A 113,240-nucleotide genomic window follows, 5' to 3' on the forward strand; every position below is an offset into this window, starting at 1 on the left:
ATGTGGAGTTTATTTTAAAGAAGTATGTACTTTATGAGTAAAGTTAAAGGTCGTGGAGGTTTATTATTAATGTTATGTAAAAAAATTGACCTGGATATGACAATAATACAAAATTCAAACTCAATGTGTGTCCGAATTAGCATTATCATAATTAATTTTAGTAAAATTAATTATTATAAAAAAGATTTAAAGTGAGTTAAAAAAGCAATTAACGTTGGATATATTTATCAAAACAATGATTTGTGTATATATGATAATATTGTGAAATACAGTCTTAAAATTTCATTATTAATAATGATCAACAAATAAGCTATAATTCTAAAAACCAAAATTAATCGAGACTGAAATTAATTCGTAAATTAAGATGGCTCTCTATAGTTCTATGCATAATTGATTATGAGATTCACATTGAAGAAGCAAACATGTGCACTTACAAGTTGTGGGGGGAATAACAACATGTGCTCATTCTGTTAATGCAGACATATACATACACTCAAATCAAATTGTTTTAAAATTCCACACAGGTGAAACAGCTTTCAGGTAGAAGTGTAAGTTGTTCTACTTAGTAACCCCGAATCCTATTAGGATCTAGTGCAGTTTAAAAAAAAAAAAAAAACTGCACCAATCTCCACCATCAACTTATATTATATAAAACGATATTTATATTTTAAAATTAAATATGATTAATTTTGATGGTTAAAATATGAACTGAACATCTGAGGTTTATTTTTAAAGTGACTCTTGTCGTTTTCTAAATTGAATATTCCAGATCGGAGCCGTCATTCGATCTCTTGGATTTCTGCTTTGGATGGCTGTGGATTCGGTGATACCATACCATCCACTTAATTAATTAATGTGCTTAATTTCCACAAACTATTCAAAACATGGTTTATTTATTATTAAAGAAAAATAATCAGCATACTAAGACCACGTGCTAGAGCATGTGAGATATAAAGCCATTAGCCACTAGAATCTGGAATTTGAGGACCAAACTACTTGCTATTGCTAACTTCCAAATCCACCATAGTCATGTAATTCTGGAATAATTAGTCTCCTTCCACTTTTGAAAAAAAGATGCTATGACTTGTATTCGATCTGTTATATATGAATAACACATCTCGAGCCAAAAACAAATTAAACTGAAATTATATATGAGCATTTTTGAAAAAAGGATAAAAGGTATGAGAACAAACCCTCTATATGGGTACAATTACATAGGCTCACAATAACACCAGATGAGTCCATGTTGTCACACTCGATCTCCTTAGTTAGGAATGACAATTTTCATCTCAACATAGAAATCTTTTATGGGGATTGTCTCGCTTTGATCTTGGGGAACTTTTTTTTCGGGGGTGGACGGAACATAAATATAACCTGACAAGAAGAATATGGGGACAAATGTAACACCCTCTAAACCCCGCATAATAATATATCATAAATCAGAGTAAAATGCATAACACAGAGGGTGTCACACTTATTCTCCAGAAACATAAATCAAAACACCTGTCATGCTCATAATAAATATATAAATTTTCCAACTTTAATGTCGCAACATCATATGCATAGCACAGCGGATTTATTTCAACTCCAAAATTTAACATAAAGAGAGTTCATAGGTAACTCTTAACATCAAGGTACAAAACTAAACGTTTCTCGGTGTTACATAACAGAGCATGACTCCCCTAACTAAACCGTAAATGAAAGACTAGCTCCTCCAACTAACCCTCGCGAGAAGCTCCACTATCTTCGGTACCTGAGCGATGTCGCATAGAACATCATTCCAACAGAAGGGTGAGAACTCATATCATATGGATAAGCATAATAATAAATAATGTAAAAGCTTATCTATGCTCCACATAAATTACTCACATTCACTAACAAATAATAAATTATGTAATTTTAACATAATTAATCAAGTTCACAGTTATGACAAATACTCCATAAATTATAGCTCAATTAGAACATATATAATAGACTCTAATTACCACCACATCAAATCTCTCCAAAAATATCACCATAACACATATGACTCAAGTGAGACCCGTGCAAATGCCTTTGGTACCAAAGTTGTTATCCTTAGCGGTATCACCGCGTCCACTCCAGACAGATAACCACCAACAAAGCCCTCGCTCTAGGCTTCAAAACCACTCCAGTTTTGGGACAAGTCACTAGCCTCCACGAGAACTAGCAAACATTGCCTCTTGACAACTATGCAGTGTATTGTGCAAAACTCAACTAATATATGCATATTCAGACCATCTCCAAGTCCTAATTATTTTAGCATATTCATCACCAGTTGCACAAAACACATATTACATGTTATCAATTATACAACTTGCAATCACAACAACTTAGCATCTCAAACATAACATCAATTCAGAAACAACATCATATAATGATTATTAAAAATAGATGTAAATTAAATATAATTCATATATAACAGGTTCTGCAACTGTTTCCTAAAGACTGGATTCCTCTCTAAATTTTCCCAAAAACTCGCAACATGCTCATGCTCGCCATCTCGCGACATCTCACTGCACAACTCACCATGTCGCGACATCTCACGACATCTCCCTACGCAACTCGCCATGTCGCTGAATAACTCGCCATGTCGCGACATCTCACGACATCTCCCTACGCAACTCGCCATGTCGCGACATCTTGCGACATCTTCCTGTGCAACTCGCCATGTGCGCGCACCACACATCTAATGAACTATTAAACAGATGTAAATTATCAAATATACTCAGAAAAATCTAATATTTTTATCATGGTTCCGTATACACGTTTTGTAAACCTCTATAAATTTTCAAGTCACAATTCGAAGTACAAAAATCAGGAAAAATCATACACTAACCGCAGTTCGTAAGAAACTGGACAGCTTAACCTATACTCACTAAAATACACATAACTCGAGCTACAGACGTCGGAATGACGTGAAACCAGTGGCAAAAGTTTCGTAACAGAAAAACCTACAACTTTTATGAAGACTACTTCTTCAAATTCGGCCATTAACATAGCACGAAAAAGGGTACAAGAGAACGTAAATTTCTGCGCATCATGCAAGCCTATCATCTACCCCCAAAATCATCTAAAAACCAAACCCTAACTATTTCAATTTGGGAATTTTTGCAACCTAGGGTTCCTAAATCATGCTTTCTATCATTATCCACTATCATACCAATCCATAAAACATGATTTCAAACCCTTACCTCTTGTAGATCAGTTCTAAGTTTTCTCCTATTTTCTCCTCTCCTTCTCTGCTTTCACGTGTTTCTTGTTCTGCTTCTCTTCTAATCCTTATTTTTTTTCTTTTCTTTCTTTCTATTTCACTCCTAACCCTTAAATAGCCATACAATGGGCCCACTCTCAATTACTCACACTAAACCCTAAAACCTTATTTATCTATATCACATAATAACTTAATTATCTAACAAAATCACTTAATTACCATATACCATAATACTAATTAAAATAAAATAATAAATAACCTAATAACAGAAAATGGGGTGTTACAACTCTCCCCCACTTAAGAATTTTCGCCCTCAAAAATTGCCTTAAACGAACAACTCGGGATAGGAATTCCAAAACAGTATCGATTGTGTCATAAACACATATCGAATACAAAAAGAATTAGACATGCTAATAACCCTAGACTACTGACCAACCATGCTCTGATACCACTAATGTAACACCCTCTAAACCCCGCATAATAATATATCATAAATCAGAGTAAAATGCATAACACAGAGGGTGTCACACTTATTCTCCAGAAACATAAATCAAAACACCTGTCATGCTCATAATAAATATATAAATTTTCCAACTTTAATGTCGCAACATCATATGCATAGCACAGCGGATTTATTTCAACTCCAAAATTTAACATAAAGAGAGTTCATAGGTAACTCTTAACATCAAGGTACAAAACTAAACGTTTCCCGGTGTTACATAACAGAGCATGACTCCCCTAACTAAACCGTAAATGAAAGACTAGCTCCTCCAACTAACCCTCGCGAGAAGCTCCACTATCTTCGGTACCTGAGCGATGTCGCATAGAACATCATTCCAACAGAAGGGTGAGAACTCATATCATATGGATAAGCATAATAATAAATAATGTAAAAGCTTATCTATGCTCCACATAAATTACTCACATTCACTAACAAATAATAAATTATGTAATTTTAACATAATTAATCAAGTTCACAGTTATGGCAAATACTCCATAAATTATAGCTCAATTAGAACATATATAATAGTCTCTAATTACCACCACATCAAATCTCTCCAAAAATATCACCATAACACATATGACTCAAGTGAGACCCGTGCAAATGCCTTTGGTACCAAAGTTGTTATCCTTAGCGGTATCACCGCGTCCACCCCAGACAGATAACCACCAACAAAGCCCTCGCTCTAGGCTTCAAAACCACTTCAGTTTTGGGACAAGTCACTAGCCTCCACGAGAACTAGCAAACATTGCCTCTTGACAACTATGCAGTGTATTGTGCAAAACTCAACTAATATATGCATATTCAGACCATCTCCAAGTCCTAATTATTTTAGCATATTCATCACCAGTTGCACAAAACACATATTACATGTTATCAATTATACAACTTGCAATCACAACAACTTAGCATCTCAAACATAACATCAATTCAGAAACAACATCATATAATGATTATTAAAAATAGATGTAAATTAAATATAATTCATATATAACAGGTTCTGCAACTATTTCCTAAAGACTGGATTCCTCTCTAAATTTTCCCAAAAACTCGCAACATGCTCATGCTCGCCATCTCGCGACATCTCACTGCACAACTCACCATGTCGCGACATCTCACGACATCTCCCTACGCAACTCGCCATGTCGCTGAATAACTCGCCATGTCGCGACATCTCACGACATCTCCCTACGCAACTCGCCATGTCGCGACATCTTGCGACATCTTCCTGTGCAACTCGCCATGTGCGCGCACCACACATCTAATGAACTATTAAACAGATGTAAATTATCAAATATACTCAGAAAAATCTAATATTTTTATCATGGTTCCGTATACACGTTTTGTAAACCTCTATAAATTTTCAAGTCACAATTCGAAGTACAAAAATCAGGAAAAATCATACACTAACCGCAGTTCGTAAGAAACTGGACAGCTTAACCTATACTCACTAAAATACACATAACTCGAGCTACAGACGTCGGAATGACGTGAAACCAGTGGCAAAAGTTTCGTAACAGAAAAACCTACAACTTTTATGAAGACTACTTCTTCAAATTCGGCCATTAACATAGCACGAAAAAGGGTACAAGAGAACGTAAATTTCTGCGCATCATGCAAGCCTATCATCTACCCCCAAAATCATCTAAAAACCAAACCCTAACTATTTCAATTTGGGAATTTTTGCAACCTAGGGTTCCTAAATCATGCTTTCTATCATTATCCACTATCATACCAATCCATAAAACATGATTTCAAACCCTTACCTCTTGTAGATCAGTTCTAAGTTTTCTCCTCTTTTCTCCTCTCCTTCTCTGCTTTCACGTGTTTCTTGTTCTGCTTCTCTTCTAATCCTTATTTTTTTTCTTTTTTTTCTTTCTATTTCACTCCTAACCCTTAAATAGCCATACAATGGGCCCCACTCTCAATTACTCACACTAAACCCTAAAACCTTATTTATCTATATCACATAATCACTTAATTATCTAACAAAATCACTTAATTACCATATACCATAATACTAATTAAAATAAAATAATAAATAACCTAATAACAGAAAATGGGGTGTTACAACAAAGATATGGGGATCACTTCCTCTACCTTGCGAGGGTCCCCATCCCGAATATAAGTAAAAATACAATGACAAACTTCCAAATATTGAATTACTTGCGATGAAGAATTTACATTTTGGATAAATTAAATGTTCGAGAGAATAATTTGGGTGATAGACTTCACATTTAGAATGAGTTGAATGTTGTACTTTTTACATTTTAAATTGTTTATTTGGTAGAGTTCACATATTATGCAATAAATTTGATTTATGTTATTTAAACTTTATTATATATTTATATTGAATTTGATGAAGTTGCATTATCACTCATTTTTAAATTTATTAGTTAGGTTGAAATAAGTTATATATTTAATTTAAATTTACATGTTGGGATCGCATGAGGACCCGTGAGGAGATGAAGCGTGGTTGTAGTGAAGATTCACACCCCACCACATGTAATGGAGATGGAGGTTGGGACAAAGAAGAGATGAGGGAATGAAGAGGGGGAAGGAGACACTAAAATATGAAGGACAAAATAAAAATAATAATAAATGTGATAAGTGATGTGACACAATAAAAAAGAGACAAAGAAAGAATGAAAAAGTCAATATATGAATTAGGTAAATGTAAATTTTATGACAATGCTCTTTAATTTAAACCTGCTTTTCTGAATAGGCATCATCACCTCACCCTAAATTTTCGGTAAAAAAAAATTAAAAAATTATTACACAGAGTAACAGATTATTTTTCCAAGCAGTCAGTAATGGGAGCTATGCAGGTTTTAAGTTTGGAAAGTCTAATGCGTTGGAAGTTTCAATGCTGCAGTTTGCTGACGACACTGTGTTCTTGGGTGAAGCATCCATGAGGAATATTGCTACAGTAAAATGTGTGCTGAGGTGCTTCGAATTGGCATCAGGCCTGAAAGTAAATTTCCACAAAAGCAGATTAGCAGGGATAGCTGTAGATGGAAATAATTTAGCCCGGTTTGCTGCAGTGCTAAACTGTAAACTGATGACAATTCCTTTTGTTTACTTGGGTATCCCAGTTGGGGGGAAAACAAGAGGAGCACAGCTGTGGGAACCAGTAATTGCTAAAATCAGGAAAAAGTTGTCTAAATGGAAGCAAAGAACAGTGTCTTTTGGGGGAAGGATTTGCCTGATTCAGAGTGTGTTATCTGCCTTACCTCTGTTTTTCCTTTCGTTTTTCAAACTGCCGATAGGGGTTGGCAATAACTGTGTGCGTCTAATGCGCAATTTCTTATGGGGAGGCTCTGAGAATGAAAATAAAATTGCTTGGGTGAAATGGGCGGACGTATGTAAGCCCAAAGAGCTTGGAGGTTTAGGGATCAAGGATCTTTTTGCATTTAACAAAGCCTTGCTTGGGAAATGGAGATGGCGGTATTTGACAGAACCTGATAGCCTTTGGAGGAGGGTAATTGAGGCACAATCTGATCACTATTCATGTGCTTCATCTTGGTGGAATGACATTATGTCCTTATGTCCGGAAGATGTTGATGGTTGGTTTTCTGCGGGTCTGAAAAAGCAGGTTGGGGAAGGGGATCAGACAAAGTTCTGGTCTGAGGATTGGCTTGGCTCAGGTATATTATCAGCAAGGTTTCGTCGACTGTATATTTTGTCAAAAAATAAATACAGCAGCATAAAGGAGCTTGGGTTTTGGGAGAGTGGTGTTTGGAAGTGGAGGTTTGAGTGGCGTCGATGCTTGAGAGGACGAGAATTATCTTGGTTGCAGGATCTGGAGGTAGCCATAAATTGCGGGAGGGTGATAGAAGGGAGGGGTGACAAGTGGGTGTGGGAGCCGGGAGATGGAGGGACTTATTCTGTTAACACAGCTTACACTTTTTTGCAGGTACATCTTTGGCCGGATCTGGCGTGTGACTTTACAACACTCTGGTCAGCTCCTACTCCTTCTAACGTGAGGGCCTTCGTGTGGCGGTTGGTGCTGGACCGGATTCAAACACGGGACAATCTAAGACGACGGCGGGTGCTCTTCAATCCGGAGGATCTGAGTTGTCCATTCTGTAATACGGTGGAGGAATGTAGCGCTCATTTATTCTTCACTTGCACCTTCTCCACGGGCGTATGGCAATCACTACATCACTGGTTGGGGATCTCTGTGGCCTTACCGGCTTCATCTGTGGCCAATTTTGCACAGTTCTCAAATATAGCAAGGAATAAAAATCAGCGTCTCGGGGAATTAGCTATCTGGATGGCTACTGTTTGGTCGCTTTGGCTTCAGCGGAATTCTATTATTTTCAGGAACAGTGAATTGGATCATAGCTATCTCCTTGATCTGATCCAATCTCGTTCTTGGCACTGGCTTAAAGCGAAGTTTTGCAACTTTACATACTCTCTTTTTGAGTGGAAATCTTGTCCTTTGGAGTGCATTTTTTCTCTGTAGGTTCGCTTCCATTTCAACTCCATTCCAACGTGATGATACTGCAAGGGGTTCTTATTGCCGGTGTGGTACATATCTGCTAGTTGATTGGAAGGAAAGGTTTAGGATTTTTGCTGCTATATTGGCCTACTGTGCATATGAGGAGCTATGGCATGTGGATTATTGTCGAGTTTGCTGGCCATTATTGGTATTGTTTTGGTACTGTGTGGGTCTAATGGCTTTAGTAGCATTTACCAGGGAGGGATATAGCTTTGTTTAGTTTGTTGGGGGGTTTTGCTGGTTTCAAATTTTACCAGTTTGTATCTTAACCTTTTTCTCTTCTTTTCTCTTCTTGTATCTCTTTGTGTTCGGGTTTAGCACCCCTTGTGCTAGTTCAATACAATTCTTTGGCTTACCTAAAAAAAACTCACTAGTTTGAACTTTGAAGTTTGAACATATCTTCTACATAACCGTTTTCTTTTAGGTCTAATTAGTAACGCCACCATCTACGGGATTTTTAGAAATCTATTGATATTCTTCCTAGCTAAAGTTAGAAGGTTTTTTAGGCACAAAAATAGGACTTTGCATTTTCAATTTCGACAAGAAAAAATACGTGTCAGTTAGGTGTTTTGTTTTCCAACTCTGATTTTGGTATATATTTGCCTATTTTGCTCTCTCGTCTGCAAAATACTAAATTTTCTGGAAATCATTTGTTTCTTCATGTGCTCTTGTTAGGCTAATGTGGAGATCCCTGAAGTTTTATCATTTTACGGCCCAACATGTGCAATGTTAACGGAAGTGAATATGATATTGTGCAAGGTATTATTTGTTGTTTTATTTTCATATTTTCCTAGTCAATATTAATCAAGAATTTACGAGTTTGAATATTCTTGAAAGCCAATGGTTAATGCACAAAGAAAAAAATAATAATGCTTTTCCAGTAATTTTCCAATGTGTGATACATTTTGATATCTCCACGTACCTGCACCTCATATGGTTTCTCTAGCTCCTGTCTTTTCCTGTTTAGGAGCAAAGTATAATGCATTACGTCTCTGTGTGCAGATAACTCCACCGTAATAATAATGACAAAAATTAATATGATTATTTTGAAATTGAATATTACACTCCTATTACTTTCTCCTTCATGATTTCTTTTCCATGAGTTAAGACAAGAGGATAAAGTTCCTACTCTATTTTTTTCCAGATTATCTGCCCATCTTTAGTGAAAAACTAATTTCTCAACATAGGATACCGTTAGGCATCAAAGTGGAGACTCATCCTAGTCAATCGTATTTTTCATACACATGGAAGAAATTGAACCCAAAACTATATGCTTAAAATACCCAAACACTTCAATTGAGCCTAACCCATGGTTGGTAAAGTTCATCTACTTTAATTAAGTCACCTGGGGGAGGACTAATAACAACGATTCATCTCATACTTGTCACCAGACCTATATTAGATTATAAAATAATTTAATTAATAGATTAAATATGTTTTTGGCCTCCTAAAAATATAAAAAATGTTAATTTTTGTCCTTGTAAACATATTTTTTAGTTTTTAATCTTGAAAATATATACTGTTACTTGTTTGAATCATTTTCATTAAGTTTTACTTACTTGACTTAGATAATGATGACTCACTTTTTCTATTTTATAATTTTTATCTGATTTAACGATGTGAGACCCACTCATGTACACAATTCTGTCATTGCTATTAAGTTTTGCTCATGTAGCTCATATGTGTTTTTTAGGTGCAAAGTCTAGGTGACACTGAGTTGTGTAAATTGATAGGTTTCAAGATACCTGATAGAGACCAATAAAACAGTAGCTGTGAGAATGAAAGATGAATGGCAATAGATTGATTTTGATTAATGGAAACAAAAGGAAAATACAGTAGATGACTACTTCAGAGCTAGGCTCCTATGAAGAAAGCATAATTCTTCATTCTATTACAGATAACTAATTCTCCGGTACCCCTCAATGACTAACAGAATTTCCCTTTATCCACCTTTTCCCTGGATTCCCGTAACTAACTCTCCTGAGCATCTTTTTCTCTTCCTGCTAGCGCATACTCCTTCTAGGTGCTTCTTTTCTTCCCCTTTCTAACATACACGTTCCACACCTTGGGCCTAGGATTATTGATGTCAGCCCACACTTGACTTTGGGGCCTATCAATGCCACCCTCTTCAAACACAACCTTGTCCTCAAGGTTGAAAACGGGAAATTGGTTCAAAAGGGTCTGTTTATCCTCCCAAGTAGCCTCATCTGCAGACCTTCCCTGCCATTGAATCAGGTATTGATGTATGGTCTCTCCCTGCTGACTGATAGCACGAGTAGCTAATACCTTTTCAGGTTCCACAGGTTCCACAAACTCACCATCTAAACCACTAGGTAAATCCTGCTCAACATGGTAATTGCCTATAGCTTTCTTGAGCAATGAAATATGAAATACAGGATGAATGCGAGAGGTTGCGGGCAGATCAAGTTTATAAGCCACTGCCCCGATGCGTTCCTTGACTGCAAAAGGACCAAAATATCGAGCTGCCAATTTAGGATTGATCCGTCGTGCCACTAAAAGTTGCCGGTGAGGACGTAGTTTGACAAAAACCCATTCTCCCACCGCAATCTGTTTGTCTTGTCTCCTTTTGTCAGCCTGCGATTTCATCCTTCCTTGGGCGCGAAGCAAATGAGCCTTGAGTTGGCGGAGAGCTTCATCTCTGTCCAATAGTTCTTGTGCTACTGCCTCCACCTTAGTTTCCCCACTGGAGAAACGCAAAATAGTAGGAGGCTCACGCCGATAGACTGCTGCAAAAGGGGTAACTCCAGTAGACGCATGGAAAGTAGTATTGTACCAGTACTCAGCCCATGGAAGCCAAAGAATCCAAGTACGTGGTTGATCCGCTATGAAACACCGTAGATAAGTTTCCAGGCAACGGTTTATGACTTCCGTTTGGCCATCTGATTCGGGATGGTACGCCGTACTCATGGCCAATTGCGTACCCTGCAACTTGAATAACTCTTTCCAGAAGTTGCTGACAAAGACAGGGTCCCGATCACTGACAATTGAGCGAGGAATTCCATGGAGTCGCACCACTTCCTTTGCAAAGACTTCTGCCACCGTGCGTGCAGTGTAAGGGTGCTTGAGAGGAATAAAATGGGCATACTTCGAAAGCCTATCCACCACAACAAACACTGTATCGATGCCTTTGACTTTGGGCAGCCCATTGACAAAGTCCATGGACACGTCATCCCAAATCTTCTCAGGGATGGGCAACGGTTGCAGTAGCCCTCCTAGGGACGCAACTACATATTTTTGCCGCTGGCAAACATCACATCCTTGCACAAATTGTTGGACAGAATTCTTCATACCAATCCAATATAGATTTGCTGCTATCCGGCGATAAGTGCGATAGAAACCAGAGTGCCCTCCTTGCGGAGTGGCATGGAACTCAAGAAGCAACTTTGGAATTAGGGAAGAAGAAGCAGAAATGACCAAACGCCCATGGTAATAGAGAATACCTTGAGTGTAAGAAAATCCAGGTTTGCTGCTGGGGTCTTCCTGCAGTCGAGTAATTATACTGGCAAGTTCCGTGTCCTGATGAACCTCTTGCACTAACACTTGTCCTTCTTCCCAGTTGGGATATGATGTTATCACTTGCAATTCTCCTTCCTCAAACACACGGGACAAGGCATCTGCTCCCTTATTGGTGCTACCCGGCTTATAGACTATGTCAAAACGGTAACCCAAAAGCTTGGCTGCCCAGTTTTGTTGATCCACCGTAGTGATACGCTGGTGGAGCAATTGCCGGAGGCTCCGTTGGTCAGTACAAACAGTGAAATGTCGTCCCAGAAGGTATGGTCGCCAGTGCTGGATGGCTAGAACAATTGCCATCAACTCCTTCTCATAAGCGGATTTTGTGAGGTTGCGTTCGCTGAGAGCTTTGCTGAAAAAAGCAACAGGTCGCTTGTTCTGGAGAAGAATCGCTCCCACGCCACGGCCAGAAGCATCACACTCGATCATGAAAGGCTGAGAGAAATCTGGTAGGACGAGTACTGGCGCGGTTGTCATGTGCTCTTTTAAGACTTCAAAGGCTTCTTGGGCGCGAGCATTCCAAACAAAACCATCTTTCTTTGTAAGTTCAGTGAGGGGACGTGCTATTTTGCTGTAATCGCGAACAAACTTGCGATAATAACCTGTGATCCCCAGGAAACCACGAACCCCCTTGACATTTTTGGGTGTTGGCCAATTGGTAATGCTTTGAATTTTTGCAGGGTCCATAGCGACTCCCTCCTGAGAAACCACATGCCCAAGATATTCCACTGAAAGTTGAGCGAATGAACACTTTTTCCGATTTGCTACCAGTTGTTGCTTCCTTAGAACCTCCAACACCTTGGCTAAATGACTCAAATGTGACACCCAATCCATGCTGTAAACCAGTATATCATCGAAAAAAACTAAGACAAATTTGCGGAGCATGCTTCGGAAGACTTCGTTCATCAGTGCCTGGAAGGTTGAGGGTGCATTCATCAACCCAAAGGGCATTACCAAGTATTCATAATGACCCTCGTGAGTGCGGAAAGCCGTTTTGTGTATGTCATCTTCTTTCACCAAGACCTGATGATACCCGGATTTCAAATCCAGCTTCGAAAAATAGAGAGCCCCATGCAGTTCATCTAACAATTCCTCAATCACAGGGATTGGAAATTTATCTGGAACAGTGGCCTTGTTCAACTCCCGGTAATCGACGCACATCCTCCACGTCCCATCCTTCTTTTTGACAAGGATTACTGGACTGGAGAAAGCACTCTGACTGTGCCTAATGATCCCAGATTGAAGCATCTCTCTGACCTGCTTCTCGATCTCATCCTTGTGGTGATGTGAATAGCGATAAGGCCTTACATTCACTGGGCCTTGTCCTGCCTTCAAAGTGATCTGGTGTTCTTTTTGTCGTTTCGGAGGTAAACCAGCTGGGGCTGCAAAGACATCTCCATATTCGCTTAACAGTGCAGCCAATTGGTGTTCTTGTTGCTCGTTCAATTTGGTTGGCTTTTCCAAATTAGCCATGGTGGTCTTGGAACTAATCAGAGAAGCCAGAGAACACTCTGCTTGGCCCCAATGGTCTTGGCCAAACACACTTTGCAAAGCTCCTTGTTGATCCTGAGAGTAATCTCTACCCTGTAACAAAATCTCCTTCCCATTCACCTGGAACTTCATCGTTTGCTTTCCCCAGTGGACTTTCGTTTCGCCCAAAGTAGCCAACCACACTATTCCCAACACCAGGTCGAGTTCCCCCAGATCGAAAAGGTAAGTGTCTACTGAGGTGGTGTATTCATCAATTCGTACCTCCAAATCCTTGCACGTACCCGTCGCAATTGCTCGGTGGCCATCTCCCAGGCGAATTCGCAGATCTGGAGTTGATTGAACCTGCCATCCCATAGCCTCAACCACGCTTCTGGACACAAAATTGTGGGTTGCCCCACTGTCGACCAAAATCACGACGGGCACTCCGTAAATTGATCCTCGGAGTTTCATGGTGTGGGTTGGTATAGGCTCAGTACCCATCACCATGATGCTGCAAGCTCCGTCGTCTCCTGGTTCTTCTACTTCCGCCTCGGCTTCCGATTCCTCTCCACCCTCTTCTGATTCGTCGATCACCATAATCCTGAGCTGCTGGTCAGGGCATTGGTGTAGAGGGTGATACTTCCCTCCACACTTAAAACACAACCCCTTTTGCCTTCGATCTAGTAGCTCCTGGTACGGAAGATGGCGAATGCCTCTGTCGCGCGGTGGCGTTCGCAGATTCACCTTGTCCTCGCGCCGCTCCCCCTTTTCTTCACGATTCTTAATCATTACCCAACCTTGATTTGTTTGACCCGTTGACCCGAGACCCGCAGCTGATTGATGGGCCGGGCGGTTGTACGAACCCGACCCGGAACCCAAACGAGCGATTCCTCCTTTCGACCCGGCCCACGAACGTCCTGGCCCATGGAGCTCCGTTTCCACCGCCCTGGCCAAAGGAATCAGTCGAGAACGGGGTAACGCTACCAGGGTCCGCAAGCTTCGTACTCTGGCTCGTATGTCTTCTCGCAAGCCATGGATGAAGTATCCAAAGAATTGTTCATCTGGAAGATTGGGGGTTTGGGACAGCAAGCGCTCGAATTCCAACACGTATTCATCGACGGTGCCTTTCTGCTGGAGATCGGAGAGTTGTTCGAACACATCTCCTTTGCTTGCAGATCCGTACCTTTCGAGCAACTCATTCGTGAGTTTTTCCCAAGTGAGGCCTGGATCCAGATGCAAGAGTGAGTTGAAGTAATGGATGGTTGAACCCTCCATGCACAGATGTGCGAGGTTAACCTTGACCTCAGGGCTTGTTCCCATGACGTGAAAATAGACTTCAGCTCGGGCAATCCAACCGCTGGGTCCTCGCCATTGAAGAGTGGAAGCTCTACTTTCTTTGCAGATTTCCTGAATTCATCCAGCAATCCTCCGTCCAACTTAGTCCAACCGGAGACTCCGGAAGGACTTCCCTCCTCAGATCCTATTTTGATCGGAGTTTTGATGTTATGACCATTTCTCGATTTGTCTTGCTCCTGCTGCTGCTTGGACATGTTCAGAGTCAGCAGATCAAGCAATTGAGCCTGATGATTCTCTGCTCGTTCCTGCATAGTAGCCAGGGTGATTCGCAGGTTCGCTACTTCCTGTTCCAGGGCTGCAACTTTCGTCTCCATTTTCCTTGGTGGCATACGGTGGTGCTTTGTATCACTCTCCTCTCACTGGTACCCGCTTCGATTGATCCGGTAGGTCGGACCAATTTGATAGAGACCAATAAAACAGTAGCTGTGAGAATGAAAGATGAATGGCAATAGATTGATTTTGATTAATGGAAACAAAAGGAAAATACAGTAGATGACTACTCCAGAGCTAGGCTCCTATGAAGAAAGCATAATTCTTCATTCTATTACAGATAACTAATTCTCCGGTACCCCTCAATGACTAACAGAATTTCCCTTTATCCACCTTTTCCCTGGATTCCCGTAACTAACTCTCCTGAGCATCTTTTTCTCTTCCTGCCAGCGCATACTCCTTCTAGGTGCTTCTTTTCTTCCCCTTTCTAACATACACGTTCCACACCTTGGGCCTAGGATTATTGATGTCAGCCCACACTTGACTTTGGGGCCTATCAATACCAACTAAGATAAATACCGAGTTAGAAATATGAGTCATCATTTTACAAGTCAACAATACTTAATGATAACTTAATGCTAATGATTAAAATGGACAATACTGTATATTTTCAGGAATTAAAAACATAAAAATCTTTTTTCATTAATAAAACCAATCATTTAAATCCAATTTTTTAACATTCTCATCACCATCTCATTTTAATCCAATTTTTCTTTATAGTTCAATTCTTTTCCTATCACATTATGCACTTATCATATTTTTCGTTCTTTATAGCAACAGTAAGAAAATGTAATTTAGTATGCGGAATAAACAAAAACTATTACATAATAACTTATCCATATTATAAAATATGGAACACTTATTTAGTGTTTTGAAAAGTTGTATTACATAAAACGAACCATTTATGATGATCGATACGAATCATTCTAATGCAACTTTAGACAAAACTTTTTACCCGTTTCATAGACGAGTTTACTAAAAATCCAGAAGTAAAAAATGTTGTAGTGGTCGTGTTAAATTTTCACATCCATTACCAATTATTCTGGTTCCCATCCCGGTAGAAAACCAATTTTTCTGCTTACTTTAAATGCCACACAACACAACTGTATCCTATAACAACTAACAAGTGTGTGAATATCATTGCTTCATGCCAGACAAAAACACACACCTCTTGGATGTTATACTATTCAGTCCCATTCTCCTCAATATCATCATTGCCTTAACATCCTGCAGTTATATTAGTAGGAATCCACCAAGTTTTATTATTACCATGATCAGGGTCACATGGTTGAAAATTTAAAATAGAAAGAAATAAAGAAAGCTATAACTCCCTTACCTCATTTGCTTTTTATTTCAATATATAGGAAAGTCTGTTACCAGCTCCACAGACCAACCAAGAGCTCAAAAAATGGAGGGGGATCGAAAGGAGAAGCTGCTGAAAACAGTAGAGGAAGAAGAAGGAGAAGAAGAAAAGTTGTCACTATGGAAGAGGGTGTGGAAAGAGAGCAAGAAGATGTGGATTGTGGCAGGTCCAGCCATCTTCAATAGAATCTCCACTTTTGGGATCTATATTATCAGTCAGGCATTTGTAGGTCATATTGGATCAAAGGAATTGGCTGGTTTTGCTATTGTTTACACTGTTTTCATAAGGTTTGCTAATGGTATTCTGGTACGTTTCTTACAAACTTTTCATTTGCTTGTTACTTTTTCCTTTGATATTTGTGTGATGGGCCTACAAAAAATATGAAAGTTCTGAACTATGCATGATCAATTAACTTAAAATATTAGTTTTGATTGTGAAATCAGGATTAATATTAGGGAGAAACTTCTATGACTGACTTCTCAGTTTAAAATTGATTTTGATAAAAGCGAAACTTGTTCAAACATGTTTTAAATCTTGTGACAATGAATTAAAGTAAAAGAAGATGAGGTTATGTGATAGATATTTTGATACTCTTGAAGATGAAGAGGAAAAAACACTTGGAAGGAAAATGAATATTTTCTGTTATATTTTTTAATCTTTATGAAATTAGGCTTAGAAAGAAGAAAAGCAGGCAGATACAGTTTGAAAGAAAAATTATTTTTTTCAAATTCTTTTCATTTCAGAAGAAAAGGTGACATATATTCACATTTTCCCCCTGCTTGTTGTTTTTTAGTTTTTCTTAAACGAGTAGTTCTCTCATATATTTTTCCTCATTTTCCCTAGTATTTTCTTTCTAGGAAGACAAACAGAACAGCAATACATAGAATATGATTGTTATTCTTCATTTTATTATGTAGCTATATGATATGTTCTGGTCAGAATAAAGATAATTTTATAACTCATACTTTTATACTCCTTTTACATTCTTTATAAAGTGTGATGGAAAAGGGAGAGATGGTTTATGTTTTTAATTAGAATCTACCAGTTTATGGGGCCTGCTGGAGTATTTTAATAACTTTTGAAACAGAGATTCTAAAGAAAGGAATCTACTTCAAATAGTTTAATGGATTAAAGTAGGCAGAAGGTTGTGAAACATCTACAATCAGGACTTTTATAATAGAAAAACATTGGTAGACATCTAACGGGTGTAGACGTTTAGATTAAGAATTAAAGAAAAGTGACGAAAGTAATGAATGTTATATATGATGTGATGTGATGAAGAGATGTTAGAGGAAAAAAAAATGAGATGTGTTTGGGGTGTTTGTGCTATTTAGGTGTCTAATTATCATAACCTTTCAAAATATACATGTGCTACTATTGTGTGCATCATGGTCAACAATGCAATTTATTCAATAATATGTGTCCAGCTGCAATTATAAAATGCAATCACCGTAACCAAAGTTATTTGTACTTTAGTTAGGAATGGCCAGTGCATTGGCAACACTTTGTGGACAAGCATATGGTGCCAAAGAACTCAGCATGATGGGGGTGTATCTTCAAAGATCATGGATAGTTTCATTCTTAACTGCACTCTTTATTCTTCCACTGTTCATCTTCACAACCCCAATTCTGAGGATCTTAGGCCAAGACGAAAGCATAGCCCAAGAGGCAGGAATCATTTCTCTTTGGTCAATTCCTGTCATGTTTTCTTTATTTGTCTCATTCACTTGCCAGCAATTCCTGCAATCTCAAAGCAAGAACATCATCATTGCATTCCTTGCAGCTTTCTCATTAACTATTCATGTGATCCTCTCTTGGCTTTTGACAATTCAATACAAGTTTGGGATTGTTGGTGCTTTGACCTCAACAAGTTTGGCATTCTGGATTCCCAACATTGGTAACCTTATTTTTATCACTTGTGGTTGGTGTCCTGATACATGGAAAGGTTTCTCATGTTTAGCATTCAAAGATCTTTGGCCTGTCTTCAAGCTCTCTATTTCAGCCGGCGCTATGTTAGCGTGAGTTTTCTTCTCTATTAACTAATGGATTAGTTAAAACATGGTGTTTTGATTATCTAGATGTCTATTTTGCTATTCATTGCAGACACTAATGTTCATGAACAAATTTATGTCTTCCTAACTGGTAGCTATGAAATATTTTTACAGTCTTGAGCTTTGGTACAACACAATATTGGTTCTATTAACAGGCAACATGGAAAATGCAGAAGTTCAAATTGATGCTCTTTCCATATGGTAATCTTTCTGCATTGCCACCACATTTATTAGAATTGTATAATTTATAAGTCTCAACTTTATGTTTTTGGTTCTATATTGGTCTAATGTGTAGTAAACTTCTCCCTTGTGTCACCTAAGTTCAAATTTGTTTATTTGCAGCTTGAACATCAATGGATGGGAACTGATGATATCATTTGGTTTCCTGGCTGCAGCAAGGTAATGCCATTCATTCCCTTTCTTTACTTGTAGTAATTGTTTTTGTCGTGTGTTGTCTAACTTATCTTAGGTGGACTAGTAGTGTTATTTATAAAAAAAAATTAAGTAAACTAAGGGGGTTTATTTCTCAATTCACTTATCTAAAACATTATTGGTTCACCTAGTATTGGGTTATTTATCTCCGAGGTACGTTAGAGAACATATTTTGTTACCATGGAATGTTAACTCTATCGTTCATTAATTTGCAGTGTTAGAGTGGCAAATGAGCTTGGAAAAGGAAGCTCCAAATCTGCAAAGTTCTCTGTGGCTGTATCAGTGCTAACATCCTTAACCATTGGCTTCATTCTCTTCTTATTCTTCTTGTTCTTTAGAGAAAGACTTGCTTATATATTCACCAAAAATAAAGATGTGGTCAATGCTGTTGGGGATTTGTCACCTTTGTTGGCAGTCTCTATACTTCTTAACAGTGTCCAACCAGTGCTCTCAGGTATTCTTTACAACAAATAGTTGCAACTTCTATAATTATTTTTAGAGTCAAAATGAATTCTGGCGAGAAGTTTATGTGCCAGGTGCCAAAATTGATTTTGAGGAAATAGAAGCCGATTCCAACATGTTATTTATATGAATTGAACAGGAGTTGCTGTGGGAGCAGGGTGGCAAAGCACTGTAGCACTTGTGAATTTAGGGTGTTATTACATCATAGGTCTTCCTGTAGGAATTGTACTTGGTAATGTTTTCCATTGGCAAGTCAAGGTAGGCTTTAATTACTAGTACTCATAATTTCTCATTTTCAAATTCTACTTAGATTCTTGTTTCTTCCATTACACAATTAATCTTCTTACTTCTTCTTTAGGGTATCTGGGTTGGAATGTTGTTTGGAGTAGCTATTCAAACTATAGTGCTGCTTATAATCTGCTACAAAACTGATTGGGATGAGCAGGTATTTTTCTGAATCAATTATTACTACTATTTGTCCTTCTTAATTTCATTATCCCTTTTAAATAAAATTATATTATTTATGTTTTATATATGTGACTTGATGAAATCATTGTTAATGTGTGCAGGTACTTAAAGCTCGTAATCGTGTTAACAGGTGGTCTAAGGTGGAACCTGATCATAATAAATCAGATAACTAGTTTCAAGCTCCTTATTCCTAGTGAATATTTTGGAAAATTTGCATCTGAAATATATCAAAATGTATAAAAAATGTTTTATGAATTTGTGGGCTTGATTTGTTTTCTAGATGTTATGTAGATAAGAGACATTGATATATAGCTTGGTAAATTATTGCTCTTGAATGTAAAAATTGAATTATTTGAGTACATTTTTTCATTCTCTTCTCACAGCCATAGATGTCACCTAGCACACTTTGGATATACTTGCCCAGTCTTTGAAGCCCTCGACACAAGTCTATTTCATCTTGAATCAACTAATGGACAAGAAAAGGGTTAGGCCCACTGCAATAATATATGAAAGTGGCAATTTGACCTAAAAAACACTGCTAATTAATTTGAAGGAAAAATTCAACCAAAAAAAAAACTAAATTATTTTTTTAAGGAAAAAATTGAAAAAGAATTATAATAATGATGATGATGTATCTTTAAAAAAATAATTGAAAAATTATAATATTAAAATGTTTTTTTTTAACTAATAATCCAAACAGAGCTTGTTGACTCGGGGTGTATCATTATCAGATGTGGTGGAATTTGTAGCATATGTGGATGAAGACGAGGGCCGTTTAAGGCAATTGCCTTAGGCAGAAAAAAAAATAGTATATGAATACTGAGACAATAAAAAATCATGCCAAATAAATATTATATTTGTATGATAACTGAGAATCCTTTCTCTTCTCTAAAAATCTGCCCACCAAAAAGAAAAGTTATACCAATATCATCATCTATCTATATATATTAGAAAAGAACAACTTCTAGCATGACGTGTCGCTCTCACAGGCCAAGTTAGTGACGTGTCGCTCCGAGATTAATTCCCACTTAATTATTTACACGTCAGCTTTTCCACCTATTTAATTATTTACACGTCAGCTTTTCCACCTATTAATTTTTGGATTTTTAATTAATTCAGGATTTTATGAGTTTTTATTGTGATTTGCTAGATTTTGATAGTTTTTATCTATATTTATTTAGTACCTTTTTAAAATTTAGATTTGATTAGGATTTAGGTTGTTTATTTCTTGATTTTATCTTAATTTATCTTATTATTTATTTTTAGAGTATTAATTAATTTTTATGGTATTTTTGTTGAATTTTTGGATTTTTTATTAACTCAGGATTTTATTACATATTTAATTTAAAAAAAAACAAGTGATTATGTTAAATATTAAAATAAATAAAATCCAACATGATCATGTTCCATTTATAAGAGATTCATGTGAAGGAAAAAACAAAAAGATATTCAATGGGTAAATATTTTATATCTTCTTTTATATTAGAAAAGAACAACTTCTAGCATGACGTGTCGCTCTCACAGGCCAAGTTAGTGACGTGTCGCTCCGAGATTAATTCTCACTTAATTATTTACACGTCAGCTTTTCCACCTATTTAATTATTTACACGTCAGCTTTTCCACCTATTAATTTTCGAATTTTTAATTAATTCAGGATTTTATGAGTTTTTATTGTGATTTACTAGATTTTGATAGTTTTTATCTATATTTATTTAGTACCTTTTTAAAATTTAGATTTGATTAGGATTTAGGTTGTTTATTTCTTGATTTTATCTTAATTTATCTTATTATTTATTTTTAGAGTATTAATTAATTTTTATGGTATTTTTGTTGATTTTTTGGATTTTTAATTAACTCAGGATTTTATTACATATTTAATTTAAAAAAAACAAGTGATTATGTTAAATATTAAAATAAATAAAATCCAACATGATCATGTTCCATTTATAAGAGATTCATGTGAAGGAAAAAACAAAAAGATATTCAATGGGTAAATATTTTATATCTTCTTTTATTTTAACCTTAAAAATTCCTAAAAAACTATCATTTTAAACAAAAATAAAATCTTATAAGTGATTTAAATCAATAATACATCCCATTAGCAAAAACCCTCTTAAAACTCTGTCTACCTCCACCATCTCCTCCCTGGAATTCTCATCCCACAACCTCTCCTACCTCGCCCAGCTCCACCACTTCCGGTTCACAATCTTTCTTTAACACATTCCATTCCACACACACAATGTCTCTTGACTCCGTTCATTAGTATTTCTCTGCCACATCTTTGCTATCGACTTGCAATCCTCATCCATCCGATTCGCTGTCGCGTCGCCACTCAAGCCACCCATTGGATACATGAGTGCAATAACATCATAAGGAGGAGGTAATCGAAGACGATTAAGGGCGATTTTTTGTGCTTTTGTTTTTTGGTTGGCTTTTGTCTTGCTGCCTTGGACTGATTGTGAATGTTGCAGATGGAGGTAATTTCAAATTATTTTCTTCCATTGCTTGAATAGCTAATTGTACTCTGTTTTGGAGTTGTTTCTGTTTGGCTACGGTTCGCTGATGTGCTTCTAAGCATATTATGTTATGGTTTTTTCATTTTGTGGTGTTTCAGGGTCATACCAAGGATTCAGGAGCCAAGGGTGGAGATTCATCTGCCAAGAAAGATGTTAGCCGAGTCCTAATGCTCAGGTGAAACACGCTCATTCACACACCCCTATCATGTTTGATTGCATTAGTGGAAAAATATGAGTTTAATTTTGATGCACTCACGGGATTTTTAAATTAAATAAAATAACTGGGTTTCTCAAATGTGTATAGAATCAAATAACTTCGGTCTGACAAGTGACTTTACACTGCTTACTCTCTCCTCTGGAATAAGTTTAATTTCACTCATTTTATGGCATCTCACATGGCTGAACTTTCATACCTGAAGAGATCAGTTCTGTATCCAGATGCAATTTGGATTATTCTTTTGGCCTAGAGTATTTAGCTTTTATCTCTTTAATGTGATGATTAATGAACATTTGCAAGAAGTTGTATTTTCTTTTTCCAAAAAAATGTTTTGAAACGTCTGGATTCCCCAATTTTCTGCAATCATAATGTTTATGACTGCATTTTTTTTAATCATGATGCTCAGAAGAACTCTCTTCTTTAGAGCAAAGGAAAATGAAGAGCATTTGCACCTTGAACGAATCAAGGATAAGTCAAAACTTTTTCTTTTGGAGGATGGTGCTAGCAAAGATAGAAAACACAATGTAATGTTAAAAGCTATTGAAGCTATTGCTGGAGTCAGAGAAGAGGTGGCAAACTGTTTGAGATGGTGAAACATTCTTCCCATTTTATTGTTGGTAAAAAGATTGGAGAACATGTAAGGTTTTCTGCCCCTTTCATACTTTCTGATATACTTTGCACCTAAATTTTTGGTTTCAAGTGTGAAAATGAAGAGCATTCTAATGTTTCTCTCTTTTCAGAATCCTAAGTTTTGTTGTTAATCCTATTTAGAAATCCATTTACTCCATCTTGGTCTAATGCCCATGGCTGCCGTAGCCAAGCCTCAGTATTAAGATACCTTTGGTGGATGTATGAGTATTTAATTGTTGCAAATTTGAACATTGACCTACTTATCTTACCTCTTTCATACAACTCTTTACATATCTATTTGCTACTTTGATTGTTAGGAGAGATTTTTAACATCCGAACAATTTTGACAATTGGTATCTAAAGAAAGCTCTATTTGTATAACCTTTTTATCTTCTTTTTGTCTTCTTCACAAGTTAACCAGATAGAGAGGATGATGCAGAAACAATATTACACAAACGAAAATCAGTGACTTAGATAGATAAGTGGCTTAGTTAGTTTAACTTTAGTCCCTCTGTAATTAAGTGATTAGGTTAGTTATCATTTATGCTCACTATCTATCTGATTCATTTATGAGGTAGTTAGTATTATAAAAACCTGTAGCATTTCAGCAATTGAGAACTTGTGTTTTGGTTTTCTTTCATTTTTTAATCTTATTGTTTTGAAGAGTGAAACACCGAAATGGTATGGCAGTGATACTGTTAATGTGCTTAGGGAACGGCATTGAGAAAAAGTTTTATGATTCTGACTTCCATAAGCTTAGGGGATGGCAGTGGTCACTGTAGATTAAATTAGCTATTGGTTATTAGCCATCATTGATTTTATTCCCTGATTATGTCTCTGATAGTAATTGAAAAGTCAAATTACTATAAATGTTTTATGACCTACATTACTCCATACTTACACCACCCCCTGATTTCTCCTTTTGGTCCTTCTCATGATCTATCCCCCTGATTTCTCCTTCTCATAATTGCACATAACCTAAGTTAACTTCTTAATACAATTTAAAAATGGCAAGGTAGATGTCCAGATAGGTTTCTCTTGGTGAACTTCTATGCCACAAGATGATGGTTTCAAGGAACTGTGATAATCTTGCTTCTGTTTTTTATAAATACTTATCTACATGTATTTGGTCAAGTCATTGAACAATGCAGAGTGTGTAAAATTGCAGCATGGTTTGTTTTTTTTTATTAGGGCAAGTGCATAATGGTTGGTGAAAGTCATGTAGAGATTACCATTTCTGTTCCGAAAACCCAAAGCTGTCGGAGCAACTTTTTATGGTTGGAGGAGCTTACTAAGGTGACTTATACTGAACAAACATGAGAGGAGAAGGATGTTTATGGTATTCCTTGAGAGAGCTTGAACATAAAAGAGGTATGAGAAGCAAGCCATTGAGAACATGGTCCCTGCAAATTCCCACTTTTTTTTGTATTTATTTGTCTGCAGACTGCTGTTAATGCAAGGCAGGCTTTCCTCTTTTTACTAACCTGAATGATCTCAGTCATAGATGCTTGCAGATACTCCACCATTCCTTCTGTTTCATTCTCATTTATTTTGATCTCTAATTTGTTGTGTTTGGTCATTGAAAAGAAGTAAGAATTTTTAATTTCTTTAGTTTGTCTTTCATGAAACTACTATACATCATATCAATGACTATATTAGTTAAATTTTCTCTTTTAGAATGTTAACTCCATATGCCTTATTGCTTGATTAGTTTATATAGTTAAAGGAGCTATATAATAAAATAGGTTAAAGAAATTATAAGGTTATTTAATTTCTTAAACTTATGCTCCTCTGTTATTGATACTATGCCTTTTTACTTAATTTATTGATTGATAATTATAAGGTTAAAGGTAACATCTACATGTTGTGGTATGATTTTTTCTTCTAAATAATGCTAATTATGTACACTGGAGTTTAGTTTCTCTTTGTTTTGCCATTTAGACTGCATTTTTGTTTATTTTTTGCTGTTGTTTTTTGTTTATTTTTTAATTTGCTTTTCTCTTTCTCTAACAATGTGGTTTAAGGCAGCAGAACTTCATTTTTTACTTCTTTTATGTCCTTTGTTTATGTAGCTATGTGTCAAGATTTTCACTTTGAGGCCAACCTTTTAACTGCAACAGTGAAGCATTTCACTTTGAGGCTAACCTTTTAGCTGCTGTTTATGTCCTGTAATAACTTTTAGAAGAATAAAATCAAATCATTGAAGCATATATTTTATGCCAATAAAATACACAGATGATTTAAACTGATTGATTATTTCTATTCCCTTTGGACTTGGGAGCAAAGCTCCAACTATATAAGTAGGGTTCAAGAATTTGACTATTGAAGTTGCGGCAAAGCTTTGCCAACCCTACCAAGTTCTTCATTGAACATTGTAGAATCAGTCCTTGGTGCATGTGGGATTAGTACTTTAAAGAGAACAAATCTCATAATTGTGAATAATGTCTCTGACATTGTTAAAGCAGGATGGTACTACAAACAGGTTATCCATAGACTGGATGGAATGGAACAACATTTAGCAATAGTTTTTTATAGGTATTTGACTATTCTATGCAGCTTTTCATTTTATAGCCCTTTTGGTTTTGGGCAGGATGACCCTTTAGGGTGGTACATAAACTTCAACTAGATATCGTGTAAATTAATGTCAATGGATGCTACAGGGGTGCTGCTCATGTTGGATGGAATGGAACAACATTTAGCAATAGTTTTTTATAGGTTATTTGAGTATTCTATGCAGCTTTTCATTTTATAGCCCTTTTGGTTTTGTGCAGGATGGCCCTTTAGGGTGGTACATATTTTTATATAGGACAAATAACATAAAGTTCAGCTAGATATCGTGTAAATTAATGTCAATGGATGCTACAGGGGTGTTGCTCATGTGTTTCATGTTCACAACAATTACTGCTTTGGAGCTTGCTTAAAATATGATTGGCCTAAAATAATCATTTTATGTTTCCCTTCCTCTTCATTTTTGCTAAGAAAAGTCCCTCTCAAGTCACAATAAAAGTGAGTGAAATTCATCAATTTTAGACTGCCTTTCATTTGCTCTTTTTGTTTCAGGGGATTTGACAGCTTATGGTAATTGATTGGAATAATTGCTCTCTCGGACTATTACTAAAAGAGAAAGGTACCATGCTCTAGCTCTTTCTGTCTGGCATCTTTTACTATATATTAATCACTCATTATCTTACCTGATATATAATGTTAACAGCGCGTCCTCTTTCAATTCTTAATTTGTTTAATAACTTTTTTTGTTCAATCCATGGAGTATGTAGACGTGTTCCCTTGCTATGTTGAATATGTATTTATATAGTGACATGCCAATCTATTGATTTATTTCAAAAACTGTCCACAGAGGTGGATGCTGAGTTAGTTTCTTTATTGCAAGAAATCAGGATTAGAATGTGCTAGCAGCAGGTTACCAATTTAATCAGGATTTAGAGATCCTATATTTTCTGTTTTCTTCAAAATATCTGAATTTTTTACATATGCCTAAGTTTTGGCTTCTTTACACTATTCGTTGATATTCTATGGTGATTTTTCAGCAAAAGTATATTCTGATTGGTTTTAAATAATCATTTTATGTTTCCCTTTCTCTTCATTTTAGATCAAATATGTAAGCGGCTCATATGATTCTGGGAATGTCTTCCTCTTATTGAATAAAGAGATTTCAGAGCATGAATATTTGAAAATAGTATAGAGCTCATCGCTGAGACTTTTCTATTGGTAACTTTGGTAACTCTTGCTTTTAAGTTTTGGTAAATTTGCCCACACTTCATATTTTCAAAATTGGATTTGTGAATATTGTTGGATTTGTCACTTATTACAGATTTCAAATTTATTTATAAATCCCGATAAATGCAGTATTTTATATGCTTTGTGTTGTACCCTTTTAAGTTTTTGTGTAAATGATGGGTTGCTTGATCCAAATCTGGTGCCAAAAGATGTCAAACTAGAAATTCTATCGAATTATATTTTTATGTCTTTAAAACCTTTTGTTTGTGCTACATCTTTTTATGCTATATGTTTTTTGTTTTTCTTGCACTGATAAAACTAAGGTTATAAAAATAGTAATTACTAATCTGGTGTGAATATTTGATTCAAGCTTTGATTGAGATTTAAGGCTTTGTTTTATAACAGCTTTTGAGAAATGATTTAATTGAGGTCATGCCCTGTGAAATGTGATATTTTACTTTTTTCAAATATCAAACTCTAGGTTTGCTTTTGGGTGATATTTAAGCTTAACTAACCACCTTATTTCAAACTCTAGGAGGTATGGCTCAATCTTTGTAGCATTGGGGAAAATTGGTCTGACAATAAGTGTTTGGTGGATTTTTCACCCAAGAGGAAGCTTTGCCAGTTTTCAAGATTGACCAAGGGAGCTTCTTTAAACGGTCTTGAAGGTCTCCTCCTTGAGCCACCAAGAGAGGCTCTTAACAATTCAAACAAGAACTTGAAGATCAAGTACCTGCAGGTACTACTGAGCGCGACATGCATATGTTGGCTTAAAAGGGCTCTTACCATAAGAGTAGTTGAGATAAACATGACTCATTTCTTTTAGATATGGCCAAGAACTTAGGATTGAGCAAGCATATATGAATATTACAATTTGAGATTTGTAGGATGAGATGTTTGAAGGTTCTATATTTTATTATATTGTTACCTGAAATCACATTAGAAGGTTTGACTTGCGTTGGGTTTCACTCGAAGTAAAGCATAGAAAAAAGAATGTCAGGTAAGCATACAGAGTAAAATGCTAGATACAAAGAGCATACTCTATGTTGTTGAATTTCGTAGTTCTTGGACATGGTGTTGGAAGGAGTAAACGTCTTCCACGAAGGGATATTTTATATGAAAATGATTGTGTTAAAATTAATAGAAAAAAAATTAATATAATTAATTTTAGTATTTTTAAAAAATTTTAAGAGGGTATATTTATATATGTATATAACTATAATAGTTTGATAGTTAAAATAGTATGAGGAATAAAAAATATGAATACATATGTACTATAGATTTATGACCTAAATTTATTAGTGTTAACATATTCGAGTTATGAGATCTCACGGGAAGGAACATTTTACATGATAAATGAAAAATGTGTACACATAGTTAAAAAAAACATTTTATATAACTTAAGTGTATTTTTAATAATGTAAACAATAATTATATATTTATGTATTGTTACATATCTAAAACACAAAAGCAATACCCTTTATGCAACACAAGTATACATCTTCGCAACCAAAATTCAATTTTTTATTTATTGTAAATCATGTCAAACAAAGCATCAAAGGTTGTTGGCATCACTTCCTTGCGGACAAAATGGGGATCATGGCTTACATGAGCACAGACCACACCAAAGTGGATTGGACACCACATTTGTCACTCAAAAGGCAAACAAAATTCAGTTATACCTCGTATATGCAAAACTTAAATATTTTGGCCTAATAACTTTTGTGTTTTTCAAAATCTTTATATTAGTCTATTCAGTGTATGCTTACAAAATACTAGAATTGACTGTCTAAATTTGTGCTATTTAAATATCTATATCTTTATTATGATTGTTCTTACATTTTTAGCATTTTAAATATTTTATAATTTAAAATATTAATCGATGTATCAAATACAATAGAAAAATTTCCCGTGCAACGCGCGGGTAAAAAACACTAGTTATTGATTAATATGCTTATAAAAAGAATTACTATTCATTCTTATTATTTAAAATATTTCTATTTATCTCGGAAGGCATTAAATTCTCATTAACATTCACTTGCAATTATCTCTCCATCGCCATTTGTCCTCGTGATATAAAACAGCAAGCTCTAGAATCTAGAAATAAATCTTCATAGAAACCCTTGGAGCCGCAACGAACATCTTCTCGTTGTTTACAACCACCCTATATATCCTCTCATCTCCTACTTTCATTGTTTCTACCTTGAAGACTTGAAGTGAATTATCAAAGAAACAAAATCTGCCTTTATCAATCATCATTTTTATTATTTTGCAGCATTATTTTTTATTTTTTTTATTCTTATTCTGCGCAAGATAAAATGTCAAATAGAAAGTATGAAACTGGTTTTGAAAAATTGAAGAAAAAAGTGCAAAAACTAATTGAATCTCAATGCGCAAAAACTATTCATAAAAAATATTATAAAACTTTGATAAATGATTTCGCAGCTCAAAAATCTAAAAGGTTAATATAAAAAATTTGATAATTTATATGATATATTAAGTCTCTTTAAGATTCTTGTCAAAACAAAATCACTTTTAACATTTTCGCCTTAAGCCCCAAAATGTCTATACCCGCCCTAGATAACATAGCAAGTTGGGGCAACTTTCACACAGCCGTACGTAGGCCTCCACCAAATTAACATCTCATGTCGGTGAAACTCGTCTTACACATATCATTATTGTTTTGCATTACAATAATGTTTCGTATACAACCCTTGAGTGTCTATGAAGAATGATTTGTTCTGAGAGACTTACCCACTTAATTTAATCTCAAAGTCTTTCGTATACAACCCTTGAGTGTTTACGAAGAATAATTTGTTCTGAGAGACTTATCCACTTAATATAATCTCAAAGCCTCAAAAAGATTAATCTCACGATTGTCGACTATGAAGATACCTTAGTGCAATCAAAAAAGACTATTAAAGAGAGATAAGAAGAAATGGCAGATAACAGATAAATGTCATGTAATCGAAAGAGAGTAGTGATAAGGAGGGAGAAAACGGTATCTCAAAGTGTATGTACTGTTTAGTGGTATATCATTACTGTTTACATTACTCACCAACTATTCACCCCCTTGATTATTGACATACAAGTGGGGTATAAATCGTGGTAAAAATCTATCATTTTCATCTCTCAAATGAGTCATTACTCACGCAATGTGTCGTACTTAAGTTCATTGTTATAGAAAGGAGCAAATAGCAAACTATACCTCCAATTTGGTTGGATTATATACAAGAGATAATGGACAATACAAAGATCTAATATTTAGGGTCCCATTTTCATTTGATTTTCATGTTTCTATTCATAGATCAAATGACAAATGCCTTAGATACATTTTATCTAACATTCTCCGCAAACAAAAAAAGAAGAGAGAAATGTTAAACTAGATGAACATCCTAATCATCTCTCAACATGTTGTAAGAAGGTAAATCTTTCACCCTGGAGATGTCTTCAAGAGCAAGCTCACGCTCTAACTGCGTTCTTGTGGACTTCAAAACATCCTAATGAAAAAAGAAAATATAAATGAATGAAAAAATATATCACAGAATAATAATAATAACAAAATTAACCAAGAACAAATACAATTAAACGATATATTACGTTAAATTCCATATATGTAGCACGCTTTGCTAGCCACTGAGCATCCATCATTTGATAGGCAACACAATAAAGGATGTCGAATGCCATTTCATCCTCCTCAAGCAGCTGCAGGAAACGGAATCCTGACAAAGAAGATGGATACCCTGCAAGGAAAATAGTTCATCAGATGATTTTCAAGAACCACCACCAACACTGAGTGCAGATAAGGAAACCCCGCAACAACATTGAGTAGGTGGCATGATGAAACAACACGCTCGGATCAGCTTCTTCCTCAGAAACCCATAAGCTACTTATGGAAGCTTCTCCCTAGAATTGATTTTTGCTTGGAATCAATGGTAGAAGGATTTCCAAACACACTAACAAACAACCTAAATTGATACCAGCCTAGCGCATCGAACAACCATCATTTTAACCACGGAATTTCTTCTTAAGAGTGATCTTTTTACCTGCTTGAAGATCCAGCATCTGCGCCAACATAAAAGAAATATTGATTCCAGCTACTGCAAATGGATATTCCCACTCTGCTCTGGCTCCATCTTGTTTATGCAATAACCGCTGGAATGAACCCTAAAATAGTGCAAAGTAGAAATGTGCTTTACTAACCAAAATCACACTACTTAAATAAAAGCATGTAACAGCATTATGTAGATGTTCACATAAACAAGTATATAATGCGAAAAAATATTTTGAACATGCACAATGAACCTAAAATCTATATTTACGACATTTAAAGTCATGTAAACAGAAATCCAAAGAAAAAAAAGGTGTTAAAATGGCTTTCAGTAACACTGTAAATTTGTAGACTGAGATGTATATGAGGGCTGCTTACAAGAATATCACCAGTACGAATCTATCTTCATCAAAACCATTTCTGATGAATTTTCAAAAGAAGTCTTCTTAAATCAAACATGACTCTATTATCAAATGTGTGATATGTTGCACTAGTTCAGCAACTTCAACATATTTACTTGTACATTATCCAGCTACCATATACAATTTGAAATTTGGAATAGCTTTTTGGATACTTCAAGTGAATTTCAGGCAAACATTCAAGCTAGGATTATAAGTTATTATTTTTGAAAAATCTTAGCAATTTCTTTTGAAAATTTTCAGGGGCTTTGATCATAGAATCGAGGGGAACATGTAGGACAGTGATGTTATGTCAGGGGACCCAATCTAACAATCATTTGCAGTTGCAAATCACTTGAGTCCCTTGATTTTTTCAAGTATGGATAATAGGATATGTATATTTTAGACCTCCAGTTTCTTTGAGTTAAGGTAATGAATCTAGCCATTTTTTCCCTTTTCTTGGGGGCTCTAGGACCACATAAGGTTGTCAATATCGCGCTATACGCAGCAAGTAGCAGCCCCGGACTGCTCCTGTTTGCTGTGTTGCATATTGCATTGCAGTTTAGAGCGGCGGTTGTTGTGAGCTTGCAGCCACTAAAGCGACAGAATAGTGATCATCGCAGTGCTATCTAGCATCCGGTGGTAGGGAAGTTACCGCTAGAACATTTTTTTAGGGCGTATTTTAGGGATTATCAATGTAATAATATTTTGATAAGAAATATTAAATCTGCTTAAGGGAAACTGTGAATGCAAATGCAAAAGCAATAGAAGAAACTTACCGGATACTTCTGTGCAAAAAAAATGAGGTTCTCTAATGATATATATCCTCCACCCCTGCAGTCCATGGATATATAGTTCATATTAGCTCATCCATGACTCCATGAGAAAAAAGATACAGTTGACCGCATAAAAATTACCGAAATTAAGGAAACTGGTGTTTGAAGATCAAGATTATGCTTAAGAAACATCTTGTCAGAGAAATTTATGTTGTTTCGGGAGATATTTTCTGAACAAAATATTTTCTTACAAAATGACTTATTTGTACTCTGTTCCTTTATCTTATTCTAGGAAAGAACTCATACATTACATAAAAGTTGTAGCACTAAGACAGAAAGACTAGGCAAATGTTCCTCAGAGTTCTTTTTGAGGTAGTCTTGTTTAATTAAGAACAAGCCAAAGGAGTGTAACCCACTAATTCCAAAAGCACACCAGAAACAGCCCCTTAAAATCCAAAATCAAACTATCAAAAATCTAGTGTTAGGATCCAATGGCAAGGTATGGGACTTGAGTCCCACATGGGAAATATGGAATTCTAGTGTGGGGTTTATCAGGCCTTGGGCTCACCAACTACATCGTGGTATGATTCCTTGAAGGTTCTTATGAATTGGTATCAAAGCCTTCCATCGTGTCTCTCAGCTAACTAGTGCCGTGGATGGTGACACTGATATTGCCGAGTTCGCCAGAGACTAGCCAAGGGCTAGTGCACAGCCAGCCCGCATGAGCATCGGGGTTGCGGAGTGTGGTGGGGAATTAGGATCCAATTGCAATTGCAAGGCATGAGACATAGTCCCACATTGGAAGTATGGGATTCTAGAGTGGGGTTTATAAAAGCCTTGGGCTCTCCAAATACAACGGCTAGGTTTGTGGAATGGTTGGTTCTTATCATCTAGAAGTAAGTCTAACCTACGAGGACAAAGTGTTTGTCCATGATTTTGGAAATCAACATATGAAAGATAAGAGGGTCAGAATATTTTCAGTCACATCCCATCAGTAAGCCAACAAGGCCTTAATGGAATTATAATGTTTTGAATCTTTGACCTGTTGCTCTATAAAACCCTTTGCATACTCATATCAACAATATAATGCTTTTAATCACAAACCTAAAATCTGTTGATGGGTCTGAACCTTGCCATCCCATTTCCTTCCAAAGGTCTGATTTAAGTGGGGGAATCTCCCTGTCAGGAAAAGCTAATTTCCACAATTGTTTGAGTGCATCCTGCAAGTAACCCATAAACGGGAGATTTCAAAATGTAATAGAAGAAACTGTCCATAACACATTTTATTTTTTACAATTTATACTAAATATTCTGAAAAGCATCCTCTGGCTAGATTAAATAGCTATGCAATCTATAGACATGCAACAAAGGAATGGATAATCATCATCCTTGGCCAACTTTTAATTCATTCATGAAAGGAACTCAATTTAAAACTTGCAATCTATCATAAACAAGCATTTGCATGTAGTTTCCATGCCCACATTCCAGACCAAAAACATTCAGATTGTTTATCAAGCACGCAGGCAGATTGCAGAGCAAAATAGAAAATCAGAATGCACGATAAAAAGGGCAAATATCAGTAATGTGATTGAGAAGGAAACATTAAATACGTACTTGGTGCTCTGTTTTAGAACCATCAAAGGGGACTTCAAGCCGCTGCCGTAAGTTTCTTAGTCTTTCTTCCTAAGAATGAAATAAATGTGAAATAGCCACAGGTAGCAGATAATCCAGAGTAAAAAAAGGAAAAGCATACAGCTAGAAGCTAAAGCTATTATTAATAAGAAGGCATTCGGTAACATATCATTTTTCAAATCTCAAGGATTTCTCTTTCAAAGTGAAAATTTTCCATTTCTAGTTTAACCAAATACATATCATCACATTCCAAACAACGATCCACTGCCCACCTATGCCTTACAAACAAAACACCAGCAGATATTCGAGACACTTTAAGGCTGTATCAAACAAAGTCCAGGGATAATATCATATAAGTGTTTTTCTATTATCAGAAGTTCCTTGGCACCATTTCATTTTCAAATGACGACGGGTAGTTGAGTTAAGGGGTTTGGTAGACATTGATTCAAAAGGTATACTCAGAAAGGTCTGCTAAATCCATTATCTAGATCAATTGTATTTTCAGAAAGGGTATAAATGTATGGCCTTTATATAGAATATGCAAAATCAAAATCATATGAATTACTTTCCAAAAGATTAAATTGGAAGTTGGTTACTTGATTTTGGCTACACCAAGCACGTGAGAATTAAAATAAGATATCACTACTTCACTAGACATACCTGCAGAGGGGTAAGAGGTTGGGGAAGCATCCTATTATTTTGCAAATATAGAGCAGTAGAAGAAACAGATAAAAGACGCCCAATAAGAGATCCAGACCCTAGTACAATGTTTGCTGCAAGGACAATATGAAATGATTGGTCACAGGTCAGATAATCACCACTAAAATCAAGACATACTGCATGTGTCATCTACTTATTTGTACGCCATTAAGCAATGAGGAAAAGATGCAGGTAAAACATACATAAAACCCTGACATTTACTATTTTATAGAACAGGTTCGTATTTTTTCCAAGCACCGTAAATGAGGCTCTTAGAAATGTATAAATGATCCCTCTGATAGTAAGTTCATCTATCTACAAAATACTACACATTCCAATGCATCTCTTCTGTCTTCTCAGTTCTCTCTATCTGTAATGTAAGATTTCAAACCTAGTACGTAATACTACACCAAACACCATGTGATTGTGCCACCAAATTCAATTCACGGCCATTATCAATCACCTTCTTACATCAGTTCAGTGAACAAATACACAAGCTCCAATAGAAATGCTTAATTATGCAAAGTACACAACCCTAAGACTGATGTGTTTAGCTGCTATATTAAATGTAAGACTTCAGACTTAAGAGGGGAAGAAAGATCATGGACTTCTTTCGTTTACAAGAGTGACAAAAGCATTGGAATTTACATAACTACCAGTGATGGTAAATATGTCCTACATGAACTGAGATCACAAGAATCATGTTTTAAAGCAAATACAGGGCTTCATCTGAGAAATTGAAAATGAAAGAAATTGTGTGAAAAATGTTCCAATCAGCATACGCTAGAGAGAAGGAGATATATCCTATTAGAAACTAGGTAGAGATATGTAAAACATCAAACTAGATATAATTAATAAAAAAAAAACCATGATGGAATAACAGTCTGGTAAAAGTATTGCTATGTATGTGCTAACAAAAGCGAAACATCCTACTACTTCACTACCAAGCTTAATTGCATTTGCTTGACCATCCAAAACAACCATACATATACCTAACCACTGTGCCCATTGCGCTATGAGGTTTGAAAATAAAAATGTCCAGTGAAACTGCGCCTTCTTCCTCTCGTCATCCCAAATATCTTCAAGTGTACATATCTATGACAGAGAAAAATTAACATCACAAAATGAAAAACAGTTAAAAAAAATGAAGATTACCAAAGTTTCTCACCTTCTTATTCTCGATATAATCATCACCCCCCAGCAAGGGCTCACTCAAAGCATCTAACCCCGAAGCCTCCAAATGCTCCTGCCTTTTGCCATCAACATCTCCATGATGGAGCCTTCTCCTCAATGTTCTTGAAGACATTTATATGATTCTCTAATATAGGTCGGCCTACAAATCAAAAAAGGGACCATTATTTCCATGCATCACTCCAGCTAACACTCCAATTTATTTCTCCCATAATGCATGTCACAAGCATCATTTTAATCCGTTCCGGATGTCGATAAACACGACAATGAGATTACCCAGTCCAATTTGCTAACAACAGATAAAAGGGGCATCAAATTACTCAACTCATAGAACAGTAAATTAACACATGAACTAATACAAGTGAATTTCAAAAAGGGCACAACCATAACAGCGAAAATAACCCACATAAATTGATCAACATAGAAATTACATAAACCCTAATTATGACCAATTTACCGAAAATACCAATAAAAATGGGGAAAAACTGCTCCTTTTCCCGATCAATTGATACCCAACAGAATGAATTGAAAGAATTTGAAATGCCAATCAACAGAATCGGTGGGTTAGGATCAATTGATACCCAACCATGAATGCTTTTTAGCATAGATATGCAAAAGGGTAAAAAATTGGGGGTTTTATAAAAAAATGAAACTTTCGGTATTGCATTTCGTGCTTGATAAGAAAAAGGAGATGAAATGTATTGAATACCAAATCAACAGTAGCGTGATCCAGCTCGCTCTGAAGAGACGTGCTGGGTGTGCAAACTCTTGACTTGACCTAACCCCCAAATAACGATTCGGTTGATTTGACTCTCAAGCGTTGAGAATGAATTTGAAATGAAGCTCCTTCTAAATCTAAATCTTGGTTGCTTCCATGTAAAGGAAATTATAGCATTGTCAAATTGGGCATTCTATACTCTAATTTAGTGGGTCATTTATTATCTTATGTGTCACTTTCTAAAATAACTAATTTACCAATTAGTGTCTAACTGTAAATTTATTTGGATCAAATTGTTTTATACATGATTTTCCTATTTTTTAAGAAGTAAACATGAATGAATCTTACCTTCAAAAACATGAATGAAAAGACCAACTGGTACTTGTTTTAGCTTGCAGAGGTTTTGAGTTTGAGTCTCTGTGAATGCAATTGCATTAAATACTTAGTAGAGAGAACTTTGCCGCACATAATGGTCCTAAAAAAAATTATTTTTTAAACTTTTATCAACATACATGTCATATTTATTTATATATTTATTGTAATTTAGGATAAAATATGTCTTTGTTTCACACGACTTTTATATTTTTTTAATCATTAGAAATGAACTTTTTTATAGAGATAAAAATGTAGGGAGGTTGAATTGATTCGTTTTTTGTGTAATGAACATTTAAAACTGAACGGGTATGGCGATAATCGAAAAGCATACATTCGTCGAAACTTAAAAACACATTTCACCTCACTTAAGGCTCAGTGCCTTGGGGTTTATGGATCTGTATGACCAAGTAAGGTCATGGGCATGAGTTTGGGTTAAGAGAATTTAAGTTCGCAAAATAATTGGATTCACTTGTACAACCTACCAATCTAATAAAATCGAGGATACATCAAATCTTGACATTAGGAATGCATTGGGGAAGGAGATCGTACATTTAGCCGACTTCTATCTTTGGGGAGCTAGTAGGATATAGGCTGACTAAGATTACAAAGTTAACATCCAATGTCCTTGGACGAGAGTTACTTAATTAGAATGATATTTCTTAAGATACCGAGAATTTGTTATATCTATAATAATGAGATTAGAGTGAACTTGAAAGATTGTGAATCTATCATTTACGAGCGGAGATAGACCTTTTATGTACAAAAGCGAATGAGCAAGTAGGTTAAGATATGCTCACTTTGTTATTCTAGGCTAAGTTTGAATCACATTGACTATTTCTTGGACTTATATGATCACACTTCATGAACAAGAAATGATCATATTTAATTAGTGGCAAATTTTGTGGTACCCATAATATTTTTTTGGTGTGATACCCACATTTAATTATTTAATAGATTATTACGATGTTGCTCAACCTAAATTTTACATTTTCAAATTTTATTTTACTTTTCAATTAACTCTATTCCATATAATTCATTTTTTTAGTGAAAAATGGATGAGTAGTGAAGACGAACGATGATGGTGGCGATGCGCGTCAAATTACCATATTTGACGGAAGAACAAAGGTTAAAAAACACAACAAACAAATTTCACATCTTTGGCAATGGAATACTACATTACTATGATATAACAAAATCAAACTTTTTAACTGATATATAAGTTTTTACAACTAATTTAAGTCATTTTGGATACCACACCTTGAATTGACTCAAGGTACCACAGCAAACACCTTAATTAGTTTGGTTTGGGATGTAGGGTTGAGAGAAAATAATTAAAACATAAAATTACTGTGGAATCTGATGTTACAATTGGTAGGCTTTGAGTAGAAAAATATTTAAAATCATTTAATCAATTCAAGTGAATTTTTTTTTTAATAGAAAACGATAATTTTTAAATAGTTGAAGAAATTAAGTTGTCATAATTGAAAAATTAAGGACCAAACCTAATAAAAAAATAACGAAAAGTCAAAGTCAAACATTACCAATAATACAGAGATTAACAAAAGTACAATTAAGATAGGAAAAAGCCTCCCATTAGGCAGTAGGCAAAAGACAAAAAATGGCAGGGGTATATTAAGCCTACAGATAAATTCTGACCACATCTAAATTTCTAATATCTTACAGAATTACACAGCCTCTGGGAAAATCCTTAACCTACAGCAATTCCCCAGAGGAACTTGCTACAAAAGATCATGTCTTATGACAATGCTCACTGTCTAGATACTGGGGGTGGTGTTGATGGGTGACTTTGCCCATAAAACCCCATGCCAGATGGCCTGTAAAATCCTGGCGGTGACTGCTGTTGCGGCTGTGCTGGCTGAGGACTCGGCATAGACATCCCCATTGCCACATGTGGAGGCAGAGGAGGCGGAGGTGGTAAGCTATTCGATCCGTATCCATAAGGAATTCCCCCAGCCATCATACCAGTTGATTGGCCATATGGTTGATTTGCGGAAGAATGAGGCATGGGAGGGGGTGCTGAAGTAAATGCAGCTTGCAAGTGATTGGCTTGAGACATGTTCTGCATGTTGGTTGATGGTTGTTGTAAGTTGGCATAGAAGGACGAGTTAGCCATGTCAGAACTGTTGTTAACATCAGAAACAGGCGCTGGCTTTTCAAGTTTTTGTCTTTTATCTTGGTTGAAAGCAGGTAACCCTGATGTGAATCCAGTAGAGTTTAAGCTACCCTTCATTGAGGCAGCTTCTTCAGCTACTAGAGAAGAAAGAACTGATGTAAGCATCTGGGCAGAGGATGCAGAGGCAGCAAGCTTAGCAGCCATAGCAGCTGCTGCTGCCTTCTTGTTATCATCATCAGAAGCCCTAGAAGGAGCAAATGACATAGAAGGTTGGGTAAAAGTAGGCTGAGAAGTGGTGCTGTTTTGTTGAACTGAAGGAAATGTGGCTTCAGCTGCTTGATTAAGCCGCTTCTTGATACCAGCTGCTTTCTCAATCTGGTCTCGTACAACCTTCACAATAATAAAAGCATCAATTTATATATATGATTTAATTTGGCACAGAAGCACAAGGAGAAAAGAGAGAAAGAAAACTGTTACTGATCTGTAGAACAAGATACAACTGAGTTACTGACATTTGAGAGGTCAGTGCTCTCCTAACAATAATTCTACTCAAGAATGAATCACCTAATTGCTATAAAATATCTTATAAAGAAATAACTAATGAACTAACTAATTACCAGTTAGCTGTGGATGTACCAACTAACTCCAAGGACCCACTTCTAACTGTAAACTAACAGGAAGAAACTAACTTCTTCAGCTCCTATTCCTTCTTTGATACACTTCAGTGATAGGAGGCTGGATCCTAGCTCTATTAATACCCGCCCTTAAAGATCCACCTTGTGACAAGGTGGAAAGAAGGAAAAACCTGGAAAATCTTCAAAGCTAATTCCCAACTATTCTCTTACTCGGGTAAACCCTTTCATTTGATCAGAACCTCCAGATCTGCCCCTGCTCCTCTAGAATCTACCAGAAACTCTGGTCCTGTAAGCAAAGTAAGATCCTCAGCCAAACCAGAAGGCAAGTGTTGAACTTTACCAAAGGTGCACTTTTTCTGGTTAACCTTCAAACTATGTTGTCTTAAAACCTCCAAAACCAACCTAAGGTGATGAAGATGCTCTTGTAACCCCAAACTAAACACCAGGATATCATGAAAGAAAGAAAAACCAATACAAACTTCCTAAAAAATGGCTTGAGGACCTCATTCATCAATGCTAGAGGGGGCATTTGTAAGTCCAAAAGGAAGAACCAAAAACTCATAATGGGCCTCATGAGTTCTAAAAGCAGTTTTTTCAATGTCACCCTCCTTCATACGAATTTGGGATACCTGGATCTTAAATCTAATTTTGAAAACATGGTAGCATGTCCTAATTCATCCAACAGTTCCTTAATTACAGGACAGGGAATTTATTTGGAATAGTAATCATATTAAGAACCCTATAATAATCAACACAAAATCTCCCACTACCATCTCTATTCTTAACTAAGATGATTGGACTTACATAGGGACTAACCCAAGGCTGAAAAATTCCAGCCTCTAGCATTTCTTTTAGGCTTAAAACCACTTTTGGTCCCCACAAATACACTTTGTGCAAGATTGGTCCCCAAACTTTAAAAATAGCACTTTGAGTCCCCCACGTTACCCTCCGTTAACAAAAGTAGTCCCTCCGTCAAATTTCTAACGTTTTTATCATATGTGGCACATTTTAATTGATGTGTATGCTTATTAGGAGATAGATTATCCTGTGTGGCAAATTGAAAAAAAAAAACAAATTTGCATCAGTTTCATCTTCTTCATATGCATCATCATCCTCCTTCTCCATCATCATCTTCATTGTTCTTCATCTTCATCATCATCTCCATCTTTCTTCTTCATCTTCATCAGATCTAGAAATCTCATTGTTCTGGTAAGCATCTAAATTCAAATCATCTTCTCTAACCCAAAAACCCCAAACCCATAAACACCATAGCCACCTCTGTCAATTGGCGTATGAAGAAGATTTAAGCCGTTTGCAAACTTGTCCTCTAGCTCCATTGATATGATTGGAATTGGTATCATTTGCATTAAAGAAACATGATAATTGTGTATGGAAATTAGGTTACGAACATTAATTGAATTAGCAACATCCCTAACCCCAAACCCATAAACACCATAGCAACCTAAATTCAAATCAGCGTTAGGGTTAGGGTTCGATGATTTAACCACATTTCTAGGCGATTTCTTCTCCAAGTTCGATCAAATTTCTCAGCAATTTATGGGTATTTGTTCGATTTGGGGGTTAGGGTTCATAATCATCTTCATATACCTTGCTGCTGGAGTGCTGGGTTTAATGTTTCCTTTCATTGCTTTGGGAAGAAGAAGCAGCAATTAGCTTAGAGAGAGAGAGAGAGAGAGAGAGAGAGAGAGATAGAGATTAGCTATGTGATTTGGGAGTTTTCTGGGTTTGGGTTTAAAATGATGAATATGGTGGAAGAAGATGAAGATGAAGAATTTTCTGGGTTTCTTCATTTTTTTATTTTTCAATTTTTTTTGTTAAATTACATATTTGTCCCCATAACAGTTTTTGGACGGAAGGAATAATTTTGTTGACGGAAGGTAACGTGGGGGACCCAGAGTGCTATTTTTAAAGTTTGGGGACCATTCTTGCACAAAGTCTATTCGTGGGGGACCAAATGTGCTTTTAAGCCTTTCTTTTATTAACTTTTCTCTCTCAGTTTTTTTGTTATGAGGATACCAATATGGACGAAGATTAGGATATCACTTCCCTCTTTGAGGACAATGGCACGATCATGCCTTCTTGGAGGAGGAAGATCAACAGGTTTCTGAAATAGATCATCAAAATCCAGCAACAACTGCTCAAGTTCCTTAGGCACCAACATGTCAGGATGAGCAGAAATCTCCATCTCTTTGAAAGAAACTACAAAGCCAATACCATCATCAAGTAAGACCTCTGTAGTCATTGAAGCACCAGATCTGGTGAATTCTGGCTCACCTTTCAACCACCATTTCTGCCCAGCCACCTCTATTTTCAAGGTTAGATCCTTTTGCACTTATTTCTCCTAAAGAGGCTAGCCAATCCAGCCACAAAACAATACCAGCCTCCAAAAAAGAATCCTGAACAACCTTCAACCCTTGAACCATCAATATCACCTCTTTACGCACCCCTTGACACCTAAATCTTGTGCCCATCTCCTAACTCCACAAAATAAGGAGTTTGATTTAAAGCCAACTGAAGTCGCTGAGCCAAAACCAAAGAAACAAAGTTGTGTGAAGCACCACAATCCACCAAAACTACAACCTTCCTATCATTGATGGTACCCCAAACCTTCAAATATCTTTTAGAAGTCAACGGAACTATACATGAAATGATACTTGAGCATCCAAAGATCCCTCCACAATTCTTCCCTCCAAATCCTCCCTCATTGTGTCATCCCCTATATCATCCTCTCCCAAAAGCATCACCGGAAACTGTTTGTTTTTGCAAACATGAGAACAATTGAATTTCTCTTCACAACTCACATTCTCCTTTCCTTGACTTCTACTGCACCTCTGCATCTGAGAACCTCTTGATTCCATCATTTCTTCCCCTACCAGCACTCACAAAACCCGTGGTTTTGCAGGGTATATGCCCTGCTCCACCCTCCTTATTACTAGCCCCATTACTAGGAGCAGAAAATTGGAATCTTGAAGTCGAAAAAGATTTGGAAAAATAGCTGGATTTACCAAAAGTATTACCCTCACCCTTTCTACTAACCTTGTTTTTCTCTTCAATCAACCTGGCCTTCTTCATCATGGCTGGTAAAGTCACAGGTTCATGAAGCCTCAGTTCTGTCTCCACTTCCTCTTTCAAGCCGTTGAGAAAAATGTTGTTCTAATACTCCTCATTCAAGTATTCAACCCCTTTACTGCAGAGGCATGTTTCTCAATTCTTCCATGAAATCCTGCACGGAATCCTGCTGTTTCAGCCCCGAGAGAGCCAGAAATGCACCTTGAATAATTCCCAAGAAGGTTCGGCAATACAAAGCCACCATCATCGCCTTCCTCTTCCATAGCCCCTCTGATTCGGAAAAATTGTTCCAGCTTCTGAATCCCCCCATACGCATCTCCTCCACCTTCAGAAACGGGAATCTCGACATTTGTCCATTTTTCAGTCGCAGAAAACACATCGCGCTTTGCCTCCGCTTTTGGCCCAGCTCCGCCCGCATCCACTGTTCTACGCGTCAGACCTCCACCACTCTTCGTCGCCATAACTATTTGAACATCTTGGGATAATCCCAAGACAATCTCTTCTAACTTGTTCATGCGGTTTTCCTGGTTCTCCTCCAGTCTTCACAAACGCTCCCCTTGAATTTCTCTTTCAGAGGCCCAATTTCTCCCCATAGCTTTGATTGTTGGCCATTGAATTCTTCTACAATTATAGCCACAGAACCAAGATCGGTGCTTTGTTACCAAGTTGATAGAACTTGGCACAGAAGCACAGGGAGAGAAGAGGGAAAGAAAACTGCTATTGATATGTAGAACAAGATACAACTGAGTTACTGACTTTCGAGAGGTCAGTGCTCTCCTAACAATGATTCTACTCAAGAATGAATCATCTAACTGATATACAATCTCTTATAAAGAGATAACTAACTAACTAATTGCTAGTTAGCTGTATCGACTAACTAACTCCAAGGACCCACTTCTAACCGTAAACTAACAAGCTGAAACTAAATTCTTCACCTCCTATTCCTTCTTTGATACTTCAGTGATATGAGGCTGGGTCCTAGCTCTATCAATATATAACACAAGAATAAATTGATTTCTGAGATAAACTTGAGAAACATTTAAGGCTAATGTTACTTGCTACAAAAAGCAATTAGTAATTTCTGCAGAAACTGAGAAAAGTTTAGTTACAAAAGAAATTTTTAATTTTGCAGACCATTTCGAGGTGAAGCTTGAACCATGAGCTTTTTCAGACCATTGGATAAAAAATCAACGGCCCATATCTCGAATAGAGAGAGATGGTGAGAGAAACAGATGGATCGGATACAAATTCTATCTTACGTTGAAAAGTGAACAAAAGTTCACCTGTTTATTTTGAGAAAATAAATAAGCTTTCTTTTTTACAGCTTTCTGAGGATGATTTCAGAAGAAAAAAACTCTTCTGAGATAATCAGAAACAAGTATGGTCTATTCTAGTCAATCAATATGGCACTTTTCAAGGATACTCGTAGTAGTAGACACAATGGTAAGAGGCAACAAACACTTCAATTATATTATAATTAGTAAAAAGGAAAGTTCTGCACCCACAGAAAGAGGCCACAGACAGACATTAAAGAGAGGTTCTTACCTGTAACTGGGCGTGAACATGCTCTTGCCTTGATTCCTGAAAAGCTTTAGATTAGTAAGCAGTCATCGAATTTGAATTATTAACAAGCATAGATGTAGAATCGACTGTACTTGTTCCTGCAGTGCGTCTTTAAGCTGAGAAAGCAAAGAGGCCCTTGCAGCCCCAGCATTTTCAAGTTGCTCCATATAATTCTTAAGCTCTTTTTCCTGCTCTTGCAAGTCATTGACCAAAGTGGATCCGAGCTGGTTTCCTGATGTCAATCCAAACATGTAAGAGGTAATGTCAATAAACAAATCAATTAATCACTTCTCTGATTGCAATAGAAACGGATAAATCTAAACTGCTCTGCTTGTGGCAGAGTCTAGTTCGCCATTCATGTATTCAAATGCCCTAAAGATATCAGGGAGGGCATCACACCAACAAAAACTGTAGTTTTCTAATGGGAATAATGACATGCGCAGGAGTAAATAAATAATCATAATCCGTCGGTTCCTTTCATTAATTGCTCAAGAACACCTGTTTCACACCACTGAATAATACTCTAAAGGGCCAGGTTATCAGGGGAAGACAACTACTTTAAATAAGAATAGTAAATACCGGACGCAGCCCATATGAGACTAATGCTTCTGCATCAACCCATTAGGGTTCAGAAGAGTAGTCTATCCATGAAAAGATGAAGACAAACCCTAATTCCTTGAAGAACGCCTAGGGTTCAGAAGTGTCCATGTGTTATTGGACTCTAAAGCAATCATTTCATCAATCCTAGCCTGTCTCGACCCAGGATGGGATGATGTTTCCTGAACAGTCTTAGGAAATAGGAATGGCAATAGATGATGAAGTAGCCAAAGGCACAGTGGGAAGGAGATAATCGGTGATAACATAGAAAATTATAAATGGGATGAGGATTAAGTGAGGAGCACAATAGGCTAGTCATCAGAAGAATCAGGTAGGACCACAGCAGAAGAAGAGGTCATAGTTGGAGCTGAATCACGAGTATTGACTGAAGGAGGAGGCTCAGTAGCTCATATGTAATACCAGATCCACATGAGAAGTCAAGATAAGGCGCAGGTAATACCTGAGAAGTTATGTCAGGTGCAGTAATACCTCAGAGGTCATGTCTGCTGCAGCTTATGATGCAAAGAATGATGTATCCTCAAAGAAGGTAACATATGTGATCATAGATGTGTAGCAGAAGAATAACATCTATTAGAATTTGGGAGGCCTAACTCAACCCAAAAGCTAGCTCAAGAGTTGAGGGTTGCTCTACCCTTTATAAAGGCTGTCTATACCATATCTCTAGCCAATCTGGGACTTCTAACACACCCAGGGCTGGACATCTAGAGCGTGGAATTTGCAGTATTGGTCAACTGCAGGGTGACCCAAATATGGGAGGTCTACACCAACAAACGGTTCTAGGATAGGCTCTTTTACCATACCAGAATTTAGGAGGCGTAACTCAACCCAAAAGCTAGCTCAAGAGTTGAGGGTTACTGTTAGAATATAATATAAAACCATTAATGTGACCCTTACCCAAGAGCTTAAGCTTTTGGGATAAAGTGGTTATTTGACATGGTATCAGAGCCTCTATGACTGAGAGGTCTAGAGTTCGATCCTTGCTCCCCTCACTTTCTAATTAAAAGTGGAATTTAATTAAGCACATGGTAGGTGGGCCTGTGCATTTATCCACGCTTCAAGCCCAAAGGGCTCTTGCGTGAGGGGGCGTGTTAGAATATAATATAAAACCATTAATGTGACCCTTACCCAAGAGCTTAAGCTTTTGGGATAAAGTGGTTATTTGACAGTTACTCTACCCTTTATGAAGGCTACCTATGGCATATCCTACCGAATGTGGAAATTCTAACATCCATTCCAACATTGTGTCTGCAATCCTGGACTCCATAGCCTCAATCATTGGGATCCAATAGGTCGGACCAAATTGTTAGGGTCCCAAAGATGAAAAACAATGGAAAGAAAAAAAAGAGCTGACAGAGAAGAAGAGATTTCAGAAGAATGGGAGAAACTCCCCTCAAAGGTTTCCCTTGCAGCCAATACTGGTTCAGTTATTCAACTTAAACGAATGAAACCACCATATTAAACAGTCAGCTCCCCTATTTAAGCATACAATGAATAATAAATATCTAAAACCCAAAGCCTAACTGATAGCAGCTGCTAACCTAACTAGTAGTAAAAGCCTACGTAACTTTGCTTCCTTTTCCTACAGGTGTACACCTTCCAAATCCTTGCCTCCACAGGCTGGTCCGTCTTATTTTACTCTGTTAATCCCACTTCTAAATTCTAATCACCACCAAGCATGACCTAAGTGGGTGTTTGTTTCAAGGTATACAATTACATTCCTCGAAATGATACATAGAGGAATACCTAACCAGGAATGTTATTCCCGAGTAAATTCTAAAAACATGTTTTGTATCACATTTAATATTTCCATAAACATGTTTCCAAACTCGTTTAGTTCAAATACAAAAATAGAAAAACACCTCAAAAGATGGAACAAAGAATATGGTAGAAGGAAGTGAGGATGGAAGTTATGGTCTAGTCGGTTCCAAAAACAACTTCTATTCCCACAGGAAAGGAAGACACCCACCCCTCATCATGGAAATTGGAAACAAGCAAAACATGGACATGTTCTTTTCCTAGTTTCCTGTAAATCAATAATGTCCAGGTTCCAAGTTTGTACAAAGCAAGAGAATGTCATTCTACATACTTTAAAGTTTAAAACTAACACACCCAGCATTTATAAAAAAAAATTGCATAATATTTATTATATTTCAAAAAGTAATGTTTCAGTTATGAATATGATAACCATCTCTCCAAAGTACCAGAACTACAAACATCTACAAATGGCCCTGCAGAAGTTAAACCTAAAAAACAAGAAAGATTCTTCATTGTATTATGACAGTAACTGATTTAATTAATTTCCATCCTCGAAACAAAAATATTTGCTTCTTTCAAAAGAAAGTAACAGGCAGAATGGATCAAGCCCTCGAGCTATCCTCTTACCTTGAGCCAATGTATTTTCAACATCTTCCACAAGTTTACCCACACCATGTACAGCATCATTACACTTGTTTAAGGCAGCTTCCTCATCGAGATGTCCATCAAAAACCGACTGAAATGCAGTTAGTATTTTTTCTGGCAAACACCCAACAGCCAGTTTCTGCAGTGAAGATGACCAAGAATTGACACACTCAAAATCAGACATACCAAAACAACACCTAATAGGCTAAAAAACTAACATAAGACAGTGCTGCTGCTGCAATTTGCTTACTATTCTCACTGAGTGGGCATCCCTCTTCACTATCTTTATAGAATTTGAACTCTTTCCATTGCTTGCAGAGGATGGAAGGAGGGGATTCTTACCCAATATTTCATCCTTAAGACCCTGAGCTCGGGAACCAAAAACCTTCCTCTCCTCCCATATGTCAACCTAAACATGTCAGAAGACCACATTACCAATTCCATCCAACACCCAAACACTGAAAAACTCTACCCAGAAGGAAAGAAAAATAATGAAAGGTCTGGTTAGAAAGTAAATAAGACCAATGGCTTAAGATGAAAAAGCTCAGAAAGCAAAATAGATAGTAACATATAGCTGATAAAAATGGACTCTCTAATGCATTATTTTTCTATGGCAGTAGCATAAAAAGATGCTATGTACTAGTCAACTGGATAAAGTGAGAATTCACATACAAAAAGTAGAAGCAACAGAAAAATAATGACTTAGACCCTGACATGACAGAACAAGACACTTCTTTTGTATTGAACTCCGGATTATTAAGTATGACTACAATGTTAGTTCTGTTTTTAAATAAAGCAGGGATTTTTTTACAGGAGACTGTTAAAAATTACAGAAAGGACAAAGGGTTCTGGATATATATGTCTAATTGGATTTTCCAAACCGGTTGAGATAAATGCTTGCTGGTCTAAACTGATTTTAAATATGGTTTTCATTCAAATAGTTGGGATGCCAAGTTAATCCTTGGAAATCTATTTTGCAGGGATAGTCTTATTTTACACCATTTGTTCTTTGAAACTGGTGGATGGCTCAAAAATAGATTTTGGGAAGATAATGAGACAGGAACATTGCTGTTTCTGAAGCTTTTCCTTGTCTATTCCAGCTTTCTAGCGTATAATTCTCCCATCCAAAATTTCTTTGTAGTTCATAATTCTAATCACTCTAATTTCCTTTTTTCTCAGAAATTTGTATGTTAGAGAAACTAGTGAAACTCAATTCCTCTTGAATTTTATTTAGTTCAGCTTCTGCTCTCCTTTCAATCAAAACATGAGACTCTATTTTCATGCAAATCTTATTTTCAACTCCTCATCATTTCCCACATAAGGGAAGAATTTTTTCTTCATTAGCCGATTTGGAAATCCAAAGCTCCTAAGGTCAGATCTTTTGTTTAGACAGTAATATGGAACAGGATTAAGTAATTAACACTAATGAGATGTTACAATTTGAAGGCTCCATAAAGATCTCTTCTAATGTGTGTTAGGTGCAGTTCTGATAAGAGGTTTTACCTAGGTAGTGTATCAATTGTTCAGTGATGACACACATTTGTGACAGCCTTTTTGGTATTTTTGTTGAGAATTGGGTTTGTCCTAGTACATTGGATCAGTGTCTTCGTATTCACTTTCAAGGGTTTGGTAATAAGGAACAAAACCTTGTGACAAGAAAAACAAGGGTTTGTGTGGTTGGAAAAGAATGCCCTTATCTTCAAGGGTGCATCTTCTCCTTTCAATATACAATGGGAGATAATAATTATTTATATAGCCTACCTTTGGTGTTCAGCACATGGTTTATATCAGGGGATCAGTATTTCAGATATGCAAAGATTGGACAGCTCTGAAACACTTGACTAAGTTTGAAGGACGAGCTATGGTTCATTCACACTCCTATTATTTTGCACTTCATTTCCACCTTCACTTCTATCTATCTCTCTCTTCTCTTTCAATCATATCACCCATCACATCTCTTACTTTCTCTCTCTTTGCTTCCTATCTCTCTCTTCTCTCCATTCCATTTCCACTTAAAAGGGAATGCGAACAAAACTTTTTCCTTTGACCAACTTCTGTTTCTATTTTTTCTTTTTCTGGTTTGACCTTATCCTCCATTTTTTCCTACTGTTTTTTCTAATACAACTTGAACAAGTAAGGTTCAGACTTCTGAACAGAATATTATGTTATATTCATTAGACTGCAGCTGCTTACACACACACAGCACATAAACACGCGCTGTACAGCAGACAATTGAGATGGCAGATTTCTTCTTAATTAATAGTTGTTGAGTATACAAGAAATAATATATAGGAAAAGTAATAATAAATACCTGCAGATAATATCTCTCTAAATCAGAAAAGACACAACTTTTATTCAAAATAAAAAATTGAAGTTTCATATAAATGCTGCATATGAACAGCCGAACATAGCCAGCCCATGAAGAATCAGAGAATGAGGGTGATGAAGAGCTATAGGGAGAGGGGAGCTATTCCAACGGGATAGCCATAGTGGTTACTGAGTATTCCCCATACACATTGTCATTAATTTATAGAATGTGTCAACAGTTTTTAGTTTTACCACAAAACCTTGAACCATCCAATTGCCAGATAAAGGGCTAGTCTGGTTTTCAAAACATCCCATGGACTAAATTCTTAAATGTTACATAGAATAAGACAGAGGGTTACACTACATGCCACCTTCACACAGACTAAGGGGTGACTCACGCCACATTCATAACAGTGCTTCCTCTCCTTAATATGAAAATTAAAAATGATGACGGCCAACTTCTAGAATGAAATTCTAGTAAAAGATTTCTGACCTAGAAGGATAAAACTTTCAACTGAAATAGGAAGCACAGGTCATCATCACTAATAAAAAATTCATTAAAAAAAACAAAATATAGAAAACTAGATACTTTAATCTGGAAATTTATAATTCCTTCTGTCATATTGATTCAACGCAGTGTACTCATTGAAATAAAAGGGGAGAAAGTCCACAAAAAGAGAAGAGGAAAATAAGACAGCACCCAAGCCAGGACCCATAATTCTCTGGCATTTCAATATAAGCATTACATTGACTATAATGTGATTTTAATACAATTGACTCACGAAACTTATAACAAATGAAAATAAGACTTACAAGTCTGGTCACAGCTTTCTTCCCCTGTTCATCACCACCTTCATAAACACACTTGAGAGCCACTGGAAGAACTTTCCAGAATTCATTGACGAACTCACTACCCTTTCGCCTACTATTTTGCAAGATGTCATTAGCCAAGTATAGAAAAGAGACACGCAGATCTTTCTGGGATGCGTTGAACAATTTATCCCATGTTTCGATTATTTCTTTTGCTCTCTTCCGGTGAGAAATACACCAACGAGACAGTGCTGAAGGAATGTTTAAGAAATGCAGATTGCAATACAACAACTTCATTAATAGAGAAATAAACAGAGGGGTGGCGCAATAATGAGAAGGAAATAAGATTTAAATAACAATGCATTAAACCAGGTGAACTTAGTAAACAATGTTTTAAAGCAGAAATCAATATTTAAAACAATATTACTTCCTGAAATTTATTCAGCTAGTGAAGGAAATCAAGCAACACTTATCATTCGCCAAAAGTATAAAATGCAACCATCTTATTGATAATTCTAGTACAGGCAGATAGCACCATAAAACACAGGCTTGCATCAATAGGCCAAAAAAGTAAATCACAAAGTGAACTTGACACCCCATCGTCACACAAAACACGCTTCGCAATAATGATAAATTCAAAACTGAACTTTTAGGTAAAATCTTTCACACTACTTCTATAGACAAGAAGTAACAACCAGGGTACTTGGGCATTTCTGATATACTAAATCCATGACAATGGATCGCAATTTTCACCTGAAGATGAGGATCCCCAGAGGGATTGTCCCATGTGGGGCCCTTACCTTCGGGATTTTCCCCTATGGGGATGGGGACAGGGGTAAAAATCTCCCCAACACAGGCTTGCATCAATAGGCCAAAAAAGTAAATCACAAAGTGAACTTGACACCCCATCGTCACACAAAACACGCTTCGCAATAATGATAAATTCAAAACTGAACTTTTAGGTTAAATCTCTCACACTACTTCTATAGACAAGAAGTAACAACCAGGGTACTTGGGCATTTCTGATATACTAAATCCATGACTATGGATCGCAATTTTCACCTGAAGATGAGGATCCCCAGAGGGATTGTCCCATGTGGGGCCCTTACCTTCGGGATTTTCCCCTATGGGGATGGGGACAGGGGTAAAAATCTCCCCAACACTTGGAACAGGGGACAAAAACTATACTTCCTACTCTATCAATGAAAATACAATAATACCCTTAGCACAAAAAACAAAAGTAATCAATAGATAGTAAAAGCTCTAAACCCTGTGTATGAAAACAAACAAAAAATCATTTCAGTAAAAAAAAATCTCAGAATAATTCAAAGATAAAAAGTAAACACCCTTAGTCCCTCTATTACAGCCTACTTTTGAATTTTGAATATTAGACATCACATTTTGGATTTCTTATTTTAAAGACTTCACATGTTGTTTGATGTTGAATTTCTTTTTATGTTATTTGAACTTTAATTGTATATTTTTTATGACAAGTTTGTGGTCCCCGTAAGGGTCTGAGCCTCTGAGGGGAGGCAGGAAATAGGGACAAGAGAAAAATATACCCCATAGAAATGATCGAAAATGAGGACGATCACAGGGGAGGGATGCCCACCCCCGCCCTCCACGAGTGCCATCCGTAGCCATAACAGTGTAAAAACTAACACAGATTAGGCAGCAGCATGAAAACTGCAAATTGTCTGCCTAGTTTTATAAGATATGTAAATTTGGTAAATGGGCATCATTTCACCATCATGCAATAAATCAAGAAAACATATATTACAACATGAAAATATAGGTCGTGGTTCCTTGGTTATGTTTTTCTATATCCAAAGAAGACGGTTCAGCAGTGCAGTAATTGGATAATGCCATAGAATTTTTTTTGTTATAAATGATCTATTGGAACTATTGGTAACCTGATAGAGTGATAGTGCAGAAATAACCAAAAGGAAAATTGTCACTAAAAGCCAAAACAATTGAAGAAAGAAAGAGGGATTAGTGCTGGATACATTCAATGCTTTGTTGTGAATTGTTGAGTTTCAACAACTTCTCTGCTAATACTTGTCCATCAAATATGTCGTTGCTCATACTGCTTTTTGACAGCTTTCACATACCTTGCAGATTTCCTACATTCAGAAGAAAGGGACGTCAATTGAATAAGGGTTTGATGCATAGATTGAAATAGAAAAACATAGTTAAAATCATGTAAATCAATCATGCAGAAAATCTCATCAAAATGAAGGAATTTTACTAGATAAAAGGACACAAGAAGTATAGCTACAAGGAAGATAAGAATTTTGGTCAGAAAGAAAATATGAAAATAAAAAATGGTGACGAGGATAACAATAATAGTTGAGAAATAGACTAAGAGTGAACTGAATTGCTTAAGAGATTAATTCCTGGACATTGAATTTAAATTTATTTCAATATAGAATTGAATCCCTCACTTTTATGATTAATATGGCAATTACAACAGATTGACTGATTCCTAATCTACATAAATACCTAATCAACAATAATCAAACATATATATGTCCAACAAAAGAGAGAACTGTCAACACCCCCCCCCCCTCAAGGTGGTACATATATGTTATATGCATCAAGCTTGTCACAAACATATGATGTTCTTGGATCTCAGGGGGACTAAGTAAATATATCTTCTAGTTGACCATCGAAATTCACAAAACATGTACTGATTTCTCTCCAAAAAAAAACTTTCTCATGGATAAAATAGCAGTCAACCGTGTTTATACTTTAATCCACTCAAGGAAAAAGAGAATGTGCAAGGCCGTCTGGTTATCTCCAATAAGACTCGAAGATTTTATTATTTTACAAAACTTTTAACCAGGAAAGAAGTTGTTTTAACCATATGAGAATAAAAAAGAGTTCCACTAGACATTGGGATGCTCATAAGGAAGTTGTAACAGAAAGTACCGAGACAAAACAACTCATTCAACAAACAGATGACCTCTTGGCTTTTCTTATGCCCCACTTTAAACCAAAATAATCCCTCATAACTTCTAAGCAACCACAACAAGGATCCAGAAAAGATACCAACAATCACAGGGAATTTGAAAACAAAGCACAATTAACCCAGATTAATATATATCCAACTATCCAAGTGCTTTAAAATCATTTGGAGTTGAGACCAGGATCACTAAAGTTAAGAACTCAAGGTTAAGGATTACAACCTCCAGGAACTTCAAAATACATAAGAGGCCACTACAAAATCTGGCAAACAGCCAAAGATGCAATGCAAGAGAAAACATAGGAGCGCCGTCCAAATCTGATTATCAAAATGTAAAAAGTCTCAAATACAAGGGGAAAAAATGCAAAAAATTATCATGACATTGCTAACTCCTCTACAAATAAGATTTCTTCCATCAACAACAAACTGCAAGTAAGATAACGCCACAAATTCCTCCAATCTTACTCTCGCGCAGTCACGCCCCTAGTAAAGCCCTATCACCTACACCTATAACATAGCAAATCATCCAACAAAGCATAACTAAAGGCACAGAAAGATTAAAAATTTGGTAAAATAACACCATCTCTGAATTCAATGAAGCAACTATGAACTAGTGGGTCGCTGCTACAACTTGCACACTACAAACATCAACTAGAACCCACGCTTCTCCGAATTGAAAAAGTGAAAGCAATGAAATTCGTTCAGGTCAAAATCTAAATTCCATGGAACCTAAATGGATTGGGAAAACGAAAAACACAAGAAAAACCTAATGCGAATTGAATTTGCATTTGGTGAAAACCTAACATTATAGAGAGGAGGAGAGGTTGTTGGATGCGAAAGAAAGACTTACGAGGTTAAGAGAGAGGCAAAGGTGAACCACCGCCGTGCAGGGCCGCCGTCGCCGTCGCAGAGAGAGAGAGAGAGGGGGAGGAGCTTCGGAAAGTTGATTTTTTTTTTTTGTGTTTGTTTTTGGAAGCAAATTGAGGGCGGAAGAGGATGTGAATATCGTGTTTGGTTTCAGGTTGTTCCTTTCTTCCACTTTTTTTTCAATTATTATTGTTATTATGAATACTTTATTTATTTATTTTTCAAAAGTTTTTGATAAGGAAAATGATATTTGATATACTACCATTACATAATAATTAAACTCTTGTTAAGTTATGAGTTCAAAACAAAACTCTTATTATTATTAATATTATTATTAGTAAGTAGAGGAGGTAGGAGGTGGGGCGTAGAATTTTTATTCTTATAAAATTATTAGTATTGAACTCGTGTCATGCACAGGTCAGAATATGAAAAGTATGAATTTTATACTATAATTTATTTTTAAAATCAATATGCGACAAGTCCTCTAGTTTATATCCTCCATAAGGTTAGGTTTTTCAGAAAATAAAAAAAAATATAATAAAAAAAATAATCACATACACGAAAAATTGTTAGATGTATAACTAGTTACATGGGTATTTATATTATCAAACTATAGACTTTAAATCTTTGAAATATTCTAATTATAAGGAATCAAAATAGTCCAATCATATCCTATCTTATCTTATACTATATATTATTTTCGAAACTAAAAAGTGACAACTCCGACAAGTGTCACTCCCTCATTTTATGTGTTTCTTCGTAAGTTTTATTTCTCATACTATAATTAGTAGGTGAATGATATCATATTTATATTTTCTAATTTTTTAGTAATTTAAATATTAAATAAATTCATATTTCTTAAAATAATTAATATATTAATATTGCATTTAATAATAATTTATGAAATTAGAATAATTAATAAAGGTCAATTGAGACTTTTTTTGAAAATAACTACTGTATTCATTTGATATTTAATAATTTTAAATGGCAATCAATTGTGACTTTTCTACCATTAAGATGTATGGTGACAAAGTGTTTCTTAAAAACATTATGGTTATCTTTTATATATAAAAAATATTGAATGTAATATTTTACATTCAAAATGATATAAATATGTTATAAAAAAAACTAATATCAAATAGTTTTAAAGGATTGATTTGGAAATTAACTAAAAAGATTTGTATTTTATGTTTTCATATATACATCTGGAGATTAAAATGGTTTTGTAATATTGATTAAAATCATAACAAAATATAAAAAAGAGAATTAGAATGTAACTAGGATTAGAAAAAAAAAAACTTAAATATGTGATATACGTATTTAAAAAACAACAACGAGAGATAAAATATTGAAATTTCTAATGTATGTTGACAAAGTACTTTTATTACATTCATGCATGGCGCGGGATCAATACTAGTTAATTATAAGAAATAATGAATTACATAAGTGTTAAAAACATTACATTAGTGTTGAAGAAAAAATTGAATTGAATTTTCACTATTATTTTGCATCATTATTAGACTCATAAATATACAATAATTGTTCACAAATTTAAATTTGACTTTGTTTTTATTCATACATGAGATTGAATGTAACTATAATTACCAAAGTTTGGTACAAAATTTATTACATTTTTATATTAAAAATATTGAGATTAATGATTTTGTACCTATATCAATTTGTTGGGAATTCATTATTTTTGAAATTTAAAATATTTATGAGATACATTAATTTTGCAATTCAAAATATTTATAAGACACATTTTAATTTTAAAATTCATGAACACATGCATAATATAATATATGATATCATCAGGTTACTAAAATAGTATGAAAAATGAGTAAAGTGAAATTAATCAAAGGCTTGGAGGCTGCCACCTAAAAGAGTTGTTACTTTTTTGTTTCGAAAATATTTTATAGTATAAGATAAGATTACAATTTTGAACATCGACAAATATATCAAGATTGATCTTCTCATGAGAGGCTTGCTCGTATTGCAATAAAATATCCTTAATGAATTGAGACTCTTGAGTTGTGTATTTGACAAAATAAAAAGAAAAACAAATTAGAAATAATAGGTGCATAGTGAGCCACTTGGAGAGAAAAGAAAATTTCATAGCTTCTCAACATTGGAGGCAAGACTTCTCCACACAAAATAAACAAGTAGGGAGATAGAGTGTCCACCCTGCCTTAGCCCTCTATGCAGAAAAAATTTAGAACATTGTTGAGCATTCATGAGAATGAAGAGCCATCTAGAGGTCACACATTGCATAACCAAAGTAATCTAATGATAGGGAGAAAACCATTTGCCGAATGGTACTTTTGTAGAATAGGTGATTCGGTTGGAGTACATGCTCTTGTTTTCACCAGTATCCTTTTACACAGTGGTCACGAAAGACTACTTAAATAATGGTCATGTTGGTCATGTTGGTCATCAGTTCCGGGAATTTCGTTGGGCGTTTTAGATGTTCAAGCAATGTTGTGACGCTTTCAACTATTGCACGCAAATCATACAAATATATGAAACTTTCATTTATGAAGAGTATCGAGGAATTTTGGTAATCGCCACAAGTCCACAACTCAAGATGAGAACAAACATATCTTGTCCATTGCTTTTGCAATCATTGAAGGATAAACGTTGAATGCTTGGTGATGGTTTCTGCATTTAATATCTCTCTACAAGTGACCTGAAAGCATGGTATATGTCTCATATCAAACAAACATGTAAGTATAAAGTAAGTTGTGGTCAATACGCCTCTAGGGTGGCAGTCATCCAATTATTATCATGTGTACTGCATTTGCCACATTGTCAACAACTTGCAAAGAACAACCAACAATCTCTTTGCGAGCGTAGAATGTCACCTTGCACATTGCTTGCTACAAATGTACAAGTACTGCAAATCCTTAATTGTAAGTTCCAACTGCGACTAAATTCTTTAACAATGGAAGAAATCTCAACGGTACGTGAGAACCAGAGCTGCTAGTGAGCAATGCACCAACAAATTAGAGTAAGATTTTTTTTATCAGCAACAAGCAATAGTAAGATGTATGCAACAACAATGACAGTTGCAATGGTGATAGTTGTCGCGGTAGTGGTGGTGACGACAACGATGATGGTGGGTGGTGGCGATGGTAGTGTTGTAGGGTGGTAGTAGTGTTGGCGACAACGACAGTAGTGGTAGTGATGTGTTGGCAATGACAATGGCGATGGTAGTGGTGGGGTTGGTGGTGGTGGTGACAATGACGACAGCGATGGTGGTGACAATGGCCATGGTGGAGGGTGGTGGTGGTTGTGATAGTAGATTAAATAAGTTCAGTTAACTTATAGTCACAATCTTATCAAGTCTTAAATTCATCATCAACATCATCTATACTCGATTAAATAATACATTTTTGTAAGTCTTACCAAATGAGCACATAATTAATGGCCAGCAAGTATTCAACAAACCCTTTAAACCCTTTCTCATAAAGAGAGACGCTTTGCTACACATACAGAAACCTGAAACCGAGGGAAGGAGGAAAACAGAGTTCAGCAGTTCCTTCATATCATCACAAATCACAATCACCATCACCATCACATTGATTGATAATGGAGGAAAGTGAAGGATTGCAGCTACACCTGCAACTACACAAACTCTCATGCATTGAATCTGAACAAACACTGGACCACATCCTCAACACCCTCTGGACCACCAGAAAAACCGGTCTCCGCCCACCGGAGAAGTCACGTTTCCAATCCCTCCTCCACCTTGCTTCTCTCTCCGAACTCGACCCAGTACAGCAATGCAATTGCAATGCAACCCATTTTCTTTTCTTTCTTCTAAATTTCGTATTTTTTGAATGAATCAAACCATGTTGCAGGTGCTGGTGTGCCTTCGGTGGCTTATCAGAAAATTCGTTTATCAAAACTTGACTGGTGATGAACTTGTGAAGCTGTTTCCTCCTGATCTTCCACTTCACCTGCAAACCATTCTCTTGCTTTGCTTCCAGAAAAATGGACAGTGCTGGAGGGATGATGTCTCTGCACAACAGGTATTCTAAACACACTTTTAGTACTAATTAAACTAAGTACCAACGAGGTGTAGCACAGCTAGTAGATAGTCGAGCTCCTTAAGCGTCTAGTCTAGGGTTTAATTCCTGGGCGGTGCGTATGGAGAAACATTTGTTGGGAGAGGCCTACCCACTTAACATGACCCCAGAGCCTCGAGAGAGATTAGTCTCATAGCTGCCTGTGGGGATCCTTGGGAACAAAAGAAAAAGTACTAAGTTGAATTTCTCAGCTTTATTCAATGCCTTATAGGGTGTTTTTGGATGATTGTTTCTAAACACAAGAATTGATTTTCCAGTGTCAACATCAATTTTTGGGTGTTTGTTGCATGTTCAATTTAACAGTTGATTCTATTCTAGCTTTCAATTTTGGGATAAAACAACTTCTGCTGTGGACATAATCAATGGAAGGATATCACAACTCGATTTCGCAACATTATCTTAAAAAATGACTTTTTTCATTGATCTATTTAAATATAGATCACATCACATCACTTTCAACTCAATTTTTTGTAACCAATAATCAAATCTGACAACACTTGTCCAAACATGCATTTAGCTTACCTCGGTTAGGTTCAGTTTGGTTATTGATTCCCATATAGTCAGCAAACTTACGTTTGAGTTGCTCCTAATGTAAGTTTAGAGACAAACCAAACAGGTCCTCAATATTGTCTTAGCAATTGGAGGTAGGTAGAGTTGGTTTGGATAAACTTCTCAACAAGCAATTACAGGCGAGGAACGGTAGAATCATAGAATGAATCAAACTCTTCACATTACCTGAAATTAGTTTATCATTATGCACTTCAACTTTCTTACAAGTTCCATGATGTAACTTCTTCATGAAGGCTTTTTTCATGAGTTAGGAATGGAATGCTTAACTCTCTATTGAAAAGATCTTATAAACTAGGAGCAAATACAAATTAGAAGTCACTCATCTTATCATTTGCTTTTATATGTGCAGGATTTGTTACCAGCGACAGGGGTTTCCAGTGAGGTCAGAACAGATATTGCGCCATCTTTACCTTCACTGCCATCTCCAGTGATGTCAACACCTCTCTGGCCACGCCAAGACCCTGATTCTCTTGCCCAGATGAATCAAAGTGATTTTGGAATATCAACACCGCTTGTTGCTGATTGTAATGTGTCAGGGCTGCCTGCATGCTTCCAGTGTGATGTTGCTCCTTTTGAGAACTCGGTACTTGAGGAGCATTGGTTTTGTGGTGTCTTCTTATTTCTTTTGTCAACTATCGGATCTAATTTTTCATTAGATGCATATCTTCTCTTTCAACTATTAATTTTTGCTAGAACAACAATTCCAAACTGCACAGTCCATTCTTTTCTCAAAGAGAAGTGACTTGAGTTTCACTGAGGTATGCTTAGTGGACTATATGAAAATGGTTTAATGTTCTGCATCATGAGTTTCATTCCACAGCATAAATTGTTGTGGTTCCTGGCACTATGATGTTTTAAAAGCTCTGGTGCTTGGCAGGTGGTAAGAAATAAGTAGAAATGACATGACAGCAATGTGCGCATGAATAAAGGGAAATTGAAAAAATAGTTTAATAAGGAACCTTAGAATGGAATATGTAGTTGAAAATGGGCTTTGGTTGGCTAGATTTGGGGATTGGTTATAAGATCTTATGATATATGCCTGGTACTTTTTCCAGTGCAGAATTAAGGTGTAATGTGGACAACATGTGCGCCTGTGACATATTTGATATTTCAAAAGTATTTTATCTTCTGGCTATTTATATTTTTTTCTTTGTTGTAAAATGAAATCATAGGAAAACCTTCCTTTTCTCAAATCAATGACTTGGACCATGGAGAATCGCGGCTCATCCCCTGCAGATAGAGTGGCTATTATCACTCTTAAGGTAATGAGGAAAAGTCTTTTTTTTTCTTCCTTAAAATATTAATTAAGTTACAACTATAATGAGCAAATTATTTTTTCTATCTCCACATTTTGACAATAAATAGATGTATCAGTTTCTCATGTATAAAATTTATAACCTTCAATACCTCGTAAATGTTTCATGCTGGGTGCTAGAGGTGTCTTGTGTAGCGCTGGTGCAGTTTCTAAAACCATGGCATGGTTGCTATTATAAGCTGCTATGGCAATTATAGACGGTATATGGCTATTACGAATAAAAAGCTGCCTTCTGAACTGTGAAGCATATAATAAAATTTTGTTAGCAGTGTCAGATGTGATATAAATATTGGTTGTGATGTGATATAAATATTGTTATACTATGAAGAATATCCTTGTAATATCGGTTTCCTTTCATAGCTGCATGATCGTAGCAAGTCTTCATTAGGCGAAACAGAGGTTAAGTTTCAGATTACAAGGGATACTCTTGAGGCCATGCTGACATCCATGACATACATCAGTGAACAACTAAGTGCTGTAAGAAATTATTTTATGCTTAATGGTGATGATCTATTGGAGAATTAACCCTGAATTATCAGAGTTTACCAAGATTCTAGAGTATATTCTTGAAAATAATTGTTATATGAAACTTGTTTGTTTTGAATTGAAAAGCTTATGATGATATCGGATAAGAGAAAGGAAAAGCAGAGGACTCCATTAAATTATGCATGGCAATTTGCTATTAACAAATGAAGATGCTGGGTAATCTTTTGCTGCTATATATGTTTGCCTCCCAAATGTAAAGTAACATTGTGAAATCGGTTTGTTAAATATGTATGAAGTGAGTAATGCTATCCAGTGCAATGGATGGATTTTACTTGATGGTAGGTTAAAAACTTGGTAACACCACACTGGCCATAACTTCAAAGTTTGCAGAAATTTAGGTCCTCTCAGAACTTTTAATATGTTTACTCATGGTTTTCTTTTTCAGCATATTATATGACAGGAGAGAAAACAATCGGGGAATTAGATGGAGTTATTTAAAAGTTAATTACTTCTTATGCTTTCCAGACAAAAGTCTCAATTACTGAATTTATTGTGTTATTCACGAATGTGTTTGCAGGTTGGGACTTCTTCTGGGCCAGCCAACAAGAAACAAAAGCAGTAGTTTGTTTTCCTGTAATTAATGCTGTAGTTCATAAGTTTTGATACTTGGTCATATGAAGATAATATTTCATCCTTTTGTACAATGAAACTGAGAATTAGAGCTAGTAACAACTAACAAGAAAGAGAACTCAGGTGTACGCTGTAATGACATTTGCTTTAGGAATATACATTACATGTTAGAACTGATTTTACTCAAAGTATTTGTGATTCTTTGATGAGTGCCATTAAGTCAACTTCCTGGTTGCTGTAATCAGTTTCTTAAGAAGATTCTTACAAGTGAAAGTTGTGTTTTATGATATGTTTTCTCTTTAAACTTTTGTTTTCTGACACTGCAATAAAGTGAAAAATAGATTGCAGATAACATGTTTAGATTCATGTTTGAACCTTAAAGAATCACTTCTCCCCCTCCAAGAACCTCTTAAGTTACTTCTACCATGTTACCAAGATTTTTCCGGTTTTTTCTCACATTGAAGGATAAACTGTCCTCATAAAATTCGAGAGGGAAGGAAATTCATCATTGGCCAAGTGTTTAGTGTAACAAATAATATGGGAAACATTATTTATTCTTATCCAGACGCCACACTAAGGGGGAGATAAAATCACTCCATGGAGTATGCAACGTAAGAATATATCCCAAAAAATTGGGATATATTCACTCAAGAATGTCCCAAAAAAACCTATGTAATGAGTGCTGATGAAACAAAACTAGCAATGCCAAAACAATTGGGATGAAAACAGCAGTCAATAAACTAAACAGCTTATTATGTGAAGGTAAAAAAGACAAGTAGAGAAAGAACCCAGAAAACAACCACTGGCTCTATACATAGAAACACAGTTCAATCACCACTTCTACAATCAAAGTATAATGTACAAAAATCCAATTTCTTTCTTTTTCTTTTTTGGACTACACAATATGCACCTGCTGGAAATAAACTCTCGCCCTGTATATGCCAAATTGCTCACACTAGGGTGTAAAATTGAACAAAAAAAAAACTGCACGCTTCAAGAAATAAAACCAAAACTCATTCTTGAAGAAACCAATCCATCAAAACTATTGAAATCTGACCTCTACCATTAGCCAAGACATGAGGGATGCCAAGGCTAGAAATCCCAAACTCCCATCACTGAAGAAAAAAAATAAAAGAACATAAACGAGAAAACTCGTTCGTTTTGCTCCATGCGACATCTCAGAATCAATCAGAATCGCTAGAGCTCGAGCTCGAGCTGGAACTGGAACTGGAACTCGATTTCCTACTGTGAGATTTTTCCTTATTACTCGAGCTGCTTGTGGGTACATTTTCCAAGTTCTCTTCTGGAGTTCTGCTAATTTCCTCAACATTGGTTGCTACATCAAAGGATTCAACCATCTTTTCAGAGTCCACTTCTTTTGCTTCTATTTTGACTGATGTGTCTTTCAAATCCAAAGGTTTTGGCAGCTCCTCTTGATTATCTTCAGAGATTTTCTCTAAAGCAACATTAGCATCTTCAAGCGATCGGGCTTCAATAACTCGAAGGTCTGAATTAACATCCCGATGATCTTTAGATTCTTCACTCACAAGCTGATCCTCAGTTGAACTTGGAAGGATGGCCTCCTTAACATCCACTCCTTCTTGAAGTTGCTTAAAAGCCAAGTTAATGTCTTCAAGTGATCTAGCCTCAAGAACTGGAATGTCTTGCTCAACCTCTGCTATCGTTACGTCCTCAGGCAGCGAGCTAAGTTGAGCATCTCCAGTTTTTTCATGCACAATGTCAGTATGAAGAGACACACCCGCATCAGTGACATTAAAATCTCCAACAGTGTCCAATTCTGACAAGAATTCTTCATCAATTTCCTTCATATCATCAAATTCACTAATAGTTTCTTCAGTTTCCTGAGACATGTAGCCCTCAGCTGAAGGAACCAAGTTTTCTTGTGCTTTGTTTTGGTCATCATTTTCAACTTCCTCATGCCTATCAACTTCCGAATCCACTTCGCTAGTGGGTGAACTGAATTCAGGTGTCCCAAACTTCTCAGAATTCACAGAGGAAATATTTAGAGGGGTATTGTCAATGGCATTACGTGACTCCCCAACTCCGCCACTGGAAGTGTCAACATCCTGTGCAAGTTCTACCCGGATAGCATCAGAATTCTGCAAAATTTCAGAGAGTTTATCATTACTTTTCTCAGCTAGTTTAGTTAGAGTCTTAGACTGATAACCTCATTATTAACCAAACAATGCAGTGCCAGCAGAGCTGTCATAAGACAAAAAGAGGTAAAGAGGACAGAACAAATTATTCATGCACATCAATCATAAATAATAAAGAACATAGTTTGAATCATTACTACCTCAAAAGAAGAAAAAAAAACTATATACATTTGTGCAATAAAACTGAAATTCACATATATGTACCTACTAAGAATCCTATTTGTTTGACATCTATTTGCATTACTCATCTTTCTACAAAATTCTTGAAGAGGAGTGTTTCCTCTTCTTCTGTTTAGTGGAGCAGAAGCTAAAAACATGTGGATCATCAAAAACAAATCTTTGACCTAGCTAAAAACATGTGAATCGAGAAAATACGTTTCTGGGATGGATAGGAAACAGACCTATATGGAACTATGCAACAATTATTGGAAGTACAACAGTTACTGACAGTGAACCAATCCTATAATTTTAATGGCATGGATTTAAATCAGTATTGGGAATATTATCAAAACAGCAGCAAATTAATTATTTTTAGGGGAACATTTTTAGCTCAATATTTTCCTCCCTCATCATGTTTTTTCGTTTTCGAAAAAAGAGACCCTTACAGCAAAAGAAATTACCTGAATTTCATCATGATCACTAGAAGATTGTGCACCCACTGACTTATCGGAGCTTGATAGATGATTCTCCAAGTTGGAGGGGGACTTCACATCAGTTTCATGTTGACTATCGGGAGCGAAAGAAACAATATCCTTATCCAAACCTTGATGGATCTCAGTGTTACCTTGCTCCATGGAACGTGACAAGAGGACTTCATCCTGTTGAATAGGAGATATGCCTTCGTTATTTGATGAAATTTGCTCCACGTGTTCAGTTTCTTCAGAAGGAAAGTTAGGATGAATCACTGGTGCTTGCCCAGCTACAAGTGAATGTTGTAAATCATGTTCTGAAGGCATAGACAAACCATTAGAAGGTGTATGATAGCCATCATAAGCTTCCAAGTTGGGCATTTCATCTGCATCTTGGACTGACTCAGACGTATTTGCATTATCAAATCTTGATACCACATTGGACTGTGCACCTTCATCCACAGATTCATAATCTGATAGATGTTCATATGACTTTTCAGAAGCCATTTGATAGTTTGAATCTGGAGAATCTACATTGTCTTGATGAAGCACTTCAGAATCAGCAGACATGTGGTCTGCTAGATCATGTCCATGAACCAAACCTGAATTGCTCACACCCTTTACTGATTCAATATCTGAAGACAAATTCGAATCCACAGAGACAGGGGCAACTAGAATCTCAGCCATTGTAGATCCATTATGACTGCCGAAATTTGGGACAGCTGCAGATAACTCATCTGCAGTAACCATGTGCTGATTTATCTGTTCAGAAGAGGCTGCTTCAGTTTCATTTTTTACTTCTAAACGCAGTTCAGAAGAGGCTGCTTCAGTTTCTTCATGACTAGAAGTATTATCCTCCAGTCGGTGATAATGCTCTTTATCTACCACATCAGAAGTAACTTCTAAAACAGGAGGCAATGCCCTCTCGGAGAACTCTGTTGCAAAATCCGAAGACACCGAAGGAAACGAATGGAGGTTTTCAGCAGCAGATGGACTAGAATCGTAAACAGGTTCTACATGTAGAATGTCTTCCACATCACCACTCTTGTTCTGGAAGTTTGATCCCTCCAATGAAGCTTGTCTGGAAATCCTAGATTCAGGAAGGTGGCTATCTTCTTGCTGCGAATTTGACGTTTGTTCCATATTCTCATCTGGTATGCCGTCAATCACTTCTGATTGTAAAGACCGGCTTGATCTGCTGCTGCTGCTACTGCTCACCTCATCACTGGGTTCTCTTCTCAAATGTGTTTCCCCAGCGTTAAAATGCTCATGGGTTCCAACCTCTCCTGTCTCAGTATATAATTCCATCTCAGAAGGATCTTCCACCCCACCCAGCACGATTTCACCTTCATCATGGTGAACACTACTCTCATCTACATTTATCAATTCCACAGAGTCATTTTCGCCAGATGATTGGCTTCCATGTTCAACAACATCAGAAAGATGATCCATGTTAGATGTTAATTCAGTTTCTTGAGACAACTCTTGTTCACTAAATTTCCTCTCATCCTGATCACCTGAACTCACTGATTCAGTATCTGGAACAGAACTCAACTTTGAATCACTTGCTTCACTAGATTGCCTCTGGAATGAGGGATAGCTTGTTCCCTCAGAAGCCATCCTTTCAGATATAAAGACAGGTTTCCAACTAATATCATGCCTCTCTTGCTTGGATATCCCCAATACTGATGGACCCATGCTGAAACTTTCATGCCTCCGAAAAAATGTATCTTTTTGAACAAACTGTGTGAACTCTTGTTGAAAACTGTCCCCCTTAAGGTCAGGCTTTTCTTCATTTGAGTCGTACGGAATATCAAAAGGGTTTCGTCTAGGCTGTAGAATAGATGGAGCGGATCCAGGGATGGGTGGTAATCCCATGCCAGCATAGGAATCATCAGGGAAATCAAATGGGTTACGTCTTACAGCAATAGGTGCAACGTTACAGGGAATATCAGCAGAATCAAAGTCTATTAGATTCTTTTCAGCCATCAGTCTCCTTGCTCTTCTCCTAGCTATAAGATTCTCCAATCTTTGATTCCTTTCTAGCTCTAAAGTTCCCAGATCCAGGAGATTCTTTTGGTCATCCTCAGTCCACTTAATAGCAGATTTACTTTCATCCTCTTTGCCTCTTTCCATTTCTTCTTCCTCTTCATAATCACGTTCATCACCACCGTGTTCTTCCACTTCACCATGGTTTTCGTTGTCTTCATCTGATTCGACACTGTCATCATCACTTTGCTGAGACTTCTCAGATGCAGAGTCAGAATCATCACGGGATAAATGCGCAGGTTGTGGGGCATCCTGATCTAATAGTGGGTGAAGCTCATCAAGCATTGGCATGATGTCAGCCATGGAAGCATCTGGTGAAGAGCTCTCTGCGTCATCAGACCCTGACTCCACAGAGTCATCCTCATAATCACTGTTCTCCACCTTTTTCCAAGATGAACTGGCTGAACAATCCATGTGATCTCCCATAAAAGAACCACGCGCGTCTCCTGAAATTTTCTCATTCTCAAATTCAAGAATCTCATCATCTACTTTTTGAACCAAGACATAATGTTTCTCAATAGCTTCCTCGTCACTCGAAACAACTTCAGACCTCAGGTTCTCCTCATTGACTTCCTTGTTCTTTCCCAACTCAATACCATGAAACTCCCTTTTCACTTCCCTTTCTACCTGCTTCTTCTCAGGCTGAATATCCTGCAAGTTTTCATCATCCAGCTGCGAGTCAGAAAGCAAGCCGCGATCTTCCTCAGACCTATTATCTTTCTCACCAACCAAACTTGCTTCTTCAATGCCACTCTCTTCTACATCACTCCTATGTTCTGAATATCCTTTCACAAAATAGCTCTCATCTCTGTGAGCAACAACAGTCTCCCCCTCAGAGAACCCTCTTTGGAAGGAAGCAATGCCATGAGTAACATTCTCTTCTTGTTCAACCTCAGGAATATTTGGCTGACCAAAACTCAAAAGTGTCCCAAGCAGAACAGCAGTGCAGAACAAAACAGGGGAAACAGAGACCAAAACAGAAAACAGAAAAGGAAGATATCTGTACAACAAAAGCAAGAAACCCAAAAAACCCACAAGAAATGGATGCTGGGAAGCTGATCTGTAACCCCTTCTGATTGAAAAGATAACAACTTTCCTGATTTTGATTCCAATTTCCAACTCTGATCCCATCTCCCTCTCTTCCTCTGTCTTCTATGACAACTCTCCCAAAGTTAAAACCTTTTTGATTGATCAAGCAAAAACAAACAAATGGGTACCCAAATAAGATCCAGAAAACAGAAGATACCAAGCTAGAATAAGAAAGTTTGTAAATTTATCACAAATTAAGCTTAAACTTACCTCAACAATGAATCAACCACTATCAGAACAATGAATCAATCCAATCCCTGAAAAAAGATGAGAAATTTAAGGGAAAATAATGATGGGTAATCACAGAATAATCAATTAGAGGAAAAAGCGATTTGTGAGCGGGAATTGAAGATCAATGGCTCACCAGATAGGATTGTGGGAACAAAAGAATGCAAAGGGTAATTGGGAATCCTCTGTTTTTTTTTTCCTTTGGTTGCTTTATGGGACAAAGACAATCACAATAGGGAGCTGAATGTGTGTGTTGTGGTATTGTTGGGTATGTGATGTTTGATGGTTTGACAAAGAGAGAGTGTGGGGCGGCACGAAAAGAAGAGAAAGAGAAAGGGAAAGATTGAAGGAGAAGGAGAAAAAAGAAAGAGGAGATAGAAGAATACTATCATTACATCATGACAACTATTTTTTTTTAATTTCCTTTTTTCATTGTTGCTTTCTGCAAAGAAACCTTTTACTCTGTCATTGTTGCTTTCTTTGGATGTGTAAGAAAAAACTGTAGGACAGACATGTCATGGTAATTGGGGTAGATCAATGGTAGTTTCATATCATTCTCAGGTTCAATTTAATGCATGGCTATGGTGTTCTTGAGTTACCTAATACCTTTTGGTAGTATTCATTTGAGGTAAGGAGAATTATGGAGTTTCATATTTTCATTGCTTTGTACAATTGGGAGTGGAAATACAATTTGATGGTTAATAACATGAATAAAAAGTCTCTAATGATTTACAATATAAGTGCATGGACCAATATTGTTTTACTTTAAAAAAGAACTTTTTTTTCTTTGCTACACGTATTTCGTATGACAAGCGTTATTTTTATGTATATTTAAATATCATTTTCGGTACTTATTTGATTTGTATGCTTAAATTATTGATCATTTTATCCCTCAAATAGTTAGTTTGTTAAATACTTATTTTTAGTATAGATATTGTGTAGAAATCATGTTTAATCCCTTAATTTTGATATGGGATGAAAGTTTAAAAAAGTTTAAGAAAATTTAAAGTTGAAGGTCATCCCACATGGGGATCATGTTGAAAAGGTGTGGAGCGGAAATTAGAGGTTGTTGAGCGGCCAAGGTGGTCAACAAAACCTCCTCTTAAAGGAAAAGTGGCGCTGGGCGGAAATCAGGGGCCGCTGAGCGGCCAACGCGTCATACTGGGTGGGGGGTCATTTAAAACACGGCAGAACAAAGACAACTTGGAATTCTTTCAATCCTTTTGAGGTTGTTGAGTTCTTTGCACATGAAACAAGAATAAAATATAGAAGAAAGCTAGGAGAACTTGGAGAGGTGGCTTGGAGACCGGATTCGACGACGAGACATTGCAGAGTCTTCGGATATTCTTCATGATTGTAAAGCTATCAATGAAAATGGATAGCTTATCTCTCTTTTGTTGGGGTTATATGTAATTGATTTGATACTTATGTTTTCTATATGATTCTCTTCAATATAAAACATATCCTTTGTGATGATTTAGTGATTTTCTCTTGATCTTCATGTTATATCTTAAATTGATCTCCAACGGTATTTTGCTTGATTTGACTTGTGAGTGAAAATTACATATTTTGAGTCCGAACTAGTTAATCACCGAATAATCCAAATTTCTTGACTTATAGTTATGTTTGTTAGTCACTAAACAATCTAACTTTATGATAACTTTCTTTATTAATCATGTGAGGGGTCAATGTTTAAGATTATAGAGTTATTGTTATTAACTCATGTGAGAGATCAATGACGAGGGTTGAAATGTAATGGTATATGTTAGGACATGTTATGTGAGTGAATCACTAGAATGCACAAAGCACATTTAATCAAGTCTACTTATTTTCATTTACTTTCATATTCTTATACAAACAATCAATCTTATTTTGAAACCATCATTATTTTTTTTATAATAAATGTTAGTTGTTAGTAAATTAGTTTTATCACCAAGGTTTGAACCATGTCGTGTCACCTTTCATCCCTAAACCCTTATGTGAAACCCTCACTTAAGTTTGTTAACTATTGAACGACATAAGTATTATAACTCTTAAAAAACGATAAAGCCACGATTTAATCTTAAGAATTTAGTTCAAGAAAAAAGTACATTTACTAATGACGTATTTTTTCATTAACTATACTTAAATTTGACTATACCTAAAAAATAATAATACATGTACCACATAAACCAAAGCAAAATTGTTTTGAATCACATACATTGCATAGATGGCAGTTTTATTTCTATACTTGAAGTCTTTCTACTTTATGTATCACATGAATATAAGTTGATTTGGATACAAGATTAAATTTTCAAGCATTAATTCATGGGAGAGATAAAAAAAAGTTACTATTTTTTAAGAGTTTATAAATAATTATGTAATTTTTTTTATCTTTCACAAATGTGATTACTTGTTTGGGAAACGGTTGCATGTTCCTCCAACAAATGTTTTTTGGGGATTCAAACTTATAATCTCATTCTTATGAGGTCTAACTTGCTTACCACTAGATTAATTGAAATTAAGAGTCGATGAAATGATCAAACTAATTACAAAATTATGCGTGACATTTGTAGAGCTCAAGCATTTTTTGTTGTTGGTATAAATAGATAAACTTAATGCAATTAATTAGCGCATTGCATAAGTATTTTTCTTATGTATTCTGTATGAATGGCGTGGCAAAATACTGATCACTAACTCTCTTTGTATATGTTAAAAATAAAATATTAAAAAGACAATAATGCACAAAATGAATGTTGGTCATGATCATTGCTTCCTCGAGTTTCTTCCGTAGTGTTCTATTATTTATTCCACAAAACATGCCAATTTGTCAGCGTTTTGTTCTTCCAGGCTGTGGTGTTGGATCGCCACCCTCACTCGTTCTATATATCTATTAAATGTTTCAATTCAATTCCTTATTTTGGCCGGCAAGTAAAGTCTTCTTGTACTGGCATTAAACCTGTAGTTCATGAATGAAAGTTAGACTAAAATAATGGGATTTGACTCTTCCAGTGAGGATCACCTTATAAATTGAAGTTAGTAATCATAGTTAAGATTATAATCATATATTTACATATATCAATAATTTTTTATATTCTTTAAATTTAATCATTAATTTATCTATTTTTTTATTAATTTTCCATCACAATTTTTATCTGAGTGTCGTGATGGTTCAAACAATTATTTTTAACCAGTGCGACATACTTTATTATCTAAAACAACCTATTCCTTTTTATTTGTTTTAGAGGAATCAAGTCTAAATAAGAGCATGGAAATGAAAGGAACCTAACAAATTAATATTGATGTTGCATTCTGGATTCGGATATATGCATTGCTTGACCATTGGACAATGAAGTCCTTGAATGAGGTCAATAAAAAATTTCTGTCAAGTTAATTGCATTTGAAAAAGAAATTGAAAGGTTATTTTTAGAATTCACCCATATTTGTAATACAATTGATAGCAACGATTTCCTTCTTTTTCTTGGCGAACATAGTAAGATGTCATAAGCCAACCTACCACTTTAATAAATATGACCTTATGGAGCTAATGAACTCACTAATAGCATATAAATGATGCTTATCTGTTAGACTCAGAAAAGCACCAATCCCTTAGTAACCTTTTTCTTTTTCTCTTTTTTTTTGGTTCATGAGAAAAGTTAAGGGTGGTTTGTATTAGAATCTTATCATACTAATTAATGATTATATTAAAAGTAAGACCCTTCCCAGCATAACACACAAGACTGTGAAGGCGCAACTACAGGCATAGTCTAAAATGCTGATTTGATGATGTAATTTTTCCTCATCACAAATTTTCAAAGAGGAAAATGTTCTATCTTCTGATTTTTTATGTTTAACAAGGAACATGGTTTTTTGTGTTAAGAGAGGAAGGAAAAAAGTAACATGAGAGAAATCTGAACTTCTTATTCCCAAGTGCTGGATGGAATTTTCATGCCAGAAGAGCCAACTCAAACTTCTTTCCCTCTTTCAGTGAATAGGTGGATGGACCCTTATATTATATGGGACATTGGTAGAGAGTAAGGGTATATGTACCATTTTCAAACCAACAGCACCTATTGGTTGAAGTTCAGGGCTTGTGCCCAGTGCTCTTCTGATTAAGATCTTCACTCATTTTTTGGTTCAAGAACCTCATTCTTGGGTTCAAATTGGGAGCAAGGCGTTTGCGCTTGTTTAATCTCATCATCTTCCTCCAAGTATGAACAAACTGCTTCATCACTAAATATTTCATCCTGAGAGTCTCTTGAATGCAGTGATTCACTAACTTCTGAGGTAATATAACCGGGTGACGAACAGCCGGAATCAATAAGATCAGACATCTTTCTGTCATCTTCTCTCATTTTTTGAGCATAAGCTTCATAGTTAAATCCAACTGTATTCTTCCCACCAAAATAGGATTCTAGCTTGTCCATGTCAAAGAGTTCTTCCATCATCTTGCAGCTCCTTGGGTTGTCAGGGTAAGCAAATGTCACCTTTTTGTAAGTTTTGGGTTCTATAAATGGTCTCACCATCTGTTCCAAGAAAATGCACACTTAAGGAACACAAATACACAAAATTAAAGCAACAAACAAACAAAAATCTGGCTCCTGTTTCTTCTTATAAATCACAGGACTCTTATCTGACCTATCACTACTCACTAGAAACTAGTATTTGCTTCAGTGAACTTGGAATAACAACCTCTCTTATTTTATGGTTCAGGGAAGTCAAAGAAAAATTAAACCAAAAATATCACTTAACTGAGAGATGCATTATATTTAAAGCAGATGCATACACATATATGAAATACCCATCAAGCACACATTTTTGTCTTCCCGTAGAAATACAATTTCCATGTAACCATGTAAGTTTTTCAATTTTTACAGCATTACAGCAGCAACAATGCAAGCTTCAGAAAATAGCCAAGCAATTAACAGTTTGACAAGAACATTATCCCTTTCCATTTCAAAATCAATGTCACACAGCACCAGTAACCCAATTTCATCACACAAGCCCTATCTCAGAAAAGTGACCCCATAAAGAGTTGATGATAAAGATATGAGATATTATGATATCGTACCGTCCAAAATGACTCAAACATTTTAGGTGGATTATATAAGATTGCGAGGCCCAGCCTTTCAGGGTAATGGCCCTGCAGGATTTGAGCAGTATCCCGGGTGACCTTTAATGATATGCATGAAGAGTTCCACCCTTGAAAATCAATAATCCAAACCATCTGTTCTTCTTGGGAACTTAGGTTCAGTATGGCATTCTCCAAACAGTAAACGAGGTACTTGATCTGCATCATTCCTGAGCTTGAACTCTAAAATTTGCATAAATAAGATCTTAGTCAAAGTCAATTACATTAATAAAATGAAGTTAAAACTTAAAACACAAAGACTTAACTCTTAAGCACAGCCATAAGAAAAATGAAATGTGTGCGAGTTCTCATCAAAGCTATTTACAATACCTGAACACCAGCTCTAATCACAAAAACAATCCTTCCTTGCTTGTCCAAGTAATCAGCTCTATACAGCCTTCCTAACGAAGCTTCTTGAGCAATATCATCCTGATTACATAAAAAATAAAGCTAACCTTTTCTTTGCAATACAAAATGATATATCTGTCCTAGAGAGTACATCTGTAAAACTTTTCCTTCTTTGTTTTAGTTGTTTTTCATCGCCTTTGAGTTATATTCATCTAAGTTCGTAAGTTTTTTCATATTAACTACTAAACACTTAGAAAATTAGGATTCTTTTACCAATTTCCATGCTTCATATTTTCCCCAACTGAATCTAATATATTTTATTTCATTTATATTTTTTGATAAACAGAGATAAAAAAACAACATTTGATGCACACCCATCTAATATTCTCAGGCTTGAACTCCAGCCTCCATTTTATGCTTCCTTTCAACATCTTTGCAGCCTTCTTAGTATTATAGCTCCGCGCTATGAGGAACCTTAGCACTGATGAATCTGAACACATAGTGGGGAACTTATCGGCAACCGGACCTATTATCTTTCTGACTTCTCCGATCTGAATAAAACAAAGGAAATCAAACATTCTGCCACTTCAAAAAAAATCCATAAAATGCTATCACTACTCTAAAACAAACTCTTAGATATAATGGTAGTTTCCCTGCTCAGCCTAATTCAAATAAAAACCAGGAAGAGAACCTATTAGCCTTATTCGATCAATACTGACTTTCAGCAGATTGGGGATTATTTTTAAAAGAAATTAATTCATTGCCTAACAAATAATATGAATACTTGAAGCCTTTTGGATAGAAGAATAACATATAGACTGCACAATATACAAGAACAATAAACATAAAATTTAACACTACTAAAGGTTCATAAAATAGGGCCAGGCTAATGTGAAGTACCTTGTCCTGCTGCTCTTCAGGAGAAAAAGTTCTTTCAATCACACTTTCTCTCAATTTCTTAAAGGACATCTTTCTTATCAAATCTTGACCAAGCTAAAATATCCTGAAACATAGAAGATCAACAAAATAAAGCCTTACGTCCAGATTTTTGGGGTGAGTACATGATTTGAACTACAAGTACTTCAAAAAAAATGTATTTATACTCTAGTCAATTGCTGTTACATAGACAGCTTCAACTTCAAAGGAGCATTGGTGCTAACTGCTAAGTTTGAACCTAAAATTGCCACATTCGCCTTATCGTTACTTCATTTCTACATCATGAAATTGACAAAGTATTATCAATTCACTAAGCATGTGTTGATAAGTTCTCTTATTTAATGACTGTCCCACTATCATTGTATCATGTAGACATGATTTACAAGGTAGAAGATCAGAGATGCACTTATCTGCCAAGCATTATATAAAGATAAATGGTTTTTTTTCCTGTGATCATTACTGGAAGGACAAGCGCGAAAAGGAGAATAAGATTTTCTCTTCCCCGGCCCAAACCCCAATTCCCTAAAAAAGAGTTGGAAGGAATCAACAAGACCTCAAAAAGATTCACCTTATGAACACCATGAAGATAAATGTTAGCTCTATGCACTATCTTTCGGTAATCTCAGTTTCCAGGATGTTCTTTTTGTCTTTTATGATGCCTAAAAATGATCTGCCCAACATTACAAAAAAAAAGAGGACACATTACATTTGCCTAAATTATAACAAAATACATGACTATTCATGAAAAATAATTAATTGAATTCCTGAGACAATTACAGTTCTAATTTGGATCCTAAAAAGTAGAGAAGAGGTTAAAGGGTAGTGGAAAATGAATGGATACTCATTTAGGCAATTAATCAAACATCAAGATGTATAACCAAGTGTAAGTAGTAATCTTTTTCGTTCCCTGCCACTAATTTACAATCAAGAATAAGATATGAATCATGATTTCATTTCATATTCTAAAACAGGCACTGCACTCAAGAACCATGATCAACTGACACTAGAAAGCAACAAAATGAAGCACTTGAAATTCCAAACATGATAAATTCTAAGAATATTACGATCAATGAAGGGACAAAATTCAATATTTTTTTCATTGATTTTGTAATAGACCTTGTTTTTTCACTTGTAATATTCATCAGAAACCTTGCATGAAAATTGCTAGAAAGAAAAACAAGATTGATCACCATTCTATTGCTTTGCTCTACCGTGATTGCCAAAAAAAACTACCAACTGAAACTCAGGAAATTTCACATCTCATTCAAATGAACAGAGAATGCAATAATGAAGAAAAAGAGGAAGCTAACCAGAATGAACAGTGATTGCAATGATGAAGAGATGAACAAGGAGGAGAGAAGAGAAAAACTTACCAAAAGAGACAAAATGAAAAAGAAGCGGGGAAAATATGAGAAGAATGAGGATCATGAACAAGTAGCGGAGATGAAGAAGGGCACGTGGCTATCGCAGAGAAGTAAGAGGAAATGAGACATGACCAGTGGAATATCCCAAATATTCTGATATAGATTGTTGATCAAGAATGATTTAAGATCAAATCAAATTTTAATTAGATAAGATTAAGGCGTGCTAATCTTCAATGCTCCCTCTTTCATAAACATATGATTATTTCTAATTTTTAATTTACACGTAGATAGCTGAACTCCTTAAACATTTAGTCTACGGTTCGATTTCTGAGCGGTTTGTATGAATAAGGATTTGTCGGGAGAAACCTACCTACTTAATGTGATCTCTGAGTCTTATGGAAAAAGATTTGTTGAGAGACTTACCCACTTAATGTGATTTTCGAGTCTCGAGGTGTTCTCCTTAAGATGTGTATAGAGAATAATTTGTTGGGATATGCCTACCCACTTAATGTGATCTTCGAGTCTATGTATGGAAAATGATTTGTTGGGAGAGACCTACTAAATTAATACTCTCTAAGTCTCGAGGTGATTAATCTCATGACTGTCGTTATGAAATGGCTTGAAAACTAAAAAAACAAGAAATCATTAACCATACACGTGTTAGTATTTTTTTTTATACAGATACAAGTGTTAGTATTTAGATATTTAAAATTATAATTCTAAAAAAATATTAAATTGTTTATTTATTGAAGATCATTTTGCTAGTGATTTTGAAACATTATTTTGTGTAATATTTAATGTAAGATTGAAATATTTTGATTACAACATTCTATAGTAATTTTTAATGATTTTACTCGGAGTTAAATTCCAACGCATGCAAGGAGCAAAGTAGAAGAATAAGCCCAAAAAGTAAGAAATGTGCATCATTTGTCTGTATAACTCCAAATTGAAGGCTTGAAGAACATCTATGGGAAGTGGGAACGAATTTGATGCAGGTCAAATTTTCAACAATGAAAGAGAAAACCCCCAATGAACACACAAAAAAAATGGCATTTACAGAATATGATAATATTGCCCTGTGCAGTGTGTTGTACCATTCAGAATGATCTTTGAACCAATCAACTGTATAAACACCAGGGTATTCTAAAAGACCTATTATCTTTACAAACGAATGATGTTATCAATACATTTTACTTTGATAATAAACTCATCATAAGAACAATGAAAAGGAAGAAAAATGTTAATGTTTTGGCTCCTCAAAATGAAGAAATTGTGACTATTCTTCTTATACCCAAAGATGCCACCAATCAAGTCTCAACATTTGTAGAAGAGAGAATAGCCCAACAACCTACACCAATGAGAGCATTCATGATATGCTCATTTCATGGATTACACTAACTATTCCCCAAACCAATTGTTCAAGGAATACAAAAATCATAAGCATCAGAGTAAGCCACTGACTTCAATGTTTTATTCACCCCCCAAAACTCCAAGCATTGCTATGAGAAACTCATCAGGATGATTGAGTAATCATTTCAGGAAAGCCTAGCTTGCTGCAACAATTTCCTTTCCATGATCTTCTTCATGAATATTTCGCCTTAACCTTCTCAACCATATTTCGTAGTCCATGGGATATGGTGTCCCGCATAGACTGTCAACATAATCTGCGAAAGCTTTCAGCACAGTGGAGATATCACCAAGCTTCTGCTGAATTGATCTCCTTGACCAAGATGTCTCTCTCCATTGTAGCGCTCCCTCTACTGAATCTAGGTCAGGAAAACCTCCACCACATGAAAAATAAAGCATATAAACTAGGCTTTCTGCATCTGAGGCAGAGCATAGCTTTCCTTCCTGAAGCGCGTAAGTAGATGAGAAATGAAGATTCATGGCAGGGCGGTCTCTATCTTCAAGAATAGCATGGCCCCACCCGATTAGAACAAAATAAGGGTGCCTCACACCAGACTTAACGCAGATCACATTCTCCGGCCTGATGTCTCCATGTCGAATTCCAGCAGAGGATGCAGCTGAAAGTGCTGATAAGCAATCATGGCAACATTTGATAGCCTCGTCTGGACCAAATTGGCCCGTGCGTACCATTTCAGCTACTGTTTCACCAACAGGACTGGTCACAAGAACAGGGGTCCCACACCAAGGGTGGTCACAATTTCCACCTGAGCTCGGTCTTCGACAATGACCAGGGTGTATGATCCTACCAGATGCACTCAATTGAGGCAGATATTTACATGAGAGACCTTTCTGCTTCATTATTGTCAATACTTTGGTCTGCCTCTGAACCTGATACCATAAATTCATATCTTCCCATGCTGGCTCCAGCTGGGAGGGATGAGAGCCAACATATAGAAATAGATTTTTTCCAGGGTCTTCAACATTAGATGCAATATAGTATGTGAATTCACCAGTATTGATTACTTCTTTTATCTGATAACCCTTTTGCCAATCTGAATCCTCCAGCCATAGCATGGATCCTTCTTCTAATTTCATTGACTCCTTGGAATCAATTTTGACAGGGTCATCCTGAACTTCAACGATTTCAGGGGAAACACTGCGTTGCTGGTATCTAAATAGGCCATTTTCGTTCACTGTGGCATCTCCTAAGTGTCTCTCTATTCTTCTTGCTTGGAGGCGTGAACTATGATCAGCAGCTAAATCCTCAATAGAGTTCTTGGGCATTCCTGCATATTGCATAATACAATGGAAGGTTGCAAATAATATCTGTAGAGAACCAATATCTCCCCAGTTTGCATTTCCAAGTTTGTTCCAGATCCTATACATTGGAGAAACAGAAATTCTAGAATGATTTTTTACCCATTCAGCAGCACATTCATAAACATTATTCACATCAAAATTGAGCATATTTACATCTCCTTCAACTTTTACAACTCCCCCATATTGAGAATCAACTATAAGAATAAAGACTGTGCTTGGATCCAGAAAGAAAGAAAGTCTACTCAAACTCCTTGCCAATAGCACTCGAATGGCATAAAATAGAGCTTCTCCTAGAACGGACGGAGAAGGCTGGCGGTCACTGCCAAAAGCAAGACCTCTAATATCAGGCCTTAGAAGTGCCAATTCAAGGACATGATCCCATTTTCCATGAGGATGTCTAGGATTATTGAGCAATAAACCAGTTGCACACAGACCTCCGAGCCTTCCATTAGCAATAGCCGTTTCAGCCTGATAAAATTTCATGTTAGCATTATACAGACAAGCGACAGAAAAAGGCATGGGCTCATCTTGATTCCAAAATGCCTCCCACAAACCCTTTATACTAGCATGCAGGAAATCTTCAATAGCAAGACAAGCTGTTGCTTCCACTGCATCAGATGAAGAAGCATGAACAGCATTAGGCATGCGGGTCAGCTGCTGAAATGAAATCCCTTCCAATGCATAATCGAATTTTTGAAGTTCAATTAACTCAAATGGAACATCAAATGCAGGCTGTTTCAGTTCACTTTTTTCTGTCACTGATTCAAACCAGTCTACAAGTTTTGCAGTTAAGTTGTCACTATCAACAAATTTATAGAAGAACTCCTTCTGATTCCGAGACCTACTACCAGATGATGCACTGGACCTCTTTGTCCCAGACCCTATTGATTCCTGGTCCGGGGATCTACCTGTAAACAGGTATTTCAGTTCATTAATATCACTACAATTTTTATGAGGACATTAAAATCATGATTTCATTAGTTTTAAGTTACAAAGACATCCATAATTCTCACATGAGCCAAAGACAGAGATAAAAAAAACAGTAATGCATAACTAACAGTAGTAATTCAGCATACGAAAAAAAAAATGGTGTATTCACTTATAAGTAACTACTAACTAGATGTGGAAGCCCACAACTATATCTTTTGTGGAACTGAGATCAAGTGATCAAACATGAGGCGTCCTTCAGAGACTCCTTCAGGAGGATTCTGTTCAAGCTCATACAATAACCACATTTCCATGCTAACCAATCCTCCCAAATGAATGAAGAAAAGTAGGTGGGGGTGGAAGACAACACCCCTTCACTCTTTTTTTTTGGTTTAACCACAGGTATCCTCTACTGAGGCAAAATCCTGTTTGAGCCGGGTAGGACCTCAACTAGAAAATATTTTTCTTTTTTATAAAAAAGAAATGTAGCATTTGGTCGGAGTGAAGTATATATCCGAAATCAAGGTCTAGTTGTATTAATTTAGTTACCCACAGCTTCTACTACTACCACACAAAAGTGAATGATCACAGTCCCTTAAGACTCCTTTCAAACTCAAATTAATGAGTCAGATATGATTTTTCGAAATAGAACATTAGAACCCAATTATCAAGTAATCATATGCTAAACATTAAAAGCTCAAGATGCACTGAAGTTAGTAACACTACCTTCCCTTCCCTTGGCTTAAAGGAACAAATGAACCAATGTATTTAGAATCATTGTAAAAATAACAATCTCATTTTAGAGGAAGTTTATTAATAACATCCATAAAAACCTGAGACTATCTACCAAAGCAATTTCCTCGGCCCTACACAGCAACTTGATAACTTACTGCATGGGATCACCATTCAATTTCAATCATAGAAAGTGACAACCATATTTCGCCCAAGTATACCAAATATTTATCCTCAGTCTCACCAAATAACTTTTATATTCACATACATGATCAATTTGAAGATAAATTACGAAACAAGAATTTCAAATGAGACAGTCTAATAGGATAAACAGCCAACATTACATACATAAATCAAGAAGAGTAAGTTTCTTTACTGCATCCAAGCTTAAGCAAAAATGCTTCAGTATACTTCCGTTGCAAGACTAATACTGACTAGATATAGGAACATCAGAAGAAATAACCCCATTTACCGTGAAAAATAAGAATAAACTTCTCAAGCAAAATTTCATCAAAAGAAGTATTGATTAGTTAAGTTGACCAAAATATTTACAGTAAGTGAAGAAAAAACCATTTAACAACTCATATAAAGTAATGGAAACAAAAAAAGTGAAATATTATTCAAAGATTAAATTGTAGTAGTATGAATGAGGCAAGGCAGCTTAAGTCTGTCCTGATTCATAACAATGAGAATTGAGAACTCAGCAACAACCGCTGCTTTCACCAGTTAAGTTCCCTATTTATCTAATTCTTTGTTTCTAGAAAATCAAATTACCCCCCATTTACCCATTTCACTGCCACTTTTACTGCAACCCTAAACCCTAAATGTCAATAGTAGTAGGCATGTGCATGAAAATATAGAAGCCACTGGAATGCAGCTATCTCAATCATTAAATTCAACACAACCAGTATATGTCATAAAACAAATCACAAATGAATCAAACTTTTAAAAAACAGTAATTGTGCGCAGATCATAATTTGAAAAGAAGAGGATAGGGGTTGAGAAATATGTGAACAGATCTCACCATCTGTTACCATTAGATGCTTGTCGCAGCCAAAAGCCATTGATAAGAAAATTCAAGTTGTATGCCAACAAGATGTCTTAGAAGTGAAAAGGTGAAAAAAAAAGAATTGTCTTGGTCTATTATATCACTGGACATGTAATCCAATATTTGACTCCCTGTATTCTTGACCTTTTAACCAAGATATTGTAAACTTATTGCAGTGTAGTCCTGATAGTTGCTATAAATATTAATGTCAAAAGCATTCATTCCCTCTATGTCAATTAATAGCAATTAATGGAGGCAGGCACAACATTAAATTCAGTCTTCAATAACCAATCAGCCTCTATGGTTAGTGACCTTTGAATTGTCAGAACACAGTTACAAAACAGCTCTCCTATACAATACGAATTGGAAGTCGCAAGAAACGCAAGAATACTTAGTTACGAGTCCACGATATAACACTTTCATGGAAATCAGCAGGATCATTGGCTTAACTTCTTATTTCTTGCTATTCATTTCGTAACGTTTAGCATTTTTCGCTATAAAATTCTATTAAAAAAGACATTAAATTACAAACATTTGTAAAATGCATTTCAGCTTCAAAAATCAATCTGAATGAAACTTTAGTACTTTTCAATTGTCAATATTTCAACCTAAAAAGACGGATGTTTTAGCATCAGCTGCTATTCTCCTAAATAGAATTGGATTTGATGATATGAAAGGATAAGATTTATAGAGTAACACAACTTGAATAACATTTATAAATTTGTCCTCAAGGAAATATTGAGTGTTTTACAACCAGAACTAAGTTATATTTCAATGTTGCCCTCCTTGTCCGCCTAACATTGTGCAAATGTAACATCTTTATTATGTTAATTAAAAAATTATCTTTTATTTTTGGACAAACCTAAGAGGTAATCCTTGTCACCACATATTGTTAGACAAGTACATCAGTATTTACATTATAACTCAGATATCAAAACTAAATAGCATATCAGAAAATCAACAAAAACAAAAGCCTTATACACTAAGTGAGGTCGGCAATATGGATCGCATTACACCATTGAGCTCGATCAAAAACCAATATTTGTGGAATATTATTTTCAATGAGGTCATCTATAATATATTAATATCTTCCGATATTCATTTTGGTCTCTCTCTATCCCTATTCACAGAACTAAAGATCATGCTATTAGCTCTTCTCACTAGTGCCTCCAAAGGTTTTCTTTGTACATGTCTGTACCAGCTTAACTAATTTTCCGCCAGCTTCTACTTGATCGGCGCCACCCCAATATCTCTCTTATACGGTCATTGCATATCCCATCCTTTCTAGTGTGGCCACACATCTATCTTAACATTCTCATCTATGCTACTCGAACTTTTTTCTACAGTTATCCTGTTAAAGCCCAACATCCGCTACCATAGAGCATAGCCGGTCTCAATGTTGTTCGGTAAAAATTTCCTTTTGAGTTTGGTCGGTACTTTACGGTAACCAATAACTCACTTTTTTCCTCTTTAACCATCTAACTTGAATTTTGCGTTTAACGTCTTTGTCAATTTCCTCATTATTTTTTGTATAATGGATCCCAATCACCGACAGTTCTTTCTTTCAGGGCCATCATGTGGTGTGATTCACTCGGACACACAAGCAGCAGGCCATCTAACTATGGGTACGACCGTAAACCTCAGGCTAACTGATAAACTCTCCGCCAATCAATGCAACTCATCAGGAATAAAAATACAGAAAAATTGAACTATCCATCGTCACTGACGGTCTTTCGCGAGAAGACAATGCATCAATATTATGCATGAATCCCACAAGTCCATCTCAAACAAAGCATATCATATTTGCCACTAAAGCAGAAAATAACAGAAGTACCCAACTCCATCCACACTAAACAGCTCCACAGAGCTTCATCAACATAACAACACTTAAACCAGAACCACAACAACTCCACATGAAGAAGAGTAGATAAAAAAAAAAACAAAAAAGCTGAAACATAAATGGGCATAAAGTTACAAACATCATTCAGAATTTAAAATTACCCAAAAAGAAATTTTCCTAAACTTCCCTTTAACATGTCAACAAAGACTCAAATTTCATCATCAATTTCCCAAACCAAACACTCCCCAAAACGAATTCCACACCACACCCACTAAAGTTTCTAAGCAAAGAACAATTTCAAAACAAACCCACATGCGAAAATTCAAAAAGATGAAAACTTGAAGACAACAAGGAGTAGAAAACAACGCGAGTCAATCTGGGCCAAAATTGAGTCAAACAACAGTCAAAGGAGAGAGAATTTAGGGTTCAGAAGAAAAGGGATAGTGTTGTTGATACCTTGCATTTTGAGTTTGGTACAAGAAAGCTTTCAGATCTTCTTCTCTCTTTTTTTTTCCTTTTTTGGATTACCAGAGCAACAAGAAGCAGATCAACCTTGCTTGTTCTTCCTGATCCAACAAGCTCTGTTCCTCACAACAACTAGAATTCTGAGAAAATAAGGAAAAAATAGTGTGTTTTTTTCATTTTGTTGTGTTTTTTTCATGCTTTCACTTTTTTGAGTTCATGCGTGCGTTACTTTTGCGCTGTGATAGATAGTGATCCTCTGAACTGTACCATACTACACAACACAAGCATTAGGTTCGTGTTTGTTTTCATCATAAATAAATAAATAAATATTTTTTTTGACAATTTTTTTCCTTACCACTGGTTCGCGCAAATCCTATTTAAACCGGGAACATTCACATCATGGACTAACAAAGTCCAATACAAATGATAGATATTTAGATTCTTTAAACGTCGAATTTAGGGTTCGATTCTTGGTTGATGCGTATGGAGAAATATTTGTTGGAAAGAGACTAACTCACTTAATGTGATCTCAAAGTCTCAGGAGATTAGTCTCATGACGGCCGGCCGTGAGATAGTTTGCGAAACAAAAATATCTACATCATGATAGCTCTAACTCTCCCAACGAGAATTTTTTTATACATAAAACTCTAACTCGATACGTTACTTAAGAGAATTAATCATACAACTTTAACTAGCCACATGTTGGTTATAAATAAATATTTGATCATATGATTGGTAATTTATTAAGACATGAATAAGGGTAATAATGTAAATAAATTTGAATTCAAATTCCCTTGACCTTGTCTTGTTATTTTAGAGGTTTTTAAAGTGGGGGTAGAAGGGTCTTGGTGTCAGTGACTCTTGTTTTCTTCTTCTTCTCTCTTCTTGTTTTACTTTCTTTGGTGTTTAATATTAATCAAATGAAATTTGAGAGGGAAATAGTTTATTGTAAATTTAGAATGAAGTGTGGGGAACACTGAAAGCGATGCATTGTTCTTTGTGGTGAATTTTCAGGAATTTTTTTTTTGAAAGTTGTTAAGAAAGAAAGAGTCAATGACAAGAATGGGTTTCATGACAAGAATAATTGGACCCCCTGAGGTTGAAATAAGAGTGGCTGGCCCCTTGCCTTTGCAAAGAAGCATGCATCTAAAAGAGAAAACATATTGCCATGTGTTTCGGGTTCAGTGAATAGTGATAGGACCAAGGAATGCATGTTGATTTTTGTTTTTAAATGCTAAGTGTTGTTATTTTTTTAATAACCAAAATGAAGTAATTAAAACTACAACTAACTTAAACTTTCTATCCAAAGCAAGAGAAATCATTGAAGAAAACTGCATCGTTTGCACAATTTCAAAGCAGTTAAATAATCAGTACAAGAGTTTATCTCATAACGAATGTGTTTAAGGGAGATATTTCAATGGTGAATAATAATAGAAATAACCTCTTTTAAGATATCAAACAAGGGCAAAAATATGACAAGAGTCTCAGGTAAGCAAATGATATCCAATGAATCACTTTCACGGATCACCCCGTTGTGTCCTAAGTCTCAAGCTAACTACAAGTCATGCTTCAATACCAAAGGCTCGGCTTGAAGTGGACAATTACCATGAAATGAAACTAAAAAACTTGCCACCACTCAAATAGGGTATTGTGAATAATGCCACAAAAAACCATCAAGCTGATATTTGAGTGAAAGCAACCATCAACGTTCAAAAACATTATGAGGAGTAACAAGACTGTTATCCAGTGAGTGTCGCATTCCTTCACTTAGGAAAAAATGTGGTGCAAAAACAACATCGTCGTCCATGAAGAATCATAAAAAGTGTAATTATTTCACTGGCACTGAATCCGGCAAATAATACCTTTCGTGCTCGTAATAATGAATAAGAAAAGTCATTCAAGTTCACATGTAATTGTGCAAGAACATTGCAAATGGAGGAACACTGCACTTGAACTAGATTTCGCGAGCATGTGAGCAATCATGTAGACAGTGGATACATGTTTCGTGATTGCCCAAGCTAGGAACAAACATGTTTGAGATTATTCTTAGAAATGCAACATGAAAGAGCAACGAAACAAATGATTTAATTTTTTCTGTCACTTTAAGATGTCAAATTTGCAATAATGACATATTTGGTTGGTGCAAAAAGGAATTATGTTACGCCCAAGTATATGCTGATTTGGACAATTAAGCGCCCGAAGTTATGTGCTTATTTGAATTGAAAATATACCGTTAAAGAATTGAATTTTTTCCATGTGAGTGTTTCTATAAACTTTTTAGAAAAGGAAAAAGTACCAATTCAATTCCAAGTCTTGATAAACTGAATCATACTCTCATAATCTCTACATAGTCATAGAATCATAAAAATCACTTCCTAGTACATAAGGTTTAGCTACACATAAATACATGTAAGAAGACGCATGAGAAGAAACTACGGAAGACATGATCATGAAATGAGGAAGATTCATCAAGCTCTAACAAAGCCCCTCAACCTCCATTCCACCTCCCAGGTGTCTCCCATATGTCTGCCCTAGCTGAGGAAGGGAAACAATAGAGGAATAAAGCAAACACATGACTTAAATGAGTTATGATGGTGAACAAACACATGAGTGATGAAATTTTCAAATTTCAAGCATTAGACTTGTCTTGGGCGCCCATGCGCTAGGTACGGGCGCTGGAACCAACACTTGATTAATTGTGGAATTCAATTTTGGTAAAATAATTATTCTTTGACCCCCATTTTTACTATATTCACACACTTATTCCCTTTGAAATTAAAATCTAAAAGCATAAAGTTTTTTTTTGTTATAGTTATTTGTAATTGTAATTAGTAAATAATAAATAATGGGGTCTAAAAGACAATCCTTCCGGATGGTTGGTTCAAGTGATATATGCTTGATTACCTTTAAGTAAGGTATCCGGTTCGAATTTTATGAATGGAAAAAAAAAAACCCCGCTAAAAGAGTTACTCCGAATGTTCTCAGCTGGAACAAAATTGTCACTCGTAAAGAATACATGTAAACATGAAAGAAAAAATTAACAAGCATCTGGGCTGAGCCCGAATGCATTTATATGGGCCTTGGAATGGGCTTAGAAGCCTAGGCACACGAGACCAAAAACAAAAAAAGAAGCCGAGACACGCATCACTGCTATTACTCCTTTTCTTCTCGTTTCCCCTTCCCCTTCTCTCAGTTCTCTGCACTCCCTCACCGGATTCCCACTATCAACCGAGTGTCCAACTCGGTGTTGCAGACTCGCCGGTTCCAACCATAAAACCCTAACTCGGAACCCTCAAACTCAATCGATTTCGCACAACAGCAACAACATGGCTTCTGGTACGCGCTCTTTTCTCCCTTTCTTCCGTGCCCTCGCAAGTTCTCAAGCTAAATCGCTTCCTTTATTCATGTATTTTTTTTGTTCATTCTCTGTTTTGATTTCAATAAGCTTCGATTTTTTGAATCCTGCTTTGATCACAATCACATGCGTGATTTTCACTCGGTAGGGAAATTTTTGACCTTAACTTTGGGTTTTCGTGGCATTTACTTCGTAGTGGTTGCAATTTGAGCACGAACTCTAAAACCCTAGAATGTGTCTGTGAATCGGTAATTGATGACTATGTGTTGGTGGGTTCCGTTGTATGTGGTGATACCGGTGTTTAGGGCAGTTTGTTATAATGAAAATAGTGAAGCTTTGAGTAAAACTGAGTTTTCTGATGTTTTTATGTTTCAATGATCTTGTGGGTTGTGTATAGGGAGACAATGCAGCTGATTATTGTATATACACTGAATGCAACTTCCTCAACATACTTGTTGTTCTCGAAAGAACCCTAAGACTAAGTAGCTTGAATGTGAAAGAAAACCTAGTTGTATTCAAAGTAAAAAGAAGTGAACATACAATGGGTACGATTGACCACCTTTATATAATAGTTAGGTCGTCCATCCTAAATGTCTAGGTACATTGAATAGAAGTGGTTGTGGGTAACAAAATATAATAACGGGGGTGAGCTTAACCCTGGAAATCCCTGAAGACTCGGTCATAGCAACGTCTGCCCTGCCTCTGCCTAGTAGGTTACACACGTTCCCGAATGTTCCAACACTCTTTGATGGGCCTCCATGCTTTGGGCCGTCCTTCACATTTTATTGGGGCCCCATAACCATGGTCTGTCTGCCCGATGACCCGGTCGGTACACCTGTGATTAGGAAAACAATAACAAGACCTTGCCCCACTAAACAGCGATTTTCCTATAATGTGCTTTATATAGCGCAAATCCCGTGATATGAAGTCATGCAATTACAAAAAGAAAGATAATTGATAAGTCAACTGATTATTGTCCACAATTATGCCGGCCGGTGTTGAGAACACGTTCTAATGCACATTGAATGCGAACCATAAATCTATCCCGATTATCGGGGTTGCCAAATGTGGAACCAGACACCCGTAGTTTGATGGGTGTTATTTGCCTAGGAAGTTTCCTGGTTAGTCTTTTTTGAAATGTTCACATTACGGGATTGAACGAGAGCCTTGGTTTTTTAAAAACATTGCATTTACGGGATTTAAGGGTCACGGGTTCAAGTTTTAGAAACATCCTCTTGTGTCGAAAACAAGGTAAGGTTGCATACAATTGACCATGTGGTTGGACCCTTGTCCGGACCCGCGCATAGCGGGAGCATTAATGCCCCGGGCTGCCCTTTTATTCGCATTTACAGGATTAATATTGACTTTGAGGTTCGTTTTGAATATAGTCGTAATAGTTTGTTTCATTTATGCAAATTGATTTAAATACACTCAAGTGTTTGCTTCTGTTATGCTATAGATGCTGATATGGAGGACTATGGATTTGAGTACTCTGATGAGGAGCAAGAGGAGCAAGATGTTGATATTGAGAATCAATATTACAATTCAAAAGGTATTTCCGACAAATGTTATTACTTTCACTTATTTTTCGCGTTCATGAGTTGTGAAGATTCGGCTTATTTTTGGAAAGTTGATGTCAACTTTAGAAATTAGGTCGTGTCTTGAACTAATTTGTGCAAGTCAGTGTTCTATGATTGGATTTTTCTGGCAAAATTTGATGGCACCTTCTTATGATAAGTCATCTTATAAGCATCGTGATTGGATGGAACTACATATTTGATTTGTTACATGTTGATTTGGGTTTAGTTATGTGTTTCTTTATTTTTGAAATAAATTAAGAAGTGATTCATTAAATAATTTTTATTTTCTTAAATTTCTTTTGCAAAGTTGTGAGAATGTTTCATTATTTGTGGGTCAAGGCTGGTTGATCTATTCTTTTATACTAGTTTTTTAAAGCATTGTTATTCTGTTTGCTTTTAGGTTTGGTTGAAACTGATCCAGAAGGTGCACTTTCTGGTTTTGCTGAGGTAGTACGCATGGAGCAAGAAAAGGCAGAATGGTAAGCACTCTATTATCTGGTTGCTGAATAGTAATAAAACTATGGATGTTGGAGTTAGTGAACTTAAATGGTAATGTGACTTTATGTGTGTGCTGTAGCCATGTTTTGTACCATTATTAGTTTCATGATCTGTTACTTGCTTACTGCTTGTGTTTCTATTTTGAAAAAAAAAACCCTTTCTTTTAGTTGGTTGAACCAAGATTTCAATGAATTAATTCTTCTAATGTATTTGTTTCATGCATCTCTTCCCTTATTTCTATTACATCTATGGCACATTTTTATTGTCTTAGAATCTTTCCAGTAATAACAAACAATTATGCAATGCATGTCATTTTATTTCACATGTTTCCAGGGGATTTAAAGCTCTAAAGCAAACTGTCAAACTTTATTATCGACTTGGAAGATATAAAGAGATGATGGAAGCCTACAGGGAGATGTTGACTTATATTAAGTCAGCGGTGACCCGTAATTACAGTGAAAAATGCATAAACAGCATTATGGACTATGTATCAGGTTCAGCAAGTCAGAACTTTGGTCTTCTGCAGGAATTCTACCAGACAACTCTGAAAGCCCTTGAAGAAGCAAAGAATGAGGTTGATTCCATTTGACGTTTTCTTTGTTACTTACTCATGGTACTTCCCATTATGTGATCTAATATTTATTTTTTTATGTCACTCATTTTTGCAGAGATTGTGGTTTAAGACAAATCTCAAGCTTTGTAAAATTTTCTTTGATATTGGGGAATATGGACGGATGAGTAAGGTAATTTATTCCGTTTTTTTTTTGCGCTACGGCGTAGCTTACTTCCAACATAAATTGAATGCCTGTAATGTGTATCTATATCTAGTGGATTCAATAGTTTAATGATTTGTTGGACTTTGTCAGATCCTGAAGGAACTTCACAGGTCTTGTCAAAGAGAAGATGGTACAGATGACCATAAGAAAGGAACCCAACTTTTGGAGGTTTATGCAATAGAAATTCAAATGTACACAGAGACAAAGAACAACAAAAAACTCAAGGTCAGCATTTATCAATAAATTTCATGAGAAGTAATGTAACTTCAATTCTTAGGCGGTTTTTTCTGCAATTTTAAGCGGTTTTTTCTGGAATAAGCACAATTTCTCAAATGATCTTTTTAAATTAGTTTCATTCCATATGAAGTTATGAACTAACTGTGTCGATCAAGAATGTAAGATAGAGTTTGCATAAACACCTTGATGTCTCAGTACTTTGCTTATATTGAAGATTATGATTTGCACATATTCTATATATCTGTTTTTATTATTGGTTAAAGAATAGTGGGAGATTTTAGATTGATGAAATTGAAATATAACTTTTTCTCCATTGATATATTTTATTTTGGTTTCTCTTCCCTCAAAAGGAGGCAATTATCATCATTATATTTCTATACTTCTAAATGCCAAGATTGGCCAAGTCTCTAAAAGTCAACAACTTTCGTGGGAGTTTGCAGTTTATTGTTGAAAAATTGGTACATGATTTGGATATGTGGGCAGTAAGGTTGGTAGAATATTGATGTATTGGTAAATTAAAGGCTGTAATGGTGATTATCCCTGTGATCAATCTATCTCTTGAATATTGATAATTGTGCTATCATGACCTAGGAGACATATTGTCTATACTAATAATATTTAACAAAGAAATTCCAATAGCAACTATCTCTGTGTTTTCTAATCCCAGATATTCCTATTAGAGTATATAGGTGATATGAAAATATTGGTTATGCTTAGTGTGTGTGTGCCAGCTGGAATGCCAGCTGGACACAGTTGTTAATTCTGTTTTGAACAGCTGTCAATTCTGTTAGAGGAACAGCTGTCAATTCTGTTAGAGGTTGTTACCATTCAGTTAGAGTTAGCTTAGCTGTTAGTTTAGCTTGTAGAGCAAGCTTCTTCAATCCTATATAAGGATTCAATCCTCATTGTATCGGTTAACAATTCATAGTGAATATTTCATATGCAAATCTTTTTCTCTTTCTCTGGTTTTCCTATTATGGTATCAAGAGCCTAAGATCCATGGCTATGGATGCTTCATCTCCTTCCTTACCTTCTTCTTCTTCTTCTACAAACACTCTCTCTCAAGCGTTTTCTCACAAATTGAGCATCAAGCTCGATGACTCCAATTTCTATTCATGGAAACAACAAGTGGAAGGGGTCATCAGATCACACAAGCTTCAGAAATTTGTGCAAGATCCACCTCTGATTCCTGAGAAGTTCTTGACTGATGCAGATAGGATCACAGAGAATGTGAATCCTGCATTCTCAGATTGGGAGCAACAAGATTCACTCCTCTTCACATGGCTTCTCTCTACTCTTTCACCTTCAATTCTTCCAAATGTGATTCAGTGTGTGCACTCCTGGCAGATTTGGGAAGAAATTCACTCATTCTTCAATGCAAAATCACGTGCTCAGTCAACACAGTTGAGGAATGAACTGAAGAACATCACAAAAGGTACAAAAACTGCTTCTGAGTTTCTGCAAAGAATCAAGACAATTGTGAATACTCTTGCTTCAATTGGAGAACCTGTCACCTTTCGTGATCATCTAGAAGCGATTTTCGATGGTCTCTCAGAAGAATACAGTGCTTTGATGACTGTTATCTACAATCAAACCACCTATTACACAATCTCTGAAGTGGAAGCCATGGTGATCTCTCATGAAGCGCGGTTTGACAGGATGCGGAAGAAGAAACTCGCAGAAACCACTCCTTCGGTGTTTCTGACGCAAGCGACAGCGCCGTCTGCGTCTTCTACAACACCGGCGCCGCCGCCACAAGCTTTGTGGACTCAGCCTGCTCCGGCGCCGCCGCCACCAGCGACGCAACCTCCAGCGACAGCTGTCGCTCCTTTCCAGCCAGTCGATGCTGCTGTTGACTCTGGTTATGGGAATCGCGATGATCAAAATCGCAATTCTGGAAACTATGGCAGAGGACGCGGGCGCGGAAGAGGACGCAATGTCCAGTGCACTTACTGCAACAAATGGGGCCATGATGCAGCTTCTTGTTGGTCGCGTCCCTCAGGAGTTAGTCCTCATGCTAATTCCAGTACCAATTCTGGTCAATCTGGGAATTTTGGTCAGAATTACCCTGCTCCTGGTGTCAATTTAGGGTTTCCTTCAATGCAATTTGGGGGTTTTCCCTCTATGGCCAATTTTGGGTTTTCTCCTTATGCTTCGTGTAATTCAGTGTTTCCTCAGTATGGTTCAGGTGCTATTCAACCTTCTGGCATGCCTCAATGGCCTCCTTGGTGTATTCCACAAATGCCTTATCCACAAGCTGCTGGAATGCAATTTGCTCGTCCTTGGACTCCTCAGGGTCAGTTCTCAGCACCTTCTGCTCCATCACCTCAATTTCCTAGGCCACCACAGCAACAAGTCTCTACTGGAATGCTTCCTCAGGCCATGTTAGCTACTGTTCCTACACAGAATTCATCACAGATAGCTTGGTGCCCTGACTCTGGAGCCACTCACCATGTGACTAACAATCCAGGCATTTTTGTGGATCATATTCCATCACCAACACAGGATCAGCTTCTGGTGGGAAATGGTCAAGGACTGCCAATCCAGTCTATAGGTTCAGCCACTCTTCCTTCTTCTTTTAATCCTACAGCTAGTTTAATTCTTAAAAAGCTTCTTCTTGTGCCTTCTATAACTAAAAATCTTGTTAGTGTTAGTCGTTTTGCTCGTGATAATAATGTTTTCTTCACTTTTCATGCCAATCATTGTTGTGTTCGTCATCAGGACACTTATGAGCTTCTTCTCACTGGTGCTGTTGGAGATGATGGTCTATACTACTTTGATGGACCACTCACCAAAGCTAGCTCACAACCTGCTGTCAATGTTTCTTCTCTGTCCTCTATACATTCTCAGTCTTTGTCAAGGTCTTCACAGGCTTGCTTAGCTTCCAAGTCTGCAGAAAATAAAGCAACTTCTGCTATTAGTTTGCATTCTGCTTCTGTTTCTCCTGTTGTTTCTAGTATAACTCAGTGCAATAATGATGTGCATTCTGTTCCTGTTTCATCTACTGTTTCTGGTTCAGCACATTGTAATAGTGGTAGTAGCATTTCTCTTTATGATTTGTGGCATTCAAGATTAGGTCATCCTCATCATGATGTACTTAAACATACTCTTTCTTTGTGTAATGTTTCTGTTCCAAATAATAAAAGTGTGTTTTCCTTTTGCAAGGCTTGTTGTCTGAGTAAACTTCATAGACTACCTTCTTCTCCTTCTACTGCAGTTTACAATACTCCTTTTGAACTTGTCTTTGCTGATTTGTGGGGACCAGCCTCTCTGGAATCCTCTTGTGGGTTTTTATATTTTCTAACATGTGTTGATGCATGTACTAGATATACTTGGATATTTCCCTTGAAGAGAAAATCAGACACTTGTGCTACTTTTATCAATTTTCAAGCTATGGTTGAGTTGCAGTTTGGTCACAAACTTAAGAGTGTCCAAACTGATGGGGGAGGGGAATTTAAACCCTTATCCTCTCATTTTCAGAAGTTGGGAATTATTCATAGACTTACCTGCCCACATACTCACCATCAAAATGGGAGTGTAGAGAGAAAACATAGGCATATAGTTGAAACTGGTTTAGCTTTGTTGTCTCATGCCTCAATGCCTTTGCATTTCTGGGATCATGCTTTTCTTGCTGCCACTTATCTCATAAATAGAATGTCTACAACAACTTTACAAGGTGCAAGTCCTTACTTCAAATTGTATGGTCAACATCCTGATTTTAAGAGTCTAAAGGTCTTTGGGTCAGCTTGCTTTCCTTTTCTTAGACCTTATAATTCTACTAAATTGTCTTTGCATTCCAAAGAGTGTGTGTTTATAGGGTACTCAATTAATCACAAAGGATACAAGTGTTTGGATCAATCTGGTAGAATTTATATCTCTAAAGATGTTCTTTTTCATGAACATCGCTTTCCCTATCCTAGTCTTTTTCCTGATGAGACTACTTCTTCTACCTCAGCTGAGTTTTTCCCTTTATCTACTATCCCTATAGTTTCACACACTACACCACCTGCATTGGCTAGTTCTGGCTTTTCCTCACCAGGTTCAGCTGATTCACCACAACTGCAGCAGCCTCCAAGTGTTACTGTTTCAGCAGATGTTCCTTCTTCATCAGTTTCTGCAGATACTTCCCCAGCATTATCTTCTGCTCATGATCAGCCAGCTGATACTCCTGTTTCAGTGGCTGTTGCAGCTCCTCCAGTGGCTGTTAACAGTCATCCTATGCAAACTAGAGCCAAATCAGGAATTGTCAAGCCAAGGTTACAACCCACTCTGTTACTTACTCACATGGAACCAACTTCTGTCAAGCAAGCTATGAAGGATGCTAAGTGGTATAAGGCAATGCAAGAAGAGTACACAGCTCTTATGAACAATGGTACATGGACTCTTGTTCCTCTACCAACTAACAGAACAGCGGTGGGGTGTAAGTGGATTTTCAGAATCAAAGAGAATCCTGATGGCTCTATCAACAAGTACAAAGCACGGCTGGTGGCTAAAGGCTATAGTCAAGTCCAAGGGTTTGATTATTCTGAGACCTTTTCCCCAGTAGTGAAGCCTATTACAGTGAGACTTATCCTTTCACTTGCTATTTCAAGAGGCTGGCCACTACAACAGCTGGATGTCAACAATGCTTTTCTTAATGGTGTGTTGGAAGAAGAGGTGTACATGGTACAACCTCCTGGTTTTGAGCACAAGGACAAGAATCTGGTCTGCAAGTTGCAAAAGGCCCTTTATGGCCTCAAACAAGCTCCAAGAGCTTGGTTTCATAGGCTGAAAGAGGTTCTCATCAAGTTTGGTTTCCAAGCCAGCAAGTGTGATCCCTCCTTATTCACCTACTATTCCTCACAAGGCTGCATTTACATGCTTGTTTATGTGGATGATATCATCATCACTGGGGCTTCTATGACTCTCATTCAACAACTTACAACTCAACTTCATTCTATTTTTGCTCTAAAACAGCTTGGTCAACTTGACTATTTTTTGGGTGTTCAAGTCACTCATTTGACTAGTGGAAGCTTGCTGCTGAATCAAACTAAGTATATTTCAGACCTTCTCACCAAAGTCAACATGCTTGATGCTGCAGCTATTTCCACTCCTATGCAATGTGGCGTCAAACTCTCCAAACATGAAGGTTCTGTTCTAAAGGATCCTACTGAGTATAGAAGTGTAGTTGGTGCACTTCAATATGCAACCATTACTCGCCCAGAAATCTCATTTGCAGTCAACAAGGTGTGCCAATTTCTGGCACAACCTCATGAGGAGCATTGGAAAGCTGTCAAAAGGATTCTAAGATACCTAAAGGGCACTCTTACTCATGGTGTACTTCTTCAACCATGTTCCATGACCAGGCCTCTCCCTTTGATTGCCTACTGTGATGCTGATTGGGGATCTGACCCTGATGATCGCAGGTCCACATCAGGCTCATGTGTTTTTCTTGGTTCCAATCTTATTTCTTGGACAGCTAAGAAGCAGACTCTGGTTGCAAGGTCAAGCACTGAGGCAGAGTATAGGAGTCTAGCAAATACTACTGCAGAACTGTTATGGGTGCAATCTTTACTCACAGAACTGAAAATTCCCTTTACTACTCCTACAGTTTATTGTGACAACATGAGCACAGTGTTGCTGACTCACAATCCTATTTTGCACACCATAACTAAGCATATGGAAATGGATATATTTTTTGTAAGAGAGAAGGTTCAGGACAAGAGTCTCCTTGTTCAGCATGTGCCCTCTGAACATCAAAAAGCTGACATCTTCACCAAAGCTCTCTCCCCAACAAGGTTTCTACAGCTCAAGGACAAACTGAATGTAGTTGACAAGCTTCAGCTTTTGTCACCTCCTTCAGTTTGAGGGGGTGTATTAGAGTATATAGGTGATATGAAAATATTGGTTATGCTTAGTGTGTGTGTGCCAGCTGGAATGCCAGCTGGACACAGTTGTTAATTCTGTTTTGAACAGCTGTCAATTCTGTTAGAGGAACAGCTGTCAATTCTGTTAGAGGTTGTTACCATTCAGTTAGAGTTAGCTTAGCTGTTAGTTTAGCTTGTAGAGCAAGCTTCTTCAATCCTATATAAGGATTCAATCCTCATTGTATCGGTTAACAATTCATAGTGAATATTTCATATGCAAATCTTTTTCTCTTTCTCTGGTTTTCCTATTAATTCCTATCCAACAGAAAAGTAAAACCCTCTTCCTTAGTCCATATGAAATTGTGTTAAAAATATAAATTATATATGGCGTTATGCATGCAATTTAACATAGAAAACTACATTTTAAGCTTCCTTCTCCTCTTTCCCCCTTTTCTCTCTACTCATCTCAACTATTTGCTATTTATATGGTTATTTGCATTCCACTTGATTTTCCATCATTCTTTCATAATTTCATTGTAATTTCAGTGATGTGCTTAGTGTGTCTAACATGGTTGCATGACACTTCTCCTTCTTGAGGTGTTTGATTATATCATATACTTTTCTGATACTAACGCTCGTATGACACTAGATGACATGTGTTGAGCACTTTCATGAGGTGTCTTATTAAAAATATTTAGCAGGTTGGAAACTTGCCGTGCTCAACATCTGCACTTGCCATCACTCAAATAAGACTTGATACTTGATGGATATGACTCTTAGTATAGAAAATATTTCATAATATCATTAATTCATTTTCGTAGGGAGTATTTATTCAGTATCTTTAGTGATCTCTTGTTAGTGTTTCCATGTTTCATGTTTCATGATTTAAATCCTTAACTAATTAGGATTAGAGTCTCAATATTAGTATAAATGGGATTAATGCTCGACTTCTCACATCATTATACTCTGAATATTTTTGATTTTGATTTTCAAAGGGTTCATTGGTGACAAACTTCTTAGTAAGTTTTAAGCGTGACGCCTTGAAGGGTGTGTCAGAATATCTAGAAAGTATCTTATAATGTCATTATTGTTTCTTATCATTTTTAGAGTATCTTTGATGATCTCTTATGTGTGTTTCCATATCTATTGCATTTTCATGATTTGTTTTCTTAATTAACTAGGTGCCTAATATTTGGATTAAAAGGGGTTAGAGTTTAATATTTGTTAGACATTATTACACTCAGAATATTAATATAATTTTACTATTCCAAGTATATGTTTCCTTTTTCTTACTCCTAAAACCCTGAAATTTTTTAAATATTGAATGCAGCAACTTTACCAGAAAGCACTCACTATTAAGTCAGCAATTCCCCATCCAAGAATAATGGGAATAATCCATGAATGTGGGGGGAAAATGCATATGGCAGAGCGCCAGTGGGCTGATGCAGCTACGGATTTCTTTGAAGCTTTTAAGAATTATGATGAAGCTGGGAATCAGAGGCGTATCCAATGCTTGAAGTAAGCAACACATCCTTTTAGTTTTCACTTTGATTTTCAGTTCCATACATTTTCTACAATGACATATCTATGCATTTCACATTTTTAAATTACAAAAAATACAATTAAATTAACTACTCATTTGAGTCATTTCAGTTATAATTTATTAATTTTTACAAAGATAGATATACTTATCTTCTAAAATCCATATTATTCTCCTCAGTTTTAGCATTTATACTTATCTTCAAGCATTCTTCTTTGTATTTATTATTTTCTTCCATAAATGGTTTTATTTGCCAGGTACCTTGTTCTTGCCAACATGTTGATGGAGTCGGAAGTAAATCCATTTGATGGACAGGAGGCAAAGCCGTAAGCCCTCTATATTTTATTCATGTTTACTTGAATCATTTTTCAGACCTCTCATTCCTTGATTTAACTGAGTTTTGTTTTTATTTCCAATATGTATTTCAGATACAAGAATGACCCTGAAATTTTGGCAATGACAAATTTGATAGCAGCCTATCAAAGGAATGAAATATTGGAATTTGAGAAAATCTTGAAGGTAATTTTTCTGCGACTTGGTTTTTATTCTTGTTTAGGTGGATTGGGAATATGTGAAGAAGACCCTTAGAAGCATTAAAAGAGGGTAGGCTAGATGGTGAATAATCCAATAGTTAGAGAGGTAGGCCAAGGAAAGTTATTGGCAAAACCAGTAAGAGATATAGATTAAAATGGTCTATGATAGGGCTTGATTCATGAGTGGACTTTATAGCCCTACACCTAGTTAGATAAAACTTTGGTTGTTATTGTTGTATTCTATTGAGCCTAGAATGAGAATATGTCTGCACTAATTTGATCTCAACACTTTCTCTTATTTTGTATCCAATGTTTGTTGGAAATGAATGTGGATATTTTGCCTTCCAGAGTAATAGAAGAACCATCATGGATGATCCATTCATTAGAAATTACATTGAGGATCTGCTAAAGAATATCAGAACTCAAGTCTTGCTGAAGCTCATCAAACCTTATACAAGGATCAGGATCCCATTTATATCTAAGGTATAAATTACTTACCCCACGTTGCATTTCAACTTAATTTCTCAGCTACTCCTGCCCCCAGCCCATCAAACAAATTAATGGAATTAAAAAAGGATTAAAGGAGAATACATTGCTAAATACAGCATTTTTCTTTCAAAAAATATTTAAATACAACTTGATAACTCAGCCATTCCTTCCACTCCCTGGTTTAAGGGGTGATGGGATAATGTTAGTTGGGTAAGAGTCTGCTCATTGTGAAGAGACTAAGCCAAACATTATTTTGTGCACTGATTCTCCTCCGTTCTTGCAGATGGCTGTTGCTCTTTCCTTTTCTTATAAGAAATATTTATTTTTACATTGAACTTATGAGGCACTTAAGTTATGTTTAATCTTAATATTTTTGATGCAATAAACCCCATTAATTTGCAGGAACTTAATGTGCCTGAGCATGATGTTGAGCAGCTACTGGTGTCCCTTATTTTGGACAATAGAATTCAAGGACACATTGATCAAGTGAATCGGCTCTTAGAACGCTCTGACAGGTCAGTTTTTATATTTTAATTCCTCTCAACTGGATTTAGTCTACTCATAATATTGTGTATATAAACTGGGTATTCTGTTAACATTAAAAATACATGATTCAGGTCGAAAGGAATGAAAAAGTACACAGCTGTAGACAAATGGAACACACAGCTAAAATCTCTTTATCAAACTATCAGCAACAGAGTTGGTTAAACCATAGTGTTTGGCGGAAGGATTATCGTCTTGTTGCCCGGAATAGCAGTTTTGTTGTGAACAGCTCCCTGTATGCAAAGTCGGGATTATATTACTCTAAATAGTGAAATCAAACTGGCGCTTGTTATTCTTACTTTATAAAATTTAATTGTTTGAAACATTCATGAATCAAGGGTGGTACAGAATGCTGTAGTTTATTATTTTACTTCTGTAGTTATATTGCTGTTAGCCTTAAACTTTTCAGTTAAGCTTTTGATTGTGTTAGTTGCATGTTAGTCGCTGTTACTTATTGTGTTAGTTCAAAATTGTGATGTTTTACTCCTTTTCTCCTTAATCTTGTTTCTCGATATCGTAATAAGATGAGGTTCAATTGATCCTTCATCCATGGCTTCCACTAGCAACCCTTTCTCCTATGCAGAAAATTGAGAATCACGTTTTTGCACACTATTAGTACCTAACTTGATGAATCAAATTTCCTCAGTGGTGACAACAAATGGAAGATGTCATTAGGGCACACAAACTGCAATGTTGTGGCAAATTTTGAGAAGATTGTGACAATGGTGTAATCGATCCAACTTATTCAGAATGGGAGCGATTAGATTTTATGCTCTACACTTGGCTTAAGTTGGATTGAAAATGGTGTAGTCAATCCAAAGTATCCAATTTAGTTACTTTCGTCTTTTTAAGATTCTTTGCTACCACAATGATCAATACTCAATAGTGTACATTCTTGGCAAATCTGGGAAGAAAAGCAATTTCTTCCAAGCTCAGATACAAGCACAATCTACTACTCAAGTTCAATTTGAGCTCAAATCGATTAGCAAAGGTTCTAAATAAGCCCCTGGATACTTGTACCGCATCAAGACTATTATGAAGACACTCAGGTAGCGTTTGGTGACAAAACGGAACAGGACATAACGGAACGAGACAGAACAGGATGGAACAGGACAATAATGTTTTGTGTGTTGTGTTTGGTAACTCTAAGTCAATAGAACAGAACCATGATTTTAATTACATATATAACCCTGCATGTTTAATATTTGATTGAGGAAAACAAATTGAACTCAATTGAACATTTTGCATAAAAATCGTTTGTTATTGCTTACTTCATGAATAATCACTTATTTCTTTAAAATAATCACTTATATATTGTTGAAGTTGTTTTAGTATTTTATTGAAATCACTTTTTTATTTCATGATAAGCTAAAGTAACTGTTTCAAATAATCTGTTTTCAGCATCACCTGAAACAAACACAAAAAGTGAGATTTTGAATAAAAAAGTGATTTTTTTGATTAAAACGTGATTTTTCCAAAATAAGTTGAATTGAATCAAACGCACTCTAATTGACTCGTTTATCATGGCTTACAAAAACAGATTTTACTTTTGAAGAAATAATTGATTATATTTTAATTAAGTTGATTCGTGTTTGACTACTCTAATTAAAATCACTTTTTTTTATCTCCTCTCATCTATCATCGTAGATTTTCATGATAAGGTAAAGTAACTGTTTCAAATAATCTGTTTTCAGCTTCACCTGAAACAAACACAAAAAGTGAGATTTTGATTAAAAAAGTGATTTTTTGATTTTAAAAATGATTTTTTGATTAAAAAGTAATTTTTCAAAATAAGTTGAATCAAACGCACTCTAATTAGCTCATTTATCATTGCTTACAACAAGTGACTTTACGTTTGAAAAAATAATTGATTTTATTTTAAGTGATTTTTTTGAAAAAATAGATTTTCATTTAACTTTGTCTACAAATATAATAAGTGCTTTCAATTTTAGAAGTGATTTTAAACTGTTTAGATACATAAAATGTCAAATATAAATTAAGGATATTTTTGAACTTGCAAAAGTTTTAAGAGAGTGTTCCGTTCCGTTCCCTTCCTTTCCACCCTTTTCCAGGGAACCAAAGTGTCCCGTTCCTAGAGCCTTTTATCCCGTTCCGTTCCATCTTAAAAACATGACAAACACAGAACGGAACTCATGTGTCCTGTTCCGTTCCCTTCCCACCTGTCTACCAAACGCTACCTCAGATCAATAGGTGATCTTGTTGCTCTAGCCTTAATGCAACTACTTATAGGCCATTTTTTATGGTCTCCTTCAGGAGTTAATTGATCTTTTGATCACCTACAAATGTCATGTAATTTTTGTAAATTGATCTTGTAGTCACCTAAAAAAATTATTTGGTTTTTTACAAAAAATTCAAATGACTTAACTTTAATGTTGACCATTTATAATTAAATATAACAGTTATAATTTATTCTTACGTTCTCACGTATCTGCTTCTAATCAATAAAATGGTTAATGGTCAAATTAGCCAATAATTTTATAGGCTAGTATGATTTTAGTCATTCGTTGGAAAACTGATATTTAGTGACCGTGAAAAACAGTCAGTAATTATAAAAGTGACTGACACTAAATGTTATTTTTCCATATTGAGAGATCAAAATCAAACTTGCATACAAAATTATGGACTAATTTTACATTAACCCTTAATAAAATTAGAGTTTAATTTTGATGCACCGACGGTGTAAAGTTTTTTTACACCGTCAACCAATCAGATTTCAAGGATGTGACATGTCAATTAAAGAAATTAAATGAAAAGAGAGATTTTCTCACATCCTTAAAATCTGATTGGTTGACGGTGTAAAAAAACTTTACACCGGTGCATCAAACTTTTTCTCATAAAATTATATACTTTTCGTAAAAATATTATTGTAAAATAACACTTAACACACTTTTACTTACGTAATTGAATAAAAATAAAAAATAAAAAATAGTAGTATTTTCAAACCACTATACTCTCTAGCTCAGGTGGATCTCTCTCTCTCTCTCTCTCTCTCTCATTGTCTCACTCCCTCCCCTCTCCGCTTTGCAAAGCTTCAATCTTTCTGCGAACAAGGTGAATTCTCATCTGGGTTTTCAACTTCATGCATTTCCGTTTGGTTTTCGTTTTCTGGGTCTTACGTTTTGTGTTAAACTGTGTTGAATTAGAGAAAGGTGGTTTTTTTCCTTGTCAAAATCTGTGTTTGATTGGAGGTTTCATTGATACCCACACAATTTTGCTCATCGTTGATTTTGAAACTTCATATCTGGGTTAGGCACAAGGGTTTGGGCTTTGATTTGGTAGCTTTATAATCTGATTTTGTTGGAGATTTCTCCTTGTTTTTGTTATCATTATTGTGGTATTTGTTTGATGAATCAGTCCCTGTTATAAATCAAACCATGATCATGATGATTACATCCAAGCAAATGTTGATGTTTGCAATGAGTTATGGAGAAGATTGACCCCCACCCTTGTTTGTTGTTTTTCATTTTTTCCTTGTATACTCTTAATTTTGTTGACTCCAATCTTGTGTACTTGAATGCATTTGCTGGCCTATTGTGAATTACTGTGCTTAATGTGATTAGTATATATTTCAGGGATTTTGGTTTTTTTTTGTTAGTATCAATCTATCCTTCATCCCTGTTGATCAAGAATGCAATTCTTTGGGGGCTCTGAGATAAGTCCCTCGCCACCTGCGCCGACAGCTTCAGGAAACAATGGCCATATGATTTATGTATTCAATAGGAATGGTGTATGCTTGCTCTATAGGGAGTGGAATCGCCCCCTCAGGACGTTGAATGCCCAGCAAGACCATAAGTTGATGTTTGGTCTGCTTTTCTCGCTTAAGTCATTAACTGCCAAGATGGACCCCACTAGGTATGATTAACTCTCGAGTTTCAAAGGTTCATTTTGAGGTAGATAAAGTAACTTAACATTGCTTATGCTCTTATTCTAATGCAAGGAATACTAATGTAAATTTGTGTTTTGGTGTTGCAAAGTTTGCTTTCCTTTGTCAAGTTATTTCTATCTTGAAGTCATTGTAGTTTCTGTGTTCTCTAGGGAAGCTTTTGCAAAAGACATTATTTTCTTATGCAATACATGGACTATACTTGTAGTGCCAAAACATGAAAAGCTGATAATTGTGCCAAGGTGACAGAACTGCATTTTAAAATACACTAGTTTTTAGCTGTGTATGCTAAAATGGACTTGTAATTAATGGTTGAAAATAATCTAAATTGAGTAATTATGGGTTGATTAGGTGCTGTATATTTTTAGGGATTACGGTAATTAGGGTAAGTGGGTAACTATAAATCCTTGTTTTACAACTCTTAGGATTTATATTTTCGTCTTTTGTATAATTGAGACACATGTATTCACTTGACGCTTTTGAGTTTTATCTTTTTCAACATGGTATTGGTGCCAATCCTACATCTGATATTGGGCCACCCACTTTTGTCCAAAAACCATCCTAGCCCCGCGGATTTCTTAATACAATCTGCTTAGCCTCGCGGCTTTCTCAGGGCAATCTACCTAGCCTCGCGGCGTCCTCAAGGCAATAAATAATTGTCCTATAATCTCCGCTCCCCATATATTTAGTCCTACGCGTGAGGGTTAGATCTAATAAATACTTGGATAATCCTTACCTCATTAGCTAGCTTTGAGGTAGAGTTAGGCCCAGTCCAAACTCTAAAATTGTATCAAACCCTAAGTAGAGGAAACCCTAAGTAATTACCTGATGGACTCATAGCTCACCGGTACAGAACTCTGTCAATTTTTATTTACTCTATGCCTTGTTAACATGTGGGGTAAGTTTATGGTGTATGATTTTCCTTGACTTCATTATATGCCTACAAATAACATTTTTGGTTAATTTTATCAACAAGGTTAAATAGAACTTTTGGTTATTCTGATACATCTGTTATTATTTATCATGGTTCTACTAGTTTTCTCATGTCCCTTATTCATGATTCATCTATTCCATATAACATCACATGTGTGTTTTGTGCTTTGCATATTTTATATTTGACTATCTTGGCTTGTTTATTGTTGCAGTTATGACAGGAATGGATATTATGATAGATATCTTTGTTAATTATTAAAGGAATTATATTGATATTATTGTTTCTGCTGTATACATTGTAGATTGCACTGGTAGATTTAATTCATTGTTCTCCAACCTATTGTGCAGTGCGGAGAAAGGAAATCTCGGTGTGCCTCAGTTACCTGGCCAAGGTTGTTCATTTCATAGTTTTCGCACTAATACATACAAACTTAGTTTCATGGAAAGTCCGTCGGGAATAAAGGTCAGCTGCAACAAATTTGTGTTTCCTTTTATATTTTTATAGATCCTTGTGGATACAATCACTACTTATTCTATGCATTTGTGTCAAAATGTTTTGCACCCCCTTGGCTTCTGCGTATTTGTTCATTGATTATTGTAGCTATTTGGCACTTATTTGGAATTCTGTATCTTTCTGTTATATATATTAATCTCATTTTATATCAGAAAAATGTTGGTTTGTTCACCTAAATACCTCAGTTGTGATTTGTGAATGAAACACTGAAGTGACAGAGCACAGGAAGGGGGTGGGGGGAGACAAATTTAAAACACCATGTTTTGATCTTTGGATTTGAGTTTTTGCCTGAGATAACTTTTTGACAGACTTGCAAATTCTAATGTGGGGTTTATAAGGCCTTGGGCTCTCCAACTACAACAACTAGCTTTTGTGGTGTGGTTCTCCCAAGATTCTTATCAATTGGTATCAGAGCCTTCCTCTATGTCTCTCAGCTGCAAACGAGCGGTTCGGGTGGTGACGCTAGCATTGCAGTGTTCGCCCAAGACTAGTCAAAGGGCTAGTGCACAACCAGCCTGCGTGGGTGCCGGGGCTTCAGAGCGTGGTGGGATGCTAGGAACCCAATTGCACAGTACGGGACTTGAGAGTCCCACATTGGAAGTATGGGATTCTAATGTGGGGTTTATAAGGCCTTGGGCTCTCCAACTACAACCGCTAGCTTTTGTGGTGTGGTTCTCCCAAGGTTCTTATCAAAGAAGAACAGGGATGGCAGGAGAGTAATTCCCATAAGAGACTATGGGACAAGAGAGGTGCTGCCAATTGAGTAGCTAATTATGGGGCTGGAGGGGAACAATGAGTTGGAGAGAAAAGATTGGGGAAGTATCGTTGTGAGTGGAGGGGGAAATAGGTAAGGCTTGGAGGGACTAGGGAAAGGTAGGAAAGAATTAACATGATGCGAGAAATCAGGAAGCCTATCCTAAGGCTGGTAGTGAGGAAATAGGAGGTCCATTGCAGTGTCATTTTCCAGTTTTATTTGCATTTCAAGAATTTTTAGAATCTCACTCTGCTATAATGACCTAAGCCTCCAGTTATTCATTATTAATACTGAAACAGCTGACTGAGGAAATGAAGTTATGATCTGACTGATAAGAGGACATATTAGGAGCTGACTAGATTCCCAAATTATGAATCCAAAATTTCTAATTAAACATGAAAACACACTAAGCATGAAAATAATATTTTCATTCTCCATGAACAAGAGTCTTTCCATATTATGTTTGCATACCTAATCAGATTTTTTTGGGAGGGGGGGGGGGATATGTTTCTATCTTGGCATCATTCAACTTTTCAACCATGGTTTAAATGGAAGCTAAATCCATTCGTAGCTCCTAATTTTCTTGTTCTTATCAACTTTGATAATTTTGATTTGTGCACAACACTTCTGAAACATGTCTCATTTTATGAAATGAAGCTGAAACTTTCATATTTCACAATAACTATGGGCAGCATATACATCCAAGTCTTCGGTATTGCGGTGGGAATTCAAGAAAAATGAAGTAATGACTGAATTATAGTGCTGTTTTTCTCCCAATCCGTATGTATTTGAGGTTCTGCTTTAGAATAGTTAGTGTCATGCTTTTATTATGTTATGATCTCTGTCTGACATTTATCTGTCAACATAACGTTAGTGGATAATTGAGTTCTGTTGATTACACTGTACTTTTCTTTCAGTTTTGTAGTAGATGTTGTGTGAAGTAAGATGCACTACTTAGCTCTAGTAACACCATGAGCTATTTTAGCAATTCAACAGATATATTACAGAAAGGAGTCACAAAAATAACATATATGCTTTCAGAAATACAATCAATGTAGTAATGTTCATATATGTTTCTTTGATTGTATTGTCACTCTGCCATGATTTCCACGCTCCGTGTAGATTATCTTGGTGACTCATCCTAGAACTGGTGATCTACGGGAATCCTTGAAGTATATCTACAATTTGTATGTTGAATATGTTGTGAAGAATCCACTCTATACACCCGGATCTCCTATCAGGTAACAGAATTTATACTTCCCTGTAAATGACATGCTTGTCTATTTACCAAAAGAAGAATGGCATTATTGTCCTGTGCATTTGTGGTCTCATTGTCATTTGTGTGCAGTTTTCTTTTTTTTTTCTTAAAACAGAGGAATTGTTTCATGTGGCTCCCATGCTCAGTTTTCTATCACGCTTATTCTTCTTCCACAGTCAAATGGGCCATTGATTTCTCTTCACCTTTTTTATCTTCCCATTTTTACTTCATATGAAAAATGATAGAATTAACATTGCCACAGCAGGCAAGGTTTTAAATTTTGGTTCTGGGTATCAGATATCATGAGAAACCATCTCTAGCAACACTCTGTTTTCTTTTGTTGGATGAGTTTACAACTGCATCCTGTTACTGTGCTGGGTGGGTGGGGGCTCATAGTCTTAATTCAAGTTGATATTCTGCAAATTAACTGCCATTTTTGGTTAATTTGCCTCTTGCATATCATGGGTTCAGGGATTTTATTTATTTATTTTGTGGCAAGAAAGTTAATTGAATCGATAAGCTTTTGATGGATTTTCGTAGGTGTGAGCTGTTCAATACAACGTTGGACCAGTATGTGAGGGGTATTGCATAGAAGCTGAGTTGCTACCAATTCACTACTGTTGATGATGAACGATTGTGTTGTATAATGCATTGTTCTTAACTTTTTATGGTTTGTCACTGCCTTACATATGTATGGCTAACTACTCATTTTGGTTTATGTGGATGATTACAGAGTTTTTTCTTGCATAATTTATGAGTAACTATTTTTTTTGTGGTGGAAATTCCATTGGAAAATCTTACCAATTACAATTTTTATGATTATTTATGGGTCTTACCAATTTCTACTAATGCGTCATACTCATGTTGTTATGATGTTTTGGGGGCATCGGATGTCAATGTTTGTATTATTTTTAAAACTTTGATATATTCACACCCTCACAAGTTTCCATCTACTTTTTCTTCGTGTTTTTCTCTTATATTTTTCTTGACATCGCTCATTATATTTCTCACTTTTTTCTTTTCATGTATTATAAAAAGGGTGTCAACAAATCATTTTCCTTATTTTTGGAACTTGTGGTTCCCGATGTAGAACATGAGATCTAGAGAGAACCCTTCTCATTTTGCTACCCCGGTGACAATCATATAGAAGATGGTGTGCAGCATGGTGTTGCCCTTTTCTTTTTTGCTAGTTCTGTTAGAGACACGATTATAAAAGATGGTCCATGCTCCTTTAGAACTAGTGTTTGCGGCCTGATTTCCTTTAGATGGTGTGCAGCATGGTTTTTTCTATTTTCTCACACGTGTGGATGCCTGCACTCGAAATATGTAGTCATAACCTCTCAAGAACGAGCCTCATTTTTTTTAAAACTTTGACTCAGTTTAGAACGATGGTTGAGTTACAATTCAATCATAAACTTGAGGGTATGCATACAGATTGGGGGAAAGGGAGTTTGGATCCCTGTAGAGTACTTTGCTGACATGAGGACTTTTCATCGAGTCATTTAACCACACAATCACAATCAAAATGATAGTGTTGGAAGAAAAATATTGACACTTTCAAATTGGCTTATCTCTCCTTAGCTATGCTAACATGTCACTTCACTACCTCCCTGATCCCTGATAACTATCAGCCTCAGCACTACCAGCCCTAGAACTACTGGTTAGAACAATACAAGCACGAACACAGCCGACAACTACCTACTCGAGAAGGCGAGAACTACCAACCCGACAACTACCAGCCTGAGCTCTACGAGCCCAACAAATACCGGCACCAGCACTATCAACTTGATAACTACCATCTCAACAACTACCAACCCGACAACTACTGACCCGAGTACTGCCAGCTCAACAAATACCAGCCCGAGCACTACTACAAAAAGTTATTCCTTGAACAAGATGTGTCATTTACTTTCATAACCCATAAATGATCACTGGAAGAGAGTGAAAAAGGATTATCAGGTACCTCAAGGGTATACTTGATCATGGTTTGGTACTACAAAACTTTTCTCTTGCAAACCACATCTCTTTATTACTGTTGCTTCAGCTACATCTAACTGCTTCTAAAGCTCTCATTATATTAGAAATTACTTTCAGATACAGTTCAGAATTACTCTCAAAATTTGCATCTATATTCATTGAATTCAGAAATTACTTTCAGATACAGTTCAGAATTACTCAATGTTTTTCTCCTCTTTTCCCTTATCATTTTTCTCAAGGGATGTCTTTACAATCACATTAAAGATCAAGACAACATAACAGGCATTATAATTTCTATTAAATTTCAGTTGCTTTTGAACTTCAGGCTTGGGCCACCTCTACTGTCTCAGCACCCCCCTTGTTTATTTCCACTCCATTTACCTCTTTGTCTCCATTGGTACTATTAACTTCTACCTTGCTCCCTTTCTCCTCTGATTTCTTTTCTTCATGGCGTGTTTCATGCTCACCAATTGGGACACCATCTTTTGGTTCACCATCTTTTGGTTCACCATCTTTTGGTTCACCAAGGATTCCTGCAACCCAATCCCGCAACTGACCGGTGGAAACTTCATCTATTTGAAATATGCAAGGGAAGTTCAATTTCTTGTGTAAAAATCATAAGCAGGAAGTATTGACACCCTATGTGTGATTGTGTGGCAAAAAAACCTACAATGCTGCTGTAGTATGTACTACTTAACATAATGACACATAGAATGTATGTTTGAGACGGAGTATTGAGTCTTCAGTAATACAAGAGTACTAAAGGTTTGCTCGCATGTGTGCGAGAGAGAGCATACCTAAACGTGGGACAGTGTGACCTTGTGGATGCCTTATTAGAAGGGATTTATGAAATGCAGAGGCAAGCTCCTCAGAAGGAAGTTTCAACCAATCTTTCTCACCAATGAAGTGAACAGACTTAGCTTTGATGGGGTCCTTGTATGCAACATTACATATCGTGGGATCTCTGAATTTGGAACCTGATATTGATACAAAAAACTTAATGGGTGGATGCTCCTTCAGCAACTTCCCCTGTGAATTTCATGTTGATTATTACTCAAGAGCTTTGAGGTTGAATTAAGTTATAAATCAAATGGCAGTAATAAGTCACCTGTGCTTGATAGCCTATTAGAAGTGCTGAAAGTGTTGCGCCCTGATTTGTGTAAAAGAAGGAGGAAAATGAGTCAATAGCATGTTTCGATCTACTTATCTTTCTTCAAAATCAATTCTGAAACCTAGAAGCTTGTCACAACTCACATGAGCTTCTACCCAAAATTTATTCAGACTTTAAAATCAGTTGTTGAAGGCTTTCCAAATATGCACTAAATAGTAGCTATACATAAATGGAAAATACTCTAGTGAACTCTAAAAGCAATTGACATTGAGAGCATTTTATGAATCTTTACCTGTGAGAAGCCAAGGAAACCATCAAAAGGGCCATTGGCGGTGATGTATTCACACAAGTATGAGATGCATTCATCCAAGTTAGTGTATTCTGTGAATTCCTGAGTAGGAGTTATGTACATATGTTCAATAAAATTTAATTCTTTTCCTCTAATTCAACACAAATGAAGTTTGATAATCTCATTGCTAGTCACTTGAATCTGAAATGAAAGAGACTAGGAGGTAGTATTTTTACCTTGTTGAATTGAAACCACTCAAAGTAAGGTGGAGGGAAGATGCCTTCTATGTCAGATTTCCCACCAGCAGGGAATTTACCATCTGGGAATTCCTATTACCAAAAACAGTTTTCTCACATTTACACATAATATAGCTTTTTGGTTAATAGTAAGCTTTGAACTATGTTATATAATTCCAAATAACATTGGCAATTATTATGAACAAGAGCTGATCACAAACCAACACTAATGCAATTTCCACAACATTAAATTAAGGTTGCAATTATGTTACATTACGGTTTGGTGGCACTGCTGTCTAGATTAGTGTTTTGGCATGCTTGAAGTTGTTTTTGGTCAAGTAAAGGAAGAAGTTAAATCTGTTAGAACAAGGTTTAAAAGTAAAAAAAATGCTTAATACACACACTTGGCACTGTAACATTAGAAAAGATGAATGTTACCAAATCAAATTGAGAGAAAATAGAAGGATCCCATTTGCTGATTTGCTTTTTCAGAAAACTCCCACTGGTTCTGAATCCATGGAGGCACAATATTTTCAGCTTCCTTCCATTTTCTCCTTCCATCTTTACTATTTCTCTGGCTGCTGCACTACCACAAGCTTTGGAAGTTGGCTTACTTGTAAGGACTAAGCACGTTCTTACCTACCTCCATATTTAAGCCACTCATTCCAACAACCACTATTTTTTTGGTCAAAATTCCAACAGCCATCTTGTTTTATATTTTTGTTTTTGTTTTTTTCTATTTGGGTCAAGTCAACAACTCTCTTATTAGACTGGACCTAGTAGTAGTCTGTTACACACAAGTTCCCATTACAAAAATCATAAAGTTTGGTATATGAAAAAACTATGTTGACACTCAATTTTTTTTTTAATTATGTTGACACTCATTTCACTCACATTTACTAGAGAGAAAGCAATGGATAAGAGAGATATAAGAGGAGCGAACTAGAAAAAATAGAATGTACCTTTTACATTAGAGGAGTGAGAACACTACGACGACCAAGTTGTCAGAAGATAGTTAGAAAATGAGAACATATTGGAATAGAGTGTACCTTGACAAACTATTACACGCCTTACATAAGACCAAAGTAGGGGAATTCTAGGTTAGGTCATCGTCGTTCGGAGTCTAAGGTATGACGATGATTTCAGGGAACCGTTCAATTTATGGCAAGAAGTACATGGGCATAATTGATTGAAAAAGGGCAGAGGAGGTTGCATGTTGCATCGTTTTCCTCTCGAGCTTTGTGATTGCTTCTTAGGCAGAGACTCATTACCTTAGGAAACTCGACTTGGGACGAGCGCTTGATGATGATTGATATAAATGTGTTATGAAATTCTGGTTCTCGCACATGACAGATGTCGAACCGATGCTGGGACAACCGGTTTGACAATTGAACAACAGTTCAGAAATCAAGCCACATAGATTAATACAGTAGAAACAGCACAGTAGCAACAATAAAAAAATCACTAAAAAACACAGAGGATTGTTAACCCAGTTCGGTGCAACATCACCTACATCTGGAGGGCTTCGCCCAAAGAAAGGAAATCCACTATATCAAGATTTAGGAATTACAGACACTCATGAACACCTCAGCCCATAGTTATTATCCTAATCTACCCAGTATTTTTCTACTTAGTATATCGACCTAAGTATGAGAGCACCCTCTCACTTTCTCTCAATCACTGCCACAGTGATTGGTAACAACAATCAACACATGTTTGAAGAGATTACAACTCAACTAAAACAAACCAACTCTATGCCATATGATGATCAATGGAGGCAGTAGAGTGGTGTACAAAATAACAGAACAAGGACTCACAAAATACAACCCTAAAACTCAATCCTTGGGTGCCCAAGACACACTTTGCAACTAGGGTTAAGCCTCCTTAAATAGCCGTTCTTCTGGTCTTGATCTTCAATGGGCTTGCACGAAAATAGAGTCCATAAAACATATCTGGAACAAATCTTTTAAACCAGTAACAAATCTTATCAAATAAGATTTGAACAAAAGATAACAACTTTCACAATTTAAACCAAATCAGATCCTATTCAACAGATTTGATTCCACTATATTATATTCCAGATAACAAATAGAAGCTTCTTCAACAACCCAAACTTGTTGATCACGAAATCAATCCAAAGCTTCCAGCCAAACACACAGCAGATCCGCAGGGACAAATGTCACAGCCCGATGTTACAACATCTGCTTCGACATCAAGTTGTTTTTTGAAAAAATGCAGACAACCAAAAGTAACAACATGTTAAGTTACTTTTTGTGAGTTGTACCGACTGTCATGTTGGTCGAGGGTATTAACATGATGGTTAGGATGTCGTCTAAAGAAGTATCGTGGTCATCCTCTGATTGGCTTCTTATTTATCTACGGGTCAACCATGAACTAGGGGGTCATGTTTGTTTAGAAGTTTTGAAAATCACACGGTCACATTCATCGTGGCCGACTACTGTGAGACGATGGCCTTCTAACCATGCCTCATGCTTCAATGGGTGTGTCTAGGTTGACAAGCAATGGTCAACCACCAGAACAATATTTCTTCAGCTTTGAACTTTACTGGATATGATGTCCGAAAGATATGATAAGACAGATTATAATGTGGAGTGTGGGAACAAGTGTGAACATATATCAATTGATGACAAAATGATATTTGTCCTATTTGGTACTACATCTATTCTTTATTAACTATTTGAGAAAAAAAAAGAAGAATCGCACATATAAAAAAAATGTAATTAATTATGTTAAGTTTCAGAAAAGCATTACTTACTTTCATATTTTACTCTTTAAAGTGTACTTTATTTCCTCTTTTATTCATTTACCCAAGACATGATTTAGAAAAATATTAATGTAATCTTGAAATCATAAGTGAATTGAACAAATAAATAATTTTTTTTTCTTTTCAAGTGAGCAATTATTAAGGAATAGAGGTAATATAAGAAATAGAGATAAGAGTTTAAATCAAATAGTAGATGTTTTGGATTTTGATTTTGATTTTAATTTTGATTAATGGTTTGACATAATTGATAAGTTGTCCAAGAATCATGGAAAACTATTGTGGACGCGAAATTTGATAACCTATATTGTCAAAACATTTTACATACTTAATAAAGTAAAAGGGTTGTTTTTTTTTTCTTATCAATTTATGATGTTTAGGATCATTATTGAAAAATAAGTGTTTTTGGGTGAAAACTGTTTTTTCATTTTTTTTTTAATTGGAAAGATAAATTGTACTTTATTGGGATTGATCATTGAACCTCTCCACCCAACTCACATTGTAACTATATATATATATATAATACTTTTTTTGAAAAGAAAAAAACCCTAAAATAGACAAAATATGATTTGATATTCATATAAATCAAATATAGGATATCTAAAAGAGAAAAAGTTTGATGCACCGATGGTGTAAAGTTTTTTTACACCGTCAACCAATCAGATTTCAAGGATGTGCCACGTCAATTAATAAAATTAAATAAAATGAGAGATTTTCTCACATCCTTGAAATTTACACCGTCGGTGCATAGAAATTAAACTCACATTTAAAACCAAAAAGTATACCCAACAACAGGCATTACAATTTACAACAGCTAGTCAGAGAGGTGAAGTGAAGGGGACACCACAACGGCCACCAACCCACGCCACCGGTTGCAAAGCATCACACTTGTATCCGTCCAATACATTTTTTTTTTAAATTAATAATTTAAATGTTTCAAAAACTAATGATTCAAATAAACAATGCTTTACTCTTAATAATAAAATGAACATGAATTTAATGGGAATACACCGTTACACATGCATTTAATGATGAACCGCTAAATCAGAAAATATAAGCTTTAAATTTAATTATAATAAACTTTAAAAAAAATTAATTATAATAAAATAGAACATAAATATTTTTGAATACATGACATCCAAGTATTAAACGTCTGTGAAAAAATATTTTACACTCACAGTGCACTTAACTCAATAAATATCTAGTGGGCTCTCTTCCACATGCTGATAAGCTTTAAACTGTAACCCCTACCACGCTTAGGAAACCTTAAGGGTATGTTTGATTTAACAATTTACCATATCCAACTCTAACTATTCAAAATTATTGCTTAAAAAAAAGTGATATGTTGGGATGCTA

The 113,240-nt window shown here is 36.1% G+C and overlaps 10 protein-coding genes across 20 annotated transcripts; 4 read left to right on the forward strand and 6 right to left on the reverse strand.

The window, feature by feature from the left end:
• The first annotated feature begins 8,860 nt into the window (after positions 1-8,860).
• Positions 8,861-20,005, forward strand: LOC130729966 (protein DETOXIFICATION 21-like). 2 transcript variants are annotated; one of them, XM_057581822.1, is made up of 9 exons: positions 8,861-8,997; positions 16,233-16,537; positions 17,708-18,249; positions 18,397-18,483; positions 18,625-18,681; positions 18,930-19,168; positions 19,316-19,434; positions 19,535-19,621; positions 19,746-20,005. In XM_057581822.1, the coding sequence occupies exons 1-9, from the start codon at positions 8,958-8,960 to the stop codon at positions 19,815-19,817; spliced, it is 1,548 nt and encodes a 515-aa protein (XP_057437805.1). In that variant the 5' UTR covers positions 8,861-8,957; the 3' UTR covers positions 19,818-20,005. The 2 variants fall into 2 exon arrangements, with proteins under 2 accessions (XP_057437805.1, XP_057437804.1); XM_057581821.1 differs by lacking the exon at positions 8,861-8,997 and adding an exon at positions 15,979-16,109.
• Positions 20,006-29,900: 9,895 nt separating this feature from the next.
• LOC130729967 (uncharacterized) lies at positions 29,901-36,365 on the reverse strand. 3 transcript variants are annotated; one of them, XM_057581823.1, is made up of 10 exons: positions 36,199-36,365; positions 35,467-35,631; positions 35,291-35,393; positions 34,260-34,372; positions 33,582-33,650; positions 33,072-33,187; positions 31,971-32,025; positions 30,789-30,909; positions 30,343-30,485; positions 29,901-30,242 (listed from the first exon to the last, which is right to left on the reverse strand). In XM_057581823.1, the coding sequence occupies exons 2-10, from the start codon at positions 35,602-35,604 to the stop codon at positions 30,138-30,140; spliced, it is 963 nt and encodes a 320-aa protein (XP_057437806.1). In that variant the 5' UTR covers positions 35,605-35,631; positions 36,199-36,365; the 3' UTR covers positions 29,901-30,137. The 3 variants fall into 3 exon arrangements, with proteins under 3 accessions (XP_057437806.1, XP_057437807.1, XP_057437808.1); XM_057581824.1 differs by lacking the exon at positions 36,199-36,365 and adding an exon at positions 35,956-36,150; XM_057581825.1 differs by lacking the exon at positions 36,199-36,365 and adding an exon at positions 35,947-36,150.
• Positions 36,366-38,101: 1,736 nt separating this feature from the next.
• On the reverse strand, positions 38,102-54,130 carry LOC130729969 (uncharacterized). The gene is made up of 8 exons (XM_057581826.1): positions 53,955-54,130; positions 52,146-52,262; positions 50,143-50,390; positions 47,273-47,431; positions 47,005-47,161; positions 44,097-44,236; positions 43,987-44,022; positions 38,102-39,106 (listed from the first exon to the last, which is right to left on the reverse strand). Exons 2-8 carry the CDS (start codon positions 52,222-52,224, stop codon positions 38,351-38,353), a joined length of 1,575 nt encoding a protein of 524 aa, XP_057437809.1. The 5' UTR covers positions 52,225-52,262; positions 53,955-54,130; the 3' UTR covers positions 38,102-38,350.
• Positions 54,131-57,393: 3,263 nt separating this feature from the next.
• Positions 57,394-61,261, forward strand: LOC130729970 (uncharacterized). Of its 2 annotated transcripts, XM_057581828.1 has the most exons (7): positions 57,394-57,745; positions 57,832-58,002; positions 58,979-59,212; positions 59,802-59,891; positions 60,305-60,421; positions 60,557-60,646; positions 61,008-61,261. In XM_057581828.1, exons 1-6 carry the CDS (start codon positions 57,560-57,562, stop codon positions 60,635-60,637), a joined length of 879 nt encoding a protein of 292 aa, XP_057437811.1. In that variant the 5' UTR covers positions 57,394-57,559; the 3' UTR covers positions 60,638-60,646; positions 61,008-61,261. The 2 variants fall into 2 exon arrangements, with proteins under 2 accessions (XP_057437811.1, XP_057437812.1); XM_057581829.1 differs by lacking the exon at positions 60,557-60,646 and having other exon boundaries at positions 57,397-57,745.
• Positions 61,262-61,836: 575 nt separating this feature from the next.
• On the reverse strand, positions 61,837-67,629 carry LOC130729971 (uncharacterized). The gene is made up of 4 exons (XM_057581830.1): positions 67,369-67,629; positions 67,215-67,261; positions 63,858-67,094; positions 61,837-63,180 (listed from the first exon to the last, which is right to left on the reverse strand). Exons 3-4 carry the CDS (start codon positions 67,044-67,046, stop codon positions 62,245-62,247), a joined length of 4,125 nt encoding a protein of 1,374 aa, XP_057437813.1. The 5' UTR covers positions 67,047-67,094; positions 67,215-67,261; positions 67,369-67,629; the 3' UTR covers positions 61,837-62,244.
• Positions 67,630-70,974: 3,345 nt separating this feature from the next.
• LOC130729972 (uncharacterized) lies at positions 70,975-75,146 on the reverse strand. 6 transcript variants are annotated; one of them, XM_057581834.1, is made up of 8 exons: positions 75,000-75,146; positions 74,195-74,296; positions 73,794-73,864; positions 73,591-73,693; positions 73,065-73,241; positions 72,673-72,771; positions 72,283-72,525; positions 70,975-71,737 (listed from the first exon to the last, which is right to left on the reverse strand). In XM_057581834.1, the coding sequence occupies exons 4-8, from the start codon at positions 73,657-73,659 to the stop codon at positions 71,333-71,335; spliced, it is 993 nt and encodes a 330-aa protein (XP_057437817.1). In that variant the 5' UTR covers positions 73,660-73,693; positions 73,794-73,864; positions 74,195-74,296; positions 75,000-75,146; the 3' UTR covers positions 70,975-71,332. The 6 variants fall into 6 exon arrangements, with proteins under 6 accessions (XP_057437817.1, XP_057437816.1, XP_057437818.1 ...); XM_057581833.1 differs by having other exon boundaries at positions 73,794-73,901; XM_057581835.1 differs by lacking the exon at positions 75,000-75,146 and adding an exon at positions 74,937-74,951 and having other exon boundaries at positions 73,794-73,901.
• A 971-nt stretch (positions 75,147-76,117) lies between these two features.
• LOC130729973 (uncharacterized) lies at positions 76,118-83,012 on the reverse strand. Its single transcript, XM_057581837.1, has 2 exons — positions 82,721-83,012; positions 76,118-78,625 (listed from the first exon to the last, which is right to left on the reverse strand). Exons 1-2 carry the CDS (start codon positions 82,725-82,727, stop codon positions 76,536-76,538), a joined length of 2,097 nt encoding a protein of 698 aa, XP_057437820.1. The 5' UTR covers positions 82,728-83,012; the 3' UTR covers positions 76,118-76,535.
• Positions 83,013-85,836: 2,824 nt separating this feature from the next.
• Positions 85,837-98,576, forward strand: LOC130729974 (COP9 signalosome complex subunit 2). Its single transcript, XM_057581838.1, has 12 exons — positions 85,837-86,065; positions 87,544-87,636; positions 88,065-88,143; positions 88,496-88,736; positions 88,831-88,905; positions 89,029-89,163; positions 96,352-96,539; positions 96,819-96,887; positions 96,990-97,080; positions 97,443-97,577; positions 97,986-98,098; positions 98,201-98,576. The coding sequence occupies exons 1-12, from the start codon at positions 86,056-86,058 to the stop codon at positions 98,289-98,291; spliced, it is 1,320 nt and encodes a 439-aa protein (XP_057437821.1). The 5' UTR covers positions 85,837-86,055; the 3' UTR covers positions 98,292-98,576.
• A 2,474-nt stretch (positions 98,577-101,050) lies between these two features.
• Positions 101,051-106,334, forward strand: LOC130729977 (uncharacterized). 2 transcript variants are annotated; one of them, XM_057581841.1, is made up of 5 exons: positions 101,051-101,198; positions 101,720-101,999; positions 103,312-103,426; positions 105,354-105,472; positions 106,030-106,334. In XM_057581841.1, exons 2-5 carry the CDS (start codon positions 101,776-101,778, stop codon positions 106,079-106,081), a joined length of 510 nt encoding a protein of 169 aa, XP_057437824.1. In that variant the 5' UTR covers positions 101,051-101,198; positions 101,720-101,775; the 3' UTR covers positions 106,082-106,334. The 2 variants fall into 2 exon arrangements, with proteins under 2 accessions (XP_057437824.1, XP_057437825.1); XM_057581842.1 differs by having other exon boundaries at positions 101,087-101,198; positions 101,743-101,999.
• Positions 106,335-107,596: 1,262 nt separating this feature from the next.
• Positions 107,597-109,726, reverse strand: LOC130729975 (uncharacterized). The gene is made up of 6 exons (XM_057581839.1): positions 109,541-109,726; positions 109,103-109,195; positions 108,870-108,968; positions 108,575-108,616; positions 108,264-108,495; positions 107,597-108,038 (listed from the first exon to the last, which is right to left on the reverse strand). Exons 1-6 carry the CDS (start codon positions 109,661-109,663, stop codon positions 107,788-107,790), a joined length of 840 nt encoding a protein of 279 aa, XP_057437822.1. The 5' UTR covers positions 109,664-109,726; the 3' UTR covers positions 107,597-107,787.
• Positions 109,727-113,240: the final 3,514 nt, after the last annotated feature.

Source organism: Lotus japonicus, chromosome 1 (assembly GCF_012489685.1).
Source record: "Lotus japonicus ecotype B-129 chromosome 1, LjGifu_v1.2".
Taxonomy (NCBI): domain Eukaryota; kingdom Viridiplantae; phylum Streptophyta; class Magnoliopsida; order Fabales; family Fabaceae; genus Lotus; species Lotus japonicus.

What these genes read in the sequence shown, in the direction of transcription:
- LOC130729970 (XM_057581828.1), top strand. Translation starts at nt 57,560, where the DNA reads ATGGAGGAAAGTGAAGGATTGCAGCTACACCTGCAACTACACAAACTC. An exon ending in ATGATGTCTCTGCACAACAG is followed by an intron (nt 58,003 to 58,978) that starts GTATTCTAAACA and finishes TTATATGTGCAG; the next exon opens with GATTTGTTACCAGCGACAGG. An exon ending in TCAGTGAACAACTAAGTGCT is followed by an intron (nt 60,422 to 60,556) that starts GTAAGAAATTAT and finishes TGAATTGAAAAG; the next exon opens with CTTATGATGATATCGGATAA.
- LOC130729966 (XM_057581821.1), top strand. Translation starts at nt 16,016, where the DNA reads ATGCCAGACAAAAACACACACCTCTTGGATGTTATACTATTCAGTCCC. An exon ending in GGTTTGCTAATGGTATTCTG is followed by an intron (nt 16,538 to 17,707) that starts GTACGTTTCTTA and finishes TTTGTACTTTAG; the next exon opens with TTAGGAATGGCCAGTGCATT. An exon ending in TGTCCAACCAGTGCTCTCAG is followed by an intron (nt 19,169 to 19,315) that starts GTATTCTTTACA and finishes TGAATTGAACAG; the next exon opens with GAGTTGCTGTGGGAGCAGGG.
- LOC130729969 (XM_057581826.1), bottom strand. Translation starts at nt 52,224, where the DNA reads ATGAGCAACGACATATTTGATGGACAAGTATTAGCAGAGAAGTTGTTG. An exon ending in ATGCCCACTCAGTGAGAATA is followed by an intron (nt 47,162 to 47,272) that starts GTAAGCAAATTG and finishes TCTTCACTGCAG; the next exon opens with AAACTGGCTGTTGGGTGTTT. An exon ending in AAGACGCACTGCAGGAACAA is followed by an intron (nt 44,023 to 44,096) that starts GTACAGTCGATT and finishes AAAGCTTTTCAG; the next exon opens with GAATCAAGGCAAGAGCATGT.
- LOC130729974 (XM_057581838.1), top strand. An exon ending in TCAATATTACAATTCAAAAG is followed by an intron (nt 87,637 to 88,064) that starts GTATTTCCGACA and finishes GTTTGCTTTTAG; the next exon opens with GTTTGGTTGAAACTGATCCA. An exon ending in AATTTGAGAAAATCTTGAAG is followed by an intron (nt 97,081 to 97,442) that starts GTAATTTTTCTG and finishes TTTGCCTTCCAG; the next exon opens with AGTAATAGAAGAACCATCAT.
- LOC130729977 (XM_057581841.1), top strand. Translation starts at nt 101,776, where the DNA reads ATGCAATTCTTTGGGGGCTCTGAGATAAGTCCCTCGCCACCTGCGCCG. An exon ending in GCCAAGATGGACCCCACTAG is followed by an intron (nt 102,000 to 103,311) that starts GTATGATTAACT and finishes CCTATTGTGCAG; the next exon opens with TGCGGAGAAAGGAAATCTCG. An exon ending in ACACCCGGATCTCCTATCAG is followed by an intron (nt 105,473 to 106,029) that starts GTAACAGAATTT and finishes GGATTTTCGTAG; the next exon opens with GTGTGAGCTGTTCAATACAA.
- LOC130729967 (XM_057581823.1), bottom strand. Translation starts at nt 35,604, where the DNA reads ATGTCTTCAAGAACATTGAGGAGAAGGCTCCATCATGGAGATGTTGAT. An exon ending in ATTATATCGAGAATAAGAAG is followed by an intron (nt 35,394 to 35,466) that starts GTGAGAAACTTT and finishes TCTCTGTCATAG; the next exon opens with ATATGTACACTTGAAGATAT. An exon ending in GATGCTGGATCTTCAAGCAG is followed by an intron (nt 30,486 to 30,788) that starts GTAAAAAGATCA and finishes TTTTCCTTGCAG; the next exon opens with GGTATCCATCTTCTTTGTCA.
- LOC130729971 (XM_057581830.1), bottom strand. Translation starts at nt 67,046, where the DNA reads ATGGGATCAGAGTTGGAAATTGGAATCAAAATCAGGAAAGTTGTTATC. An exon ending in GTGATCATGATGAAATTCAG is followed by an intron (nt 63,181 to 63,857) that starts GTAATTTCTTTT and finishes GAAATTTTGCAG; the next exon opens with AATTCTGATGCTATCCGGGT.
- LOC130729972 (XM_057581831.1), bottom strand. Translation starts at nt 73,659, where the DNA reads ATGTCCTTTAAGAAATTGAGAGAAAGTGTGATTGAAAGAACTTTTTCT. An exon ending in CTGAAGAGCAGCAGGACAAG is followed by an intron (nt 73,242 to 73,590) that starts GTACTTCACATT and finishes TGTTTTATTCAG; the next exon opens with ATCGGAGAAGTCAGAAAGAT. An exon ending in AGCCTGAGAATATTAGATGG is followed by an intron (nt 72,772 to 73,064) that starts GTGTGCATCAAA and finishes TTATGTAATCAG; the next exon opens with GATGATATTGCTCAAGAAGC.
- LOC130729975 (XM_057581839.1), bottom strand. Translation starts at nt 109,663, where the DNA reads ATGGAAGGAGAAAATGGAAGGAAGCTGAAAATATTGTGCCTCCATGGA. An exon ending in TTTTCTCTCAATTTGATTTG is followed by an intron (nt 109,196 to 109,540) that starts GTAACATTCATC and finishes TTTTGGTAATAG; the next exon opens with GAATTCCCAGATGGTAAATT. An exon ending in AGTGGTTTCAATTCAACAAG is followed by an intron (nt 108,969 to 109,102) that starts GTAAAAATACTA and finishes ACTCCTACTCAG; the next exon opens with GAATTCACAGAATACACTAA.